This window comes from Grampus griseus (assembly GCF_964374135.1).
Source record: "Grampus griseus genome assembly, chromosome: 16".
In the NCBI taxonomy this organism is placed as follows: Eukaryota; Metazoa; Chordata; class Mammalia; order Artiodactyla; family Delphinidae; genus Grampus; species Grampus griseus.
This window is the reverse complement of record NC_139010.1, coordinates 4,733,044-4,834,914: the sequence shown is the minus strand read 5'-3', so window position 1 is coordinate 4,834,914 and position 101,871 is coordinate 4,733,044. Positions and strand designations below refer to the sequence as shown.

Genomic DNA, 101,871 nt, shown 5'->3' with positions numbered 1-101,871 from the left:
CGTGCCCACATGCTGCGGAGCGGCTGGGCCCGCGAGCCATGGCCGCTGAGCCTGCGCGTCCGGAGCCTGTGCTCCGCAGCGGGAGAGGCCACAACGGTGGGAGGCTCGTGTACCGCAAAAAAAAAAAAAAAAAAGATAAGAAATAACAAGTATTGGTGAGCATGTGGAGGAAAGGGAACACTTCTACACTGTTGGTGGGAGTGTAAATTGGTGTAGCCACTATGAAAAACAGTATGGAGGTTCCTCCAAAAATTAAGAATAGAACTACCAAGGACTTCCCTGGCTGTCCAGTGGTTAAGACTTCGCCTTCCAATGCAGGGGGTGTGGGTTTGATCCCAGGTCGGGGAGCTAAGATCCCACATGCCTTGTGGCCAAAAAACCAAAACATAAAACAGAAGCAATATTGTAACAAATTCAATAAAAGATTTAAAAAATGGTCCACATCAAAAAGAAAATCTTAAAAAAAAAATAGAACTACCATATGACCAGCAGTTTCACTCCTGGTTATTTATCTGAAGAAAATGAAAACACTAACTTGAAAAGACATATGCACCCCTACCTTCATTGCAGTATTATTTACAATAGACAAGATATGGAAGCAATACCAGTGTCCATCAACAGACGAATGGATATATATACAATGGAACACAACTAAGTCATAAAAAGAAGGAAATCTACCTTTTGTGACAACATGGATGAACCTTGGGGCATCGTGCTTACTGAAATAAGACAAGAGAAAGACAACACTGTATGATTTCACTTATATGTGAAATCTAAAAACAAAACAGAACTCGTAGATACAGAGAACAGATTGGTGGCTGCCAGAAGCAAGGGTTGGGGGAGGGGCAGAAATGGGTGGGTGTGGTCGAAAGGTACAAACTTCCAGTTAGAAAATCTAGAAAAAGCGATATGGTGGCTCACAGTATATTCCTAGTGGGCAGCATGGTGCCGCGCTTCGTCCCCTCCAGAGGGCCTTCCCATGCGCTCTTCCATTTGATTTGTGCAACAGCTCCGTGCAGGACTGAGGTGTGCACTGGATTCTCGTCAGTCAGGTAGACGGAAGGCTGAGACCTCGTCCTGCTTATGATGCCTGTGATTTCAATCAAGTCTGTTTCCTTCTGTCTAAAATGGGATCTCTGGCAGGCCCCCATGGTTCTTGGAAAGCTCAGACCAGACAGTGTACAAGACCAGACAGTGTAGCATAGGTGTCATCAACCTCATAAGGGGATGAGAAGGCTTTTCCACTCGGAGGGTGACACCTGTCCCTGCTGGGCAAGCTCCCTTTCCTCCCTCCTGCAGGGAGTCCACCATGAGCCTCAAGGCTACACACTCCCTCCCAACCTGCTGGACCAATGCGTTGTCAGATTAATTTGAGTGGAGAGGACCCCTGCAAAGGGCACGTCTGCCTGTTGGCTTACCCCGACCTTTTCGGATGGGGAGTCAGGAAAATAAACAAAATTGACCTCAAAGAATTGTATAGAATGGGTCCTGGGTCAAGGATCTTCTCTGTGCAGCAGATTTTTTTGCAAATAACGAGTGGGTTTTTTTTTTTTTTTTTTTTTTGGCTGTACGTGGGCCTCTCACTGTTGTGGCCTCTCCCATTGCAGAGCACAGGCTCCGGACGCGCAGGCTCAGCGGCCATGGCTTACGGGCCCAGCTGCTCCACGGCATGTGGGCACGAACCCGTGTCCCCTGCATCGGCAGGCGGACTCTCAACCACTGTGCCACCAGGGAAGCCCACGAATGGGTTTTGAATCTTTACCGGACCACTCTTTCTAATGACTCCTTCACCCCACCCCTGCTCCTCCAGGAAGATGGTGACCATTCTTTCCATTTTCCAGTTGAAAACATAGAGGAAAAGAGAGATTGAGTGCTCTGTTCAATGGCACCCAACCAGACAATGGCAGAGAAAAAGCAGTGTCCAGGGGTGTGGAGAGCAAGGGAGGTGAGGTAAGGAGGCTGAACGTGGCAGGAGGAAGTGGGGCAGTTGGTCAAGGGCGGCCGCACAGGTGAGTGGCCGTGACGCTCGTGGTCCATGAATGAGGCTGGACACATTGTCTGTGTTGGAGAGCCACTGGTCCTTTCCTTGGGTGAGACCCCTTCAGGCCTGGTGCCGCCCCCAGCCTCGCCCCACGTCTGATGGGAGTGCCAGTGTCGGGCCGGGAGAATCCCTCCCCTGTGCCTTTTCAGGGCCTTCTGTGGGTTTGATTGTTGTTGGACGGCAGGGTGGAGCAAACCAGGCAGCAGCCACGTCCTCTAAAATACAGCTTCTAAAAGCATCCCTGAGGGCTCAGGGCTGGGCGGAGGAGATACATGGGGACTCACCAGCCTGGGGGCCCTGAATCCGGGACCTGAGCCCTAGCGAACTTGGGTACAGGATTTGCCCACTCCACATTCAGCTTTCCTTTCTTTTGGAGCACAAGATTGACCCCACTGGTGTCTCTGACCTTCACTCACTGGGGGGCCCTGCTGGACCCCACCTCGGGTCTCAGTTTGGGGAGCCCCAGGTCAGGATGCGCTGGTGGGTAGAGGGGCTAAGAATGGACTTTGGAGTCACGCAGACTGAGATTCCTTCCCAGCTGCATGCCCTGGGAGGTTACATGACCTTTTTCAAGAGGTTGTACGGACCTCATGGGGTTGCTGAGAGCGTTGGCGAGAAGCACGGTTAACGTAACGCCTGGCGGGCAGTGAATGTTCCCAGGGCAGCATCCTAACGGCAGTCACGTGACAAGTCAGCAAGGCGGTGAAGGAAGGAGAGAAGGAGGCGGAGGCTCCCCTCTTGGTGCCTAAAATGCCTTCCAAACAGCTAGCTGTCTTCCTGTCCCCCCTCCTGGCCACCACCTCCAAGGTGACGCCTAGCCCCTCAGAGGGCACGATGCCATTTTGTGACTTTGTTCCCATTTGCAGGCAGCTCCGATGAGCCTTTCCTCTGCTTCCTCCTGCTGCCACCTGGCCGGGCAGGCTCCCAGAGGTGGGACTGGTGGCCCTGCAGTGCTATCTTCCCACCTTCCAAAAAGTGCCTCTACTGAGGGGTGGCAGGTGCCTGCACTGGGGGGTGGCAGGTGCCTGCACTGGGGGGTGGCAGGTGCCTGCACTGAGGGGTGGCAGGTGCCTGCACTGGGGGGTGGCAGGTGCCTGCTCTGGACGGCACCAAAGTGCCCGAGACGCGCCAGCTCCCAGCCTCCAGCCCCGGCCTGTCCAGCCCTGCCCCAGGCTCTGTGCCCAGCGGGGGCCAGGGCTGCGGTGGGGGGGACAGGGACAGTGGTGGGGAACCCGGCAGCCCGAGCTGTGGGCCTGGCGGGTGCCCAGCATTGGCCTCAGTGGACTCTGTCTGCCTTCCAGGCTTCACACCAGCTCTGCTCCCCCAGGCCCTGGCCCCCCTCCGACTTGGGGGCTGCTTCTGTGCTCATGCACTGAGGGAGACGGCACAGCTCTGGAACACTGTGTGTGGCAGGCAGAACAGCGATTTCTTCTAGAATCGCTCACCTTGCATCAGCCTGTATCCTCACCCTAGCCAGTGCTGAGGCGGGTGGGGGGAGCAGAAGGGCTCTACGGCTTCTCAACCTCACTGCCAGCACCCCAAATCCCATGGGACACTAGTCCCTGCAGTGCCGTTTAGGAGACCCTGCTGTTCCATGAATGACCCGCTTTCTAGAACCACACCTCTCACCAAAATCCTCTCATGTCCTCCGTTATCTCCCCTGCCAGGGCCACAGTCATATTTGCTCCCGTGACCTACAGCAGAGTTACTGTTTCTAAGTGCCTTCTTGTCAGGAGACCACATAGGACGTGTTACTGAACTTTTCTGTTCTCCAGGTGCCTCACCTGCACTACAGGTAAAATAATAGTTGTAGGACGAAATAGGTAAAAGTGTAAAGCACGGTCTGCAGGGCCCGTCCACAGCAAACACTTTACAGGGAAGAACGAAACCTGGCTCCATGCTGCATCTGTTCCTTCTACTTTAACCTTTGCTTTACGCTGCTTTGGTTCACTGAAAGGATCCTGTCTGTACACAATGGCCCGCCTCAGGGAACCCTGCCCCTCTGCCTGAAGGTTAAACCAAAGTGCCTTTGTTCAGGGCAACCTCCGGCCCCTGTCCACCTGTGCATGGCTGCAAGAAAGAAGAAATTAACACACCCCCTGCCCGAGGCTGGCCATTCCAGGGGATATTAGCAAAATTTATGGCCTTTGTACTTTATTTCTTTATCTCCTCCCCGTCCCTGTGCTATAAAACAAACTGGCATCCAGGCCCCGATAAGATGGCTCTTTTGAGGCACTAGTCTGCCTTCTTATCGGTCTACTGGCTTAGCGGACAAAGTTGTATTCCCTGCCTCAACGCCTCGTCTCCCGATTTACTGGCCTGTCGTGTGGCGAGCAGAGCGAGCTTGGACTCCAGCATTATGATGTAACACCATCATTATTGGTGAGCCCGTCATGAAAGCCACCTGAAATCAGCTCCCTGAAGCTTTTTCTCACCCTGAAATGTTGTGACATCTATTTTCTCTCTACACTTTCACTGTATCAATATTTATCTTGTGCAGCAAACACAAAGCGGAAACACAGCTAGATGTTTAATACAGCCCAGCACTGGGTCCCAGGGGGTGTCCTTCCTTCCCCATAGCCGGCGGCCGGCTGATCAGGTGGGTGAGGCTGAGCTCACCCCAGAGCCAGGGAAGCTTCCAGTCTCCGAGGAAGACCTGCTGGGCGGATGGCGGTGGTGTGGGCAAGAAAAGACCGCCTGGGCTGCAGTCCTGTTCTGGAAATGACCAGCTGGGCATCCCCCTCTCCATCTACGACTTCAGGGAAACAGGGGGCAGGGGCTCTAACCTACTGCACATAGAGAGGCATCAGAGGGTGGGAGAACTCTCTAGAATGATGTGCGCACCTCTGTGTGTGTGTGCACCTCCCAGAGGAAAGGGCCAGGAACTCTTTTTTTCAGATTCTCAAAGGTCTCCGACCCGGAAAAAAAAAGTACCACTCTTCAGGGTGATCTCTGGGGTCCTTTCCATCTCAGACCTTCTCGATTTCTAAATTATAGGCCTCTCAGTCCTGTCGACAGGTTTCCAACAGTGATAGAGACATTGCCTGAATCTGACCCAGGGGCTGTGACTCTGAGAGAAAGCTGGGGTGGGACAGGCTGTTGGATCGCATTTATATTTTGCCCTGCACGGAGGAAGAAAATGCATTCTCCAAAGTACTGTGTTCTTCCCGAGTAATTAGACGCAGATGCTCTTATTAGAACCATTTCCTCTCGTTCCTCATCCACAGGCTCTCCGGGGCGTCTCCTGGGACACACTGCTGGCCCAGCCCCATCTCCATCATCCTATTTGCTGGATGTGATCTAGTATGGCTTTTGTACCACATCAGAGGGTGGCTGTCGTCTGGGCCCCAGGGCCATCGCTGGAGGAAGAAGATGCCTTCTGCGGTACTTCACAGCCCCCTCAGCTGCCCCAGTTTCTAGAGGCATAAAAATAGTGTTGTCAGTTTTCTCTACAAAACTGGTTTTCTTTAGAACAGGGTATCAATTCATAAACAGAGGCAGTTTGGGGTCCAGGGAATTCACCCTCACCAACTGGATGAGGTGCACAACCATCTCTGAGCTACCCTTTTACTCCTCGGACCCCCGGTCCCACACCTCCAGCACTTTTGAGGGGAAGACCCTGGCCAGGCCTCAACACTGGATCAGAAATACTTGAATCTCCAGGGGAAAATGCTTCGATGTGTGAGCTCTCCCTTTGGGGAGAAAAGGTTTTCCTTGGATGGCTTGGGGTCCCCTGACCCAGGGGGAGTGATCAGCCCTGATGGTGGTCGAGGGCCTCATGTTTGCAGGACCGTTTCTCCTGTGACCTGGCAGTGCTGATGGTGGGCAAGGGTGTAACTCCTCTGGTGCAGATGCCTCCAGACACATCCTCCTGTCCCTTCGCCCACACCTGCTCAGCTCTGGTTGCCAGATGCCCTCTGCCAGGTTTCTCCCCCTGCCCCCCACTCCCATAGGTATCTTTTCCTTCACTTTATTTTTTTAAATTTATTTTTTAAAAATTGACAATTGGTTTGTTGGTTTGTTTATTTAACATACTTTTCGGCCATACTGCGCAGCATGCGGGATCTTAGTTGCCCGACCAGGGATCTGTTGACTTGAAAAAAATGCACAACGTGAGAGTTGCGAGTTAAATTTTATTTGGTGCAAAAGGAGGACTGCAGCCTGGGAGGCAGCTTTCAGATAGCTCTGAGAGACTGCTCGGAGGAGGTGAGGGGGGAGCCAGGATATATAGGAGTTTTGCAACAAAGGGCAGATAGTCTGAACGTCAAAAGATTATTGTTGATTAAAGAAAACCAGGTATCTCAAGCTAAGGAATTCAGCGCCTCTCTGTGTATGGGCAGATGCAAGAGTCTGGGCCCACTGAAATCATTCCTTTGATTTGCACCTCGGCTCTCTGGGGCCAGCATCCTGTATTTTCACATCCTGAGTTTCCTCAGGGCTCACCGCAGGGAGTGGCTGCAGTCTGATGGCTGCTAGGTGGCAGGTATTCTTTTCAGCCCTGAGTTTCCTCCGGCCCACTGGCTCGCTTTGGAGGGTTGCAATACTTGATGACTGTGACATCCTTTGTTTATTGATATGGCAGAAAACATTCCATTTATAAATATTCCATTCCATTATCAGATGGAACCCGTGCCCCCCCTCACCCCCCCCATTGGAAGCACAGAGTCTTAACCACTGGACCACCAGGGAAGCCCCTCCTTCACTTTAAATTCCTTGGCTGCAAGAGGTCCTGCGAAAGCCCGGGCCCTGCACCTCCCCATAGAGCCTCACTCCTACTTCCGGGCTGCTGAGCACACCTAGAGCAGCCCTGCCTCTCCTCTTTCCTCCTCTTAGGGACGCCCAGCCTCCCTTCCTTCCCACCGCAGCCGGGTCACATCATGGCTCTTCCTAAGCCCCCCGCACACCTCACCCACTGCCAGCAGAGTTTAGCAATGCCCACTGATGAATACATCTGAGTCTTTGTTCACCCCCGGCTATCGCTCTTTGGGCATTGATTCCACTGATCAGACCTCGAGAGGGCAGGCGAGGAAAGTGCAGCCAGTGCAGCTGGCCTCACTCTTTCCAGGCTGCACGCTGCAGGGTAAGGTGACTGCTGCCAATAGGAGAGAGGCTCTGGGAGAAGCACAGAACTCAGAAGGAAGGGAGACCCTTCTATTTTTGGTTTTGACCGCGCAGTAGCTGCTGGCAGTTGTAAAGCAGCAAGAGTGGGGTAATGCCGGAGCAGAAGTTGGGCTGGTCTGGACTCTGGAAGCCTGCACAGAGGCGGCACCTTTTTGGCACTGCCAGTTGTTGCGGTGTTCGGGATGGTGCAGCAGCAGGGGAAGGCTCATAGGCTCCTGTATCTTTTGTGTGGAACAGACATGTGTTTGGGGGAGGGGGCGCTAGAGGGAGAACTGTGTTATGCCGAATAACAGCCCCTCAAAGATGTTTATGCTCAAATCCCAGAAAACTCTGGTTATACTATGTGAACTGGAAAAAAGGATTTTGTAAATGTAATTAAGGTCAAAGACCTTCAAACAGGCAGGTTATCCTGATTGTATTGGGTTGGCCAAAAAGTTCGTTCGGGGTTTTCACACCATCTTACGGACAAATCCGAACGAACTTTTTGGCCAACCTAATATTATTTTCTTGGAAAATTTATCTATGTATTAGATAAGACAATTAAGATAAGACAATTCCCACTATAAGGAAATTGTCTGTCTTTTGTTTTACAATTACTGGGTGGGCAAGTTCTTATTCAGTAGTTGTATCCATAAAATCCTTTAATTATTCAGTCCTACATTAGAATTTAAAAAAAGCAGGTTACCCTGGATTTTCTGGATGTGTGGAAAAATAACCCCAGATTAAATGCTGCTTTTTTCCCACCTAAAAAAGCTTAAAAGCAAGACTCAGAAGGATCAAACTTATTGTGAATAACTGTACTCCTGAACAAAGTTCAAGAATATTTATAGGAAAACAAAAATATCCAGCAACCAAGGTAAAAGTCATAGTGTTTGGTGATCAGTCAAAAATTACCAGTCACGTGAAGAAGCAAGAAAATACAAACCATAATGAGGGAAAAGAAAATCAATCAGCTGAAACTGAACCAGCACTGACACAGACAATAGAATTAGTAAATAAGCACATAAACACTGTTATTATAACTGATTCCATATTCTCAAGAAGCTAGAAGAAAATTTGCAAATGTTAAGTAGCGACATGGAATATATATAAAAAAAAAAAACCAAAACCCAAACTGAACCTCTAGAGATGAAAACAACAATGGCTTAGATTAAAACAAAACAAAACAAAACAAAAACACAGGATGGAATTAACAGCAGAGTAGACATTTAAGAAAAAATTAGTAAACTCGAAGATGTAGCAAAAGAAATTATCCCAATGAAACACGGAGAGAAAAAAAGACTGAAATAAAATAGAGCATGTAACCTATGGAATGACTTCAAGTGGCCTGGAAGTGTCCAACACAGAAGGCAGATGGGGAAACAAAAATATTTTTAAAAATGACTGAAAACTCTCCAAATTTAGAGAAAACTATGAACTCACAGACTTAAAAATCTCAGTGGACACTAAGCACAAAAAACACAAAGAAACTAGAAAGGCACATCAATCATAATTACATTGCTTGCTACCAGTAAGAAAGAAAAATCTTAAAAGAAGCCAGGAAAAAGGGCACATTATATCCAAAGGAACAAAAATAAAGATGACAATAGCTTCCTCATCAGAAATATTGCAAGACTCAACTTACAAGAATCAGAAATGAAAGCAGAGACATTAAAATCAATTTCACAGAAATAAAAAGGACCATAAGAGGAATACGATGAATAATTGTATGGCAACAAATTGGATAACTTGTATAAAATGAACAAATTCCTAGAGCTGCACTAGCTATCAAAGCTGACTCATGAAGAAATAGAAAATCTGAAAAGAACTCTAATTAGTAAGGAAATTAAATCAGTAATCAAAAATCTCAACAAATGGAAAGCCCAGAAGTAAATGGCTTCACTGGTAAATTCTACCAGACATTTAAAGAATGTCCAAATCCTTCTCTAACTCTTCTAAAAAATTGAAGGAAGGAAACACTTCTAACTCATTCTATGAGGCCAGTGTAACCCTGATACAAAAGCCAGAAAAACACACTGTAAGAAAACTACAAATCAATATCCCAGTTGGCTATTGACACAAAAATCTTCAACAAAATACTAGCAAATTGAATTCAGCAGCATATTAAAAGAATTATTTTTTATGGCCAAGTGGGATTTACTCCTGGAGTGCAAGGATGGTTCAACAAATGAAAACCAATTAATGTAACACCCCACATTAATAGAATGAAGGAGAGAGTTCCCTGGTGGTCTAGTGGTTAGGATTCGGAGCTCTCATTGCTGTGTCCCAGGCTCAATCCCTGGTCGGGGAACTGAGATCTCACAAGCTGCACGACGTGGCCAAAAAAAAAACTAGAATGAAGGAAGAAAACCCACGTGATGATCTCAGTTGCAGCAAAAGCATATGACAAAATTCAACACAATTTCATGATAAAAACACTCTACAAACTAGGAATAGAAAGGAATGTCCTCAATAGGATAAAACCATATGTGAAAAATCCACAGCTGACATCATATTCAATAGTGAAAGACAAAACTTGTCCCTTAAGATCAGGAAAAAGACAAAATACCTACTTTCACTAACTCTATTCAACATAGTACTGGAAATTCCAGCCAGAGCAATTAGGCAAGAAAAAGAAATAAAAGGCATTCAAATTGGAAAGGAAGAAGTAAAATTACCTCTGTTTGCAGATGCTATGATCCTGTACATAGAAAATAAAGACTCCACAAAACCCTGTTAAACTAATAAAAGAATTCAGCAAAATTGCAAGACACAATGAAAATCAACACACAAAATTCTGTTGCATTTCTATACACTAGCAATGAACAATCCAAAAAAGAAATGAAAACAATTCCATTTATAATAGTATTAAAAAGAATAAAAAGGAATAAATTTAACAGAGGCAAAAACTTGTACGCTGAAAACTAAAATGACATTGCTGAAAGGAATGAAAGAAGACAAAATTGGAAAGATATTCTGTGTTTATTAATTGGAAGACATAATTAAGGTGTCAATTCCAAAGCAATCTAGAGATTCAACACAATCTCTATTAAAATCCCAATGGCATTTTTTTGCAGAAATAGAAAAACCCATCCTAAAATTTATATGGAATCTCAAGGGCAATAGCCAAAACAATCGTGAGAAAGAAGAACAAAGCTATAGGACTCACACTTCCTGACTTCAAAATGAACTACAAAGCTACAGTAATCAAACAGTGTGACACTGACATAAGGACAAACATATATCAATGGTACAGAATAGAGAGTCCAGAAATAAACCGTCACGTATATGGTCAATTGATTTTTGACAAGAATGCTAAGACCATTCAGAGAGAGAAAGAACAGTCTTTTCTACAAATAGTGCTGGGAAAACTGGATATCCACATGTAGCTGAATGAAGTTGGACCTTTACCTTGCACTATACACAAAAATTGACTCAAAACAGATCAAAGACCTAAACTTAATGGCTAAAACTACAAAACTCCTAGAAGAAAACATAGGGGAAAATCTTCATGACACTTGTTTTGGCATTTATTCCTTGGTTATGACACCAAGAGCTTAGGCAAAAAAGAAAAAACAGATAAATAAGACTTTATCAAAATTTAAAACTTTTGTGGATCAAAGGACACTGTCAAGAGAAGGAAAAGACAAGCCATGGAATGGGAGAATATATTTGCAAATCATATATTTAATGAAGGATTAACATCCAGAATAAAAGCTCCTCCAACTCAACAACAAAAACCAAACAATCCAGTTCAAAATGGGCAAAGGATTTGAACAGACAGTTCTGCAAAGAAGATATGCGACATTAAAAGATGTTCAACAGGGCTTCCCTGGTGGCACAGTGGTTAAGAATCCACCTGCTAATGCAGGGCACACGGGTTCGAGCCCTGGTCTGGGAAGATCCCACATGCCACGGAGCAACTAAGCCCGTGCACCACAACTTCTGAAGCCTGAGCGCCTAGAGCCCATGCTCTGCAACAAGAGAAGCCACCGCAATGAGAAGCCCACGCACCGCAACAAAGAGTAGCCGGGTTCGTGCCCCGGTCCGGGAAGATCCCACATGCCGCAGAGCAGCTGGGCCCGTGAGCCATGGCTGCGGAGCCTGCGCGTCCGGAGCCTGTGCTCTGCAACGGGAGAGGCCACAACAGTGAGAGGCCCGCATACAGTTAAAAAAAAAAAAAAAGGAATGAAATTCTGACACATGCTACAACTTGAATGAACCTTGAAAACATAACGCTAAGTAAAATAAACCAGACAGAAACAGACAAAAATTGTATTATTTCACTTAGTTGAGGTACCTAGAATAGGCAAGTTCACAAAGACATAAAGTAGAACAGAAGTTTCCAGGAGCTGGGAGTAGAGGAAAATGGGGAGTGGTCGTTTAGTGAGTCCAGAACTTCTGTTGAGGTGGTGAAACAGTTCTGGAAATGGATAGATATGGGTGCACAACACTGAGGAGTGTACTTAATGCCACTGGACTGTATACTTCAAAATGGTTAAAATAGTAAATTTTATGTTACATATATTTTACCACAATAAAATAAAGTTAAAAAAATTTTTATCTGGATGATGAAATTTGGGATGATCTTTTCAACCTCAATTCCTCATATTTTTATCACTTAAACTCTTTGTAATATATATAATAAGAACAACATAAAGTGGTTTTAAAAACACTGGGGGGACTTCCCTGGTGGCACAGTGGTTAAGAATCCGCCTGCCAGTGCAGGGGACACGGGTTGGAGCTCTGGTCTGGGAAGATCCCACATGCCGCGGAGCAACTAAGCCCGTGCACCACAACTTCTGAAGCCTGAGCGCCTAGAGCCCGTGCTCCGCAACAAGAGAAGCCACCGCAACGCGAAGCCCGCGCACCGCAACAAAGAGTAGCCCCCGCTCGCCGCAACTAGAGAAAGCCCGCGCGCAGCAACGAAGACCCAATGCAGCCGAAAATAAATACATAAACAACAGCAACAAAAAATTGGGATTGTTTTTTAGAAATATGAGGGCTTATAATAGGCCTTGAAACTGCTCTGCAAGAGCTCCTTGAATTATTACTGTGTGCGTGCCCTGTGATATAATGCCACCACAATCCTATATACCTCTGTGATTTCAGCTAAGGAAACTTCTGTTTCTGTAGATACAGTGATCAATTGCAAAAAACGGACTGATTTGTACATATCTCTACCAAGTGCGGTAATAAATAAAGGTAAAAATGACGTGGGATTTCTGTGAGACTCTCAACCCCATGTTTTCTGACTTTTCCAGGGAATTTTGACCAACTGAATGCTGCTTGGATAGGGTGATTTTTTAAAAATTGTAATTATTGAATGCTCAGGCATTTTCCATGAACGGCACCGTGATTCTTTTGTTTAGAAAAAGGGACTTGCACCTGTTCTCTGTCAAAGGTTTTTTTTTGTTTTGTTTTTTTACCACAGTGCTCATTGCTTCAGTGCAGGCCCCCTGCATGCTTGAAATTTCTAGTATCTGCAGGGCATGATGCTGTTTCTGGAGCAGAACGCCCTGGGAGCTGTTCAGCAGTAACTGAGGCAGTGCCACAGGCCGGCAAAAGTGTTCAGTGAGCGGCCCTTCCAATATCCACAAAGCCAAGCCTAGCCTGACTCTTCAAATGGATCCAAGGGGCACAGGCATGCATGTGCTGGGTCTAATTTCCCTTCCTCCACGCTTGTGGTTCACAAACACTAACTGAGCAGAAGAGACAGGGCCTGGGCTTCCCTGGTGGTGCAGTGGTTGAGAGTCCGCCTGCCGATGCAGGGGACGTGGGTTCGTGCCCCGGTCCAGGAAGATCCCACATGCCGCGGAGCGGCTGCGCCTGTGAGCCATGGCCGCTGAGCCTGCGCGTCCGGAGCCTGTGCTCCGCAATGGGAGAGGCCACAACGGTGAGAGGCCCGCGTACCGCAAAAAAAAAAAAAAAGAAGAGACAGGGCCCAACCGTTAACATGGGCCAGAAGCTGTGCTGGACACTTGGGACACACAGAGGTGGGTGACCCAGTCCCCGCCATCAAGTTGCTCCTTGTCTGCAGGGGACTCCACAGCGGACAGGATAAAAGCACAGTAAAGGCAGTGCTGGCATCCAGCAAGACCAAGGGCCTGGGGCAAATGGGAGGACAGGCGGCCGGCTCTGGGCTGCTTCCCGGAGGACGAGGGCGATGCAGCCAGGAGGTAAGCAGCGGAAGAGGTAAGATGTTTCGAGGTAAGCGGGGCTCTCCCGGCAGCAGTGAGGAAGCATGACCATATTTTAAGCAGTAGGGTAACACGGCACCCATCACCACGCTGGCTGAGCCGTCACTATTTGCAGAATGCAGAAGTGGAGACGCCTGTGGAAGGTCTCACGCAGGGCAAGTGCAGATACACTTCTCCTCCAGCCCATGTGGTCGGGGAGCCCAGGAGGGGAGGGAGGGGAGGAGGGAGACATGGGTTTGGGAGTAAGTGGCAGAGAAATGGTGATCGAGGCCGCAAGGACACAAAACCTAGGAGGCAGAGACTAAGATGAAGAGGGGCCGAGGGTTGATTCGCAAAGGACACCAGTGTTTAAGTCTGAACAAAGTGAAGAGAGCGTGGAAATGAGAGGGTCAAAGAGTGGCCATGAAGGCAGGGGAAGCCAGAGGTAACGGGGCCCAGAGCGAAGGAGTCCTTCACGCCGAAGGGCGTGGCCAAACACCCAGAACTGCAGAGACCTCACACAGGATGGGGCCTGATGGGGGTCCCCCGAGCTGGCAGCGTCCCAACAGAGGTGTCAGCAAAGGGGAGAGGCAGGCAGCTCCAGCAGAGCGCTGAGGAGTGGTCACAGGGGAGACCGTCTAGTGGTCACAGGGGAGACCGTCTAGGCGGATGACTGTCTGTTTAAGACCCAAACTGTAAGGGACAAGAGAGAAAGTGTTTACAGGAGGGAGAAGCTGAGCTCGTTGAGATGTGGACAGTCCAGAGTATTTCCTAGAAGCCAGGTCCTGACGTGGCCGAGAGAGATTGCTCTGGTCTCGTTCTTCCCAGGACCCTGAGCCCTGTCGGGAAATCGGATGAATGAATTCTCAGGCCTGCCAGCCCCACCTCTACTGTCTCCTACCAGTCTGTCTCCAGCTACTGGACCAGGACCGAGCCACATTTGACTTGCTTTCGAGGTCCCAGGGTTAGGGAAGGAGTCATACAATTGCACAGTGCAAGGAGGAAATAACATGTCTCTGAAGGACAACAGAGTATCTTTGGAAAAGCAGTCCCACTTGGGCTTTTCAACTGTGTCAAACTTGAATCTATAAGTCCCCAGGGTACGGATAATCGGTGACGGGGTGGAAGGAAACAGGTATCGCTCAATGATTACTTCCATTTTTGTACTCGCCCGTGATTTGTGTAGGCCGCATTCCCACTGGCTTTTGAGTAATAGAAATCCAGGGCAGTGTATAATGTATCACATGTGAAGTTCTAATCTAGTCTGTTAATCTAACTGAAGTTGGATTTTTTTAAAGTAATAAAAAGTCAGATGTTAAAAAAAAAAAAAAAGACAGCCCAGAGAGGTTAAGTGATATGGTTAAAGTCACACAGCTAGCTGGGGCTAAAGCCATCTCTCTCTTTCCCTCCCTCTCTGCTAGTGTTCCTCTGCCCCTCCCCCAACCTCTCTTCTCCCCAGCCCCTCCCGCCTTTCAGAAAGGCACAGTGGGGCTGGGAAAATGCCCCGGGTGGCATCCGTAGCCGCACAGGCTACTGTTGATTCAGAGCTGTGGTGCCGCGCAGCCTTCCCACTGGTACTTGGCTCTCGGTAGAATGGTGCTTTGTGTCATAAATGATCCAGTGCACGGAACCGAGCTGGCACCAATGACATCCGCGTCTCTGCCAACCCGGTCACGTGTTCTGGTACTTTGTGAAGCCGGGCCCTTCGGTGCACCGCGTGGCTCTGTTAGGCCACGGTGGAGAGGAGCCGGGTGGGCTCCAGATTTCAGATCAAGGCGCCTACAGCCTGTGGCGCTCCTGGGAGGGTCTGAGGGGTTTGGTCTGAGGATCTTTGGGGAACGATTTTGCACTCCCCGAGTCGGGTGCAGGCTCTTTAGATGTGACACAGCACTGTGGTCGACTTCAGATCTGGGGACAAGCCCCGTGGGGAGACAGAGGGGGAAGACACATCATTCCTGTTGCCTGAGGGAATGGGGCTGTAGGAGTGGCCCACGGGCTGTCCCCCTTCTATCTCAGGGTCCATGGAAGTCTTTGTTTCAAGAATTTTTTCCCTTAGGTTGTACTTTACTGAGGACTTACAATGTTATAGTGTGTCAAACACTGCTATCACATACATGAATTTCCACTTGTCATCCACTGTACAGTTTGAGTCCAGGAAAGTCAGGTCACGGGAAAGTTAAGATACACAGATAGTCAGCCCACCCTTTGGGCTACACTGGCCCCGGTGAACAGGCAACCGCTTGCAAGGGGAGAAAGTCCACTCTGGAAAATAACATCTACCTCCTCCCTGAACCTGAAATCCCACTGAGGAACATCATTCCTTAAGCTTAAGGCTTTCGTCTCCCTTCAACATGTAAGTAGGGAGGAGATTTTTTAAAGTGTCGTTAGTCACTTATACTATTATAAGAATGATTTTCACGTTATTTTGTAGCATCATAGAATCGCAACATTGGGAAGGATGCCGTGTCCTCCAGCCACGGCTTCAACCTCTTTGTCCAACTTCTGCTGGAACCAGAAGCGGTCAGCCTTGCATTCAAGGCTGCTTCCTGAGCCCCTCTGAGACTCACTTTAGGTTGCTTTAAAATCTATTTTATGGGAATGAGAAAATCAAACTTGAAAAGTGGTCCAAATATTAATGGAGCTAATTAGAAAGTATGACTGTTCATTTGAATGAGTAGGGTGAACTCAGGAAGCAACCTTGGTCTTGTCTTCCACTGTAATTCATTGACTAGGCCCTGGGTGAGAAGTTGGAGAGGCCTCAGGCCTTCGCTGGTCTTCCCGAGGTAACAGACAAACCTACAGACGCTGGAAACCAAGAAACACACTCTCGGGGCTTCCCTGGGGGTCCAGCGGTTAAGAATCTGCCTTCCAATGCAGGGGACACGGGTTCGATCCTTGGTTGGGGAATTAAGATCCCACATGCCACGGGGCAACGAAGCCCGCACTCTCTAGAGCCCGCAACTACTGAGCCTGCGCGCCACAACTAGAGAGAAGCCCACGAGTCTCAACGAAGCTTGCGTGCTGCAACTAAGACCTGACACAGCTAAATAAATAAATGAATAATTTAAGGAAAAAAAAAAAAAAGAAAGAAACACACTCTTAAGTCAGTATTTAAAAATGTCTCATCCAAGGTCCGGATGGGCAACAGAGGCTGAATCCACTGACATGGTCGCCTGACCAAAGGTCTATGTGGTGGTTAAATATTTTGAATATCACCCCAGCAGCAGTCAGGGAAGAAGCCGCGATCTGCCTATATATATACATATTTCACTCAACCAAGCCGAAGCTTCTGTTATTAAAAAATTGAAAATTAATAGATTAGCCTACATAGATGTGTTCAACCTCAGCTCCAGATGTGTCTTATTGAACTGATCGCTACTACCCTGAATAGGAACACTTGTCCCCTAAATGATGCGTGAAAACAACAATTACTCCTCAAACTAAGTAAAACACCAGCATGGATTACCATTTTGACTGATTTAACAAAGACCGGGGGCTGAGTCAGACATCGATTAATTCAACATTATTTGTCTACTTATTTTCTCTCTTATATCCTTGTCTCTGTCTCTTCTCTCACAGATCACGTACTTTTTTTTTTTTTTTTTGCGGTACGCGGGCCTCTCACTGTTGTGGTCTCTCCCATTGCGGAGCACAGGCTCCGGACGCGCAGGCTCAGCGGCCATGGCTCACGGGCCCAGCCGCTCCGCGGCATGTGGGATCTTCCCGGACTGGGGCATGAACCCGTGTCCCCTGCATCGGCAGGCGGACTCTCAACAACTGCGCCACCAGGGAAGCCCCGATCACGTACTTTTTATTACTGACTTTATTGAGGTGTAATTTATACCCTACAAAACACACCCACTGTAAGTGTACAAACAAATGCTTTTTAGTAAACGTACAGAGCTGTGCAGCCACCCCCACATCCACGTTTAGAACATTTCCGACACCCCGGAAAGTTCCTTCGTGCTGTTTGCAGTAATCCCCGTTCCCACTTCCAGCCCCAGGCAAATGCTGATCTGCTTTTTGTCTCTACAGATTTGCCATTTTTAGGAGCTTTATGGAAATGGAAATGGAATAAGCATATATCAGCAGTTTATTTTACAACATTTATAATAATTCCACTGTAAAGAATTTTGTTTATCCATTCCCCCATCATGAATTGTTTTCATTTCGGGGCTTTATAAATAATGGTGTTATGAACAGTCACACTCAAGCCTTTGTGTATACATCATGCATTTTCATTTTTCTTAGGAAGATACCTAGGACTGGAATTGTTTATTTATATTGTAAGTGTTATGTTTAACTTTTGAAGAAACTACCAAACTGTTTTGCAAATTGGCAGGACCACCAAGGGATAAAGGCCCAGCTTCTGCACATCTTCAGACATACTTGATACTGTCAGTCTTTTTCATGAACACCATCGTATGTGTGGTGTCTTACTGTGGCTTTAATGGGTAGGTGTATGCATTTCTCTAATGACTAATGATATTGTACATCTTTTTTTTTTTTAATTAATTTATTATTTTTTGGCTGTGTTGGGTCTTCGTTTCTGTGCGAGGACTTTCTCTAGTTGCGGCAAGCGGGGGACACTGTTCATCGCGGTGCGTGGGCCTTTCACTATCTTGGCCTCTCTTGTTGCGGAGCACAGGCTCCAGACGCGCAGACTCAGTATTTGTGGCTCACGGGCCCAGTTGCTCCGCAGCATGTGGGATCTTCCCGGACCAGGGCACGAACCCGTGTCCCCTGCATTGGCAGGCGGACTCCCAACAGCTGTGCCACCAGGGAAGCCCAAGATGTTGTACATCTTTTCATGTGCTTATTAGCCATTTGTATATCGTCTCTGGAGAAATGTCTATTGAGATATTGTCCATTTAAAAAATTGAGTTGTTTGTTTCCTTATTGAGTTGTAAAAATTCTTCATATATTCTGGATACAAATCATTTATCAGACATGATATGTATTCATGATTTGCAAATATTTGATTTGCAAATATTTCCTTCCAGTTTGCGGCTTTTCTTAATATAATGGTGCCTTCTGAAAAGCAAATATTTTAATTTCAATGAAGTCTAATTTACTAAAGGTTTTTTTTTTTTTAATGAATTGCACTTTCGGTGTCATATCTAAGAAACCTTTGCCTAATCCAAGGTCACAAAGACTTACTCCTATGTTTTGTTCTAGAAGACTACAGTTTTAACTCTTACATTTAAGTATGATATGTTTTGAGTTGATTTTTTTAATATGGTGTGAGATACCAATCTAAGTTTGTTTTTGTTTTTATTTTACCTATGGTTATATGCATATCCAATCCTTCCAGCATCATTTGTTGAAAAGATCATCCCTTCCTCCATTAAGTTGACTTGGCACCCTTGTAAAAAATTCATTGGCCATAAACGTGAGAGTTCATTTCTGGATTTCTGTTCCTTTCAGTTTGTCTGCATGATTTGTCCTTAAGCCAATATCACACTCTCCTGGTTACGGTAGCTTTGTAGTAAGTTTTGAAATTGAGTGGTTTAAGTATCTTACTTTGTTCTTTATGTAGATTTTATGTAGAATCTTCAGGATTTTCTGCATACAAATTCACGTCATCTGTGAATCTGTGAACAGGTTTAGTTCTTCCTTTCCAATCTGTATGTGTTTAGTTGCTTTTTCTTGCCCCTATCCCACTGGGTAGAGCCTCCAGTATAAGGTTGGATAGAAGTGGCGAGCACTGATATCTTTACCTTATTCCTGACCTTTGGGAGAAAGGATTCAGTCTTTTACCATTAAGTATGATAGTTGTAGGGTTTTCATAGATGCTTTTTATAAAGTTGAGAAAGTTTCCTCTATTCTTAGTTTTTTAAGAATTTTAATTATGAATGGTCTTGGATTTTGTTGAATTTTTTTCTTTTTGCATCTTTTGAGATGATCATGAGGTTTTCGTCCTTTATTCTGTTTGAATGGTGTAGTACCTGGATTGATTTTTGAATATTAAATCAACCTTGCATTTCTAGGATAAATCCTATGTGGTCATGGTGTTTAAACATTTTTTATATGCTACTGGATTTGGTTTGCTAATATTTTGTTAAGAGTTTTTGCATCTGTTGCAATAGGGACATTGGTCTGTGGTTTTCTTTTCTGTCTTTGTCTGGCTTTGTTAGGGTAATACTAGCCTTAAAGAATGAGTTGGGAAATCGTCCCTCTTCCTCTGTACGCTAAAGGGTTGTATTAGATTGGTATTATTTCTTCTTTAAATATTAGAATTCACCAGTGAATTCTGATGAAAAGAAAAGCCTGAGATTTTCTTCATGGGAAGATTTTTAAACTATTATTTCCATTTCTTTACTTGTTACAGATCTATTCAGGACTTTCAGTTTCCCCTTAAGTCAGTATTGGCAATTCCTTTCTTTCTAGGAATTCTTTTCGTTTCATCTAAGTCGTCTAATTTGTTGGCATAAAGTTGTTCATAATACTCACTTATAATCCTTTTAATTTCTGTAAGGTCAGCAGTGATGCCCCTCTTACATTCCTGCTGTTGTAAATTTGTGTCTTTATTTTTTCTTGGTCAGTTTAGCTAAAAGTATATCAATATTTTTGATCTTTTCTAAGAACCAACCTTTCATTTCCTTGATTTTCTCTATTCTTCAGTTTTCTAGTTCACTGATTGCTTCTGACCTTTCTTACTCTTTCTTTGGGTTTAATTGCCTCTCTTTCTTTCTCTCCGTCTCTCTTGTTTCTTAAGACAGAAACTTAAATTATTGTTTTTAGAGATTTCTGCTCTTCTAAGTCCTATTTTATTTCCATCCCATTAATTTTGATATGTTTTATTCTTGTTTAGTTCAGCTCAAAATATTTCTAATTTTCATTGTGATTTTTTTCTTTGACTCATGGGTTATTTAGAAATGTGTTGTTTAATTTCTAAAAATTGAAGACTTCCCAAATTGCTTTGTTCCCAATTTCTAATTCCTTTGTGGCTCTAAATGACTTAAATCCTCTTAAATATATTGAAATTTGTTTTATGGCCTAATACATGATATAAACTGGAGAATGTTCCATATGGTTTTGAAAAAATGTGTATTTGTTATTTTTAGGTAGAGTGTTCTATACATGTCAAGTTGATTGATAGTACTGTTCCAGTCTTCTGCATCCTTGCTGATTTTCTGTCTAGTTGCTCAATCAACTACTGAAAGTGGGGTATTGAAATCTCTAACTATAATTGTTAAATTGTCTATCTCTTCTTTCAATTCTATCCATTTTTGCTTCATAAATTTTAAGACTTTGCTGATAGGTACTATTACAGTTTAAATTGTTATATCTTCCTAATGTATTTACCCTTTATCATCACGAAATATCCCTCCTTGTCTCTAGTAATATTTTTGTCTTAAAGTCCATTTTGTCTGATAGTAATATGTCACCTCTGGCTCTCTAGTTGCTACCATTTGCATGGTATACCCTTTTCATCATTTTACTTCCAACCTATTTGTGGGGATTTTGTGTGTGTGTGTGAAATGTGCCTCTTATAAACAGTATCCATCGAATCTTGATTTTTTTATCCAGTCTGACAATAACTGCCTTTTGATTATAGTGTTTAGTCCACTTATATTTAATATAATTATTGACATGGTTGGATTTAGGCCTGCCACTTTGTCTTCTATATCTCTTTTTAAAATCTGTTCCCCCTTCACTGTTTTTGGGCTAAACAATTTTTCAGCGTACCATTTTGATTCTTCTGTTGCCTTACTGTTGTTTTGAGTTATTTTCATAGCGGTGGCTCTACAAATTACAATATGCATGCTAACTTATACCATCTACTTCAGGTTAATACTGACTTAATTCTTGTGAAATACAGCAATATTGCTCTAATATATCTTCATTTCCTCCCCTCTCCTTTGTGCTACTATTATCATATCTCTATATATGTTATTAACCCAACAGTATAGTGTTATAATTATTACTTTATATAATATTATGTCTTTTAACAAAATTAGGAGAAAAGAGAAAAATACATTTACACAACCTTTTTTTATATTTACCCAGATACCATTTCCAGTGCTCTTAATTTCTTCCTGCAAAGTCAAGTTATCATCTGGTGTGAGGCCAACAGATCAGAAAAGATAACCTGTTATACTCACAGATCCCACAGATCCCAAGAAGAGGAGGGTTCACCAAGCCATTCAGGGTCACATGGGGAAGCACCAGGATCAATCACAAGGCAGAAAGAGTGAAGGAAATATGTGGGCAAGAGTTTTTACTGTGGTTTCCATGGGAAGGAAAAGGTGAGGCAGGGTAAGCAGGCTGAGGACTGGCTAGTTTGAATAACTGCAGCAGGGTCTAGGGCATAGGGTCTGTCCCTGGTTGTTGAGTATCTGGTAGTGGGGCGATTAGGGCAGGTGGGTAGTGGCCTAGAGTGTGAAAGCCTGATAAAGGAGGTAGTTGGGGTGTAGGCTCTGGATTTAAAAAGGTGGCTCTCAACTTGGCCGCACACTGGGCTCACCAGGGGAATCTCTAAAATACTGATGCTTGGGTCCCGCCCCCAAAGACCTGGATTTAATTGGTCTGGGATGTGACCAGGCCGTTGAGGCTTTAACATCTCCCCAGATGATTCTAACTTCCAGCCAGAGTTGAGGACGGCAGGTTTAAAGGGAGAAGGAGGGGGGAGAACTCAAAGATTTTTCCTGTTGTCTCGGAGGGTGGTAAGTATGGGGCAAGCGTAAGCACTTACAACAAAATGACTTGGCCTGTTGAGAGAGAGGAAACGGGGACACAGAGCTCATTCCAGACCCCACACCTGTGGACACTTGGGCTGGAAGTGACACCTAGAACTTGAAGCAATGCAATGCTTCCTTCCATGCTGCTGGTACTTCGGGGCCTTTGACCGGCTAAGAGCTATCGAATACAAAACCCGCTCACGCTTCCCCTGCACCATGGACACATGGCAACTCCCACACATTATTCACACTTATTGGTGGCAAAGCCTTGAGGTAAATGAGAAATAAAGATGGGTGTAGGGGTCTGTCTTGTTTTCATAAGGGACTATGTGAATATGTATGTCTTTCTTTGGCATCCTTGGGGTGTTTTATATGTTATCAATCAGAGGAACTACACTTATTGAATGTGTTGTGTGTGCTAAAGGTGAAAGAGAATACTAGAAAAGAAAAATGTCCAGTTTCTATTCTTGGTGAAATTATAATGTACCCAGGAATCTGAGACCCACATGAGAAAATCAGTGATGAGTCAACATAATAAATTGCTAAGTTACATGATATTACTAGAAACCAAACTTCTGGTGTAAGATTAAGGCCTAGATCTCTTTCTGCAAAAGGCGAAACTGAGCACAGAGACTGACAGTTCCATCCCCTGTCTAATACACACCATCATCCAACTCTTTGTCTTGGAATAGTCAATGAAATGGTACCCACATCCAAAGTTACGACTGAATTTGGAAGTGAGCCGATGTGTGCAGTGTGAGCGTGGAAACGTGTGGGGAGAAGAAAGAGCTCAGAGAAGGAGGAGACACAGGCTGGCCGGCTTTTCCGCCCTTAGGTCCAAGGGAAAGCAGAGCTGGACAGAAAGCACAGGGAGAGAATGGAGAAAAGGGGAAATAAAAAATTACGGAACGATTGAAGGAAAGTGTCCTGTAGTCCCCCCTGCCGCACCTTTGGGCAGAAGAGTGTCTAACCAGCGCTCTCAGACTTCAGTGGGTTTAGGAATTACTGTGTATCCTGCTAAAATGAGAGCTGCTCCACTGGGTCTGGGGTGGAGCCTGGTTCTCTGGATTTCTTTTTTTGCTTTTATTTTGTGGATTTCTTTTATTGAGATATAATTGACACGTAACATTGTGTAAGTATAAGGTGTAAATGCATTGATTTGATCCATTGATATATTGTAAGATGTTCACCACCGTGGCGTCCGCTAGAGCCTCTATCATATCACATCGTCATTTCTTTTTTGAGGTCAGGACAATTAAGGTCTCGTCTCTTAGCAGCTTTGAAGTCTATAACACCATACCGTTGACTGTGATCACTGTGTGGTACTCTGCACTTCTCATAAGCTCCCCGAGGTGATGGCCGTGCCGCTGGCCCACAGACCACACTCTGGGCAGCGGGGGAGGGCTATCCACTCCTGGGACCCCTCATCCAAGCCTCCAGAGCTGACCCGTTCTCTCCCCTCCATCATTTTTGCTGTGATCAGCCCCTGCCACAGGTAAAAGTTGTGTAGTCCTTAGGGTCTTTGAGGTGTGCGCGCATGCGCAGAAACACACACGCACACTCACGCCCCCCGAGAATCTCGAGGCCCACAGGACAACGTCATGAACAAGAAGAAGTGAACTTCGGAAGGCAGAGGGCAGGAGGCCGCGGAGCCCATGTGGCAGAAGGAGGACGGGACAAGGGGGCAGGGTTTGCTCGCTCACTCTTCCAGGGGATTCATCTCTCTATGCCTCAGTTTCCACCTCCGCAAAATGGGGATACTATTAGTCCTTAGCTCAAAGGGCTACTGTAGGCTTCTACTGACTGCTACTTGAATAGTGCCTCACAACTATTAGCAATATTATTATTATTATTATTATTATTACCCTGAGGGTAGATGTGGACCCTCCCATGTGATCATGCATTCAGCAAGCATTATGGAGTGTGGGCTGTGCCTAGCCCTGGCTGGGTCCCTGAGCGGGAAGTCTGGCCGGGTCATACCTCATTTATGCTGAGATGAATGAACTCCTTGTTCTTCGTGCCGAGGGCCTGGAACATCCCTGATGGGAGAGACACAAGAAAGGTATCTTTGCGGAGACGCTCCTTCAACAGGCTTAGCTATTTTCCCATGGCCAAGGGGCCTTCCGAGAGGCTGGTGGAGAAGCCGCTAAGAGGTGAGCATCTTCTAGGGCGGCGGCCAGACTCAGGCCCCCTGCGGGGTGTCTCTCAACTGGGGGAGCCTCTGGAATTCCTGTGATGGCAGAAGCCGGTGGCCTGAGCATTGGGGAGTGGGTCTCTTCATTTACTGTATGTGGGCCAGCCGGCCAGCTCGTGGACCTGAAACATCTCCCCTATCTTAACTGTTGGGGGCTACAGAGCCCTTGCAATCCATGGACCTTCTCCCCAGAGGAAAAAAAAAGCACGTGTACATAAAGGTTTGCATGAGTCTTGAAAGCTGTTCAGTCTCTGCACGTCCCTTCTGAGAAGGTGAGCGCTGGTGGTCCCACACGCAGGCAGAGCTGGGGTAGAAGAGAGCCCGTGTGCCGCGTTGAATAACCCGAGACAGTTACTTTCCTCTCCTGGCCTCATTCTCCCCATCTTAGTCCAGGTGGTGGAACCCGTCCACACTGGCTTTACCTGAGCCTCACCTGGGACCTTTAAAATACCCCAGGAAGTAGGAGGGGCTGCCACAGAACAAAAGAGACAGAACCCAGCAGCCACGTGCAGTGAGTAGGTCCTGAGGAGACCTGGGGAATCTCAGTGTGGACCGGGGCTTAGAGGATGTTGAGAACTCACTGAGAAGTTTGTGGGGGTGCGAACGGCATGATGATTATGTTAAAAAGAAGTCTCTCTGATAGGGATGTTTACAGACAAAAGGACCAAATTTCTGAGACCTGTTATTAAATAACTCAGGAAAAACAGTATGCTTTAGGGGGTCATGTGGAAAAGATGAGCAAGGTGACAAGTGAGGCTGGGTGGAAGGCGCTGGAACCACTGGGGAATTTTTATAAAGATGATGCTGTGTTGCCACCCCCTAGATTCTAATTTAATTGGTCTTTGTAGCCTGACCATTAACAGTTTGGGATGCTCTCCTGGGGACTGTCATGGGGCAGGGTTTGAGAGGCACCGGTGGAGGGCACACGGGGACCGGTTATTATTTTTTTGTTTTGTTTTTAAACATCTTTATTGGAGTATAATTGCTTTACAATGGTGTGTTAATTTCTGCTTTATAACAAAGTGAATCAGTTATATATATACGTATGTTCCCATATCTCTTCCCTCTTGCGTCTTCCTCCCTCCCACCCTCCGTACCCCACTTTATACTTAGGTGTATGAGCAAAAATTTCTAGAATAAAAATCAGCCTGGGGTAAAGCCCTAGCTTTGGGATTTTTAAAGTTCTCCAGATGGTGAATCTAACATAAGGATCCTAGAAAACTGAAGAACAGAGAAAATCAAGCAAATAAAAGTTGGTTCTTAGAAAAGATCAATAATATTGATATGCTTTTAGCTAAACTGACCAGTGATATTCAGTTTTGAGTGTCTTCTCCCTAGGATGCCTCAATTATAAGAACGAGCTGAGAATCCCCTGCAGGAAAGGACTGGGCCTGAGGGGATTCAGAAAGGAAAAGGGCAGTTGAGAGAAGAGAAGCTACCAAAATCTCACTCTCTCGAGGTCAGCGCTGACTGGCCTGTAAGTCTGATAAGCGACCGCCTTTGAGGAGGCTGTTTCTACAGTGCACCTCTCATTAGCTCCCACTCACACCCAGAGAAAGCCTGGGCCCTGAGGTCACCGGCCAGGCCCTGCAGGACCTGCCTGCCTGTCTCAGACCATCATCCCCATCAGTCATCACGTGTACCTTGCTTGTCCACTCAGTACAGCTCTCTTGGAGCTTAGAGTCTGGTGGAGACAAGCTTCAAATGAGTAACTCCGTGTGTTCTAAGTGTCCTGAAAGAAGCAGCGGGAGCTCCCCACCGTGGAACCAAGGAGCACAGCCTTTGCCTTTGTTTAGCCAGTGCCTGGAAGTCACCCAGTAAACATACTTATAAAGTGCCAGGCAGGACTGGCTCCACAATTTGTTGTGGGACCCCTTGTTAAAAAAATTATTAAGGGGCTTCCCTGGTGGTGCAGTGGTTAAGAATCCACCTGTCAACGCAGGGGACACGGGTTCGAGCCCTGGTCCGGGAAGATCCCACATACTGCGGAGCAACTAAGCCCATATGCCACAACAACTGAGCCTGTGCTCTAGAGCCCGCGAGCCACAACTACTGAAGCCCACGCGCCACAACTACTGAAGCCCGCAAACCTAGAGCCCATGCTCTGCAACAAGAGAAGCCACAAGCAATTAGAAGCCCACACACCGCAACAAAGAGTAGGTCCTGCTCGCCACAACTAGAGAAAGCCTGCGTGCAGCAACGAAGACCCAAAGCAGCCAAAAATAAATTAAAAACAACAACAACAACAAACTCTAAAAAAAAAAAAAATTATTAAGATTCAAGGGACTTCCCTGGTGGTCCAGTGGGTAAGACTCCACGCTCCCAGTGTAGGGGGCCTGGGTTTGATCCCTGGTCAGGGAACTAGATCCCTCATGCATGTTGCAACTAAGAAGTCTGCACACTGCAACTAAAGATTCTGCATGCCGCAACTAAGACCCCGTACAGTCAAAATAAATGAATAAATAAATAAATATTTTTTAAAATTATTAAGATCCCAGATGGTGACCCCAGAGCGTGGGCATCCGGGGGGACACCTGCACAGCAGTCACCCTGGTGTTAAGTCACAGGCTCTGGATGTGCTCCGTTCAGCTTCAACTGTGTGACTACCCAGTGAGGGGTGGGTGGCTATGAACTGCAAACGCTAGGGACCACCTGTACGTAATCTCTCTCTCTCTCTTCCTGGGCTAACAAACAGATCTTCTTTGAGACAATCGGGTCAGTGTCTAGGGCTTTTGTAAACACAGAGGGATGGAGAGGGAAGGAGGGCGGGGGGGACAGAGGTAGAGAGAGAGAGACTCCCGATTCTGTGCCCTGTGATGGGATCTGACCTTTCTTCTGATTCGCGGCAGGAGCCCCATCCCCACCCAGCTACCCTCCCACAAAGACACTGGGAGCGGATGGAGGATGACGGTACCAGGCGCACTGCAGAGAAGACGTGCACACCCGCCCCTCGGCTAGCCGCACACGGCACACAGATGGCGGGGCGTGTGGCTCAGCCCGCCTTTGCTGCAGTTCTCAGCAGGTTGCCCCTTACATGCTCCTGGAAGGTGATGGAGGGAGGTGTGCTCTCCCTGGGCTCAGGAACACGCAGCCCCCCGGACACTTACGGCTTGCAGTCTCCAGCCGGACCAGGCAGTTGAGGAAGTCATCGAAGCCCAGTTGGCGCTCCTGGTCTGCGTACCTGAGAACGATCAGCTGCAAGAGGGGAGAGCTGAGCTGGAAGCCTGCGGGGAGAGGGGCAGGATGGCCGCCCTGGCTGAGCCCCACGGGTGCGCCTTCAGGGGCACCAGTCAGCCCAGGGCTGCCCCAAGGAAGGGAGCCAGGGTCTACCCGGCGCCCTTGGCTCCGATGCAGTATGACCGTGCGCCGCTGTCGGGGGACACTGGGGAACCCACAGTGTCACTTGGTGAACCTTCTGAGTTCGCCAAGGTCAGGGTCTTGGCTTTGACCTCACATCACCCAGAGGGTCTTGCTGACGTTTCAGGAAGCCTTGCTTGGGAGAACTTGATGCTGGACAGTGTTTAAGCCCCAAGCCCGGTGCCACCCTCTGGTCTAGGGCTCCACTTCCAGCTCCCGCTGGCCCTGGGGGGATTCCAGCCAGGACACCCGCAGTAAGTGTCTGTTTCTCACAGGCATTTTAACCCAGAGGTGTTGGGGGCTCTGGAGACCGAGTTATGCCGCTGCCCTCAGTGAAAGACCCCACGCTAGGCTCATTCACACACGCCCACGATGGAGCGAGAACCTGGGCCTGGGTGCTTTGCTTCCCTTCTCTTTGCTCGTTCGACCTCTTTGCTCATCGGTCGAATGACGAGTTTAGAGGTGGTAACGCTCCTTATAGATTCAACACTTAAGGCTTTGATGTCTAACCAGTGTTGCCTTCTTTCAGTTCAGCCTGCACGCTCCCTTTCCAGGAAATGTTCCAAGTATTGCTTAGAAGCCTGCCCAGGGTCTTCCTGTGTCCTCGTTCCCGATTCCAGACCAAGAGGGGGCCAGTCCAGAGGAAGGACGTGGTTTCTGGAGCCTGCACAGTGGAGCTGGCTGGGGGCAACACCCAGAGTCCTGGCGTCTGCTCTGGGTGGGGCAGGAAGAGGGCGGGGTGAGGGCCGATTCCCTCCCCCTCCCCCTCCCCGAGCCGGGAAAAGAAGGACGTGGCCACACCTCCCTCTCTGAAGGGCTCCCTTTCCCCCTGCTCTGTCCTTCTGCCCTAGAAACCAGGTCCCCAGACCCTAAGAAGATCAGGCCCTTCTCCTCTGTGGCACTCTCCACGTTTATAATTAATTTCGTTTCTTTGCCATCACACAGGACCCGAGCTGGTCCTGATTTTGTCCCATTATCATCCCATGAAGCTGACAGTGTTTCCCGATGTTTATTTTACTTGGAAGGGAACCAGATTCCAGGCTTTGGCCGGGCCCAGGGGTGTGTCTGCGAAGCCTGCTTTGTGAGCAATGCCTTGTGGCCCAGCGGCGTGTAGGCTGCAGTGGCCGTCCTGTGCGAAGGACAGCTGAGCCCCAGAGACTCGGACTGCCCTGGCAGGGGCTGCCAGAGGGTTAGGAGTGCCAGCTGGAGCCCATCCCTCATTCAGGAAACGGGTATAAACGACAACGGAATCATTGGTTTGGATTCTGTCTGCTGGTGACAAAGCCAGAGACGGGCCTCTGCGGCAGAGGGATACACGAACTCTGTGTACCCCAAACCTGACCCCAAACCATGGGATGGACGTGCCCTGCCTCTCTGTGTTAATCACCATCTGAAAGCAGAAATTAAAGGTTTGGGAGTTTGCCACCAGAGTCGTATGTAACTCTGCTTGGCCAGAGAATTGGCCAGAGGCTGAGGCCTCCAGGGGTCAGGCTGAGTTCAGCCTCAGTGGATACATGTTAAAGATCCCTGATGAGAGTGAACAAGTCCTGAATTTGAGGCCGGGCCCCGCCCTTAAGAAGCAGCGATTCTGGTCAAAGTCCAGCCCCCTCCCTGGGCCGCGAGAGGTGAGTGGCTGCCACAGACAGCGCCCGGCACGCAGACGGCTTGCGCGGCCCAGGCTTCCCTTTACCTGTGGCTTTCAGGGCGGTCCGCAGCTCGTAGGGGGACACGGTGCCAGATTTGTCAGCGTCAAACTGAAGGAAAAGATTCTGTAGGGGGAGAGCAGAGGCACTGAGAATGCGAGCACGCAGAAGCCCCCACTGAGGCTCCTTTGATGGCAGTGATGCGGTCCACGCAGGGGAGAGACTCCTCTCACCAGGCGGAAGGGGCAATGGTAGGTTTAGGGTCTCCAAAAGTGTGGGTCCCTTTGTTTTCCTTTCATATTGGGTGGAAGCCCTGCGGTACTCCCATAAGTATGGGAAGTAAATATGGGAATTCCATCTTGATTTCCTCCCTTCCACCTTTTCAAACATAGATCCTCTGGTCGGCAGCACCTGGACCTTTAAAATCCCTTTCTGGGACTCCCCTGGTGGTCCAGTGGCTAAGACTCTGTGCGCCCAGTGCAGGGGGCCCAGGTTCTATCTCTGGTCGGGGAACTGGATCCCGCATGTATGCCTCAACTGAGACATGACTCGGCCAAAATAAATATTTAAATATTTAAAAATAAAATAAAATAAAATCCTCTTCTGCTCTAGGCTTGTACAGTCCCCAGCAGCCACGCACTGGCTGGGTTACATGCCGTCCACTTCTTCAGCTTGTCCCAGAACACTCTGAATTCACCAAACCCTAGCTTCCCGTTGCCACTGGTGTGTGCAAGTAAATTAAGGAAGAAAGAAAGATGTGAGCATCATATCACCCCAAGGCTCCTGAGGCTGTAGGGGAGGAAGGCAATGGGCTGGCATGGGTGACATGTGTGACACAGACTCAGGGCTCTGAGGGGGGGTTAATTATTAAGCCATGAATCTCTGGAGAGGGGGCATGGCAGGGGTGAGGGGGGATGGCAAAAGAAAGGTTGAAAACAGACATATGAAGAACTCTTCATTGCCCTGGACAGCACCCCAAAGTGGCAGAAAGATCCCCAAGTCCCTTCACAAACATTTATCCCACTGGCCAGTCTGTGCCTCTTTTCTTTTTTTTTTTAATTTTTGGCTGTGTTGGGTCTTCATTGCTGCACGCGGGCTTTCTCTAGTTGTGGCGAGCGGGGGCTACTCTTCCTTGCGGCGTGCAGGCTTCTCATTGCGGTGGCTTCCCTTGTTGTGGAACACGGGCTCTAGGTGTACGGGCTTCAGTAGTTGTGGCTCGTGGGCTCAGTAGTTGTGGCTCGCGAGCTCTAGAGCGCAGGCTCAGTAGTTGTGGCGCATGGGCTCAGATGCTCCGCGGCAGGTGGGATATTCCCAGACCAGAGCTCGAACCCGTGTCCCCTGCATTGACAGGCGGATTCTTAACCACTGCGCCACCAGGGAAGTCCCCTGTGCCTCTTGATTTTGTTCCAATTCTAGCACCAGTGTCTCCCAGGCTTTGGTTATTCTCTGTGAAGAAGACTCTCCACATTCCAGGGAAGTCTGCATTAGAGAAAAACACTTAACATCTATTTCTGCCTGCATATTTGGAAGGATACCTCCATTAGAGAAATGATGTTTTTACAGGAAGTCAGGCTTAGCTTCTCGAATTTGATATCCGTTTCTGAAATCACACAAGAAAGCAGAATTCAGTTGACCCCTGCTAAGATAAACCTATTTCCATCTGCTGAAAGTCCAGTAGGGTGGTTAGATCCGGGTTGGTGAGGGTGGTGATACAGTCGCTCTTAAGATGCTGGTGAGAGTAGAACATGGCCTTTGGGAAGGAACATTTGCAAAATATAAAAAAAGCTTTAAAAGCTTTAAAAATGGGGATATCCTTCCACTCTTTATCCGAGTTTCAAGAGTCCTAAGCAAAGAATCATAAGTTAAGATTTTTACCATCAGGTTACTTGGAATGGCAAAAACTTAGAAATGATACAAATGACCAATGGAAGGGCATGGACAGCAGTTTATGTCCACAGGATGGGTTATTACACAATCCTTAAGAATCATGCTTTGATTCTTAAGATCATTTCTGGGGAAATGCTCATAAAAATTAAGTTTAGGAGACAGGGTTTAAAATTATTGGAGAAATTTGAACACTCACATACTGCTAGTGAAAAGGTACAGAAATCACTTTAGAAAATAGGCAGCTTCTTAAGAAGCAAATATAGAGTTACCATTTAACCCAGCAGTTGTCTTAGCTATACACCCCAGAGAAATGAAAACACATGACCACATAAAAGCTTGTACACGAATGTTCATAGCAGCATTATTCATGATAACGAAAAAGGGGTAACAACCCAAGTGTCCATCCACGGATGAATGGATAAACCCTACCTGGTATATTCCGACGATGGGATAGTATCCAGCCATAAAAAGAAGTGAAGGAGTCCTGACACGTTACAACATGGATGGACCTAGAAGGTGTCAGGCTAAGCGAAAGGAGCCAGCCAAAGAGAAGCACATTTTATATGATTCCTTTTATATGAAAAGTCCGGAACAGGCAAGTCTATGGAGACAGAAATCGGATGAGTGCTTGCCAGGGGCTGGGGGTTCGGGGGAGGGTAGTAAATGCTACTGGGACGTGGTTTCTTTCTGGAGGGATGAAGTGCTCTGAATCAAACGAAAATTGATTGTGGTGACGGTTGCACAACTCTATGAACGTGCTAACATCCACTGAGTTGTATATGTTATTAAAAAAATTTTAATACAATTTTAAAGGTTATTTTCCATTTGCAGTTATTACAGAATGTTGGCTACATTCTCTGTTGTACAATACATCTTTGTAGCCTGTCTTACACCCTATAGTTTGTACCTCCTATTTCCCCACCCCTGCCTCCCTCTCCTCTCTGGTAACTGCTAGTTTGTTCTCTATATCTGTGAGTCTGCTTCTTTTTGGTTATATATTCACTGGTTGGTTGTATTTCTTAGATTCCACAGTATTTGTCTTTCTCTGTCTGATTTATTTCACGTAGCAGAGTGGTATACTTCAAATGGGTAAATTGTATAGTATGCAAATTAACTCTCAAAGCTGTTAATTCAAAAATAATATTGCATCTACAGGGTAATACCTACTATGTGTGTACCTATATATACAGAGAGAGACACACACCCACAGACTACACATCTGGTACATAAACACATACACAAAGACACACACATATATGTTAAAGTGGTTATTTATGGGTAGTGAGATTAGCCGTGATGTTTGCCTCTGTCATTAGGCTTTTCTGCATTTTTCAGAATCTTTTACCATAAACTTGAATCATTAGTGTAATCAAGAGATGAGTGGGCTTCCCTGGCAGCGCAGTGGTTAAGAATCCACCTGCCAATGCAGGGGACAAGGGTTCGAGCCCTGGTCTGGGAAGATCCCACATGCTGCGGAGGAACTAAGTCCATCACAACTATGGAGCCTGCGCTCTAGAGCCCGCGAACCACAACTACTGAGCCTGCACGCCACAACTACTGAGCCCGCGTGCCTAGAACCCGTGTTCTGCAACAAGAGAAGCCACCGCAATGAGAACCCAGTGCACTGCAAAGAAGAGTAGCCCCCGCTTGCCGCAACTAGAGAAAACCCGCGCACAGCAACGAAGACCCAATGCAGCCAAAAATAAATAAATAAAATAAATAATGTTTTTAGAAAAGAAAGAAATGAGCAATGAAAGCTATTTTTAAAGTCTACCTAACGTCAGCTCTGAAAAGCCGGTCTGCAGCTGGGAGGAGCAGGGAATCTGGGGGAGCTCGAGGTGGCAGGCGTCCGTCACACGTCCCTCGTCCCCTCCATGGGAGTCCTGGGGTCCCCGGGGTGCAAGTAGGGGTAGTGGGTGTGAGCACGTACTTTTTTTTGCGGTACGCGGGCCTCTCACTGTTGTGGCCTCTCCCGCTGCAGAGCACAGGCTCCGGACGCGCAGGCTCAGCGGCCACGGCTCACGGGCCCAGCCGCTCCGCGGCATGTGGGATCTTCCCGGACCGGGGCACAAACCCGCGTCCCCTGCATCGGCAGGCAGACCCTCAACCACTGCGCCTCCAGGGAAGCCCCAGGAGGAACTTTTTTCCTTTGAAGTAGGCGAAATGACAGCACTGTACTGCGAATGAAAACGATTCGGTGACGGAGAGGAGTTCATAAATAAAAGAGGGGAAAGTTTGGGGAGTATGTCCTGGGAGGAGGGGCGGTGAAAGATAAAAGTGGAAAGAGATTGGAAAGGCTTTAGTGTCAAGATTCCCAGAGGAAAGGCTCCAGATTCAGAGTGCTGACAGTTTTAGTGTCACGCGTTGCCCGGGCCAGTTTCAGCCCCAGGGGTCGGGCGCAGCTCCTTTTGGAAGGGCAGTCACGGTGCAGGGCTGGACCGTGGGCCGTGCACAGGGCACTCCCTTTGCTGGGTCTCTCCCTGGGGGTTTCCTCATTTCCCCTGCCCTGTTTCTCCTTCCTTCTGGGCCTGACTTTCCTTCCACTAGCTTGACTTCACGCCGCCTCTCAAACTCTGTTCCCCCCGCCTGCTCTTATTCGGCAATTCGTGGGAGAATCTGAATTCCAGACCTCGCTTTCTTCGGGTCTGCTCTCTTCATGTAACTCATCAACCCGGTACAGTACGCAAAATTCAAGGTCGACGTGTGTCTAAGGTCCAACTCAACAGCTTGTCAATCTCTCAAACACCCTGATTGTCTTCCACAAACTTCTACTTATGAACTCATGGTTCCTGAGGCAGATGGCTGGCAGGACGCCAAGCGCACTCACCAGGCGGGGCCTTCCAGCTGGTGGAGGATGAAAACGGTGGCGTGTCTTAATTCTGGGTCAAGGCTTTTAGGAATTGGGGATATCTTCTCCAAAGGTTTTTTTGTTTCTTCCCTCTTCTGCTGGCTTTCTGCAGGTGACTGTGTCACTCCAGCCACACGAAGGATGGAGCTTGAGTCCCTGATCACTGCATGGAGAGAGCCACCCACAGAATAGGAATGTCCTCCTGGACGGTTACAATGAGTGAGAAATACACTTGATTGCGTTTGAGTCTATCCATTTTGAGTCTATTTGTTACGGCAGCTGGAGCTACCTGGAGTCACTGGAAGTGTGGAACCACCATAACGGAATCTAAAATATGGGAGCCAGCTTAGCAGCTGGGCAGCAGGATGAAAGGGGCTATTGGAGCTGGAAAATAGATGCCCATGTTATTAAGGGCAAAAATGCCACAGTTGTTGTCTGGAAAATATGTAAATATACTGCAGCCAGAGCAAATGCTCACTGACGCTGCGCTCGAGGGGAAAAGAAGGGAAGAAACTGGAATATTAATCACGTGTGCTAGTTTTTGCGTGTTGTATTTAATAAGGTGTCATAAAAAAGAGATGAGTTCAGGCTAGAACGGACTGGTTTGAGCACATGAAAGGGAAGAGAGCTAGAAATCCAGAAATTGTGGCCGTGGGACTTCCCTCGTGGCCCAGTGGCTAAGAATCCACCTTCCAACGCAGGGCACGCGGGTTTGATTCCTGGTTGGGGAACTACGATTCCACGTGCCGTGGGGCATCTAAGCCCACGTGCCACAGAAGAGCCCGCGTGCCACAACGAAAGATCCCTCATGCTGCAATTAAGACCCGACGCAGCCAAAAATAAACTAATTTAAAAAGTATGTATTTCTTAAGAAAACAAAAAGAATTTGTGGTCTTGCAGGGCTGGATGCACCAATGCTTTCTGGACCCGACGGGAAGAAATAAGATTGAAAAAAGCCTCCAGAGACGAAGACCCATTAAAGTTTTCAGTTAAATGGAGACTCAGCCCTGTGGAAAGTCCAGGTTAGGAATGTTTCCTTCCCACTTAGGTCTGTATTTTTAGATGCTCTCAGGTAGAAGCTTTCAAGGGTCCCTGTGACCAAGCTGGACACGGAGGGAGTGTACCTGTGAGCGTCAGGGCTGCCTGTCTTCGAATTCACGTGCAAGCGGGGATGATGGAGTGCTCAGAGGAAGGAGGTTGGGCCGGAGACCAGAGGCTCAGCCCCACGTTTTCTGGATCGCACTAACTCCCCTGGGCCTCTTAAACCTGCAGATAGGGTGAGTCCCCCAAACGTGACATTACATTCTCTGCCAGCCTGGGTTTTGAGAAAAATGGATTTGATTTACCAATAAAATAAAAGAAAATAGAAGAAGAAGCAGTGTTTCTTACACCTAAGGGCAGTGAGACACGCTCACACCTGTGATGGAGTTAATGCGGAAAGGAAAACAGAGACAAGCACGGTACCAGAACTCCCTATCGTCTAGAGCAGTGCGGCACAGGCGCTTTTGCTCGGCTGGGCCAACGGAACGCCACTCAGAAGAACTAGGGGTGAACAAAGCCAGCGTTAGGTACAAGGTCACGGACGGCAATGGGAACGACACTGGCCTTGGGGTGGGACTGCCCCTCCCTAGGAACCAGGGTCCACATTATGTGGGGAATGGATCCTGAGCAGGGCCCTGGAAATGTGCCAGTGGGTGGAAAGGCTGGTGGGAAAGTACATCTCCAAGTGCGGCTGATGCAAAAAGGCCCTCAGGACCACTGGACCCTCCTCCACGGAAGAGTCTCCTGGGGCCGTCACAGGGAGTTGAACGTGAACAGGGGGGCAGAAGGAGCCCAGCGAGAAGCCACAGCGGGCTGAGATGTGGGGCCTGGAACACTCCGTCTACCTCACGTCTTGGTTTACAAGCTGACACTTTGAAGAGTGGTGATAATACCGCATGTTCACGCGTGCTTGACATTAAACACAGCAAGTACCTTCTTTACAAGACCGCGCTAGGAAGCCCGGTGGGCTTCTGCCAGGTAGACGAGCCCGCCTATGGGCAAGAAGCCTCAGGTGCACAGCGCCCGTTGTCCTGCAAACCCAGGAGTTCCACCTCCAGGTGCACGGAGTTTCTGTGACCCCCATGGGCACCTCTAAATAGTTCAAACTGAGTCACCACCACTGCGGTGCTGTAAGCGATGTGTCTACCTCACCTACACCTGTAGACCTTGTCCTGGATGGCGGCGGGGAGAACTCAGGTAGAACATCTCTCCTGTCCGGGGAAGCGCAGTACCCAGGGCACCTCCCCAGACACCTCATGGGCCTGGGGGAGTACGCAGCCCCTTCAGCCCTGTTCTCACAGCAGGCAGGGTCAGTGTCAGGGATCGGCTTGTGGACCAGCTCCCCGTTACCCCAAGGCCAAGTGGGGTCAGAGGGCAAGCTGGTGTCCAGCCTCGAGCCAGCGAAAATGCACTTCCTTTATTTCTCCCTCTGCGTGTTTCCCAGGAGGGGGAGAAAGGGTTCGGCCCGTTTACACACGCGATCCCTGAACCGAGAGACTCCAAATCTATTCACCGTAGGAAGCCGTGTCATTAATGTGGGTTTATCTCTTTCTCTCCATTTCCGACTGGAGAGGGAGGCTGATCTCTTCCCTCCTTTGATGGGTCTGAGGAGACAGAAGCCTGGCGGACAGCAGGGATGGTGGCACAAGCCCCGCGATGGGGCCGACAGGCAGGCCCGGGCTGTGGAGTCTGCTTAATGAAGCCCCCGGCACACCGACGGCGGGGGTGTGGTGCCTCTGTGGGAGCCGAGGACAAACGCTGCCCCGTTTCACTGAAGCTCGAGACTCGCTGCCAGGCTCCCTGGGGCCCCCCAAGCCGTGGGTGGGCAGGAGTGGGGACGGGTTAGGGGGCCCTGCCTGAGCTGGAACAGCCCCCATCCCAGTCACCTAGGTTGTTCCCCGGGGAATGAGGAGGGGACACGTACAAGACAGGCAGCCCTCTCTGTACAATCGGGGGCCGTGTAAATAGCCCAGGCGGCTGCTCTGTGATGGGTGAATTTCCTGCTCCGCTCCCTCTGTCTCACTGTGGGCCACTGGGCCTCTGGCCAATGGTCAGTGACCATGAGAGAGAACACTTTAGCGACCTGCTTGGCAACGTTTCAGGGATTCTCACACCTGAAGTACTCATTGCCACCCCACCTGCACCCAACACACACACACACACACACGAGCTCTTCATCACTGGGGTGCAGCCTTCACCATATCACGGGATTTAAAGTTCCCATGGGAGGTTATACAGTCACTGACATAATACAACTCTGGGAAAGGTAAAGGGCACCGTGAGTCTTCAAGTTTGAGAGCGTGGAGGTCCCGAGGGCAGAAGTAAGGTCCAGACGCAGGACAGGACCCTCCCTGAACGGGAGGCTGGAGAGAACTGTAGTCAGGCTGCCCCCTCTTCACACGTGCACAAGCCAGCCCTGGCCTCGTACCCCGTGAACCGTGGGGAGGTGGGGATCTGTCAGAAGGATGGGCGGAGACTGACCTGTCGCTCCAGAACCCAGTCCACTCAACTTGGCCCCAAGGGTTCCGGACTCTGACGAGCTCTGTATTCTGGCCTCGGAAGTTTACCTAAAAGGGAAAAGCGTCAGAGAAATGTGAGATGCTAAATCCATCTGTGAGCTCCAGGGTGGGTTCTCTCCAGCCGAGGCTGCCTTTTCTGAAAGCCTGCTGACACACTAAGAACATGTCAAAACTCATCAGTTGTTAACTAGCCCTCAAAATTTCCTAATTCCGATGGAACGCGATGTTACGTTAATCCCCCCAGAATGGTTACGTCGCATCTGGGAAACAAAGCGGAATTGTAATGAACAAGAAGTGAGTCCACAGGAATCTTCAAACGAGTGAGTTTTCTCTCTAGACTGGAAGCCCCCAGAGGCAGAGGCCGAGTCTTATTTATCGTGTATCTTCAGAATCCAGCAGTCAGTGGGTCTAACACTGAGTTTTCTTCATCCTTATCATCTGACTCCCAGATGATCAGAATATAAGCACATGCTGGGAGTTTAAACAACCGCAATAAACAAAAACCCACGACTGAGTCTTCTAACTCCGATCTTCTCCCCCTTTCAGGGGTCACATGAGGGTCTCTGCTGCCACACTGAGAGCCCTTGAGCCAGGACAGAAAGAGGACTCAGCCCTCAGGCTCTGCCCAGAGCAGGAAAGTGCACCAATGCATAGAGAGGTTTTGGGGGTGGAAGGGTGAGAGTCAAAGACTTCGGTTCATCAACGATCCAGGAATTTTAGTTCTCAGAACACTTTGGCATAAATGTTCTCTTTTTACGTGCAAAGTCATTTAAGTGAGTAGGACCTCTCCAGAGTCCAAGTTCGCCATGAAAGAGGTTCATTCGTTGAAATGTGTGGGGAGGTGAATTCCTTACAGGTGGAGGGGAAGCACACGCAATTGAACAGAGTGTACGATGGGAAGGTTTCTGTCATCACTTGGAGTAACATTTAGAAGATCTGACATCAGGAATCACAGGCCTGCTCAAGTGAATGATTGGAAGGCGTGTGTAGACAGGGAGGGGCGAGGAGGGAGCTAACACTGCAAAGAGTCCAGCTGCCTCTCCCTCTAGGACACGTTGATCACGCCTCCCGCTGAGGGGGAGGGACAGGCTCCCTCTGCACCCCGTGCTCCCCACTCATTTGGAGCATGTCGCTCAAAACATGGCAGCCGCTGGAGGAGACCGGAGGTGCCCAGGTCCGCTACTGACTGGGTTTGAGATTCACCCAAGCGGGGCATGGAGGGAAACGCTTTGGACTTCACTGAACTTGACCTTGCAAAGGCGCCACCCTCTGCTTCTCATCTTCCTCTCTCATCTCACTTTCTCCCCTCCTCTTTCCCGCGCACTCCTCCAAACAAAGCACTCCCCGAGGTTACAGTGGTGCCATGTGGGGTCTGGCTGCGCCCCCTCCCCGCCCCGGGGATCAGTGCCACCCTGAGCTACAGCTGCAGAGAATAGGACTTGTGACGGTTAATTTTATGTGTCAACTTGGCTGAGCCATGGCGTGCCTAGATGTCTGGTTACGCATTATTCTGGGTGTGTCTGTGAAGGTCTGGATGAGATGGGCATCTGAACTGGCAGACTGAGTAGAGCACATGGCCTTCCCCTTTGTGCGTGGGCCCCATCTAATCAGCTGAAGGTCCAAAAAGAACAAAAAGGCAAAGGAAGGGAGAATTTGCCCTCTCTGCCTGACTGCTGAGCTGGGACTTTGGGCCTCTTCTGCTCTTGGGCTGGGACTTACTGATGCTCCTGGTTCTTAGGCTCTTGGGCTGGGACTGGAACTCCACCACTGGCTGCAGCTTGTGGAAGGCAGGGCTTCTCGGCCTCTATAATCAGGTGAGCAATTCCGACTACTAAGTCTCTTCATATACAGACTTAGCCTACGGGTGCGGCTTCTCTGGGGAACAGTGACTATGACAGGACTGATGTGGAATCAGGGAAGAAAAGAACAGAAAAAACAAAGACCAGGTTCCTGCAGCTGCTGACCAAGTTTATACTGTGCCGGCCTCACAGGTCGCTCTCTCTCTCTCTCCTCTCTCTCTCTCTCCTCTCTCTTCTCTCTTCTCTCTCTTCTCTCTCTCTCTCTCCCCCCTCTATCTCTCTTTCTCTCTCATTCGCTCGCTCTCTTCTCTCTCTTCTCTCTCTCTCTCCTCTCTCTCTCCTCTCTCTCTCTCTCTCCTCTCTCTCTCTCTCTTCTCTCTCTCTCTTTCTCTCTCGCTCACTCTCTTCTCTCTCTTCTCTCTCTCTCTCTCTTCTCTCTCTCTCTCGCTCTCTTCTCTCTCTCTCTCGCTCTCTTCTCTCTCTCTCCTCTCTCTCTCTCTCTCCCCTCTATCTCTCTTTCTCTCTCATTCGCTCGCTCTCTTCTCTCTCTTCTATCTCTCTTCTCTCTCTCCTCTCTCTCTTCTCTCTCTCTCTCCTCTCTCTCTCCTCTCTCTCTCTCTCTCCTCTCTCTCTCTCTCTTCTCTCTCTCTCTTTCTCTCTCGCTCACTCTCTTCTCTCTCTTCTCTCTCTCTCTCTCTTCTCTCTCTCTCTCGCTCGCTCGCTCTCTTCTCTCTCTCTCTCGCTCTTTTCTCTCTCTCTCTCCTCTCTCTCTCTCTCTCTCTCTCTCTCTCCCGTTTGCTGTTTTGAATTCCAGCCTTTCTTTTGTGGATGAGACATCCTCTGTCATGTCCGAAACTGCAGTTTAAACTGCAATGCGCTATATAGGTTTACGAAGTCTGTCCCCATACCCTGTCAACAGGGGTCCCTGTTGCCTACCTGGTCAACGCCCGTCACTGTGTAGGCATGACCCCTAATGAGACCAAAAGGAGTCCGGGCTTCAGGTTCTGCAGCATTTCTGATCTAAAACAAAAAAGGAGCAGTATCTACGTCAAACCTTCCCCAGCTGGCCAGACCCAGCTCTGTGTCTGGCGCAGTCCCTCCTGCCCCCTCAGGTGAGGGCCCTGTGAGTGGGCATATAAAATGGGTACACGGGAAGCCCCCTAAGTGGTGAGCAGTGACATATAGCGATTCCCAGCCTCTTCCCAGGGTGGAGGCCCCTTGTTCTCTGCTTGGACTTCACTGAAGAGCTGACATTCTTGCCCCCAAACAGAAAAACCTGACCTTTCCCACCACATAGCAACAGCAAGGGACAGACACCAAAGAGGCAGTAAGAAGAATATAACCCTATGACATGCAATTCTATGTCACAAACTTGAAAAAGTAGAGGAAATTTACTAGCAAAGGATAAATTCCCCAGGATAATCCAAGAGGAAATAGAAAAGTTGAATAGGATTCAAAAAATAGATGCGGTTAAAATCACATGCGTGTGTTTGTATGCATAAAGAAATTAGAAAAAATGCTGTTCTGTTTCTCTCCACGGATATATTTTTTCATGATCTATGAAGTGAAAGAGACAAGTTTCAGGAAAGTGAATAGTAAGGTTCCATTCAGTAAACACCGCCCCCGAGTCTGTGCATATACGCGCGTGCCTGTTGCATGAGCGAGGACAGAGGCGTGACGGACACCCGACAGGCGTCCCGGCATGGACCGGGGGAGGGAGACAGAGTTTTGCCCTGTCCGTCATCTCAGGATTCTTCCACCTGATACAGCAAGGGCGTCTTACCTCTGCAACTCGAAAACCATTAAACACAAACATTTGTTTTAATTAAAATGAATAAGCATTGCCCCCGCCCCCCTGCAATGTATGCCTCTTCCGTGGGCAGCCTGGCATCTGAGCCTAGAACAGTGCCTGGGATGCGGCCAGCCAACGACTTACGTCAATGGAGCAGCCCACCAGACAGCCCCTCTTCAAGGCCTTGTCTAGAATCTCAGAGAAGTTCCCGGGAGCCTCCTTGGTTGTGAAGGTCTCTGCCACGCCCGCGGTGAAGTCCTCTATGGCCTCGATGGCGCTGCCCCGCTTCAGAGCCTCGTAGCTCCCGTTCAGCCTGTGAGGGCGGCAAGAAAGCCTGGCAACGGCTGCAGGGAACAAGGATTACCACTAGGTGGCGCCCCTCAGCCAGATTTTTTCTAACCAAGAACCACCTCCCGGGGCTCGCCCCGGCTGGAGGTGTGGAAGAACGTGGGAAGCAGGGATGGGGTTTACTTGGAGCTCTGAGGAAACCAGAGATGCTGAGAACTCTGTGAGAGAGGCAGTGGGTGTGGTGGTAAGGAGACAGGCGGGGATCTGGGACCCTTGGCTCCAGGGCTGCCGTGCTGGCACCTGGACACACCTCTCCTTGAGCAACCGAATACAAAGAAACTGTATGGGACTAAAAATAACCACGTGCATGCACAGTTGAGACAAATTCTGGACAAAAGAGACCAAGAAAAATAACCAACTGCCACTTTTGAAGCGCCGCGAGCAAAAGCAGGGCACTGCGCACGCCCCCCGCACGCAACACCACCTAAGGGGTGGGCAGACCGCCTAGGCCACGCCTCCCGCCCGACCCCTGGACGCACCGCTACTCTCACCCCGTATAAGGAACAAGCTCGCCGCCCCATCCCCCCAGGGGAAAAGGAAGCATGTTGCTTGATCTCGCTACCCCCTGCTGCAGCAGGAGCCCCCATAAAGCCTTGCCTGACTTTCCTGTCTGGCCTCTGGTCAGCCTCTATTGATTAAGGAGGTGTGGGACTCGAGGGACATTGTTCCAGCTAATGATTAAGAACTCTCCAGACAATAGGGGCTTCTTAGACAATGGGTGAATTTCCAGGATGTCCGGCCCCCTTCCGAGAAGGAGGGAGATAACAAAATGTAAAAAAGGTGTCTGTCAAAGACCAATCAGGCAGCTGGGGACAAGTTCCCTCTCTGGTCCGAGCCTAAGCCGGGACCAATCAGCAGGAGAACACAACCAAATCTATAATTTACATACGGGGAAGTGGGAACCTATAAAACTGACATATTCGCGCCCAAAAGTGTTCCTTCTTCGACCTCCTGCGTGAGGACCAAGGAACCCCGGTGCACCGGCCTTCAATAAACCTCTTGCGTTTTGCATCGGCTTCCGACTCTTGTTGTTTCCTGGGCGAGTCGAAACTCCTAGGAGACCGCGCAGGTCTAACATTTGGGGGCTCGTCCGGGATTCCACTCGCCCCGGACCACAAGAACATCGGGAGTTGGAGGTACCAGGTAAGCTCGAGCTTGATTGTCTGTTTGTCCCTTGTTCTTTGTGGGCCATTATCGGAGGAAAGCCGTAAGAATCGGCTTATTATGGAATCTGTATCGGACCTCTGGCTAGGCAGACGTGCTAACAGCCGGCGTCCATGAGCCCTAGGGGACGCCCTGGTGGCTCATCTGGAAGGAGAGGCAAACTCTGTCTCCCCTTCACTCGGTTTCGGCAGCTCCCTTGGTGATAACTGCCATCTGAAGAAGTTTCGGTTTGGAAGCGAGCTCGCGGTGGCCCATGTGTATATGTGTTTCGTGGAGTTTTTAACTGTTTCTGTATTGTGGTCTATTCTTCTTCTCTGACGGACGACAATGGGACAAACTATGACGACTCCTCTTTCCCTTACCCTAAGCTATTGGACCGAAGTTCGGGCCAGAGCCCATAATTTTTCGGTAGAGGTAAAGAAAGGAAAGTGGCAGACTTTGTGTGCCTCTGAATGGCCAACATTTCAGATAGGATGGCCCCCCGAAGGATCCTTTTTATTAGACAAGATTAAGCTGCTGAAGTCTAAGATATTTAATATAGATACCCACGGACATCCAGACCAAGTACCATATGTCTTGGTCTGGGAAGATTTAATTCTCTCCCCACCTCCGTGGGTCCGGCCCTTTGTTTCCTCAACAGGTACGTCCGCGCATACATCAGCAGCGTCGGAGATATTAGCCTTAAAGAAAAACCCCAACACGGAGAAGCTACCCGATGCCCCGGATCCACCGAAGGCGATTTATCCTGACCCGGAGTCCGATTTGCTTCTTTTGGATTCCCCACCCCCTTATCCTCCGGCCCCAAATCCCCTACCACCTAGAGGACCCCCAGCTCCAGTGCCCTCGGCACCAAAGGAACCATCCATGATGGAAGAAGAAAGGGGTCCCTCAGCGGGCACTAGGAGCCGGAGGGCTATCTCCCCGGACTCCACTGCCCTACCTCTTAGAGAATATGGCCCCCCCGACGGCCAAGGGAATAGACCTCTCCAATATTGGCCCTTTTCCTCTGCAGATCTTTATAATTGGAAAATGCATAACCCAACTTTTTCCGAAAATCCACAGGCCCTTACCGCTTTAATAGAATCTCTTGTTTTCTCCCACCAGCCCACATGGGATGATTGTCAGCAGCTGCTTCAGACTCTCCTAACGACTGAGGAGAGGCAACGGGTTATTTTAGAAGCCAGAAAAAAAATGTATTAGGCGCCAATGGGCAACCTACCCAGCTGCCTAACGAGATTGATGCTGGTTTCCCACTCGTCAGGCCAAACTGGGATTTCAATGCCCCGGAAGGTAGGGAGCGCCTGAAAATGTATCGCCAGGCTCTGGTGGCGGGTCTCCATGGAGCGGCCAGACGGCCCACTAATTTGGCTAAGGTAAGGGAAGTAACTCAGGGGCCCCAGGAATCGCCAACTGTGTTCCTGGAACGTTTAATGGAAGCCTTTAGAAGCTTTACCCCTTATGATCCAACTTCGGAGGGACATAGGGCTACTATAGCAATGGCTTTCATAGATCAAGCGGCCCCTGATATTAAGAAGAAATTACAGAGGCTAGATGGCTTGCAGGGATTTTCGCTTCAGGAGTTAGTAAAAGAGGCAGATAAAGTATATAACAAAAGAGAAACAGAGGAAGAGAAGGAAGAAAGAAAGCAGAAAGAACAGGAAGCCCGTGAAATAAGACGGGATAAGAGACAGGAGAGGAATTTAAGTAAGATACTGGCCACTGTGGTTGGAGGAAGAAATATAGGGGATAGAAATAGGCAGGAAGGGCGAACGGCAGACAGAAGGCGGCCATTAGACAAGGACCAATGTGCCTACTGTAAAGAAAAAGGACATTGGGCGAGAGAATGCCCTAAGAAAAAGAATGGAGGAAGGCCAACCAAAAACAAAATCTTAACATTGAAAGAAGACGACTAGGAAAGTCAGGGCTCGAACCCTCTCCCCGAGCCCCGGGTAACTCTTAAAGTGGAGGGGGAACCTGTTCAATTTTTGGTAGATACCGGAGCCCAGCACTCCGTCCTTCTCCACTCAAAAGGTCCTATCTCAGCTAAAAGGTCATGGGTACAAGGAGCCACTGGGAATAAACAATATTCATGGACCACACGAAGGACAGTAGATCTTGGGATTGGACGAGTAACCCATTCATTTTCGATTATTCCGGAATGCCCCTATCCTTTGCTGGGAAGAGATTTACTCTCCAAAGTAGGGGCTCAAATCCACTTTCAGCCAGAAGGTCCCACCATAACTGATAATAAGGGAAGGTTACTTCAAATATTGACTATGAAATTAGAAGATGAATATAAATTATACGAGCAGCCTTCATCCTCACGAGTTAATGTTACTGATTGGGTAACTCGGTTCCCTCAAGCCTGGGCAGAAACTGCCGGTATGGGGATGGCCAAAAATCGGCCCCCGGTGCTAGTGGAACTCAAGGCAACTGCCACCCCAATAACGGTCCGTCAATACCCCATGAGTAGAGAAGCCAAAGACGGTATCCGTCCCCATATACAGAGGCTACTAGACTTGGGCATCTTAATAAGATGTCAATCAGCATGGAACACCCCTCTCCTGCCGGTAAAGAAACCAGGAACAAATGATTATCGGCCGGTGCAGGATCTACGAGAGGTAAACAAACGGGTGGCAGACCTCCACCCCACAGTTCCAAACCCTTACAACCTCCTGAGCACTCTTCCACCTCAACATACGTGGTATACTGTTTTGGACCTTAAAGATGCTTTTTTCTGTTTAAGACTCTCTCCCCTGAGCCAACCCTACTTTGCCTTCGAATGGAAAGATCCAACATCGGGAATGTCTGGTCAGCTGACATGGACACGGCTACCTCAGGGATTTAAGAACTCCCCGACCATCTTTGATGAAGCCCTCCATCAGGATTTGGCATTATATAGAGAATCAAATCCCCAGGTAACATTACTCCAATACGTTGATGATATTTTATTAGCTGCTGAGACCCAAGAAGATTGTATCAAGGGTACTGAAAAACTGTTAACGGAACTTGGAACCCTGGGATATAGAGCCTCAGCCAAGAAAGCACAAATATGCCGACAACAGGTCAGTTACCTGGGGTATCTATTAAAAGGGGGGCAAAGATGGCTCACGGAGAGCAGAAAGGATACGGTGGCCCAAATTCCGGCTCCCAAAAACGCCAGGCAGGTTAGAGAATTTTTGGGGACGGCCGGATTCTGTAGACTATGGATTCCAGGGTTTGCTGAGCTGGCAGCCCCATTGTACCCCCTAACCAAAAACAGCACTCCTTTCGTTTGGGGCGATAAGGAACAATGGGCTTTTGACCAAATCAAACGAGCTTTACTTTCAGCTCCAGCCGTAGGACTGCCAGATGTAACCAAACCTTTTCATTTATACGTGGCCAAAAATAAGGGCATTGCAAAAGGAGTATTGACTCAGAAATTGGGTCCCTGGAATCGCCCAGTTGCTTATTTGTCAAAAAAATTGGACCCTGTGGCATCAGGATGGCCCACCTGTTTAAAGATAATCGCTGCAGTAGCCGTTCTAGTCAAAGATGCTGACAAACTAACTTTAGGACAAAATCTAACGATAACAGCTCCTCATGCCCTGGAAAATGTAGTCCGTCAACCACCGGATAGGTGGCTAACTAATGCCAGGATGACCCATTACCAAACCCTGTTGCTAAACTCAGATCGCATCAAGTTTGCTCCAGCCACAGGACTCAATCCAGCCACCTTGCTACCTGATCCTGACTTGGAAGGCTCCACCATCATACATGATTGTCAGGAAGTACTAGCCGCAGCACACGGCAGTAGGCCAGATCTGATGGACCTGCCCCTCCCTGATGCTGATTTCACCTGGTTCACGGATGGGAGCAGTTTCCTGGAGGAAGGTAAGCGTCGAACTGGGGCAGCCGTTGTAGACGGAAAACAAGTCATATGGGCAGCGGCGCTACCACAAGGGACCTCAGCCCAACGAGCTGAATTAATTGCCCTGACGAGGGCATTAGAGATGGCAGAGAATAAAAAAGTAAACATCTACACAGACAGTAGATATGCGTTTGCTACCGCTCATATCCACGGTGCCATTTACCAACAGAGAGGGCTACTAACTTCAGGTGGCAAAGAAATTAAAAACAAAGATGAAATCGTGGCTTTGTTGACTGCACTCATGCTTCCTACTAAAGTCAGTGTCATCCACTGCCCTGGACATCAAAAAGGAAATACCCCAATAATTAGGGGAAATAATATGGCTGACCAAGTGGCCCGAGAAATAGCATCGGGAGAAGTCATTTTAGGACTGTCAGATAAAGTTCCTGAAAAACCAGGCCGCGATGAAGAAATCATCCCGGCCACAACAAAAGGAACTTTGTCCCCTCAGCAAGCAGAATCCATGTTACAACAGATGCACAGATGGACACATTTGGGGACTAAAAAGATGGTAGCCTTTTTACAAAAAGCCGGGTACGAAACCCCTGGAATGACAAAATTAGCTGAACAAATTGTGCAGGAATGCGTCCCATGTCAACAGGTAAATGCTCACAAAGGGAAACTTGAAGCTGGAAAGAGACTCAGGGGGGACCGCCCAGGAACTTACTGGGAAGTGGACTTTACCGAAGTGCGTCCTGGAAGGTACGGTAATAAATACCTTTTAGTTTTTGTAGACACTTTTTCAGGATGGATAGAGGCTTTCCCAACAAAGAAAGAAACAGCTGCTGTAGTAGTCAAGAAGATTTTAGAAGAAATTTTTCCTCGATTTGGAGCATCAAAGGTAATAGGGTCTGATAATGGTCCAGCCTTCGTCGCCCAGGTAAGTCAGGATGTGGCCAGATATTTGGGGACTGATTGGAAATTACATTGTGCCTATAGACCCCAAAGTTTAGGTCAGGTAGAAAGAATGAATAGGACTCTAAAAGAGACCCTAACTAAATTGTCCTTGGAGACTGGCGGTACCGATTGGACGGTGCTCCTTCCTTTGGCCCTATTCCGGGTTAGAAATACACCTTCCCGATACCATCTTACTCCTTTTGAAATATTATATGGTGCCCCGCCTCCCCTCCTCACTTTAGGAAAAGAAATAAAACCTGATTGTCAAAATAACACTGACTTATATGCTAGGCTACTGGGACTCCAATTGGTCCAGAAAGAAATATGGTCCCAACTCGCCAAGGCCTACCAACCGGGAACACCGGGAGAAACTCATCCTTTCCAAGTCGGAGACTCCGTATACGTCCGTCGGCATCGAACCCAGACGTTGGAACCTCGATGGAAAGGACCATACGCCGTCCTCCTCACCACCCCAACGGCCATAAAAGTGGACGGCATCGCTGCCTGGATCCATGCTTCACATGTGAAGGCTGCACCAGCGACGGCATCATCAGGATGGCGGGCCCAAAGAACCGACAACCCGCTCAAACTCAAGCTTCTACGAACCTAAGACTTATAATTTTGGTTTTACTGCCTTTACTGACTGACTAGGAATATCTGCCGGGATGGGAACAGGAACCACAGCCCTCATACAACAACCCCAGTATTATGCAAGTTTAAGACAGGCTGTAGACATCGACCTTCGAGCATTAGAAAGTTCCATAACTCAACTAAAGGAATCACTCACCTCACTTTCAGAAATGGTGTTGCAGCCTAGATTTGCTGTTTCTTAAGGAAGGGGGATTATGCGCCGCTCTAAAAAAATATGTTGCTTTTATATTGATCATTCAGGAACCATTACCAAAACCATGGATAAACTAAGGGAACGCTTAGATAAAAGGCAAAGGGAGAGAGAGAACGAAAAAGGATGGTTTCAATCATGGTTTGATAAGTCCCCCTGGTTTACCACCTTAATCTCTACTCTGTTGGGACCTCTTATTGTTTTATTGTTGATTTTAACTTTTGGACCATGTGTTCTAAATCGCTTGATAGCATTTATTAGAGAACGTATCAGTACTGTACAAGTTCTAATGTTAAGACAACAGTACCAAAGTTTACGAACAGAAGGTTGAGATTCCATGATTGGAATCAATAGTCACAAGAAAAAGGGGGGAATGTGGGACTCGAGGGACATTGTTCCAGCTAATGATTAAGAACTCTCCAGACAATAGGGGCTTCTTAGACAATGGGTGAATTTCCAGGATGTCCGGCCCCCTTCCGAGAAGGAGGGAGATAACAAAATGTAAAAAAGGTGTCTGTCAAAGACCAATCAGGCAGCTGGGGACAAGTTCCCTCTCTGGTCCGAGCCTAAGCCGGGACCAATCAGCAGGAGAACACAACCAAATCTATAATTTACATACGGGGAAGTGGGAACCTATAAAACTGACATATTCGCGCCCAAAAGGGTTCCTTCTTCGACCTCCTACGTGAGGACCAAGGAACCCCGGTGCACCAGCCTTCAATAAACCTCTTGCGTTTTGCATCGGCTTCCGACTCTTGTTGTTTCCTGGGCGAGTCGAAACTCCTAGGAGACCGCGCAGGTCTAACAGAGGCCGAGAACCCTGGTTCCTGACAGACTGCAGGTGCAAGTTCCAGTTCCCCCGCTTGCAAGCGGAGGGATTCTGTTCTCACTCAGTGCTTCAGTTTCCTAATTTTCAAAATGGGGCTGCACTCTTCCCCCTAGGGCTGCTGTGAGGTTTAAATGAGCCTCCTCTCGTCTCACGTGGAATGGGGCCTGAGCGTGAAGCTGTTAGTACTGAGACCGAGAGGGAGATGGAGGCATTTCTCCTGCTTTCTGGAACCATGTAGTCCCAGCCGCTTTTCTCTCTTCATCTCTTTGATTGATACGGTTGTACATTAACATCTTACATCGGTGCGGTGCCTTTGTTACAGTGACTGAACCAGTTTGTCATTGTTATTAAAGTTCACACCATATTCACGTTTCCTTAGTTTTCACCTAACGTGCTTTTTCTGTTGGAAGATCCCATTGCAGGATCCCACATCATCACACTTAGTCAAGTCTCCAGAGGCTCCTCTGGCCCGTGACAGTTTCTCAGGCTTTCCTTGTTTTTCATGACCTGGACAGGTTTTTTTTTACATCTTTATTGGAGTATAATTGCTTTACAATGGTGTGTTCGTTTCTGCTTTATAACAAAGTGAATCCGTTATACATATACATATGTTCCCATATCTCTTCCCTCTTGCGTCTCCCTCCCTCCCCTACCTGGACAGTTTTGAGGCACTGCCGGTGTTCTGTAGAATGTTCCTCAGTTGGGATGTGTCTGCTGGTTTTCTCACGCATAGACTGGGGTGAGGTACCGTTCTCATCACGTCGCAGCGAGCATACATCGCGTCTTCATGACTTGTCCCTGTCGATGTCGCCTTGATCACCGGCGGAGGTCTCCTGTCTGTCATGTTTCTCCTCTGTGAACTTCCTCTCACCCCCATTACTGTCCTCTTCGGAAGGACTTAGGAGTGGGGGTCATGCTAGACCTTGAGGGCAGAGAGTCTGCCTAAATTCCCCGGAACTCTTCTATGTGGCAGATTTGTCTCTTCTCCCCCGTTTATTTATCCAATGATTTATTTACATCAGTGTGGACTCATGAATATTAATTTTATACTTTGATTTATAATCCAATACCATTTTACTTATTTTGCTGCTCTCATTGTTCCAGCTTTGGCTACTTCCGGCTCCTTCAGTTGGCTCCTGTGTCCCTTTGACATAACTCCATCACTGTGTGTGTGTGTGTGTGTGTGTGTGTGTGTGTGTGTGTGTGTGTTTAAAGCATACACACACGCATTCACTTCCTGGCACTGCAAGATACTCTAGGCTCATCTTCTGTATTTCTTGCCCCAGTCCTACAATCAGCCTTATCTCCAAGGAGCCCTGGTTCCTTTGATTGGAGAATGGTGTTAGAAACCAAGACCAGAGAAGTAAGAGTGCTTGTTGCTATGGGATTGTCGTTGTTTCTAGCCCTCTCAGCTGATAAACAAGGAAATAACACCTGTGTACTAACCCATGAGTGACGCATATACTCACTGATGTGTAACCATCTCTATTCAACTAAACCTGAGTTCATACTGAGGTCCCCAGCTCTGACACACTACCACTTATATCATTCTAGCCTCCTCCACCAGGCTTCTTCGTAACCTCTCACTCCAACGATGAGAAACCTGGCTTCCCCCATCTGCCACCCATTTACTTAATTGTTCAATTCAGTAGATATGCATAATGGTATCAGAACTGTTGTCCTGTACCCCATGAGAAACAACTTTACCAGCTAGTGTACAGTGCTTGTGTACAATCTCTCTGTCCTTCTTTCTTTCTTTGGCCACGCGGCATGTGGGATCTTAGTTCCACGACCAGGGATGGAACCCTCGCCCCCTGTATTAGGAAGCGCAGAGTCTTAACCACTGGACCACTAGGGAAGTCCCAATCTCTCTGGCTTTCAATCTCACAGACTGCACTCATTTCCAGAGTTACTTAGGTCAGCGCCTTTCTCGCCTGCACCTTCAATGAGTTTGTTTCATAGATCTGTGATACTATTAGATTGTTTTGTCACATGCTGCTTTTCATTTTGGGATTCCTTTATCCTCCTGGATGATTTTTAAGTTCGTATATATTAAGGTTCACTCTTTGTGCTCTGAAGTTCTGTGTGTCTGATAAACGCATGGTGTCGTATATTCACCATTACAGTATCATACAGAATAGTTTCATTGCCCTAAGAAAAACCTCTGTGATCTACATATTCACCTGTGTGTGACGGGGCGCTGCGTGGGAGTGTCGGACGCCCGTGTGCCACATGGCGTGTGTGCTGACGGGCGTGGGTGCCTCCTCTGCTGAATGTGTGACGTGTGTGGGCATGTGGAGTGCGCGGGCCCACGCGTGTGCCCCGTGTGCGCTCCCGTGCGTGGCGCTTATGCCTGGGAGTCCTGCATAGGAGTGTGGGCCCCAGAGGTGTGTTTGTTCGTGAGAAATGCTGTCTGGGGGCTTGAGGACGAGGGTTACCTGAAACCACCGTCCTGTGAAGGGAGGATCAGAGGGGTCTCCACAGACCTGAGGGGACCCCAGACTGCAGCTTGGGGACCCGGGGAGGGAGGCCGGCCTGGGCACCAGCAGGTGGTTTCCCTGGAGGACTTGGGACCAAGCGTCCAGGAATGTTTGCTTTCAGGGCCTGTACGGTTCACCTCGTACCTCATTAGGGGCTCAGTCGCACACACAGACTTTTCTCTATTAAGAACTTAATTTACGAAGGGAAAAGCCGCATTTCTAACAAGGCTGGAGAGGCTGGGCCCTACGACCCACGGCTGTGCGCTGATCCCGGCCGTGTGCCCAGGGCCGTCGAGGCAGAAGGGGGACCTGGAGCGCAGTGGCCTCTGGGGGGAGGGCAGCCCCAAAGGGAGCCCCACTGTGCAGGGAGGTCTCGGCCATGTGCCGTGGTGCACGCAGGCTGCCAGGGGCCGTCAGCCCAGCTCGAGGCGGGACCGGGGCCTTCAGGAGGCCTAAGAGTCAGCAGGGAATTGCATGGAAGACGGCAGATGGGAGCAGGCAGACAGGAAGTCGGGGGCCGAAGGGAAGCCAAGGCGCTTGTGAGTTGAGGGGCTCGGGCTGCAGGTGCAGAAGGGAGGCCCTCGGCTGCACTGCACCCCGGCTGTGTCCCCATCAGGCCGGGAGACGCCCCCCCAGATCCACAGCCCTCCCCGCGAGGCCTGAGGAGGGCTCACCCCCGGGCGACCTCCCCTTCCTACCCCAACCCCAGGCCCAGGTTCCCCCTCGGAGCCTCCTTGCCCCAGGCTCCCGGGGGGACGAGGCGCCTCTCCGGCACCCCCGGACGTCCCCTGACTTTCCTGGCTCTGGTTGCTCTCGGGCACCACTCCCCGGCCCCCAAGCAGAGCTGTGTTTTCCAAGAAGGTGGTGCTGGCAGAGCGCCCGCCCCACGTTCCCACTGGATGGCCAGGCAGTCGCTGCTGGGACACACAGCACGTGAGGGCCGAGGAGAAAGGCAGACAGCGCCCGAGCCACGGAGGCTCCCAGAGGGACGCCGCGACTCTTCCCGCGGCGCTGCTGCCCTGGCTGACCCCGTCGCGGGGACCCGGGCTCTGTCCTGCCAGAGCAGCCTCAATCCCCTCCCGGGTCCTCGCCTCTGACGTCACAGACGCGTGTCAGACGGGACGCAAGGCCCCTGCCCCCCCTGAGTAGGAGACACGCAGAGTGTGTTTCTGGGACTGAAGACAGAGCGGGTGAACGCAGCCGCAGACCAAGCAAGGGGCAGAACGGACTCTGAAAGTGAATGCAGGAAGGACAGCTGCCCGGTTATGATACACCAAAGCGGAGCGTGGAGGGGCCCGAGGTGTCAGGCCTTCGGGTGGGAGCCTCGCCCATCATTCGGGGCAACACTGAGCAGACGTCAACGTTAAGGTGAGCACCTCCCAGAGCTGAGGTCTGGGGCGCTGGAACCCCTTGGGGGTCCCAGGGGCCCTCGTTCCAGAAGGGCACAAAGACGGTCTCCAGCCTGGCCTGTGCACGTCACGCTCTTATCGTGGAGCAATTTCCACTTTGGCAGAGAGAGGGCGAGCCGTAGGCTCCAGAACGACACCTGAAGCCAGGGGATGACCGTGCAGGCTGGAGGGTGGGCGCCCTCCTGGACCGGGGGTGGGGACGGCGTCGGGTGCCAGTCACACCCGTGGCCGACGCTCCGGGGCAGTGCCTGGGGAGGTGCCCGGCTCTGTCATGTGCTGCCTGTGCGCGTCAGCCGTCAGGCTCCAGCGTCTCCTTCGCTAGAATGGGGAGAGTGACGATGCCCGGATTTTAGGACTGTTTGCGATTAAATGAGATAATCCTGGAACAGTCAGTGTTGGCCGGTCATAGTAACTGTTGGCTGCTATCATTGTTTAGAAGGTGACAGAAGGTGCTGGAAGCTGAGAGTGCAGTGGGGTGTGGGATGAATGAGGGCCTGCCTCTCAGAAGGCTTGGTTGCCGAGGAGGGACACGGGCAGGTCATTACATTAAAACAGCGTGAGTGCTGAAATGGGACGGCCGACGGTGCTGCAGGGAGCCAGGAAGGCTTGGTGGGCGAGGCCCCTGAACGACAGCCCAGATTCCCCAGGCAGAGCAGGGCCTCCCAGATCGATACGGCGTTCCGACGGGAGGGGCCGACCGCGGGGAGGGGCCGACCGCGGGGAGGGGGCGGCGGGTGCAGGGCAGCCTGGGGACGGGCTGTGTGGCAGCCTGGGCCTCACTCCTGGCTATCGCTGAGCCCACTGAGGGTGCAGAGCAGGGGACGGCAAGGCCCCTGGTGGCAGTAGGCGCGGCCTGTCGGGCTGCGGCTGGAAGCAGGGAGACCAGTTAGGAGGAAAGGAAGAGACTGGAATTTCTCAGAAGAAAGGCTGAGACATTCCGTGATAGGCTTGTCAGACTTAGGAAAATACCGGACAACCAGAAGTGGCTTCCTCCTGAAGCAGGGCAGCACGGCATAGAGATGTGCGCTCGCACGCACACACACACACACACGCTACAACGGGAGATAACAGTTAAGAGCTAACCACTGCGTGGGACTTCCCTGGTGTCCAGTGGGTAAGACTCTGCACTCGGGGAACTAGATCCCGCATGCGTGCCGCAACTAAGGAGCCCGCGTGCCGCAACGAATATCCCGTGTGCCGCAACGAGTATCCTGTGTGCCGCAACGAATATCCCGTGTGCCGCGACTAAGACCTGGCGCGGCCAAAGTAAATAAATAAATTAATTAATTAATTTTTTAAAAAGAGCTTACCACTGTGTAAATAACAGCTTACGTGTGCTTTGGGCCCGGCCCTGAAGAGGCCGGAGGTTTTCGTGTTTGTTTGTTTTTTATAAGTAGACATGTTATATGTTTACAATATCGACATCATTTGAATGTAGGGAGATGGTGAGGTCGATGTGGTGCTCGTGGTGAGATGGGATTCAGCGCTGTTGCAGTAACAGCAACCGCAATCAGAGCAACAGCCGTCACTTGTTGAGCAACTTCCGTGTGCCAGACGTCGGACCTACGTTGGTCGTTAACGTTCCCCCCTTACAGGCGGGGAGACTGAGGCCTGGGACCACGGTCAGGGGTCACGTTAGCGGCAGGGTGGCACCAGCACTCAGGGTCTCCCCTTTGGGTCCGGCACCCTTAGCCTTGCCCACAGCGTCCTGTCCCCACAGGAGCCGTTCCCAGACCAGCACCCTCCCTGGCGGAAGGAGAGCCAGCCGGCGCCCGGTCAGAGGTCGAGCCCTGACTGATCCAGCATGGCAAATATCGATTCCTGGTCCCAGGAACCAGCTGGTGCCACGTGGGACCATCACCTCCAGACTGCTGGTGGCGGGGGGTCTGCGGGGACACAGATGGTGGCTGCCCTCCAGGAAGGGAGATGATTTGGGGAGAGAATCCCTGCTTCACATGCCTTCTGTCCATCGCACAGGTCCTGAGTGCTCACTGAGTGAGCTCTGTCCACTCTGGGCATCCTAGGCTCTGGCCAGAAGCCCCTGAGCACCTCGGGCGCATTGTCTCAACGTTAGCGCAAGGGATCTGCGGGGAACAACCTCCCACCCGTTTCTGTGTGTTTGCCCTTGGGCTCTGGTGGGACATGTCACCTGACACTTCCGGATAAAGCTTTGACTTCCACTCACCACCTGTGACAAGACCTTCTCTGATCCTGAGTCCCGGGCCTCGGTGGGGAATCATGGAGCCAGACACCCTGGCCACCACCCAGAGCAGCCAGTTGCCTCCCCGAGCATCATTCCTGCCTTCAAACCGCATACCTTCTAGGGGTCTCAGGAGATGTGCCTAAGTCCAGTTTGTGCATAGCCCATGCCTCCCAGGCCATCCTTCCCTTGATGCCCCCTCCTGGGCTGCTGAGCTGCACACCCCCTGTCTGTTGCCCACCCGCCCTGGCAGCACTCACCCCTCGCCTTTTCCACACGAAGGGGAGCTGGGGCCTCTCGCTGTAGAAGAGAGAGGAGCTGTTGGCTGGGAAGTCTGCATCCTCCAACAGAACGCCCTTCTGCAGACACGTCTGCCTCAGCTCCTCAAAGCTCTGGCCCGAGGAGTGGGTGATGCGGGCATCCTTGGGGGCGGGGGGCTCCTGAGGCCCTGGGGCCCGGTAGAGGTAAGGCATGGCTGTCCTTGGGCCAGCAGACTCCGGGTCAGTGATGGTGGGGAGAGGTGAGATGCAGGTGCCAGTCAAAAGGAACCAGTGAGGCAGCACTGAGCTAAGCGGACCTTGGCCTCCGCCTGCTTTCCTGGGAACCTCCCTGTTAGACGGAAACGGGGCACATCCTGATGGCAAACTGTCACAGAGCCCTCTGCCCTCCCAGGGGATCCTGCAGCGCGGCAGGAGCTCTGAGGCTGAGCCGGGTTTGGGCGGAGACAGCGCTCTCTGCTTAACGCACGGGGGAGACCCCGGTGGGAGAGAGAGGGTGGCTTTATGGCAAAAGAGCGCAAGATACCAAACGGGTCCAGGAGGTGGCAGGCAGCGCGGGCTTTGCTGTGGGGAGAGGGCATGGGGTGATCTCAACCACCTCAAATCAGAGAGTCGCCGTGTTCTGTAGTTGGCAGAGAGCTTAGTGAATTACAATAATCCATGGTGCACGGCCAGCTTTCTCACAGCCTCCCATCTTGATTTAGCGCAGGGTTGGCAAACTTTGTCTGTAAAGAACCAGAGAGTAAATCTTCCCGGCTTCGTGGGACGTGTGGTCTGCGTTGCAGCCGCTCAGCTTTGGGTTGTAGAGCAAAACAGCCACGACGCTGTGAGAACCAAACAGCGAGGCTGTGCCCCGTCCAGCTCTACTTACAAAAGCAGAAGGGCTGGATTTCATCCAGCCGGAGCTGGACGGCTCTGACCCCCGACATGGGCGCACTCACAGGGGACGTCCGCCCCTCCTCCAGGGCAAGGATGCCTCTGTCTCCATCCTTCCTGCAGCCGGTCTTGGAAAACAGTTGCAGAAGCAGACATCATGTTAATGAAATTCCTTGCCCTGCCAAACTCTACAAACAGGCTGTCACGTTTGAGCAGAAATGATGTGCTGGCGCAGCAGTTTAATAAAAATCTGAGCGGCCGCTTGAAGCCCCGGGGCTTCTCAGGGCTTCACCGTGGAGTCAAGGGGTCTGGAGTTAATAGGTGTGGTTAGAAGCCTGTGGCCTGAGTTTTCACACGACCCCCAATTCCCAGGAACGTTCACTTGCCTCCACATACTTCCTGTCCAGAGAATCCTGCATACGGTCTACAGGGATGTACAGACACTGAAGTTGGGGGCATCTGGGTTGGACTCCCAGATTCGCCTGGGGTGACCTTGGGCAGGGCCTCTTTGCCCCGGTTCCTCAGTGACTCGGATGACGGGCAACTGTGAGGGCCGCGAGGGGCGGCTGGGAACAAACAGCCGGCAGGTCCACGGGCTGGGTCAGGAGCCGCAGGTGCCTGCTTCCCTGTGCTGTCTGTCCCCTGCCCTGCCCTAGACACCGGATCTCAGGGCCCCCTTCCTGAGCCTCTTTTGCCGCCTCTAGTAAAGGCTTCGTATGTTTCTTTGGCCACACCATAAAGGATTCTGGAATAATTCTCTGCCAGAGGCAGTGGAGCTGCCGGCGTCTTGTAAGACAGCTCCGTTCCAGGTGATTAAGGAGCGCAGCCAGGGAGACAGGTGCAGCAGCGTGAGGCCATCCATTTCCGTGACGCCCTGCTCAGGGAAATGATCCCCAGCTCAGATTTTTCCGAATTTTCCCTTCAAACGACCCCGAGACCGGGGGGGTGGGGAAGGACCTTGAAGTGAAATCCAACACAATCTCAATGTCGTAAAGGGTTTCCGTGATGCTGGACCCTCTCCAGACCCCAGGATGCATGTCTGTATACCGTGCCCCTACCTCTCCAGGCAAGGGGTCCTGTCCTGCCGTGTTGGTCTCTCCTGTGGACTGGATGAACCTGTGTTTATTTAAAGCCCATCTCAGTTACTAGGTAATCAGAGACTGCATTGCCATTTGTGACTAAAGCAGAAACACCCGCGAGCGGGAAATACACTCAAAGCGCTTAGAGGTGCCTTAGTCTCCTGGAGGTCATCTCACACCCCTGCTCTCCGGGACATCATCCCAGCGCAGGGGGCAGGCCAGCTGCCAGGACCCTGCAAGGGTGTGCGGGGAGGGTCCGCAGGAAGGAGTGCTGTTGTAGGTGTCACCTGTCCACACCCCCCGCCCGTGCCCGGCCACGTCCCAGGTGCAGGCGCTCAGCAGAGCTTACTGCCTGGACCTAGGGCTGCATCCAGCACCTCTGAGCCCGGCCCCAGCTCAGCCCAGCGGGTCAGAGCTGGCTGCCCGTTTGCTGTGGGAACTTGGGAAGCAGACACCGTACCTGAGCCTCTCAGGTGAATCTTCCAAACCTTTGCTTCTTCTCTGGATGGAATGTTTAGAGGACCTTGAGCCATGTGTTCTGGAGGCCAGTGGGATCTCGGCCTCCTGCGCGCAGGTCCGGCACACACGCACGGAAGTGCTCTGCCTGCCCGGAGGGCAAGGCCCGTGGGTTTGCTCACAAACAGGACAGGACGGTGCACATTGCTTGTCGCAAGGCCTGCCCACTTGTCACCAGCCTAGAGGCATGCGTGGCATTGAGCCCTGAGGTGCCCACTCGTCACTTTAGCTGCATTCTCCTCTGCTGAACAGAACAACTGCTAAAGTGACCTCCAGCTTAACTCATCCTCACCCTGGCCCTGGGGCCTTCCTGTCCCTTCCTTCTCTCTTCTCCACACCCTCAGCTTGCAGAGGCCGCTGTGTTTCTCTTTCTCCAGAGAAGAGACCCGAGTAAGCCCGGGGGTGGTGTGGTGCGTGTGTGTGTATCAGGGCAGTGGGATGTAAGAAGCCGCCTGGGTGGGTCTGTGAGGCCTCTGGGTAAAACCCAAGAACAACGCTCTGAACCTTCACCTGGGCGCAGAGACCTTGTCCTTGGCTCCAGGGGGTCGGGAGTTACAGTAGCAGAGCAGACAGCACCAGCACCAGGTTTTGACAGGTGTGCAAAACAGACGACCCCGCAGCGGGCATTGCTCTGTTTTGGGTGTCTGCGGGAGGCGGTCAGGAGCCTGCCTGCGGTGATGGGGGTAGCCTGGGCCCCGCTGCTTGCATGTGGAGAAGAGGTGGCGGAAGATACGAGGGGGGAAGTGAGTCAGGAGGCTCACACAGGTGTCCAGGTGAGAAGGGCAGGTGTGGTAGGAGAGAAGGCGAGAGGAAGGGACAGATTGTCTTCGGAGAATCACTGCCCGGGCTTCCTCATGGGGGGCAGGGGGGGCAAGATAGGGCCTCCTGCTTTCAGGCCTGAGTAAACGAATGAAGGAGGGGCAGGCCTGGAAGAAAGGTTCAAAACTTTGGGTCTGTTGAGCTAAAAATGCCCTCCTAATAGCTGGTGGGAGTGTAAACGGGTACAGTGTTTTTGGAGAGCAGCTTATTAATATCTATCAAAATTACAAATGCACACATTCTCTAAATACAGCCACACCCTCCTGGCAACTTATCCTGCAGACGAACCTGCACCCCTGAAAAGTGAAGATGTTCAAGCTTATCCATCTCGTTGCAGCACTGCTCACTTTAGAAACAAGTTGAGAGACACTCAGCGCTCACCACTGGAGGGAATGTGAAAAAAATTATGGCCCAGCCAATCACGAAGTGGGATACCAGGCAGCCACGGAGCAGAGCCAGGAAGCCCTCCACGCTGACACGGAAGGTCTCCGATAGGTCAAGGTCAGCACAGCACGCAGAGGACACTCCCATTTGTGGAGAAAGGGGGACCAGGATGGCGTTTACAGCTGCATAAAGTTCTCTTGGAAATTACACGAGGCATAACGAGAGTGGGGGACAGAGTACAGGGAACGCGTGTTTGCTTGTAACCCTCTAGACTTACTTGGTTGAGTTTCTTTTTACGTTGAGACGCCCACGAAAGGGCCAGGCCCAGTGGTGGTGAGACCTCAGGGCAGCTTCACAGAGGGAGGAGGCCCTGGCCGATGCCGCGTCATCCTCTCTCAGACTCCAAGTCCCTCCGCCATCGGATCCTGGTGGCTGTATCCCCCCAGCACGGAACGCTCTGCACTCTTCCCTTACTGGCTGTCCTGGTCGTCACCTGCCACCTGTGCCCCGGTACGGGGCGCTCACAGCGTATGCAAAGGAGCTCCACATACCCAGGCTGAGACTCGTCAGCTTCTGCAGTAAGAGCTGGGCCGGGGGTCTCAAAAGCCACACCCCGTGTCCCACATGTACAGAAATGCAGTTCCCTCTTTTCCAGTACCTGCTTCCCCGTGGCCCTGGAGCCCGGAAACTGCACGGAGTGCACGTCTCTCCTGGGCCTCTGCAGGGTGTTCAGTCCAATGCAGTAAGTTCTCCGTCGGTTTTAAATATTACTGTCTCAAGGCCAAAGCGGAGTCCTCTCAGGGTAAGCACCATCTGCAGTGACTCTGCCCCCTCCGCCCTCCCCAGGGGCACATGGGGGCAGGGGGAAGGGTCTCTGCCCTCCCCACCTCAGGTCCTCACATCTCCCGGCCCCAGGGGGCTTTCTCTCTTAGGTAGGAATGACCTTGACCTTATAACTGCTGTCCCCTGGCGATTTGCTGTATGATTTACTTTCCAGTTACGCCTCCAAGCTTTGATCTTAAAAAAAAAAAAAAAAAAGTCATTTTGTGGGTTCTGAGAAATCCTTTGCTCTCACTTGACAGCTCAGCTTTCCAAAGCCTCACCATAGACTTAAAAGCCCAGCTTGAAGCTCAGAGCGGAGCAATGATGTCATTGTTCCAGGCGAGTTCTGTCTCCCTTTTTGGGCCGTCCCCAGAAGTCTGTGCTTTGCAAAAGGAGGTTCAGTGGTGGTCATGAGTGTCACCGTGTGTCCTAGAAGGTGAGAGCTTGTGCTCCTCGTGCCAAGTTCATATCAGCAAACCTGGCTGCCAGGCGGGACTCGCTTCCCTCCCCTGGAACACACGCCACCACCCCGTCAGGCTGTGCACTCCTCCCCCCCCCCAGGAGCCCACTTTCTCCTGCGTGGGAATGAGCCTTTTCCCTCCGAGGAGGCAGCGGAGGCTGACTCTACAGTCATGGCCAAGATTAAGGCTCGAGACCTTCGCGGCAAGAAGAAGGAGGAGCTGCTGAAACAGCTGGAGGACCTGAAAGTGGAGCTGTCCCAGCTACGCGTGGCTAAAGTAACAGGCGGCGCGGCTGCCTAACTCTCCAGGATCCGTGTTGTTCGCAAATCCATCGCCCGTGTGCTCACCGTCACTAACCAGACTCAGAAAGAGAACCTCAGGAAATTCTATCAGGGCAAGAAGTACTAGCCCCTGGATCTGCGGCCCAAGAAAACGCGTGCCATGCGCCGCCGGCTCAGCAAACACGAAGAGAACCTGAAGACCAAGAAGCAGCAGTGGAAGGAGAGGCTGTACCCACTGCGGAAGTACGCGGTCAAAGCCTGAGCAACCAGGTGTCAGTAAAACAAACAAACTGGAAAAAAAAAAAGGCAGCGCATCATGGGGTGAGAGGTCATCTCCGCCCAATCCCCCCATGCTCTCTGGCCAGTCTTGGGCCTCCGTGGACCCACAGGGATTCCAGTTGGGAGTCACACAGACCATGAACTTCCCTTCCATTTCCCAGGACTGCTGAAGCTGCCTGCAGCCTCTATTGGGGATACAGCTTCCTCCAGACGCCTGATCTCCCCAGGAAACCCCTGGACCCAGCTGACACTGTGGAAATTGCCCTTGCATCCCTGAGAAGGAACTCCACTCCTCAAAACTCCAGCGTTGGGATTAACAGATGCACACTACCGTGTATAACATAGATAAACAACAAGGATGTACTGTGTAGCACAGGGAACTATAGTCGATATCGTGTCATAAACTATAATGGAAAAGAACAGAAAGAAAGGAATATAGGTATATACATATATATGTGTCATGGAATCACTTTGCTGTACACCTGAAACGAATATACTATTGTAAACCAACTATACTTCAATTAAAAATAAAGTAAAAATCAATCTTGGGTTGCCAAAGGATAAGTATCGCCCAGCTACTCCTGCCCCAGCGCTTCTCCCCCTGCCGTTTAATCTCATTCCAGAGATTAAAAGCCCCTGCACACAGCCCTTAGGGCGACTTGAACCCTGGGCGTTTACGCCCCATGGTTTAGGGTGCAAACATGCTATCTTTACTTTTTTAAACTATAGAGTTTATCTCCTCTTGCTCTGAAGCTCCCGTTCTGTCTAGTACTAAAAATTCAACTTACATTTTGCTGTATGACACACTCTTTCATTTTGGATTAGTCTCTCCCTCTCTCTCTCTGTCTGTAAATTAGCAGTCACTTGAAAGTTTAAACACCCTATATAGTCCATTTCTCCCATAGTCTTCCTTTCCCTTCCTTTCCAGTAGTGGCATGGGAACAGGGGGAGATCTTATGCATCCAGGAAATCGGGGCAGGACCTCTGGTCCACTGGGGAAGGACCAAGGCTGGTGTAACCTGCGTCTTAGTTTCTTACTGGGGACCATGCATTGCCGTTCCCCTGGGCTCAGGCTGAGTCCAACATTTTCCCCTAATGAGGAGCTCCCGCCAGGTCTCTCCAATGTCAGTTGTTTCCCCAACTCTTATATATATATTTTAAAATTTGACCGCGCTGGGTACCAGCTGCGGCACACAGGATCCTTAGTTGCAGCATGTGGGATCTTTAGTTGCGGCACACGGGATCTTTCATTGCGGCACGTGGGATCTTTCATTGCGGTGCGTGGGCTCTCTAGTTGTGGCATGCAGGCTTAGTTGCCCCGTGGCATGTGATATCTCAGTTCCCCGACCTGCAGGGCGCCCTGCATTAGGAGTGCAGTGTCCCAACCACTGGACCACCGAGGAAGTCCCGCTTCCCCAAATCTTAAGTCTCAGCCAGCCCCTCCCAGACAGTGGAAGTTGTGTTAGGGCTGCCTGGCATCCTTCTTCCTAACTAGAGAGTTTCCATGTCCCAGGGCTGGAAGCAGATCGCACTCCCTGGTCTTCCCGGTGGCCCGGCCTCCTGACTCGGGCTCTGCTCATCAGATGCTCCTATACGAGGCTGATCCAGAGCCAGTGATGGAGAGAAGCAGGAGGGAAGGGATGGCTGGAGAGCAAGGTCTCCGTGAGCGGCAGTGACAATGCCATCTCTCTAACGCAGCCTCCTGATGGGGTCGAGTGTTGTTTCTGGCTTCGTTCCCTCCGAGCCCGAGTCCCTGCCTTCCCCGGGGACTGTCAGCTCCCTAAGGTCCCTAAATACATACTTTTCTAAACTGGCAACTGCTGTCTGCCCCTGGAGGCGATCTGCGCGCCTCTGCCCCGAGAGGCTAGTCTCCAGAAGTCTCTGGCCACCTGCGATTTTTTCCGCCCCATCAACAGCCTCTAAGGACATCTATTCTGTGAGAATCCTGCAGGTAAGGGTATCACTCACAACCCTACTGGTTAAGCAGGATAAGGGATGGCTAATTAGCAACCCTGATACTGTTTATGGTTGCTACCCATTTTTCTAGGAAAGAAGTCCACATTTCTCACCAGATTCCCAAATGAGATTGTTTCCCCTTGAGTTAAAAACCACGTTATCTTGGGACTTCCCTGCTGGTCCAGTGGTTAAGAATCCGCCTTCCAATGCAGGGGATGTGGGTTCAATCCCTGGTCGGGGACCTAAGATCCCACATACCACGGAGCAACTAAACCCCTGCGCCACAACAAGAGAGCCTGCGTGCCGCAACGAAAGATCCCGCGTGCTGCAACTAAGACCCATGCAGCCAAATAAATAAATAAATATTGTTTTAAAAACCCCAAAACCACTTATCTCCCATATGGTTTCCAGTTCTAACATCCTTGTGATTTTTGAGATTCTAACACAAAATGAGAAGCCGAACAAAAGAGATACCTTCTCCTCACTTGTATCCTATTATCGACAATATTAATGTTCGGGCGTTTACTATTTTTAGTCACAGGGAACACTGGAGAGGTCGTTGATGCATAGACGCAGGGGCACAGTGGCCACAGCTTGGCTAACATGAATCACCGCTGACAAATCAGGTTCTTGGCTACTGGAGGTCAAAGTTCGTGAAGTTCTTCTGCAGCAGAAGGGACGTAAAAGAAAATCCTTTCATTATAGAGATTTTTATCTTCTCCAAGTGTAATACTTCTGGGTTATCAAATGGATTGATTTCATTAAAAGTATCTCATTGGCGCTCTCCGTACAAGTACAGTTGCGTATTTAGCTACGTGACGTGGATCTGATTTAATTCTCATCTTCTTGTGGTCAAGGTTTATCTTCAGCTTCTCCTCCTGTGTCTTTTCTTTTGTCACTTTATATTTCCTGTTTTTGATACACCATTGTCAGATTCTCATAAATGACGTATCCTCCCACTTTGGGAAGACAGTACTAGGCAGCAAACACACTGTGTTTTTGTGGATGAATGGCTCAGGGAAAGAACTATATGTCTTCTTTAAGCTAATGGCTTTCTTAAAATCTTATAGCAATCTTTATGATCCAACTTTCAAAAGGAATTTATTAGCTTAGGTTCCTATGAAAAGATAATTTATAAAGTCACCGACTGTCAGTCATAGCTGTGAGGACATAAAGGAACATAATAATCTTTTTTTTGGATAGGACTGTTTTTCTTCTGAGTCCTATGGTATGAAGGACTACAGTAACAAGTTCAGTTAGTATGACCGATTTATAAATATAATTTCCTGTTTAATGTAGGTAATTAAAAATGTGTGAGATGGTAGGGATGCACAATGGTACAGCCACTTGGGAAAACCGTCTGGAAGTTCCTCAGATGATTAAACAGAGTTGACAAAAGAATGAATCAGTTGATCTAAGAAAGAAATGGAAAATTTTATTTGTGCCAAATTTGAGGCTTCTAGCCCGGGAACAGCATCTCAGAAAACCCCGAGAATTGTCCTGCCCATTAGCAGTCCAGGCACAGTTATGTAAGTTTTTTGAGGCAGAGGGCTGGACAGAAAATGAGATATTATTCACAGTTTACACAGTCCAGAGCTAAGCGCTATTGTGGTCCCTTACGAGATCAAGAAGGAACGTTATCTTTTAGGGGTTGTCTCGACGCTGGGAGAAGTTTGCTCTTTATGGCTGAGCAGGTATTTCTGCCCATGGGAGGTTTGGTCGATGCCTAATACAGACACACAAGGCACAGCATGGGGAGAGAGGAGGCCAAAGTGCAAGGAAGATTTTGTGTGTTTAAATTTTTCTGGTCTTGCCATAGAATGTGAGTTTTATTTCACAACAGCTACTGTATAACCCAGCAATTCCACTCCTAAGCATATTTCCCCCAAAATGAAATACGTCTACACAAAACGTTGTTTGGGCAAGTGTATAGCAACATTGTTCATTGCCTAAAGGTGGAAACAATCCAAGTGTCTATCCGTTGATGAATGGATAAAAAAATGTGGCCTATCGATCCAGTGGAGTGTTAGTCAGCCATAAAGAGGAATGGAATACTGATACATGTTACAATACGGACGAACCATGCAACCATTATGCTAAGTGAAAGCAGCTGGTCACAAAAGTCCACATGTTATGTGCTATGGACTGAATGTTTGTGTCCCTCCCCAATTCAGATGTGGAAACCTGACTTCTAATGTGATGGTAGTAGGAGGTGGGCCTTTGGGAGGTAATCAGGTAATGAGGACAGAGCCCTCATGAGTGGGATTAGTGCCTTTAAGAAAAGTTACTCTAGAAAGCTCCCTTGTCCCTTCCCCACGTGAGGACGCAGTGAACAGATGGCCGTCTCTGAACCGAGAAACGGATTCTCCAGGTTTGTTGGCACTTTGAGCTTGGACTCCCCAGCTTCTAGAACAGTCTGCTGTTTAAGCCACACAATCTGATATTTTTGTTACAGCAGCGCAAACGGACTAAGATATTATATGATCCCATTCAGAGGAAAGTCCAGCATCGGAAAATCTATAGAGACAGAAAGTAGATTAGTGGTGGCTCAGGGCTGGGGGAGTGTGGGAGGGTGGGTGTGGCGAGGTGGAGTGATAGCTAAAGGATGTGGAGTTTCTTTCTGATGTGATGAAAATGTACTAAAAGTGACCCTGGTGATGGTTGCACACACCTGTGAATGTACTAAACATCATTGAACTGTACACTTGAAACAGGTGAGTCTGTGCTGTGTGAATCATATCTCAATAAAGCTGTTTATTAAAAAAAAAAAAAGGATGGCCCATTAAACATTTGTTTACCAAACATTACTTTGTATCTTCTGTGAGTTCCCTTACTTCCCCTTGAGACCTCAAACCCCTACCTCCTTCTCCTTACCTCACCTGGCCTCACTGCTTTTGGAATTCTTCACACTTATGTACATTCCCTGTGCACAAGTAACGTAGTTGAGTTTCTCCTGTTACTCTCCCTAGGTCATTTGAATTGCCAGACAAAAGAACGAGGAGGGGAAAGAGGGGAAATTTCCCCTTCCCCACAGTTGGCGTAGTTGGAAGGATACTTCCCTGGCTGGGAACATCTGGCTGAAAAACTGCCTTCTCTGGGTGGAAAGCTGCTTCCTCCTGAAGACGGATGCAGGTGAAGAGATGCTGGGACACCTGACAAAGGCCAGCAGAAGGTGATACTTCTTAGCATGCCGGCCTCCCAGAATCTGTCTGTGGGGTTCAGGGGCACGAATGTGGTGAGAATCTCCTTCTTTCTGTCTCTAAATTTAGACTAGCAGGAGAAAATATTTGTGGAACTAATTCCCTGGCTCAGTGACACTTGGTTGGGAATTTGGCAGAGCACTCTTGGTGTGTTCATCCTCCCTGCCCCTCAGCCCCCCAGAGATGGTTACTGTCTTTCTTTGTCTGTATTGTGTCATTTGTCATAAGAAGGAAATTCCACAGGGTGGGATACAGGCACAGGCCCTGTAAGCCTGTTGTTCAGGCCAGCCTCACAGACCACGAGTCTGTGTAGAAAAACACTGCTGTGGGTTGATAGACCCACGAGGTTAAAGCTAAGGGACGTCTTGGAAGCCACAGCTGCCCCATCGGTGGGTACAAGGCAAGCATTTAATAGACATTAGGGTGCTCACCCCCTCAAGAAGACACCCGCGAGGGGGTAAGCTGGTCACAGAACCTGTCAGGTTGACGCTAGGTCACCCACCAACCTCAAGAAAATTTCCATGCAACAAGGTACCCTGTAGAATGTTACCCAGTCCCCACCCTCCCAGGCCTTAGCCTGACTCCAAGGAACTCAAGACCCAGGCAAACTGTTAATGTGCAGATAAGATAAAGTTGGAGTCTTCCTTTCTGTCTTGTTCTACGTCCTGAAGAGTTCGGCTTCTTGGCCAGTGAGAACCCTCCCTCTTGTCTGCGCCATCTGGAAGGGGCATTTACGGGGTGCATCTTGTGGCCATTCAGGTAGACTGGGGCTCTGAGACACTAAGTCAAACACAGCGCCCTCTGTGTCCAGCCATTCCAGCTCTCACAAGGGGTCCCAGTCTCAAAGGGGCCTTCGTTGTCGGAAACTCTGTTGCTTGTTGGTGCTGGAAAAGTCCTACCTGCCCAGTGCCACATAATTAGTGGGTTTATAGGCAAAGGTGCCACACATTTTTGTGGGAGACCAGGGACACCATTTTCACTATACCATCCTTACCACTTATGCAACGGAGGTCTTTACTTTTTTAGACTATTTCTGGGAGTAAACCTTTGAATCGTGAGGGCTACATCTGCCCCCTCACCAGGGATGCCTCTTGCATCCATGGTAAAGATTTATTCTAAACCTGGCAAGTTACCTCTGGGTTTTATCATGAACAGGCTTATTGAATTTGATGCCAAAACCTCGACCTCCGTGCACTGGTATTGAATCGAATCTTGGAGACAGAGTTTTGGGTGAAAAGAAGAGCTTTACTGCTTTGCCAGGCAAAGGGGAACATAGCGGGCTCAGGCCCCTCAAAAAGTATGTGTCCCGAGCCGGGAGGTTTTGGTGAGGAATTTTATAGCAAATAGTTCAGGGGTGGGGTTGCTGATAGGATTAGGGTGTGTGCAGGACCCCGCACTCCTTTAATCTGGCCTCAGGTGGTCTCCAGGTAAGCTTCTCTGGTTTTCCGAGGCTATCAATCCAGTGACCTTCTCTCTGGAAGGAGGATTGCTTCATCTTCCATTTATTGGGGGGTTTAGTTCTATAAAGAGCCCAAAAGATACTGTTCTGTGTGTCCCTTGGGGGGAACCAGGACCTGCCCCAAGACTGCGCTATTGTTTCTTGACTGTTCCTCCCTTGTCTCTGCATCCCCTCCCTTCCCTGATTAGCAACGGTCTGAACCTACCCCTTGGAACTCAGGGAAGGTCTTGGAGGCTGAATGAAGCCTATTTCCTGTAATTAAGAAATGGGGGGACACAGAAAGGCTTTATGCCCAGGAGCCCCACAGGGCTCTGCTTGGTATCACAAGCATAACCTAATCCCTTTGTCTAGGGATACAAAGCAAGGAATTGAATCTCTAATAGATTCCCCCTTTTTTATTGAAGTATAGTTGGTATACAATATTGTATATGTTACAGGTATACAGTGGAGTGATTCACAATTTTTAAAGGTTATACTCCATTTTTAGTTATTATAAAATATTGGCTGTATTCCCTGTGGTGCACAATATAGCTTATATATTGTAGCTTATACAATAGACTCCCTCCTGAAGCAGGATATACTCGTCTTTACTTCCTCACCCTGTAACACCCCAATCTTGCCAACAGAGAAAGAAGTCAAATTTGATTCTGACAGGAACCACATCTATCAATTTGTACAAGACGCAAGAGCCATGAACTCTTCTGCAATTCCTTGACGTCCTGTGGTCCCTGGTCCAGCTGTTAATCTCACAGAAATAATTCCTGCTGACGCAGACTCCTGCTTTACAGTAATTTACCTCTGTTCAGTTTTCTTCTCAAACTCTTTGCACCCTGACTTGCATTCTGTTTTTTTTTTGTATTTACCTTTAAAGGGAGACAATTAATATGGACTCTCATACCTCAGGGATACTGTGAGTCTCCCTCAGCATTCTCCCAAGTCTTTAAGGCAAACCAGATCCTGTAGTCTTTACCCAAGGCTCCAATGTTTGTTCAGTATGTTGACCTTTTACTTTGTTTTTTTAAAAAAAACATTAATTTAATTTAATTATTTGGTTGCACCTGGTCTTAGTTGCGGCAGGCAGGCTCTCTGGCTCCTTAGTTGAGGCATGTGGACTCTTAGTTGTGGCGTGTGGACTCTTAGTCGAGGCCTGTGGGCTCTTAGTTGAGGCATGTGGGATCTAGTTCCCGGACCAGGGATCGAACCCCGGGCCCCTGCATTGGGAGCGTGGAGTCTTAACCGTCGTGGCACCAGGGAAGTCTCGACCTTTTACCTTGTGATCAGCTCTTACAGACTCCCTTGTTCTCCTGAAGGGACCGGCTGAACGAGGCCATACAGCCTCCAGATCTAAACTTCAATGGGTGCAAACCACTGTTACCTCCTTAAGACATGAGATATTTCAGGGCATTCAAAGGCTCACCCTAAACACCTGGAGAGTCATTGCTGTCCATCCCTCTCCCTAAAATGAACAAATGGTTACCTAAGCTTTTAGGGGCAGCTGGTGGCTACTGCTGCAGATAGATGCCTAATTTTGCAGCCCTTGCTAAGCCTCTGTAGGCATGCCTCCCAGATAGCACTCCAGAGCCCGTTTCCTGGCCCCAGAGACAGGCACCTCCTTTGAAGCCTTAAAATAAGCTTTATCCACACCCGCAGCTCTTACCTACTTTTGACAAGCTTCCTTATCTATACCACCATGAAAATCATGGGATTGCTGCAGGCATCGTAGGACAGGCTTGTGCCTCTTGGATCCGTCCTATAGCATATTTCTCATGGCAGTTAGATCCCATAGCGTCAGATTTGCCCCATATGGTGGCTGCAGCTGCCACCAGTGCTGTAACCTTAGACCGCATCCGTCTCCGTGTTCCCCAGGCTGTGTCTGCCGTCTTACGCGTCCGTAGGACACACACCTCTCTACACAGCACAGATCACTTCTGGGCAGGCTCTTCTAACTAACCCTCCATCCTCTCAGTCTTGTAACCCCTTGACCCCAGGTCCTCCGCTGCACCCCCCAGATTACAGAGAACCCACTCTCTCCCATATGATGGCCCTGCAACCACAGAAGTGGTCTCTAAGCCACGAGATGATGTCGCAGATGGCCCTTTAAACAATCCGGACTCACTTCTATTTCATGAGGACTCCTCTAAGCGAAATTTCCGGGAAAACATAACACCTGGTTATGCCATAGCTTCCCTGATGAAACTCTTGAGGCTTATTCTTCGTCGACTGTGAAATCAGCCCAAGCTGCTGAACCCATAGCTCTTCCTAGAGCTTGTACATTAGCAAGAGGGAGAACGGCCACTATTTGCCCAGACTCCAGATATGCTTTTGGAGTCTGCCGTGCCGTTGCCACAGTTTGGAAATCCCACGGATCTTTAACTCCTATTGCTAATGCGCACATAACTGCTGCCCTATTACAAGCTAGTCATCTGCCTTCTAAAATTCCTATTGTTCCTTGCTCGGCCCCTACTAAGGACACAGAGGCTGTATCTTTAGGAAGTGATAGGGCAGACAGAGCTGCTAAACACGCAGCTCTATAGGGAGCCCCTGATCCTTTCCCCACCCAATTTTTAAACCAGCCTTTATCCCTGACTAACATTATTGACTATCGGGCACATGCCCTGCAATCTGAAACAGACAAATGGATACAAAAGGGTGCCAAATGAGGGACCTCCCTGGCAGTCCAGTGGTTAAGACTTCACCTTCCAATGCAGGAAGCCTGGGTTTGATCCCTGGTCTAGGAACTAGATTCCCACATGCATGCCACAACTAAGCGTTCACATGCCACAACTAAGGAGCCCAAGTGCTGCAAATAAGACCCAGTGCAACCAAATTAAAAAAAAAATTTCATACCCTTATCATCCTCAATCAGTGGGGCAAGTGGAACATAAAAATGTGGACAGAAAAAGACTTTAGGGTAGTTTTGTCAAGAAACTGGACTTAAACGATCAGAAGCTTTGCCCTTGGCCCTTGTAGAGATCAGAAGACTCCAAATAGGAGGCATGGATTGATGTCTTTTGAACTAGTGTTTGGACAACCAATGCCTACTGGCACCTGTAAACCTTCCATTCCTGGACGAAATGAACACTATGGAGTCTTACGTGAACAATCAATGCTATGACTACCTAGATACAAGAACTAACAAGTGTACTTGAAGCACATCACCAACAGATAAAAGGGGCATGGCCGCCACCGACTGACAAGGCTCGCCACCCCTTTAGATCAGGAGACTGGGTGTACATCAGGGCCTTTGGAAGAAAACACACGCCAGGAAAGGTCCAGTGTCATGTTCTGTCTTCTTTTTGGACAGTCATTTGGACCCCAGAAAACTCTATAGAAGCCCAAGGACTGTCTGTCCCTTACCCAGATAAGGGCCATAGGTGGAAACTTTTCCCTTTGCATTGAAAACAAACATGACCCTGGACCTTTCTTGGGTGACACTCCAGGACAATATTGCGATCAAACTCTGCAGTTTGAGCCCACAGGTGGCATCCTCAAACCTCTCAAGAAAGCTGTGAGTGACTCTAACACAAACGTCTGCCCAATCACCACATGTTCCAAATGGCTCACAGTCACCCTTGAACAACTTGGGTATTGTAGCTACCCCCCATGATTAAACTGGCCAATACCCAACCTATATATGGGTGGATCAAAAATCTGGACTTGGGCCTTCTCTGGTGGTCCAGTGGTTAAGAATCCGCCTTCCAATGCAAGGGACGTGGGTTCGATCCCTGGTCGGAGAACTAAGAGCCCACGTGCTGCGGGGCAGCTAAGCCCACGTGCCACAACTACTGAGCCGCTGCACTCTGGAGTCCACATGACACAACTAGAGAGAAGCCCGTCCTCCATAACTAGAGAAGCCCGCATGCCGCAACAAAGACCCGACACAGTGGGTCAGTGGGCCACAACTAAGACCCGACACGGCCAAATAAATAAATATTAAAAAAAAAACCCTGGACTAAAATTGGTTACATGACAGAACCAAACTTTACAGCTGCCAAAACTAGATGACAGGCCTCCTGTACCGGCTCTTTTGCAATCTGTTTTGTTCTCAAAGATTGACAGAAGCACATGGGAAATGGAGGTTTTGGGGACACCAATGACAAAGGCCATAGAATGCCCCAGACACTGGGAATTACAGATTCCATTCTAACCTTGTCTGAAAACCACTCTGGTTTTTTAATTTTATGTGGCAACAAAGTATATAAAGGGTTCCCACCTCAATGGTCTGGATGATGGGCACTTGGCTTCTTCTGTCACAAAATCCTCTACCCCAAATGCCAGCCAAGTTACAAACCTGGGCTTCTTTGTTCATGAAGTTCTGCTACATAACTGTGCAAGTAAAGAAACTGTAGAGAATCTCCTTGTGTACCACAACTCCAAGCTCTTTTCAGCATCGAGGGTCTTTTTCCCAAGCTTTAGAGGTTATGAGTTGGAAAAGGCAATCTTACATCTCTCCATGGTAATAGAACAAGAGTTCAATACCAGTATGCAAACTTTGAAAATACTCCAGTTCGAAGTTAACATCCTGGCCTCTGGGGTGCTCCAAAGCAGCGTGCCCCAGATACACTGCCCAGCAAGGAGGAGCCTGTGTAATCATCGTGGAAAAAGTTGATTTTATGTGAATCAAACAGGGCAAGTAGTGTCTAACTTACATCTACCAAATATAAGTTTGTATCATCTTTAATTGCTTTCATCAGTATCTTATAGTTTTCTGCATACAGGTCTTTGTCTCCTTAGGTAGGTTTATTCCTAGGTATTTTATTCTTTTTGTTGCAATGGTAACTGGGAGTGTTTCCTTAATGTCTCTTTCAAATTTTTCATGATTAGTGTATAAGAATGCAAGAGATTTCTATGCATTAATTTGTATCCTGCTACTTTACCAAATTCATTGATTAGCTCTAGTAGTTTTCTGGTGGTATCTGTAGGATTCTCTATGTATAGTATCATGTCATCTGCAAACAGTGACAGTTTTACTTCTTCTTTCATGATTTGGATTCCTTTTATTTCTTTTTCTTCTCTGATTGCTGTGGCTAAAACTTCCAAAACTATCTTGAATAATAGTGGTGAAATTGATACAGCCACTATGGAGAACAGTATGGAGGTTCCTTAAAAAACTAAAAATAGAACTACCATACAACCCAGCAATCCCACTACTGGGCATATACCCCGAGAAAACCATAATTCAAAAAGAGTCATGTACCAAAATGTTCATTGCAGCTCTATTTACAATAGCCAGGACATGGAAGCAACCGAGTGTCCATCAACAGATGAATGGATAAAGAAGGTGTGGCACATATATAAAATGGAATATTACTCAGCCATAAAAAGATATGAAATTGAAGTATTTGTAGTGAGGTGGATGGACCTAGAGTCTGTCATACAGAGTGAAGTTAGTCAGAAAGAGAAAAACAAATACCGTATGCTATAACATACATGTGGAATCTAAAAAAAATAAAATTAAAAAAAATGGTTCTGAAGAACCTAGGGGCAGGACAGGGATAAAGACGCAGACATAGAGAATGGGCTTGGGGACATGGGGAAGGGGAAGGGTAAGCTGGGACGAAGTGAGAGAGTGGCATGGACATATATACACTACCAAATGTAAAATAACTAGCTAGTGGGAAGCAGCCGCATAGCACAGGGAGATCAGCTCGGTGCTTTGTGACCACCTAGAGGGATGGGATAGGGAGGGTGGGAGGGAGACACAAGAGGGAGGAGATATGGGGATATATGGATACGTATAGCTGATTCACTTTGTTATACAGCAGAAACTAACACACCATTGTAAAGCAATTATACTCAAATAAAGATGTAAAAAAATTTTAGCATTTTCCATTAGATAAATGAAGCTTAAACATTTCATTGGACTGGCCCATTCCCAGGGTGACGGCCTGGGTCAGTGGGGTGTAAGGTAATGTGCTCTGTCGACTGAAAAAAAAACGCACAAGGGAATTCCCTGATGGCGCAGTGGACACGACTCCACGCTCCTAATGCAAGGGGCCCGGGTTCAATACCTGGTCCGGGAACTAGATCCCACATGCATGCCACAACTAAGGAGCCCACCTGCTGCAACTAAGGAGCTGGCAAGCCGCAACTGAGACCCGGTGCAACCAAATAAAAAAATTTTTTTTTTAAATGCAGAGTATGAGAGTCGTGAGTTAAGTTTTATTTGGGGCAAAATGAGGACTATAGCCCAGGAGCCAGCGTCTCACATAGCTCTGAGGAGCTGCTCCGAAGAAGTAGGGGAGAAAGTCAATACACATGCGATTTTGGTGAAGGGGGCGTGTGCACTTAAGCGCACATTTTGGCAGAAGGCTGTTAGTCACGGGGAGCAAATGTTTCTGCTCGTGAGGCTAGTGCTTCTTAGATGTGAGCAGATGCTAGAATTGGGCTCATAAAATCTTCTGCTGAAAATATTTATCTGAAGCCCTGGTCTGCCAGTTTTTCCCAGAGCACAGAGCGCCGCATTCCTGATCTCCGCTCTGAACTCCTTTCGGGGGGTGTTGAAGGTCAGCGATGGCAGTGGCCGGTGACGTCATCCTTGTAGAGGCAGATGACAAGGGATGGTCTTTAGGTGGCAACTCTGTTCTTGTCTCCTGGTTGATCCTCATTCCAATCTATGTTTTTTTCTCCCTCTGCAGATCCCTTACTACTTGGTTATATACCATTTTTTCTCTCCACAGCCACCAGCTCAGCTTTTGTGTGTGAAACTTCCAGGGAAGTTTCAGAGGAGGGAACTGATGGGGCTCAGGGCCGCCACCCCAAGATGTGTCACTCCGGCTTGCAGATTATTTTGAGATGAAAAACATGAAGGCACAAAAGACTCAGGAAGAACCTTTGAACGTCCCCCCTTGCTGCTTGAAAGAGGAAAGTCACTCCTTCAAAGCCTTCCTATTTTCACACAATAAGCAAAGATACCATTTTGGTATGACTGGGTTTATTAAACTGTGGCAAATGAGACAGCCTTTGGGATGTAGGTAAAGGCACACAAATTGCTTAGTAAGAGAAACAGCCTCACGACCAAAGGTGATCACTGGGTACCAGTTCCTGCCAGTATTTGTCACCGATGCCAGCTGTCACAGAAGCGTGCCTGGAAGCATCTAGTAAAGAGTTGAGTTTGGGAGTTGATAGTAATATTCTATCATTTCCATTGGAAGGAGTTTTCACAACAAGGGGCTGACTTTTAATGGGCCAATTGCTCGTTTGAGCCCGTCAGAGATTGGTTTTAGGGGCCTCTCTGAAGTTGTGCTGAGCTGGCTTAGCCCTCCACCAGTTCACCAGAAAGCCCAGGCTGCCTGCCCCAGCTCTACCTGCCCCACGACTTGGTGGGCACACCAGTTCTTGGGCTTACCTTTAGGCAGACACTGCTCTAGATGTGGCAATATTGCAACGAACAAAATCACTCCTCAGAGAGCTCACTGAGCTCAGACATAAATTATTAACCCAGACATCAATAACGCAATTCCTGTGATGACAATGGTTGTAAAGAAGGTAAGGTTGGGACTTCCCTGGCGGTCCAGTGGTTAAGACTCTGCACTACCAATGCAGGGGCACAGGTTCGATCCCTGGTCGGGGAATTGAGATCCCACATGCTGCACGGCGTGGCCAAAAATCTTTTTAAAATTTTATAAAACAGGCAAGGCTGTCCTGAGAGGGGAGAGGCAGGCAGGGCTCCTCTGGGGTGCGATTCCAGCTGAGATTCAAGTGGCAAGGGACCTCTGCTCTAGATTGAGGAAGAAAGCACGCTGGGGGTGGGGAGACGGAACAGCACTGAGAGTCTGTGTTCAGGGGACAGAGACAGTCAGCGTGGCTGGAGCCCAGCCGTAAGGGACGGGCGCAGGGTGAGGCTTACAGAGAGGCAGCAGCTGGCTCACGGGAATGGCTGCCTTTGGGGACTTTGACTCCGGGAGGGAATATGATGTGATTTGATTTACACCGAGAGCTGAGTGAGTGACAGATGGAAGGGGCAGCAGGGGAAGCAGGGGGCCTAGTCAGGAGGCCTGTGGGACGAGCCAGGCACACACGAGGCAGAGTTATGGGGCACTGCTGGGGACGAAGTTCTCCCAACGCAGACGTCCTCTCTACCAAGCAGTTAAAAGCAAACACTGTTATTATTGAATAAGCATTTAAACCAGAGTGTGACGGGCATCACAGGCGTTCCGCTAAGGGACTGCAAAGACAGGAAGCAACCTTGACTTTTTATGCAGATGAGTAGATACAACCAATCACACATATGTTCTCATGATGAACAGTAACTCGTCCTCACGTGAGGGGGCCTGACTGCGCCACTGGTCACACAGAGTCCATCCCGGCTTTACCTGGTAATTGGAGAGCCACCTGTGTTGGCTACTTGGCCTCATCCAGAGGAGAAACAAACTGTCACATCTTTATGGCAGGAAGCGGTTGTGCAACTTGGAGCCAGGTGCCCACTGAACTGGAGGAGAGGGCACCATCTCCCTTAATGCTTGTATTTCAAAAGGAAGAGGAGGTATTTACGGTGATGCGTTTTCTAAGGTAAATGCCCTGAGGAGAAGGATGGGAGGGGAATCTCTTCCCCATTCTCAACAGGAAGAATTTTAGACTCTTATCTGTCCGTACACAGGGTCCGCTGCGTGTTGGGAACCCGGGCCAGGGGCACAGGGAGCGATCATCATCAAGCGCCTGTTGAATGTGGGTGAAAGGCCAGGGAGCGGGTGCAAAGTGGCCGCCAAACGGCAGTGGGAGCCCTGCGAGGTAGTTGATGGAGAAATTGCAGAAGCCGCGGGCTCCAGGTCGGGGGAGGGTCAGGCTGCTTTTGCTTTGCCGTTGCTGTGAGCCTGGACGAATTAGGTCCGTGGGGACCTCCTCTCTTTCCCCAGCTTGCTGGCTGAGAACTACGCCACCAGCTGACCTTTCATGAGCGAGAGTAGCTAATGCTTAAACTACACTCCCTGCAAGCCGGGCTCTGTTCCAAAGCCTTGCCTGTGTTCACGAATTTAATCCTCAGAACAAACCAGAGATAGGAACTTTTCTACTGGGGATTACAGGGTATACAAAAATGTGCCAGGTATGTTCCTAGACCTTAATTAAAGAATATAGGATGCAAGAGCAAAAATAATCCCTGCCCTGAAAGAGCTACAGGGCAAAAAGTACACGCTACCCTTGTTCTGTGGACCGTGTTATGGAGAATGAAATGAAGTAGATGTAAAGTGCTTGGTAAAGATGTCAAGTACATCAGAAGTGCCTGGTAGGGCTTCCCTGGTGGCGCAGTGGTTGGGAGTCCGCCCGCTGATGCAGGGGACACGGGTTCGTGCCCTGGTCCGGGAAGATCCCACATGCCGCGGAGCGGCTGGGCCCGTGAGCCATGGCCGCTGAGCCTGCGCGTCCGGAGCCTGCGCTCTGCAACAGGAGAGGCCACAGCGGTGAGGGGTCCGCGTACCGCAAAAAAAAAAAAAAAAAAAAAAAAAAAAGTGCTTGGTAACTGGCAGTATCTTATTACTGTTGCTAATATTTCACCGGTTATATCTTCATGCGTATAAATATTACCTCTCCAGCTTGACGTAGACCCTTAAAGGCTGGAGAATTTCCTATCTTATATGCCTCCCGGCCCTACGTCAAGATCTTACACAGAGTAGGTGCTCGATAATTATTCACAGAAGAGGAGAACTGTTGGTTCCTTACAAGTGGAGAGAACTTGCCATCTTCCCACTCAGGCATGGTGTCTTTTGGGGGGTAGAACTTTGACTGAACTTTTTATATCCTCCTCGGTTATTTACTTAGGATTTCTATTTCTTCTTGAGCCTGTATTGATTATGCGGACATGTCATTTAGGTTTTCCTCCTTCATGGCATGAAGCTGTATATAGTATTAGCTCTCAGTTTTCCAATCTCTTCTGTAACTGTGGTCTGTTTCTATGTGCTCAGTAAATATTTGTTAACAGTTGATTGATAGTTTTAGATTATGATTGTGGAAGAACTGAGTGCAGTTGGATATCTGCCTCCTGGGGAAGACATCTGGGATTCCCAATTTGGATGGTTGGTGCTATGAGATGCTCTCTCTGCCCTGGCCTGGGGGACGGCCCAGTTGGGTTCACGTACGAGAAGCAATTTCTGGCACGGGGGATCACTAATGTCTGAGGCAGGGAGCTAAGGGGAGTCGTATTTTCCTATTGTCTAGCTTCTTTAGGAGGAGAGATAGTCCTTTCTGGGTATCATACCTGGGCACCACTGGTGTGGTTTTCGGGCTCTCCAAGGCCCACTGGGGTGCCCAAAAGTGCCACCATTCATCGTTCATGGTACAGACAACGGAGAGGGCAACCTTGACTTGAGAAGGACGCCAGGACATGACCATCTAGGAGAGAGAGAGAAGGGAGGACTTCCAGGTGTTTTGTCCAAATTCCTTATTCCTTACTCAGATAGCCCAGGTGTCTTGGAAAATATTTTGAGATCCAAGGGAATAGTGAGGTGGGAAGACAAGTGTTGGGGAGACATGGTAGCTGGGCTCAGTGAGGCCCTGTTGTGGGAAGAGACAGGAGGAAGAAGGGGGTGGCTGACCCTGGGTCATCTGGACCTCTGTGAGTCTTACAGTTTGAAGAACACCCACAGATGACTTTTTATTGAATTATGGAACAAGGATGTTTAGAAAGGATGCCAGAAGAGATTTATTCACCCATCAGGCATCCTACTGCTGATTAAGGATATAATAAAATAATGTAAGTGGTCAATCGAACTAACTGTTTGCGTTTGGTGTTGCTTTTTAAAATATTGTAAGTGCAAATTAAATCGAGCTCTCTCCCACCTTGGCTGGTAAGGTGACATGTAAGGCCAAGCCTTATGTCCAGTTGGTTTGACCATCTGCCATTGGACCAGTTGTAAGGCAGCTGGGCCTCTAATGGTGAAGAGGAGAAAAGGGACTGTGGTGGGTGCTCTCCTCACACAGATGTTCAGGCAGGAGGAACCATTTAGCTCTCTGCACAACATCATGGGGGTTGGGGGCGCCCAGCGGTGCCTGGGAACCCCTCTCCCTGCTGCTGTGGCCGCCAGCCTTCCCCATAGACCCGCAGTGATGGCCTCCCCCAGGCTGAGTCCTCCGATTTCTCCTCCTTTGCAGTAGGAAGACACTAATATGTCTCTTTCCAAATCTCTCTGCATGTTCTTCCTGGAAGAGAAACCGATCATTAAATAAATATTATCTCTGGAGCTTGGTTTCATAAGAGATAGCATCTCAGGCTCACAGCACAGAATTTCTACCATCACAAACAATGCTGTGCTTCAGTGGGAAAAGGGTGACAACATTTTTCCATTTCAACAGCCACGTCTTATCTAAACTTATTAAACGGTGAGTGGAACTGTCCTCCGTAGACTTTTCCCAGCTGCGTGAGCGCCAAAGCAAACACCTGGAGTTCAGCCACCTTGCTTGCAGTAGTATAAGGGCCAGAGAGTCTGAATGGAGAAATGGATTTAGAAATAGTACTTTCTGTATCTGCTTTCACAGCACGTCACTCTACTGACACAGAAATGTCTCCCCAGGCCTGTCCAGGGCCATTCCTGAACTAAGGAGGCACCCACAAAACAAACAGGACACCCAAGAATGTGTCATTTTATTATATTTTTTAATAAATTTATTTTTGGCTGTGTTGGGTCTTCGTTGCTGCGCGCGGGCTTTCTCTAGTTGTGGCGAGCGGGCTTCTCATTGCGGTGGCTTCTCTTGCTGTGGAGCACGGGCTCTAGGCGCATGGGCTTCAGTAGTTGTGGCACTTGGGCCCAGTAGTTGTGCCTCGCGGGCTCAGTAGTTGTGGCGCACGGGCTTAGTTGCTCCGCAGCATGTGGGATCTTCCTGGACCAGGGCTCAGAACCCGTGTCCCCTGCATTGGCAGGCAGATTCTTAACCACTGCGCCACAAGGGAAGTCTTGCCATTTTAAATAAGAATATTGTATGCACTTTTATATGACTCCTGATGAATTTTCCTTGAAAAATGTATTTTCTGGAATAAAACCCATTAAGCCAATTTAATTCCTTAATCAATTTCTATATATTGGTTAAATCATTTTTATTTTTCTAAAATTAATTAATGAAACATTTTCCAGTTTGATTTTTCAAAAGTACTTTTCGTCAGGATACATTCTTTTCTGTTTAGAGTTTATAATGAAGAGCTGATTAATCAATTAGCTTTTGTCCTTATCAAATTTTCCTGATTATAACTTCTGTCACTGAAAGTTTTCTTTTATGGCCAGATACAAAATTTCCTTTTGTTTTTCTTTGTTTCCCACCCCACCTTGGTCAAATACAGTTTTTAAGGCTTAAATTTTTTTAAATCAATTTTTTATTTTTTAAAATCAATTTTCAGTTGGTGACAAAGTGTGTAAGGTGCAGTTTTAGCCATTGTCTGTGGATAGGCTGTGTAGACTATTTCTACCTGTCATATTCATTATGAGTTGAATAAAACATGTTATCTAATTTGTGTGTGTCATTATATTCAGAATTCCCTGAGTAGTTATCCCTTCATGTAGGAATGAAATAATTAAATTATACATGAAATAAGTGCTGTAAATACAGTACATGTTTACAATGCTAATTTTTAAATAAAAGGAGAGAATATACAAGTCTAGATTTATTGCCTCTGTCACTGGCAATCTGAATTAACAGAATAGGTTAGGGGTCAGCAAGTTTTTTCTGTAAAGGGCCAGGTAATAAATATTTTAGGCTTTGCAGGTCATATGTTCTCTGTAACAACCATTCAAGTCTGCTGTTGTAGCCTGAAAGCAGCCATAGACTGTATGAAAACTACTGAGCATGGTTGTGTTGCAATAAAACTTTATTTACACATGGTCCAGATATGGCCCGTGGGCTTTAGTTTGCCAATCCCTGGAATAGATGTTCATTCTATTTGTTTTATAAAAGTATCCTTTCTTTGGATACTATAGTATTCTATAGAATATATAGAATTCTATAGAATAGAATACTATAAATAGGGAGGTCCTGGAATACACATTAGAAATGGTTTCTTTTCACCCAGTCATTCAGGATGACAGCTGTTGTTAGAAGACTGTACACATTAGAGAGAGGTATGGACATATATACACTACCAAACGCAAGGTAGATAGCTAGTGGGAAGCAGCCGCATAGCACAGGAAGATCAGCTCGGTGCTTTGTGACCACCTAGAGGGGTGGGATAGGGAGGGTGGGAGGGAGGGAGACGCAAGAGGGAGGGGATATGGGGATATATGTATATGTTTAACTGATTCAGTTTGTTATAAAGCAGAAACTAACACACCATTGTAAAGCAATTATACTCCAATAAAGATGTAAAAAAAAAAAAGAAGAAGAAGAAGTCTGTACACCAACAATGTGTGATTGTCAGAGTCATACCTAGTTTTCTTAGAAGACCTCAACACCCTGCAGTGCTAAATTAAGAACCATAAACCTCCTGGGAATGGATATAGGGAAGGTAACCATATTCCCACCTTATTGAAAGTGAAGGCAGAACGATTGTCCAGACCCTCATCACAGGGTTAATTATATGATAGAATAAAAACTAATAGCAAAGCAAGGTATGACACTTACCTTGTTATTCATTCAAGGTTTAGAGGCATTAACCTCATCTGCGCACAGCAGATTAAGTTCTGAACTTAATTGGGAAATTGCTACACTTCATTATACTCTGCATGCTGCCTTAAAGTTAAAACCAACTGAAACAAATATGAAACAGAAAACCCATTACAAAGAGGCTGAAATTTGACAGGAAATATACTATACTCAATGGAGTCGAATTTTTAAAGAATGCTCTTCTGGCCTCTGGGTGGGAGTAAAAGTTGTATTTTTTAGGAATGTTTTCAGCTGCACATAACTGTCTAAAAATGCCACTAGTTGGGTCCAGACAAGTAGAGGTTAGAGACGGGCAGTTGTTGGTACTAGTGTAGCAGCTCTATATGTCAATCAAAAGCCCAGGTTTTTTCCATCGCTCTACTCAATCATTCTTGACTTGTTGGCCTTTGGTCCTTACGTTTGTTGTTTCCTGGTTGCAGGATGGCTGCTGTCTCCAGACATTACATCAACATTTGAGGGAGGAAGAAGGGGTAGAGTCTGAGCCAGTGACTCTGCCAATAAAAGGAAAGCAAAAGCACTTCCAGAAGCCCTCAACAGATTTCTGTTTATGTCCCACTGGCCAGAACTCTTTTATTTGGTCACTAACGGTTACAGAGGAGGCTAAGAAAGCGAGTATTTACTTTCCTCAATTTCTACATGGATGTGGACAAAGGAGAAAGGTGTAGGGGGAGAACGTGTTTTGGGGATGCGTGTGTTTTTTTGAATTATGGTTTTCTCTGAAAAGTGGTAATAAAGTTTATGCCAAGCACTACTTACAATAGCCAGGTCACGGAAGCAACCTAAATGTCCATCAACAGACGAATGGATAAAGAAGATGTGGTACATAGATACAGTGGAATATTACTCAGCCATAAAAAGGAGTGAGATTGGGTCATTTGTAGAGATGTGGATGGACCTAGAGACTGTCATACAGAGTGAAGTAAGAAAGAGAAAAACAAATATCGTATATAAACGCATATATGTGGAGTCTAGAAAAATGGTACAGGTGAACCGCTTTGCAAGGCGGAAATAGAGACACAGATGTAGAGAACAGATGTATGGACACCAAGGGGGGAAGCGGGGGAGGGGGTAGGATGAATTGGGAGATTGGGATTGACATATATACACTAATATGTATAAAACAGAGAACCAATGAGAACCCACTGTATTGCACAGGAAACTCCACATCGCCGTACAGTAGAAACTAACACAACATTGTAAAACAACTATACCCCAATTATAAAAAAAAACAACTTTATTACTACTTTTCAAAAGAACATGTGACTGAATTCACTCATTGTATCGCCTCATGTTAAAATTGATAGGGACAAACAGCCCACTTCTTATTTATAAAACTGTAACTGGCGACCAAGAAAAGCCATCAGTTTGGCTATGGTCCAATCACAAAATTTCCCGGATCTCATCATCCCAAATCACCATCTTCTCCACTCCATGCTTTGCTGTGTCTGAAGTGGCAGCCACGCTTCTGCCAGAAAAAGGCGGCCTGCAGCGGTCTGCAGGGCACGGCCCGGAGCATTCTGAGAGGTCTAAAAGGGCTACACGGGGGAGCAGATTCCTCCTGGGGAAATGGGGGAGCTGGGACTGTTTTGTTGTATTTACCAGAAATCTAAAACTCATTTGAGCCAACTGAGAAAACTCTTTGTATGTGAGTGTTTATTAGAAAGAAGTGGACTTTCCCCTAAAGAGCCCATGTTACAAATGCAGAGCCCTCTGGTCTGCCCCGGCTCTCCTGATGCAAGGGAGAAGCAATGAGGACTCAGGAGGAGTGGAAACTGTCCTTGTCATAAACGGAAAACCTTGGACGTAGGACAGTGAGCCCCTCCCCATCCTCTGGTTCCAGTAAATGATGAGTTTAGTGGCCATGGGTCTTGCACAAGGCACGTTCATGGTCAAACAGTCTGGTCCGGGCAGAAACAAATCCCCTGTGAAACAATTAGTTTCTTCCTAGACGCAAAACTGGAAACCCAGTTCCTATGTCGACCCCTCCTTGTTTCCTTACCTCGTGCTAGCTGGTCCAAGCAGGATTGCCTCACATATATAAAGAAAGCACCTCCTTCTCTCCTGGTTTGGCTCTGTTTCCTTCACAGTAGGAGTCTGTGTGTGTTTGTCCCGTGACTGGCTGGTTGGTCAGGAGCTGGGAAGGTGGGGATTCTGGTTTAGATCAAGCTTCATCTCACAACCACAGAATAGACTTGAGCCACACAGACGTCAGCCCGAGGGGCACCTTCTGACCAGAATGTCACCGCGTCTGCCGACTGTATCCATGGCTGGGTTCCCGGTCCGACTCTGAGAGAAGCCTCCTCCACAGCCAGCGCTCACTTTCATTCAAGTCTTTATTTAGCCACAGATAAACTGTCCCCAACATCCACTGCTGGGATGAAAGCACAAGAAATAGCACCTATTGCAAAGAAGTTGTCCTAAATCTGACTGGGTCAGAAGTCTGTGGTTTGTTGGAAGTGGCTGCTCTTTCCAGGGATAATTTACATTCTTGATAAAATGCTCTAGCAATTTTCTAATTTATTTTAATGAGCTTAAAAGCCTCACTTAGAAAACCCACCCGTCTGATAGTCACCCTTGAAAGTTGATGAAGGGCCTTGAACCAATAAAAGGCAGACGTCCTTTTATTGCGTCCAGCCCAACAACGATTCTTTCCTTATTTTTCCCCTGTAACATGTCATCACCAAGAGAGAATTTTCTGCCTTGTTTTAGAGCCCCACTCCCCATGACAAGGCTGAAATGAACTTTGACATGGGTTGCGATCCCTGAGAAGCTGCTTCAAATATAATAAAAGATGTGTGATCGCGTGGCAGGCTCCCTCAGGGCTGAGGGGGGCCCTTGCCAAGCGGAGTTACGCCAGGGCAGGGTTTGCAGAAGCTCCCGGAGCAGCTGGAGGTGACCTGGGTCTGGGGGGGGGTGGGCACGGCTGAGGCTAGAGATGGGGAGGAGAGCATTTGGTCTGAGGGCTCAGAGGACTGGCCGCCCATCACAGGCAGGAGCTGGTCCAGGCTTGAACTGGGAAACCGGTGAGTCCACAAACAATAAGATGGATAGAGGGGGCAGGAGCAGCAGAGCCTGGACCCAGGGAAAGCCTGGAGAAGAGAGGAAGGAACTGGGCAACATGGTGTCTATTCCCCTCCAGCTGACAGAGAAGCTGGGGAACAGGCCGGGAGACAAAATTCTGGGTGACCCAGGGAGGCGACATGTGCACAGAAGAGACACGGGATGGGCAAACACCAGTCAATATGCCCAGCTCCCCACCACTACACACACCACAACACACACACACCCCCTACTGCACACGTACGTACACACAAAAACATACAAGCACCACACACATACATGTACACACCACACCACACATAAACACCACACACATACACACACCACACTACACCGTACACGTACATACAGTGCATACACACACACCCCACCACACACATCATGTACCACATCACACACACAGACCATCACATACCACACCCCACCCGCACCCAAACGTGTACACACGCGTCACACAATACCCACACACCACTCATATGTACACACATCATACATGTACACACACACACACCCCACATCCTGCTACACGCATACAGTGAGGAAACCTTGTGCCGGGCAGCAAGAGTGACCCCGTTACTAGATGGCCTTCCTAGACCTGGGATACTCCATAGGCAAGGGTCCTGGAGCTACTTGGACATCTGGTCAACCCCTGGTGCCACTTGGGGGATGAGTGCCCTGAAGGGGAAAAGCGGCTGCCAGGGGCCACACAGGTCATGGTCCTGCCACCCTGCCGGTCCCAGGCACCAGAGAGCTTGGAACACTTAGAGGAAGGTGCCCTGGAGCGTGGCTTGCGGGATCTAAGGGTGGCACTGTCGGGAGGCCCCTTCTAGTTCTGTGGTCCCAAGAGTCAACTCTTCACACCTCAGTTTTCCCACTGCTGTTGGGCCATTTCGAGATGATGCAGTAAAACCTAGTTACACACATATTTGGGGTTCAGGGCCCCTCCCCCAAATTCACTAGTTTAATAAAAACCTGTGCATGACGATTTGTCTAGATAGTGGATGTCTCCCACCACCTCTTGGTACTGTCATTTTTGTGAAACACTTGTGGTCCTTTTGAGAGCTGGGCTAGGACCCATTGCAATGCGCCATCAACAAGCACAATCTAGATTTTATCTGTAACGCCCAAACTAAGTGCTGAGGGGCAAGTGGGCTGCCCAGTGAGAGAGCACTCTTCTCAGCCCAGACCCTCCCCTGGGCTGGTGCATCTTTCCCTCAGGGCAGGGAAATCTGTGCGGCCAGGTGAGTTGACAGGTAGATAAGGGACTCCTAGGGCTAGAAGGGTGCTTGTGGTCACTCAGGGCAGAGAGAGGAGTGAGGGGCAGCTCCCAGCCCAGCAGGACAGAGACCTGCCCAGAGGACTATGTTGTCCCTTGGTCCGTCCTGTCTCTGAGAGAGTCGTAGACTGTTAGACATGGGTCCAGGTTGACCCCGGCCAGTGCAGGTCCGGGCCCCGCCAACACTGCTCCCGGGGCCACTCCCACTCATCCTCAAGGCCTTGCCCTGCCTTCTCCTTTCTCAAAGTGAGTCTGCCTGACCGTACAGCCTAGACCAGGCTTCCTGTTCTATCCTCAGGTTGCACACGACTCTTCTTCTTCCTAACATTTATCCCAACTGCAAATAAATCATTATTTATGCAATTACAGATTAATTTTGACACTTTGCAAAACTGTAGGTTTCATGAGGGTGGCGACTGTTTCCAGTTGTCACCTCAGAGATGAGTTCCATTCTTGGAATGTATTCTAATAGGTTTTCCGTAAATTGTTGTTGGGCAAATGAACAAAAGTGGTACAAAAAGAATGGGCGTTGGGGTCAGACAGACCTGGATTCCTTCTGGGTGACGTTTAGCAAATAGCTGAGCCTCTTTGGACCTCAGTTTTCTCTCCCTAGGTGGTGAGTAGAGTAAAATTTATACTGCAGCCATGTTGAAAGATTTATAAACCTGGCATGCAGCAACTGCTCCATAAATATTAATTCTTTCTTCCTTCTCTTTTAGAGTTGAGAATACAGAATAATGCCTCTTCTTTCATTATCACATTTCAATAAAAGAGGAGCTCACTGGACTTCCCTGGAGGTCCAGTGGTTAAGACTTCACCTTCCAGTGCAGGGGGTGTGGGTTCGATCCCTGGTCAGGGAGCTAAGATCCCACGTGCCTCGTGGCCAAGAAAACCAAAACAGCAAACAGAAGCAATATGGTAACAAATTCAATAAAGACTTTAAAAATGGTCCACATCAAAAAAAAATCTAAAAGAAAAAAAAAAAAAAGGAGCTCACAGTTCAATCTGCCCACTTCTCCTTCCACTGTCTTCTCAAACCATCTGAGCCTCGTCCCTCCCTCATCTTTCCCTGAGGTCACTCTCCAACTTGCCCATGGCCTCAACCCACCTCCTCTTGGCCTTTGACGAGCGCTAAAGGGTTAGTAAATGATTGATCAAAAATGCTTTGTGTGGACACATCTCAGTCCCCATGACTCTAAGCCATGTGACACCCTGCTCAGAAGACCTCTTTCAGGCTGTAACTCCTCACTTATCACAACTGCCCCCTGGCCTCTGGAACTCCACCTCAAGCTTCTTGCACTGCCCCCTTGGACCCCTCCTAGGCTGGCTGACTCCTATCCCATTCCCTCACCCCCTGGATTTCCCTAGCGGCTCCTCTCCTCACTTTGACTCTCCCTGGGTAAAACACCTCCTCCCACTGGCCTTGGATTACGTGCTGGTGGTGCACTTGTCTCCCGCGTCTGCGTCCCCAGCCTGGACCACCCTCTGGAGCGTCAGAACCGTCTCCCCAAGTGCTCAGCACTGGGTTCCGATAGAAACCTCAGAAGAAACCCATCCAAACTCAAACTCTGAGCAGTCCTTCCCCAGAGCTCTGGTACCTCCCGCGTCCCTCTCGGGGGTTATTGGTTTCATCGTTCTCTCAGGAGCCTCAGCTTGGGAACGTGATGCCTGTGCGTTCTTCGTCTTTCCTCCAGACCTCCTGTGACGGAATCGCTGTTAGAGTGAATTTTTTGAAGGAGAGGTCCAGCCGCATGCCCCCCGCTTTGCTCAGAGGTCTTCAATCCCTCCCCTCCGGGCATCGCCTCTACCCTCTGAAGTGGTCTTTGGGCTCTAACCAGCATCCTTTCTTCCCTCTCACTCACTTTACACAACCCAGACCCAGGCTGGCATCTTGTGTGTCAACTCCAGTTCCTGCAGACTTTGGCCTGAAACTCTGTGTCTGGGGAATTCTCGCCATCCCCGGGGGGGTGGGGGGCGCAGCCCAGGAGCAGCAGTAGTTTGGTTGCCATCACTGCCCCCCGCTTCCAGCCCCTGGGCTGGCTGGTGACCCCCAGACAAGCCCCATGCTTCCCTACCTCTGTTACTGTCATATCTGTCTCTACCCATGAAAAGCGCTTCTTTAACCTCCAAGCCCAACTTATTTATCCTTCAAGGTTTGACTCAAGTGACAGGGAGACCCCTGAGGCCTTCCCCAGCGTTGAGGGGTTGATCTGTCTCACAATCTGAAAGCACTTTGTGGGCACCTTCCCACTGTCTGAGTCTAGTTAGTGTCTAATGGTCTCCCCAGGTAAATCACAAGCTTCTAGAAGATGTTTTTGCTGGGTTGTGTGTTTCTCCCTGCGCCTGTCAGAGGTCCTCGCGTGGGATGGGCGCCCAGTGGCTATCTGGACAACGGCTGGGCCGCTCAAGGCCGTCGGGTCAGGCCACCCCCAGGCCACCTGAGCAGGGCTTTCCCCTTCCCGCTGCGCCCATGAGCCCGCACATTTTTGGGGCCTCTCAGAAGCACACCCCAAGTGGACTCCGGCCCAAGGCTTGGGGCGCTGGCCTCGGGCCATCACATCTGGGGGCCGAGACGCATCACACCACCACACGGACACTCCTGTGTCCCATAGCGACAGCCTCTGCTCAGGACAACTTCAGTGAATGTGTAACTCGACTGTGTACCGGCTCAGTCTGTCAGAGGCAACAGCGCGCATCGATCTCCCTGGCCTCCTGGACGGAGGCCCAGCATGAGAGTCGCCTGGCCTGGGGTCTGTCCCCCCAGGTGGGCAGCTGCCTGAGGCTCCCACCCCCATGGCCCGGCGCCGTGATGCAACCCCTCCCCCGAGCCTGAGCACAGGGCAGCCTGGGAACGGCACGGTCCCCACCCTTCAGACATAAATAGGGCCTCAGTGGCCCAGCCAGAGGAAGAGGCCACCCCTGTCTTGGGGACGAGAGCAAAAGGTAAGCGGGAGCCTTCTCCACACCTACCCCTCCCCAGCTCTCTCCCTGCGGGGGGCTTGTCCGCTGTGGGAAGAAAGCTGGGGCCTCTGCTGGGGGCAGGGGAAGAGCTGCTGGAAGGCCACCGCTAAACAGCACCCAGGACGCAGGCACCAGGGGCCAGTGGTGACCTGGGCTGTGGCGGACATTACCGCTGAAGACGCTGAGGCTGTCTCTTCCCCCAGGCCTAGGCAGTCCTTCCTCTGAGCCCACCCTGGGTCTCACCAGGGGACCTGCTCCCCTCAGCGACAGGCAGGCTGGCCGGGTCCTCCAGTCCCTCTGAGCAGGGCTGGGTCCTGCGGGGCTGACCTGGGAGAAGACTCACTGTGGTCAACAGTCCACTGGGTCCTCTTCTGGCCAGAGGGGCAGCAAGGCTTGTGCAGGCAGTGGAGCTGGGGGGAAGGGCAGACTCAGTGAGCCCGGGCTGTGTCCGCACAGGGCTCAGGGGAGTGGTGGCCTCGTCTCCTGTAGCTCTGTTGAGGCAGTGCTGGCTCTGGTCCCAGGCTCCCTGAGCCTTGGTTTGCTCATCTATAAAATGGAACCAATGGCAACGCCTGGCCTCCCTTGCTCAGGGACTGTGCTATAAATTAAGAGTGCTAATACAACCTGAAAGTGCTTCCTAAACTTTAGAATAAATGAAAAAGACACGGTCTTATTATTTTGGCTCACGTGTAGTATAGATTAGTGCTTAAGAGTGTGGACTGTGGAGTCAGGGGCTCTGGGTTTGAATACTAGGTCTGTCTCTTACTGGCTGTGTGACCTTGAGCAAGTCTCTGAACCTCTCTGTTCCTCTGCAAAACAGCACTAACCCATTCATTTAGCCACTACTTGCTGAGTACTTGTTGACACATTTGGGGGAATGTGGGACACATCCGTGAACAAAACAGAGCAAGAGCCTCACTCCTGTGGGATTTGCATTCATTGTTTAGCGTTGCAGTACACGCTAAACAGAAGAAATAAAAGAATAACTCAGTGATACAGAGTGTGGCAGGTGCCCAGTGGCATGGGGAAGGGAAAGGAGGGCAGGGGGAGTGAGTCCAGAGTGCCTGGCGTGTCGGGGCCAGTCGCAGCATGAGATCTGGCGGCGGCGAGGCGTGGGCAGGAAGGTAGGGCTGCTGTGAGGGTCGGAGGACGATCCTTGAAATCGCTACAACAGCGATCCTCCTTATACATGCCTTAGCTGCCGTCCTCTCCATTACCCTTACGCACGGGGCCCTGAGAAGTAGGGAAGCCTAGAAGGAGGGGCTGGTGAAGGGGGAGGCCAAGGACGGGTGGGTGGAAGAGAATGGAACCCAAGGAGAGGGTGTCAGGCCAGGCTGGCCGGGTGCCGACTTAGAACCGGGGCTGCGGCCACGGACCACAAGTGAGAGCCAGCGGCAGGCTCGGAAATCACCTGGAACGGTGCTGTGCCCCCGGGACCCTCAGGCCGGTCGCTGAAGGGGTGCCGCACGCTCGGGCCCCAGCGCTTTCCCCGGCGACCTGACTTGCTGTGGCCTTTTACATCCTTTTACACGAGACGTCGGCCGGCAACTTGGGCCGGCGTACCAGGAGGGCCTCTGAAGGGGGGAGAATCTTCTGTCCCTTGTTTCCGTGTCGTGTGGTTCCTCATGAGAACAGTGGGTTGTGTCAAATGCCTTGGAAGGAGGGGAGGCAGGGGCTGAGACCAGAGGTCAAAGTTCCCTTGGCAACCCGGCGCCTAGAGCAGGGCGAGCACACAACGCGTGGGGGCTGGATGCCAAGGGCAGTTGCAGTCAGCACGCCTGGGGCAGGAAAGCACGCTGACCGGCCGAGCATGGGTGTGCGGGAAGCGTCCAGGCCTCGAGGTGACCTGGAGGCGGAGGCGACGTCCCACAGCTCCAAGGAGGCCCAGGCCAGCTCTGGGAGGGCAGCGGGGTGGCGGGGTGGCGGGGGGGGAAGCTGAGCAGTAGCCTGGTAGCACAGCACACCCCTTCAGAACCACGAGGGAGGTGTCGTGTAAAAATGACTAGAACTGAATGAAGCCGTACAGGCGGCATTCGCCCTCTCAGTGAGAACCATCACAGAATAAACGGGCAGAGCTGCCCAGGGGCCTCCTCTCCCAGGGGTTCGGCCCACTGCCGTGCTCTTGGCCAGAGGTGAGGCTGGGGCAGGGTCGCAGGGCTCTTGAGCCCAAAGGGTGCTGGAGACTGTCCCGCCCGCCCCGGGTGACCCGTGTCTAGGGAGAGGCTCTAAACCATTGCGGCACATCCGTGTCGCCTGGCAGAACGCGACCCAGACCAGTGAAATCGGGCTGTTGGTGGGTGGGGCTTGGCGGGGTGACAGAGCTCCTCGGGGATTCCACTCGCAGGGAAGAGGGAGCTGGTGTGGGGTTGACGCAGGTGAGGGATGCCTGGGCTTCCCCGGGCTGAGCCCACGGTGCTTCGTCCCAGCTGCATGTTGAGACCACTGGGAGACTAAAATCCCCTCCCCAGACCCCTCCCCAGGGCCACTTAGCTAGCATCTCTGGTGGGGAGGCCCCGGGCTTCATACTTTCTAAGGCTTCCCGGGTGAGTCCCCTGAGAACTGGGGGAGAGTAAGGTAGGTTGGAATCGGTTGTCTGTTCCATCCTTGCTGTATGACCTTGGGAACATTTCTCCACACCTTAGAACTCCCCTTTGTGTGTCTGCAAAGGAGGGAAAGAATTCCTTCCTTACGCGATCGTGTAACGGTTAGATAGGATGATCTATGGGAAAGGGCTTTGGTGAACTGTCACGTACCAAATGTAAGGTCTCCTTTCTTAGATTATACACCAGAGCTGGGAAACGAGCTGGATTGCTCTTGCCAGGCTGATTTATAACAGGAAGAACCTCTGTGTGTGTTAGTCTTGTACTCCAAGCTGGTGTACCCTACCCTGGGGCTTGGAGGCCCACAAAGACCTGCCGTCTGCCCCACGTTTTGTTCTCTGGGGAAAACTGATAGCCATAACCATGTGGGCATATTAGTGCCGTGGGCTGCCACGAGTACCACACGCTGGGGTCTTAAACAACGGAAATCTATTTTCTCCTGATTCTGGAGGCTGGAAGTCCGAGATCAAGATGTTGGCAGGGGTGGCTTCTTCTGAGGCCTCTCTCCTTGGCCTGCAGGCGGTCAGTCTCCTGGCCGCCTTCTTGTATTTTCGAGTAGTCCTCCCTGTCTGTGTTTTAATCTCCTCTTCGTATAAGGACACCAGTCAGATTGGATTAGGGCCACCCTGATGGCCTCATTTAACCTACACTACTTCTTTAAAGACTCTGTCTCCAAATATAGTCACTTTAAAATATATTTTTTAAAATATTTATTTATTTTTATTTTTTTGTTTTGGCCGCGTCGGGTCTGAGTTGCGGCACGTGGGATCTTTCGTTGTGGCGAGCGGGCTTCTCTCTAGTCACGGTGCGTGGGCTTAGTTGCCCTGCAGCACGTGGGATCTTAGTTCCCCGACCAGGGATCGAACCTGCGTCCCCTGCACTGAGAGTCGGATTCTTAACCACTGGACCACCAGGGAAGTCCCTAAATATAGTCACACTTTGAGGCACTGGGGCTCAGGACTTTGTTGACGAAAATAATCGATAAACAATCTATATTAGGAATAGAAAACTCTTTGATTTGAGCCAAACTGGGGACTATAGCAGGGAGACACGGATACAGGAAGCACTTGAATTGGGTTCCACCAGGCAACAAAATAGAGGAGGATTGTAAAGGCAAAAACTGCAAAATTACATAAGCTGTTGGTCAAGAATTAGGACGGGCACTGGCGAGAAGTAAGGGTGTTTGTTTAGCAAGGATTGGTTGGGGTCCAAAAAGGTTGCATAGTTACAAGGGGAGACCTTGAGACCATAAGGCTGCAGCTGGCCCCTGCTAGCTGATAGGATTTTGAGAATGGCTGGTGGTGTCCTTGAGTCTGATAGCGTTCAGAAAATTCAAGTTCTCAGTGATGCAGGAACATGTCTGAAACCACAACTGCAGTGGCCACCCAGCTCCACTTTGGATAAGCCAGAATGACTTCCCCATACCTCAGTATGTAAACATGTCTCCCATCAACTTCAACATTTGGATTTTTTAATTTTTGCATAAATATCATGATACTTTTTTACTCAAAGTGTTCCTTTAAAAATAAGTTAAAATGTTTCCAGATTACTCTTCTGTTAAACATGTAATTATGACCAAAGCATCATATCACTAATTAGCACAAGGTAAAAATAATACAAGCCACTCACATATTCTTGAAGAAAAATGCTTGCGATATTTTGTGAAAACATTTGTTTACATTTTTTACTTGACTTCATGAGCCATTTCATATTTTTTCTTTAAAATCTACAAATGTCTTCATATTCAGGCATCCTCACCACTCTAAAATGTAAACAAAACAAAACCCAAACCCAGCCCCCAAATAAAACCCCACGAAAGCACGACTCAGCCCACGACAGTGCGGTTTGCACCGGGATCATATACATAGATATTTTCCGCAGAGCTCTGAACCACTTCCTCTCCGACATTTGTTAAGACATGGAGGGATTTCTCCTGTGCTGACTGGTTGTAGGGAATACGGCTAGAGGGCATTCAATAATCCTCTTTCACCCTTCACAAAATATTTCAGGGTCCGCAGAAGTGAGCACCCCGTCAGAGATGGTTCCTGCTGGCCTGAGCCTGGGGGCCTCCGTCCTTTGCCTCTTGGCCTGGGCTCGCCTGGCCCCTGCAGACCGGGTGTATATACACCCCTTCCACCTCCTTGTTTACAGCAAGAGCAGCTGTGACCAGCTGGAGAAACCCAGGGCGGAGTCGCCCCCAGACCCAACCTTCACACCTGTCCCGATTCAGGCCAAGTCGTCCGCCGTGGACGAGCAGGCCCTGCGGGAGCAGCTGGTTCGAGCCACCCAGCAGCTGGAGGCCGAAGAGCGGCTGCGGGCCGTGAAGGTGGGGGTGTTGCTCAACTTCATGGGCTTCCACATGTACAAGATGCTGAGCGAGACACGGAGCGCGGCCAGCGGGGCTGTGCTCTCCCCGGTGGCTCTCTTTGGCACCCTGACCTCTTTCTACCTGGGGGCCTTGGACCCCACGGCCAGCAGACTACAGGCGTTCCTGGGCGTCCCGGGGGAGGATCAGGGCTGCACCTCCCGGCTGGATGGTCACAAGGTCCTCTCCGCCCTGCAGACCATCCAGGGCCTCCTGGTGGCCCAGGGCGGGGCCGGCAGCCAGGCCAGGCTGCTCCTGTCCACGGTGGTCGGGCTGTTCACGGCCCCTGGCCTGCGCCTGAAGCAGCCATTCGTGCAGGGCCTGTCTTTCATCTCCCCTGTCACCCTCTCCCGCTCGCTAGACTTGTCCACGGACCCAGATCTCGCTGCTGAGAAGATCAACAGGTTCATGCAGGCTGTGACGGGGTGGGAGATGGGCAGGCCCCTGACAGGGGTCAACCCAGACAGCACCCTGCTCTTCAACACTTACGTCCACTTCCAAGGTAAGGCCAGCCCTCGCGGGGGCTCTGCCCCCGGCCGGTGCAGGAGGGTGGCAGGTCTTTGTCTGTACGGACTTCGTGTCCGACGTCTCAGTTCAGCTGAGCAGGGCTGGGCCTGGAGAGGGGCAGGGTAGCAGATGTGGAGAAGTACCTGGGGCCGCCCTCACGGAGGACGCAGTGGCTGCCCCACTGGGCTCCGTGGATGGGCACTGGCCGAGCCTCCGCCTCCCCCGTTGCTGCCCTACTATGTGCAGCTACTGCACTGCATCCTTTTACTTTCATCACTGAATCCCCTCGTGACGCGGTGAGAGGTGTGATTTGCCTTCGTTTACCAGTGAGGAAACAGACTCAGAGAAACAAAGGGACCGGTCTCAGGTTCTAAACTCACGTCTCGTGGCCGTGGCCCAGCTCCACGCTCAGAAGGGACGGGTTCCTGTCTGTTGAGAAGATCAAGGGCTCTCGTCCTTGAGAAGGTCACTGTCCCATGCAAAAATAACCAGTTTGCTTACATCACTTTCATACTGAGAGAGGTTATCACCAAAAAAAATGCCTAAGACACAGGCTGTTCATTCATTCGAAAACAATCGTTGAGGATGTAGTACTTGTAGGACTCTGAGCTGGCGCCTCAGAGGGGACAAGCAGGGAGGCTGCACAGGCCCCGCCCCCAGCTTGCTGACTGTGGTTTACCAGAAAGCTGGATCCCCCGGACCAGTGCCTCAGCCCCAGAGCTGCAGGTAAGGCGCTCTGGGAAGGCGGCCCGGGGCTCAGCGCACTCGGCGAGGGGCGTCACCTGGGAGAGGACAGAAGGAAGGCCTGGGAAGTGGCACAAGGCTGCCAAGGTCAGGGCAAGGAACCAGAACAGGAGTGGCTTTGTTTGGCCTGAGCTCAGAAGGAGAGAATGGGAGTGTTAGGCAAGGCCACAAAGATGGGTCAGGGCCAGACTTTGAGACTTTGGATGTGATGCTGGGAGTTTGGAGCTGTGGGTGTCTGGGAGCTGAGTGGCAGACTTTCTGCGCAGAGGTCATCCCTGGCCTGCACTGTGGGGACTGGAGGCTGGGAGAGTGGTTGGAAGGTTACGCAATCGCCCGGCAAACTCTCCTGGGAGCAGGCCCTGAGGTCTCGGCTCTGTGAACGGAGGAGCGGGCTGAGGAGGGCTGCGCGTGAGGTGCTATCGGGACCTGCAACCTAGCAGAGCCGAGAGACAAGGAAGGCGGTCGGAGGGCAGGGCTGTGGGGACAGGCGAAGGCTGAACAGAGCGCGGTCCTTTCCTTACTCTGACAATATCCTGGAAGGCTGAAAATCTACAAAGAAAAGGCCTCCAGCCTGCCTTTGGGAGCAGGGGGAAGGCGCTAACCCCAGGAGGGCGCAGGTCCCCGCGCTGACAGGTCCCGGGAGCAGAGTCCAGGCCGGGGCCATGCAGCCAGGGGTGGCCGCACCCCATGGAGGGTGGAGGGGGCCTGTGAGCTCGGCCCGCCATCCCTAAGAGGAGCCTGGGAGGAGAGCTTAATGCGAAAGGCCTGCCCCCCAAAGGCAGAGCCAGAGAGCCACTGGCGCCAGAAAGGGCCTCACCAGTTTCCCTAACCTGGCGCGATGTCCTTAATCTCTGGATGAGGACAGGGTGCTGTGTTCTTCAGTCACGCCGAGAGTAGCGGGCAGCCACCTTCGTTTCAGACTCCCGTATCTTTTTTGGAGGCAGCATCCTTCTTTGCCTTTTAGTTTGTTGGTGCAAAAAATTTAGTCCTTCTTTCCCTACACACTAACCAGCCGCCTGCCAGGTCTGTGGGCCGGCGTGGAGGTGCCCTGGGGAGCCAGAGGACGGACACCGCAGCTCCTCGTGAGCAGCCCTCCCGAAGCCGAGCTTGTCTGTACACACAGGGCTCCAAGGGTGGAGGATAGGGCTGGGTGCCCTGGCCACTCCCTCCTCACAGACCCAGGCTCCCTGTCCCCAGCTCCCTCACCCCTTTCCTTGGAGACCTCGGGCTCAATGAGAAGGGACCGCTGACTCATTTAAGTCACCTCTGCTCGGATCTCCCAAGTGCCAGGTGCCCCAGGGCCACTCTGCGATGGGCTCATCTCTCAACCTCACCTGTTCTCCCAGGGACAACCACACTGGGCCGTTCAAGGGCACTGGGATGACCGCAGAGGGAGGGATGTGCTGGTGCGCCCCCAGGTGCCAGCGCCTTCAGCGAGCTGCTCAGCAACAGCTCAGCTCCGCAAGCCCCATGCCACAGCCCGCCCCGGGGGTGGCAGGGGGCAGGGAGGGCTCGGCCCCTTCAGGGCGCAGCACACAGGTAGCACGTAGCACTTCCGCTCACACCCACTGGTCACCGGATCATCTGTCCGTCCCCAGCAGCACCGAGAAACGTGGAACGATTCCGTATGCTGGTGGAACGGTGGACACGCCTTGAGCGTCTGTCCAAACCTGTAAAACGTCCAGCACCAGGCGTGAACTGTGTGAACTCTGGAACCCTGGGTGACGATGATGTGGCCACATCGGTTCCTCAGTGTTACCCAACGTACCGTCTAGCGGGGATGCTGGTTGTAGGGGGGCTGTGTGCTGGGGAGGGGGGAGTAGCGGACATACAGGAAAGACCTGCACTTTTCTCGTAATTTTGCCGTGAACCTAAACGGCTCTAAGAAATAAAGTGGTTCTTCTGGTTTGTTGTTTGTTTTTTAAAGTGAGCGTGGCAGAGCCCAGGCTTGGGGCCAGGACAGCTCTGGGTCTGAGTTTACCTGGTTACTAGCGCAGTAGGGTCCTCGAGCTCAGCTCCTTTGTGGGCCTCAGGTTGGGGCCTGGTGTGGACTACGCCTTCAACAGTGGCAGTTGGTGGATTTTGCAGGAGGAAGAATTGATGGTCAGGGGTCCTGGGGCTGAACTTCGGGGGCCAGGAAAGTGCAGAGCAGCCTGGGCTGGGGAAGGGGAGGGGGAGGGGAGGGGAGGGGAAGGGGGTCTGCGGCCCAGCCCTGCCCCACGCCTTCCCTCTCCTGACTCTTCCCTTCCTGTCTCCTGCCGGGTCCCCAGGAAAGATGAAGGGGTTCTCCCTGCTGCCGGGGCTCCAGGAGTTCTGGGTGGACAACACCACCTCCGTGTCGGTCCCTATGCTCTCCGGCATCGGCACCTTCCACTACTGGAGCGACACCCAGAACAACCTCTCCGTGACCCGCGTGCCCCTCAGCGCCAATGCCTGCCTGCTGCTCATCCGGCCGCACCACGCTCCCGACTTGTGGCAGGTGGAGGCCCTCACCTTCCAGCACAACTTCCTGACCCTGATGAAGAATCTCTCTCCCCGGTACGGCTCCGGGAAACTGCTTGGACCCTCCTGGGCTGCGCCCCTGGAGTGGGGAGCTGCATGGACGGCTCTGCCCGGGCGGTGGGGGGCATGGGTGGCCACGGGCGCGGTGTGGGCCGAGCCCTGGGCGCCCAGCGGGTAGGGTGGCGATGGTGCCTGAGCGCCCTCCACCCACCAGTGCACCCTCCATCCGTGGACCCAGCTCTCTGGGTCCCTCTCTGGGTGCAGGAGAGGCAGGGGAGGAGGCCCGCTTTTCCCCATGCTTCCATTCACCCGCAGGCTTGGGCGGCCCACGGTCAGTACTCCCTCTGAGAGGGGACCTTTGCCGTGTGTGATCCGCTGCATTCCAACAGCTTCCTGGGGGCTGACTTTCCAGGAGCCCTGGGACCCCTTCAAGAGCCCTGGGAGTAGGCGGGCTTTCTCGGGGTGCTGCTCTTGACTCCAGGACTCCCCTAGTTTGCTGCCTGGGTCATCTGTTCCTCTTTCCTACTGCGACTGGGGCATCAGACTTGCTTACGTATCAGGCCCAGAGCAGCGGGTCCAGATTCTGAGACAGGCACCAAGGGGCACAGAGGGCCTCCTGAGGTCAACTCTTTTTAAGTCATTTTTTAAAAACTGTGGTAAACACATAACATAGAATTTACCACCCGAGCCATTTTATAGTGTATATCTCTGTGGCATCAATACCTTCACGTTTTTGTGCTACCGACCATCTGTCTCCGGAAACTTTTCATCTTCCCAAACTGAAGCTCTGTCCCCATTAATCACTAACAACTCCTCATTTCCCCTCGCTGCAGCCCCTGGCGACCACCCTTCTACTTTGTCTCTATGAACTCGACTCCTCTGCGTACCTCCTATAAGTGGTATCACATAGTATTTGTTCTTTCGTGTTGGGCTTATTTCACGGAGCATAATGTCCTCAAGCCTCATGCATGTTGCATCACGTGTCAGAATGTCCTTCCTCTTTGGGGCTGGGTAGTATTCCAGTGTGGTATCTGCCACGGTCTGTTTATCCAGCCATCCGCTGATGGACACCTGGGTCACTTCCACCTTTTGGCTGTTGTGAATAGCGCTGCTCTGGACATGGGTGTACTGTCAACCCTGTAAGGGTCTGGTGCATAGCTGGAAACATCTATGGACTCTCAGCGTTGCCCAAGGAAGGCAGAGGTAGTACATGGAGGTGAACTGACTTGACCTAAGTGACATGCCCAGCACAGAGGCTGACATCGTACCCTCTCCCCCTCCCACGGGGAGCTCACCACTGAAAGGTAGTAAGACACGACACGTTATTCTAGAGGACAGCGTTTTAAAATTAACCAACGAGTATGCTTTCAATGCAGCCAACCTAAAAAAGGAGTAGAAAAAAGAATAGACAGCTATTCACATCAACCCCCAGAGAGCACCGTTGTTAAATACTGAACATCCCTCCCACAGAATTTCAAAGAAAATGAAGGTTTTTTAAATTGTATTTGTTGCTGAAAATTTTCCCGAGACACCCTAGCTGGGTGAGGCTAGCAAACGCCCCCTCATTCGGGGACACATGCCACCCGGCTTCCCGGGTCTTCCGTGAGTCCGGTGTGGCCTGGGGCCTCACAGCTGGAGCTTGGTAACCATGTGTCATCTCCCCAGGGCCATCCGCCTGACCATGCCCCAGCTGACACTGAAAGGGTCCTACGACCTGCAGGACCTGCTTGCCCAGACCAAGCTGCCCGCCCTGCTGGGCGCTGAGGCAAACCTGGGCAAAATCAGCGATGCCAACCTCAGAGTTGGAAAGGTACCGTGCCGCCGGCGTCTGTGCCTGACGTGGGCTCTGTGTTCCCGGAGTCAGGAGGCACGGGTGGGAGGGACACTGAGGTGGCCCGGGGGTGGGAGGAGAGAGAGGAGGGTGTGGCCGGGCGGCTGGGGGCCCAGGGTGGCAGAGAAGTGACCGGAGCTCTCTTGGGGCTTGCCAAGGACAGCTGGAGAGCCGCAAACCTCTCCCCACCACGTGCTCTGGGCTCTGTCCCACCTGCCCAGCCTCGGGTCCTCCCCAGATCCTACAGCAGGGTCGGGACGGGGACCCGGAGACTAGTGCCTCTAGGCCGGCTGCTGGCCCTGCCACACGGCTCCTGGCTTCAGGGACGCACTTAGCAGCAGATGGACGGTCCTGGGGCACAGGGGGCGATGGACGCCCGCAACCGAGAAATGCCTGCACGCTGGGAGGGAGGGGAGGCCGGGTGGCTCACAGTCCTGGGCCCGGAGCCCTCTGCGCTGAGTTCGCAGAGAGAAGCACCTGCCCGGGACAGCAGGGAAAGGTGGAGACGGGCGGGTTTGGGGGACACTTTGGGGAGGAGCCGTCACATGGTGTGAGTCAGGCCGAGGGAGGGCGGGCAGGCTGGAGAGCGGTCCTCCCCCAGGCCCGGGCCTTCAGGAGCAACCCCCAGGCTTGCTGCTTTGCAGGTGCTGAACAGCGTTCTCTTTGAGCTAAAAGCAGACGAGGGAGAGCAGCCCACGGAGTCTGCACCACAGCCAGCTGGGCCCGAGGTCTTGGAGGTGACCCTGAACAGCCCATTCCTGTTGGCCGTCTTGGAGCGAGACTCGGCTGCCCTGCACTTCCTGGGCCGCGTGTCCAACCCGCTGAGCGCTGCGTGAGGCCCGCTGCCGTGTGTCACCGCCGGTGTCACCACCCGTCCCCGTTCTCTTCCACGGCGTCCACCTGGGGCCGAGAGTGGCCGCTCCTCCTGGGAAACGCGCGCTGTGTACAATGAGCATCCTTCTCAGGTGGCTGGGGGGATGCAGGGCCATGAGCCCGTGTTCGGTACAGGCCACTGCTCCTGAAAGAGCTTGAACACACCAGCTTGTTTTTGAAACCCAAAATGGTTTCCTTTTTCATCGAGGACAGAAATCGGGCTTTAAAATTAAAACGTCCCTTTCTCATTGCCCCAGGCTCACCTTTGGCTTACTGAGTGTGACGATGACCTGCAAGTGGTCCATGATGCGTTCCTTTCTCGGGGTTTCTCAGCTTTTCTTTCCCCTGATACTTGTGGTTTTTGAAAAACACATTACGAAAAACAACACAAGCGTCTGAATGTACGTTAGACTGTAATCCCATGGCTGGCTATCACTGCGGTGTTAATAAATGTCTTGCAACAGTAAGCAAAAATGAAAACCTCTTTCACTCAGCAGCAGCAGCGGGACTAATGTGTGCAAGGCAGCTGACAGGCTGTACTGACAAAAGGGCCTTTTCGGCCTTGGAGCCGTGTCTGGACGGGGCTTTCGTGGAAGGCACAGGCTGTCCTCGCCTCATCTGGACAAGTTCCAGGTGCGCAGACCAGCTGCGCGGAGCCCGCTGGGAAGTACCGGGCGGCAGACAGCCAGGCCCTTCCTCCCGGACACGTCCCGGGATTGCTGCTTACAGAGGCTGGGCTCGGAAGGTGGAGAGAGAAACCTTCACCCGTGAACGTGGGCACATCCCTCTCCGTCTGCTGAGTGCCTGCCTGTCCCCCACTTTCTAAGTCTCAGGCAGAGCCCGAGAGGCAGGTGGGCCCTCGCAGGCTGGCCCATGCTGCTCGCCCCGAACTGTGAAATGCACGCAGAGCACCTTCAGTCCCTGCCTTCCATGAACACTGAAAGGACTAAGCTGTCTTGAAGTGTGGCCACTACCCATAAGGGCCAAGGAGCAGGGGAGGGAGCCGGAGGCTCGAGGGCTGGGAGTGGACGGCGTCTTTGCTCTGCTTGTAGGAGCTGCCCCGCCCACCCCAGACTGGGCCCCTGCATCCGCTCCAAGGGCCCGGCTCTTCCGGACGGAACTGTGGCAACGGGGTGGGCGTCTGCTCCTCCGACCACCGAGGCCGGCAGGGGACAGCAGCTCAGCTTCTCTCCTGAGAAGAAGCCCCCCTCTGTAGTCTAAACACCTCTCCCCAGTTTCAATGTCAGGGGAGACCGCTGTCCTTCCCAGCCGTCTAGTCTGCTGCGCCGGGCACATGAGAGGCATCCCAGAGATGGGCGGCAGGGCAGGAAGCCCAGCTCCAACACTTACGAACTGCTGTGTGCCCCAGATCCAGTTACTTTGCCTCTCTGGGCCTCCCTGCCTTTATTTGTAAAATGGGAAACACCTGAATGAATAACTGAATAACCACCACCAATACGTCAATGGCCCTCAGTCCACACAAAGGCCACGACCTCCCTGTCTGGAAGTCCTGCTCCACAAAAGTACGGCAGGAAGGGGGTGCCTATCTGTGGGCAGCTGTGATAGGCTAAACAATGGCACCCAAAGACGCCCAGGTCCCAATCCCTAGAACCTCTGAATGTGACCTTAGATGGCAAAGGGGGCTTTGCAGATGTGATTAAAGGTCTTCAGGCGAGAAGGTGATCCTGGATTATCTGCGTGGGCCCTGGGTGCAGTCACAGGCCTCCTTGTAAGAGGGAGGAACAGAGAGACTGGAGGAGAAGGGAGATGTGACACGGGGCCACGGGGCAAGGAGTGAGGACAGCCCCGCGGAGCTGCACAGGAAGGGCAGGGTCCTCCGCTAGCATCCGGGGGAGCACTGCCCTGGGAGCCTAGGAGAAAGGCAGGCCCATAGGCCCCGCCCAGACCTCCTGAGTCGGAATCTGTATCTTTGCAGGAGGCCCGGGGATCACCTAGAATTTAGCACTGCTTTAAGCGATGCTCAAAACCTCCCCTCCAA

The 101,871-nt window shown here is 50.1% G+C and overlaps 2 protein-coding genes and 1 pseudogene across 3 annotated transcripts; 2 read left to right on the top strand and 1 right to left on the bottom strand.

Annotated features, from left to right (window-relative positions):
- Positions 1–23,978: 23,978 nt before the first annotated feature.
- CAPN9 (calpain 9) lies at positions 23,979–55,635 on the bottom strand (the record flags this gene model as incomplete). Its single annotated transcript, XM_082673724.1, has 10 exons — positions 23,979–24,043; positions 27,306–27,422; positions 29,246–29,324; positions 29,855–29,923; positions 30,734–30,798; positions 35,351–35,475; positions 37,456–37,541; positions 40,229–40,312; positions 41,229–41,397; positions 55,430–55,635. 10 exons carry the CDS (start codon positions 55,633–55,635, stop codon positions 23,979–23,981), a joined length of 1,065 nt encoding a protein of 354 aa, XP_082529850.1.
- Positions 55,636–60,540: 4,905 nt separating this feature from the next.
- Positions 60,541–60,966, top strand: LOC309834510 (large ribosomal subunit protein uL29-like; annotated as a pseudogene). Its single transcript has one exon. The product of its transcript is annotated as a large ribosomal subunit protein uL29-like (transcript).
- Positions 60,967–88,156: 27,190 nt separating this feature from the next.
- On the top strand, positions 88,157–100,335 carry AGT (angiotensinogen). The gene is made up of 5 exons (XM_082673369.1): positions 88,157–88,432; positions 93,060–93,917; positions 96,937–97,204; positions 98,834–98,978; positions 99,644–100,335. Exons 2-5 carry the CDS (start codon positions 93,089–93,091, stop codon positions 99,833–99,835), a joined length of 1,434 nt encoding a protein of 477 aa, XP_082529495.1. The 5' UTR covers positions 88,157–88,432; positions 93,060–93,088; the 3' UTR covers positions 99,836–100,335.
- Positions 100,336–101,871: the final 1,536 nt, after the last annotated feature.

Coding starts and splice junctions, on each gene's coding strand:
- AGT (XM_082673369.1), top strand. CDS start 93,089: ATGGTTCCTGCTGGCCTGAGCCTGGGGGCCTCCGTCCTTTGCCTCTTG. Junction 97,205..98,833: donor ATGAAGAATCTCTCTCCCCG/GTACGGCTCCGG, acceptor TCATCTCCCCAG/GGCCATCCGCCTGACCATGC. Junction 98,979..99,643: donor CCAACCTCAGAGTTGGAAAG/GTACCGTGCCGC, acceptor GCTGCTTTGCAG/GTGCTGAACAGCGTTCTCTT.